General features: G+C 37.8%; 1 long non-coding RNA gene across 1 annotated transcript; it reads left to right on the top strand.

Moving 5' to 3' along the window:
• The first annotated feature begins 25280 nt into the window (after positions 1 to 25280).
• On the top strand, positions 25281 to 141780 carry LOC127971127 (uncharacterized). Its single transcript, XR_008156753.1, has 2 exons — positions 25281 to 25401; positions 141569 to 141780. It is a non-coding gene; the product is annotated as an uncharacterized LOC127971127 (long non-coding RNA).
• Positions 141781 to 144179: the final 2399 nt, after the last annotated feature.

Genomic DNA, 144179 nt, shown 5'->3' with positions numbered 1-144179 from the left:
GGAGCAATTTCAACTGCTGTTTCTTGATTTCAATTATATCAGATTTTTTTAGTAGTTACGTGAGCTGTCCAAATTCATATTAGCCATTGTTAAAAAAAAAATAAAATAAATAAAAATAAAAACAGCAGGGTCCCTTCATTTCCAAAGTTCGGAGCCCTGCACATGACATGCAACAGCAATTCGTACCCTTAATGTACTAAAATGTGTACAGAATTAGTACCACACTCTAATTAGTACCACACTGTTCTGGTGTTTAGGGCTCACGCAGAAAAAGGTGTCTCAAAACACTTGAACATTGAATTTGCTATTGTGCCGACAAATACATACAAAATATGTCAAAATATCCACCTTGGAAATTATACTCGAAAAAACTGTCAGTTATTTCTTAAGTGGAAGTAAACAGTTGAGGAAAAAAAAATGGGATGCGTTCATTGTCTCTTAAAGTGACCGCGCCAAATTTAGCTACTGGCTGCTGTAATGTTAATCCAAAGTCAAAGTCACCTTTATTTATATAGTGCTTTAAACAAAATACATTGCGTCAAAGCAACTGAACAACATTCATTTGGAAAACAGTGTCTCTGTCACGGCTCGTGATGCAAGGAACGATTAGAGAGAACCAAGTGCAGGTATGAATCTTTATTTAAGGGTAATCCAAACGGGAAAACAAGCCAGGCAGGGTCAAAACCAGAAGATCCAAAACATAACATAAACAAGACATGAATACTAGGCAAGGCAAGGCAAGAATGACGGACATGAAATAACTTTAACATTAAACAAGAACTCCGTAACAAAGACAGAAACAAACCAGGTATTTATAGACCGGTGCAAATGACGTAAGTGGGAACAGCTGAATACAATGAACAGTGACGAGTACCAACAAGACTTGTGGGAATAGTAGTTCTGAAGTGGGGTGACGATAAGGGGAAGTGAGACCTCTAGTGGACACCCAGGGATATACAGATCAGACACTGTGACATTACCCCCCCCCCACCCCCCTCTAAGGAGTAGCTTCCAGATGCTCCTCAGACACAAAAAACAAACCAAAAAGACCAGGAGGGCGGCAGACAGGTGGAGGCTCAGGGGGAGGGACGGAGGGCCGGAAAAGAAAACTTGGGGAACAGACACCAGAAGTGTAAACACAAAACAGGGAGACCAGGAGGGAGGAGGACCGGAGGAGGTTCAGGGGGAGGGATGGAGGGCCAGACTAATTGAGGGGAACAGACAGAAACATAACAGAAACCAAGTACACAAAACAGAAGTCCATGAAGGGCATGTTGAGGCGCCCACCAGGGCGGAGCAGAGGATCACCACAGCCGTGTGGTCAGGGCGGAGCAGAAGACCACCACATCCTCGTGGTCACCGCCAGAGTCCCCCAGGGCAGAGCGGATGACCACCACGTCCTCATGGTCGACGTCGGAGTCCCCCAGGGCGGGGCGGATGACCACCACGCCCCCATGGTTGAGGCCGGAGTCCCCCAGGACGGAGCAGCAGACCACCCAGTGACTCGACTTGGCTCTGGAGGGTCATCGGTGACCGGCCCTGGCTCTGGAGGGTATATATATTCATTTGTGTTGTAAAGATAGACAAAAGTCTTATAGGTTTGGGACTACATGAGGGCAATTATTATTTTTTTTTTTTTTTTTTTGTGAACTTTACCTTTAAGAGGGAAGACCAAGAACGATGACTCTCCAAATCAGACAACTCCAAAGTTGGTTTGAGTTCTGAAAATGAAAAACACAGACATCAATGGTTTTAATGAAATGAGCACGTAATCCTGCCGTTGTTGCATCCAAATGTTAAGTAAACAGGAAGGAGACAACAGAAACATTTATTTTCTAAAACGAACTTGCATAAAATCTCAAAAGAATGATGCTCTCCCATGTCTCCGGCTTTTAACATCTACAAAAACAAACATTATTTTACTGTTAATAAAAAAGAAAAAGAAAAACTACAACTGATTACTGATAACATGAAATTATGAAGTTTACTTGCCTTAAACTATCTTTCCCTCTCTTCCAAACAAGCTAAGAAAACCTCCTCCTCACACAAGCAGACTTCTGTGTCCTTAACTCCAGTTAGTTTGAGTTCTGCAAAGAGGGACATCAATGGTTTTTAATAAAATATGAAAATATAATCACACTGTTGTTGCATCAAAATGTGAAGTAAACCGGCAGGACACAACACAAACATTAATTTTCTAAAAAAAAATAACTCCCATCAGTCTCAAAAGAATGAAGTTATCTTGTCTCTGGATTTCAACATCTACAAAAACAAACATTATTTTAGTCTTAGTAAAAATGAAGATAAATTTATAGAATTCTGAAGTTTACTGGCCTTAAACTGTCTGTCCCTCTCTTCAGAAGAACACCGCCTCCTCCTCACACAGTCTGTGACTCCTCACACAAACAGCTTCTGTGTCTTTAACTCTCGATGCAGACACAGTGAAGACAAGCTCGACAAGTCTGAAATATTACATGCAAAACTTAATTAAACAATTACCACTTCAACATCCTCAAAATAAATATGCTAGTCTCAATGGCATTTCCTTTAGGAGACTAACGTACATTCAGTTTAACTGCGAAAAATAAGATAACAAATTAACATGAGTGTAACCGTAACCATAACCGTCTAAAAACCCCTCAAAAAGTGAAGATAATGTAAATATGACAAGACATTCACCGTCATTATATTAAAGTACCTCTTCCATTCAGTAACGTTAAATGAGGCAGTTAAGAACTTTGGGTCCCACTTTATATTAAGTGGCCTTTACTACTATGTACTTACATAAAAAAATAAGTACAGTGTACTTATTGTGTCATATTGTATTGTAAAACACTTTTGCTGCAATTGAGGTGGGACAGGGGTAAGGTTAGGGAGAGGGTTGGAGGTATGGGTAAGTTTAAGGGTGGGATAAGGTGTAAAGTATGGGTCAAAAGTGTAATTATAAATGTAATTATAGAAATTAAATACAGATGTAATTACATGTAGTTTTTTTTTTTAAATATAAGTACAATGTAAAAACATGTATGTACACAATAAGTACATTGTACTAAATGATTCATTAAAATGTAAGTACATAGTAGTTAAGGCCACCTAATATAAAGTGGGTCCGAACTTCGTATCTGAGGCAAAAACCGTGTCCGTTTTTTATATATATATATATATATATATATATATATATATATATATATATATATATAACGTTAAGCTCCTTTGTTTCCGCCTTTCATAAAACCTTTTGCCTTTCATACAACTGGGTAAACGATGAACGATAACTTTACATTTTGAATCTTTACTTACCATAATGTATTTCACTCGCTTCTCACTTCTTTCACGCTGAGACAATGGCGTCTGCTCACACTGGAGACGTACGATCTTAACGTGATGTGTGTGCTCTCCTTCACGTCCACGTTCACATCCCAGCCCTGTTGGGTTAATATCGAGACCAATTTTCAACCCAAACTTGGGTTAAAACAACCCAAAGTCCTACCCAATGGTTCCAACTAGGGCTGTGAATCTTTGGGTAGGCAGCGATTCAATTCGATTACGATTCATAGGTTTTCGATTCAATTCAAGAACGATTTTTGCAAATTTATAACGATTCGATTCACAATTAAATTTGATTCGATTATAAAGATTTGATTCTGTATTCTTTAAGTGCATTCATGGGATTATTTAAATGCTTCTACTAAATTCTTTAAATGCTTAGTCAGGGGGCAAATTACAGTAGCATTTATGGTTAGAGAATCATAGGTTAGAAAAAAAAAAAAAAAAAAAACATTTGTCCATTGTTAAATGCTAGTTTAATGATGCAACATGGCATACGTAAAAATGTATGTAAGCCAAGTTTTTAAAAAAGAGCTTAAAGAGTATTATGTATAAGCTAACATTTTGTCACACCAGGGGCGTAGCCATAATTTCAGAAGTGACATAAATGTCAAATACAATCATTTTATTTATGTAGCCTATATAATAATAATAATAATAATAATAATAATTATTATTATTATTGTTATTATTATTATTTACAAGGAATTATCTTCTTTTTTTAATTACTTTTAATTAGCTGTAATAAATCAAATACACTGCTGGACAATAATCAATAATTTGTAATCAATATTTTTTTCCTAATGGCAATTTTATGATTGTTTTATATACTAGGCTACATTCAATTAGCAATTATTTACATTTTCTGCACAGAATGAGGTAGACAATATACTTTATAGTTTCTGTACTGTAATAAATGTCAATTAGCACTGCATCATTCATAAAAAATTTGTTTGTTTGTTTCATCAGTTCATTCTGCTTTTATTCAGTTTAGCTGCAGATAAAGTCTTGCACGTCTATGAGAGCGAGATCGCTTCTCTTTCAGTGTGAAAACGTCTTCATCTTTAACTTTTCCTCTCCATCAGCGAATGATTCTGAGAGAAAACGCGCCAGATGTCTGTTTGCTAATGAAACAAACGCTACTTTCATGCATCTGATTATCAAATAAATCTCGCGCTCTTCTTTCAAGGTCGTTGTTAATGCTGTGGTTAATTTTAAAAGTTTCCTTCGTATATTCGGTTCATCCGCATTGTTTAAAAACATTTATCATTCAATGGATCTGTGCGTATGATTTAGACACTTACATTTCTGCTCTGTCCATGCAATAAATATAGCTGTAGACGGCTCCGGCACTGGCCACAAGTCCTGTAGATCACACGTCAGCTGCGCCAGAGACGAACGGAGCGCGAGCGCAATCCTGTGACAGTCTCATCAGGTGGTAAACAGTGGAGCGCGTGAAGGACAGATAAGAGGCACGATTCACGAACACTCTTCAAGGTCTCCATTAATTTGTGCGTGTAGTAATTTAATGTGTATAAATTTTGAAAGCATTGAATCACTATAGAAATCGTGATTCATTCGATTCTTATCATTTTGAATCGATTGCTGTTCAAGATCGGGCGATTCACGATTCAAAAATCATGTTTCAAGATCGATGCATATGAATCGACAGGGTTAGTAATCGATGCATCGAGAAAACGAGTGAATCGTTACACCCCTAGTTTCAACCCAGCATTAAGGTTGAAAAAACAACCCAGAATTTTTTAGAGTGTATTGCGTTCACTCGAATTGCCAATCAATGGAACAAATTAGTAAATCGTGCACACAATTTATAAATCGAGTGAATGAAATCGAGGGAACGCAATAGTAATCGTGTGCACGTTTTAGTACATTGAGGGAATTAATTAGTAAATCGTGCACACGATTTAGCCTACAAATTTTTCTTGCATGTCATGTGTGGGGCTCCGTACCAAATACCTATAAGGGTTTTTTTTTTTTTTTTTTTTTTTTTTTTTTTTAAGATGGCCAGAAGCATTCTTGGGGGAATATATAATACAGTAGATCTGATTATTACTTTATTTTATATATGAGATCCTAAAACATATTATCTGGGAAGCAGCTCTCTTACCATAAAGGAGAAAAAAAAAAAAAAAAAAGATTTAGAGGGTAATACAGATAGTAACTCATAAGCTCAATAGTTTAACCATTGTTAATGGAGGCTATCAAGAAAGCAAACGGTCTAAAAAAATAAAATAAAAAAAAACTGCAAGCTTACTGTTGTCATGACTAAAATAGTTTGCCATTAAAAACATCACCAAAGATCGATGGCTTTTGTCGTCTTTCATGAATATTACATTCTAGAATTGTTTTATGCAGCTCGGCATGTGTCATCTAACATTCTTCAATTTACAATGAAAACACACACTATTATTCTGTACGTAATGGCCCTATGTATTGAAGGGGGCATTCTGTGTGAGTAATATAAACACGGTATTAAACATTATCATGTAAATACTGCCACAGAGAAGGCACTTGTAAACAATATTCGTGACCTAAGCTTTTAGAGCTTTATGGCAAATGCAAAACATCCTCTCTCCACCCACCCAATTTGCATACATACCGGCAGAAAAAAAATCTAATTCAAGCAGGAGATGATGTTTGCATTATATGTAGCCTTTTGACATTACAATGAAAGAGTGAAATTATGGAATGAGTCATGGCATAATGATTTACTGATAAATCACAGCCTCGTAATAGAGATACACTGTTAAATGGTCACATATACAAACAGATGGTACAGTCAACAATGCGACTGGCACTTGCAATAGAGTCCTGACCTTGGATTTAGTGTGCATTAAGCAACACACTTAATATTTTATTCCATTTCCTTATTGAATCAAATTGATTGCAATCTGCGGTATATCTTTCTCAGGGTTTATAGCAAGAGACTTGGGTTAGGAGTGTTTATGTGTTTATGGGTGTAATAGAAGGGGCAGAAGGTGCAATAAAGAGTGCATAAAAATTTTAGAGTGTTTTTGGTTTTGCTCATGGTGTGTTCCTAATATTCAGTGGCTCAGGGCAGATCTCTGATGGTAAAATGTCAGTGTATCTTTGTAGCAAAGGCCAAGCTACTGCTTTTGTCTTCACAGAGTCTATGCCTTATTTTGGATCAGTATTAAAATAATTATGAAATAGAGCAAAAATAAGAAGGGAGAATTATACAAGTATTTTTTAGGATACTCATGAACATAATGTTCCTGTGTTGAATTTCTGAATCAGAGCTACTACACTTATACAAATATGCCCCCTACACACACAGTTTGATTGTTTCAAGAGCATTTCCTGTTATCAGAGTGCATTAAGTTTCTTCAACATTTCTGACACAATTAACTGTACATTTGAAGTTTTAAAGAGGTTATATGATGCAATTTCAAGTTTTCTTTTTGTCTTTGGAGTGTTAAAAGCTGTTCATGAATAGTTAAGATCCCTAAAGTTGCAAAGACTAAAGTCTCAAATGCAAAAAAAAAAAAAAAAAAAAAAAAATATTTATTAAAGTTAAGCGTCAACCACACCCTCCTAAAACTCCTCGTTTAAACACATCCTCACTTGTCTATATCATGATGTGGGAAGATTTGCATAACAACGCACAAATGTTCACTCACATAAAGATGGCGTAACTTTTGATTCTCGCTGTAGTATTGTTGCTGCCACCATTTTGTGGAGACGCGGTGTGTTCATTGTTTGGCCTTTCAAATGACTACACAGCTAGAAATCAGTGGTTAAGTTGTATTTCCAACACTGTTCCAGAACAATTCAAACCAAAAATTCGGGTGTGTGCATTTCATTTTATGGAGAACTGCTTCCTGATCCTGGGAGAGTTGACTATAATGCCGACTGTGCGTTTACATATTTAAAGTGGCCATATAATGCTATGTAAAAATTTTCCTTTCTCTTTGGAGTGTTATAAGCTCTTGGGTCATAAAGATGATCTGTAAAGTTGCAAAGACTAAAGTCTCAAATCCAAAGAGATATTCTTTATATAAGTTAAGACTTCTCAATGTCTACTTAAAACACCTAGTTTAAACATGCCCCCACATGTCTACGTCACTGTTTGGGAAGATTTGCTTAATGCCACCCAAATGTTCATGCAAAAAAATAAGGTGTATCTTTTATTCTTGCTGTTGCTGCCAGCACCATGTCATGGAGATGACGTGTGTTTCATTGTGAAAGCCAAACTACTTTGTTTGGCCTTCCAAATGAGGATAATATCTGCTTTGTCATGCCTAGAGCTGATCTGTGCTGGAAGGTGAGGAAATACATCAACTTCATGCTGTGAAGACTTTCACTGTGGCAAAGCGGAGTTGTTACATATGGTTGCTGCAAGCCCCTGGCCGCTCTTTCATTGAATCCGCCAGCCGTTCCTCACTTTAGCCACCGGCTGCCGCTCACTCAGGCCCGCCGGCCATTTCTCACTCTTTGTAAGGACATTCTAGCGTTTCTGACTCACAGTATTTAGGTAAGTATTTTTATATTTAAATAATTTGTATTTTTTAAATTTGCCATTTTATGATTCAAACGTGAGTTTTGAGCAGTGTAGAGTAGTGCTTGTTCTTTGTTGTTTCTCTGATCACAAATGCAGACATGTTTTTTTGTTTGTGTGGCACAATATAAAATGCAATGCTTAAAAAGTCATTATAATTCGTAATTATGACCAACTGTATGTAACAAACGCCTTGTTTGTAATGGGTTTTATTTATTTTTTTTATTTTTTTTTCCTGTTGTGCTGGACATGCATCACAGTAAGGTGAGGGGGGTAACATTTCCATCACATGCGATGCAATGCATAAAGACAAAGTATAAGTCATTATAATGTATATCTATGTCCCCACTTGACAGACAGACAATTATGTCCCCACAACAAATGGTTAGTTTGTAATGGGTTTTATTGTTTTTGTCTTGTCGCGTCAGTGTTCGGTACTGGAACACGCCATCACAGTATGGCAAGGGGCATAACATTTGTGTCCTAAAACTGCCTCCACCTAGCAGGGTGTAACATGCCTCCCCTCCTGGGTCTGTATGTACTCATTTGGCCTATATAGCATTGCCTTTACTGCCTGTCGATAAGCTGCTTCCGCCTTAAACGCTACAGCGTTACTGCAGGTGCACCAGGCCAAGGCTCTGAAGGACCTGCATGAGGGTGGTCATGATCTGGATGATCTGAAAGAGCGACAGAGTTCAGCGCAAGTTCTCTGGGTCATGCGATGTCCACACTTGTCCACACAGAGTTCCACCTCTGCCTGTGTTTGGTCAATAAAAGGGATGCCGACAAAGTTCATTTCCTCAATTCCCCTGTGTTCCAGACCAAGCAGCTGGCCATTCAAGAGCATCAACAAATGCCCTACTCATGCACCCTCTACCAACCTGAGGAACCAAGTAAGCATTGCACAGCACACTCAGACCCCCCTCTGGTCCGCTCACAAGCTGCCTGAGTTGGGTCCCTGCATTCCACCTCGCTGCCCCTCTGAATGTATGGTGGTGGTTCTATTGGTCCCACTTGCATGGTTTCTGGGTGCCTGGCTAGTGCTACCTAGCCAGTCTCGCTGGCTTCTGCAGACCATCAGCCTAAGATGTGTGATTCAGTTCGCCCGGCATCCCCAAGTTCATCAGTATCCACTTCACTATAGATATTTGTAGAGCTGTGGACTGGGTGACCCCGAATACGTTCACTGGATTCTATAGCTTTCGTGTGGAGACAGTATCCTCCTTTGTTCTCACCTCAAATGGGAAGCGGCACTGAGAGGCTCTGGTTAGTGTTGGCTTGCTAAAACTATTCCAGAGTGTCCGTACTGTAAACCCTGTCAAAATCCAAAGAGAGGTTCCAGCACCAGGCCTTCACTCTATGAATATTTGAGAACCGATAAAAAGCTGGGTTCCATATATGAGACATAAATGGATATCATATTTGTAAAGTCCACAGTATAGCCTCAGAGCCTGTTTTCCCAATTCAAAATCCCAATTCATCGGTCACTGACGTGACGTCGAGGGTGACCAACTGAAAGGTTGACAGAGTTGTAACCCTTCAAGCATGGATCAGACTAGTAGCTTGTTTCATTATCCTGGAGCTATTATTATTTTATATATATATATATATATATATATATATATATATATATATATATATATATATATATATATATATATATATATATATATATATATAGTGACATCTACTGTGTAACCATCCACTGAGATAGATTTGATGAGTTAAGGTAAGGAATATGAATTCATTCTGTCAACATTAAGGTTAAGGTGATGCTGGACAACCAGGTTGATATGATATGAGGAGCATGTTGTGGATCTTGCTGGGATCACAGATGTAGAAACATAAGAATGAAATGAGATGTAGATGTGATGTAAATGGAGAACAGCAGGGGTCCCAGCATTGATCTCTGTAGTATTGTAGAGGTGAGGGTACGAGGTACAGTCGAGTGAGCCTTTCTAGATTTCTCAGTTTGATTCACATACTCCGTTTCAGAATATAGTGAGCTGCCTATAAAGGCAACATTTTACATAAACAAAAGTAGACATCTTTATTTTAAATTTTAAGTGCGAATAAGAAATTACAAAAATGCATAACAAAGTGAAAAAGTTTTGTGTAAATTTAATCTGGTTGTTAACTTAGAAACATACTGACATCAAACGTTTGAAATCAGATATTTATCCTGTGTAGAGTGCTGTTTGTTTCAATGTAACCATACAGCTGTGATATGTTAATATAAAGGAAATACACAAACAAAAGATTGCTTTTTTTTTTCATTGTGTTTAGTGGGTTTGCTAATTAATTAGATCCCTGGTGACTGAATGAAATTTCTCATAATTAGTGTCACATTTGTAAATTAATGGCTCTTTGTTGTTTGATAGTATTCTGTTGATATCCAACATCATTCCAACACCTTAGCTCCTAGTCACCACTTTATTTCCTTTTCTTCTTTGAATGTGTACTGGTTAAAGTGGAAGTTATATACATAGTTAAAGCACTCCATCTTGTAATTCAACTAGATTACATTGTGCCATCCAATCAAGAAAAACAGTTTGGAAACAGCCATACTGGGCAGTCAAGTCATGATGGTGGACGGTCTGGCTACTTTTAGCCCTGTTAAGCATAATGTGCATAGGCTACAAATACAGTATTGCTGGGCCTTTGCATGACACACACTCATCCAATCACATAAATATGCCTGCTGTCTTTGTGAGTTTAAAAAGGACTCAAAAAAAGTCAAAAGCCCAGCTAGCAGGTCTGATTGGACTAGTGGTTCAGATTTGTATATGTCTTGTATATATTTAAACTAGCTCCAGCACAAAATAATAATCATTTTAATAATATATTTTAGCATATTTTTTAACATTGCAAAACATTTGCTGGAAATTTTGCATATGGTCCAAAACATTAGATATTTGTTTACACTGTTCAACCCATTTTAACGGATGCCTCCAAGACTATAACAAATCATTGTTACAATTTCAACAAGTCATTATCTATGTCAGACAGTTGGCTATATATTTAAATATATATTTAATATATATATATATATATATATATATATATATATATATATATATATATATATATATGCAACAATGACAATGTTCAATGTATCACATACAATTAAATATTTAAGTCTTCAAGTCATGGAAACACATGTATATACTTAATGTAAGACAGCGACAACAAATTAAATGTATACAGTAGATAAAATGGTTGAAGTAATGATTGAATTAATTAATTAATTTAATGAAAGTAAGAATGTCTGAACTTACTGTATATGCCAGAGAAATGTGCTGAGAATTGGCTTTTTAGATTTCAAAGTTGTAGATTTCACCAGATTTAGTTGGTTTCCCTTTTATATATGTATATACAGTACCGCCGGTCCCTATATACAGAGTTCACAGTTTGCGTTCTGCACCAACTCCCAGGGGGGCACTATCCCAGTTGCTCAAAAAAATAAATAAATAAATAAATAAAACTAAGTACCATCATTCCCCCATCCGTGACCGCTCGCTCCTCATATTTGCGTTGAATGCTCATAATTGATGGATGGACATCTATGCCTGTGGAAAAGACATCAGTAATCCGGCGCAGAGAAATTCACAAATTTAGGTTAAAGTTACAAGCGATATTGGTATATACTTTTTTTCTAACGTCAATAGCATTTGAAGAGATTTTCTTACAGTCATAAAAACAACTGTAAACTTTTCATCTAGGTGTCAACTACAATGCACACCATTTATATGTGTGATATTTATTAAAATAAACTGTAAATCATATGTAAATTATGCTGCTTATTCAAATGTTTTGGAATGTTAAAGCTCAATACCATTTGAAGAGGAATGCACACCTTATATATATATATATATATATTTTATATTTATTAAAATAAATAGTAAATAATTTGTTAACAGTAAAAAGAAGCCCAAGCATGCAGGCACATTCCTGTTGAACTTTTCTGGCTATTGACGTTACAACGTGTTGTAATGTTGGAAATAATGTCACCACCAACAACACATCTAATATTCTCTTTGACTTTCCATGTTCTCTTACAAAAATTAGCCCTAGTTTTAACAAAAATAACTCCAAAATTCATTGTTATTGTAGCCATGGTAACCACAAATTAACCAGGGTTTTGTTACTTCAAATAATAATTTAAAAAGAAATATTAATATAAACATTTTTTACTTTTTTTTTTTTTTTTTTTTTTTTTTTTATAAATACAGATCTAAGCCATCAATAGCCTTTAAAATAGATTATACCAAAAATAACAACAACAACAAGGCAGTAATGATTAGTTAATAACACTGTTTAAATACATAATGTAGGCTAATAAAAATAAATAAGCAATTTAGGTACATAACATGTCATTACAAATGCCTGCAAAGCGAGCCAAGGGGTAATTGCTGCTGCTACACTTCCAGGACAATCAAATCCTTGTTTAGGCTATTGGCCAAACATTTAGTTCAAATATTCACTTAATCTTTAATTTTTGGCCAGATGACTCAGCCTCTATAATTTCTTCAAAAAAAAAAAAAAAAAAAAAAACCTTGTGGACATCAAAACCGTTACAAAAATAAACCATGCTTCTATCATAGCAAAACTGCTTATATACAAGAATTTGGATAAACAAACAGATACTGGTCCCCACTGACTTCCCCATACTATGAAAATCAATGGTTACCAGTAACTCTTTGATTACACGATCCTTTTGAAATATCTTCTTTTGTTAAGAATAAATCCATAAGTTTGGAACAACTTAAGTAAACAATGCCTTTAAAGAATCTGTAATTTAAGGCATGCCTCCATATTGATGCAAATAAAATAAAATAAAAAAAATCAACTGAAAAGTACTAGTTTTATTTCTGTCTTTTAAAATGTGCTTTTTGTTTCACCTTTTTTTTTTTTTCAGGGTCAAATTTTTTTTTTAAACAAAAACGTTCTGGTGAGCATCTCTCCCTTTTGCATAGTAAGATATTTCTGGTATTAAAGAATTTGCAAATAAATAGCTAGGCTAATATTTGGCAAATTTAACCACACTCAAAAAGTCTTCTTTAAATTAATAAGACAATTCACATGTATGACTGTTTTCACAACTCTTAGGAAATGCCCCACAATAGACCTACAGAGCATGCTTGCAATTTGTTGGATATCACAAAGCAAATAATACCCTATATTTAAGATATTAGTGAATCTGATTTTATTTATTTATTTATTTATTTTTTATCTTTTACTTTCTCTCCAAATTGTACAAACAAACGTGGTACATGGTCTCATTGGGAGTTTTGTGTCTTAAATGCTCTGGCATACTAATTTGATATGCTTAGCATCTGCAGACTTTTTTTTTTTTTGCCTTTTATGCACATGCACGGTGTCTTGTGACGTCTGTCATCATAGTATTCATCTCTGTGTAATCATTTTGTCTCTTGCCTTCCCTCTCTTAATCATAACCATGCCTACCCTGGAGCCATGAACTACTGGAGTGAAGCAATCCAAATTGCTATCCCATATGAAAGGCCCGCCTTCCCTAACAGAGCTGCCAGAGCGAGTCATACTTTCCAGACAATGAAGTTGCAATGCAGACAATATCACAGCATTTCATGGGTCACAGAGGAAGTCGAAGTCAGGGGCCTTTGTATTATAATTAAGTACCATCTTGTTGGAAATTGCTTGGAAGCTTTGTAGTGACAGATGGGAGAGGCTGGACACTAAGCGAATCCTAACAGTTCCAGTGTGAAAGAAGCCACAGCGTGATTAATTGGAGAGTGTGTGGAGGAAGAGGTGAGGTGGGAGTTCTGGAGTTTCTCGCCCTTTATGTGCCCTCCTGCTGGCAAACACTTGTGGTGAGAGGAAATGGTCACGGAGTGATTCTGGAGTTTCAGATCAGTTAAAGCTATACATGCGGTTCCTGCTGTCAATGCAACATAAATTTTAAATGTAATGTGCGTATAGAGATTGCTCTTGCAAAATAATTGATGCTCTTGTAAAGTATTTGTGAGTTTTGATGTGTTCAAAAACCTGCTCTGTAAAACACAACATCATATATCCTCTTGGCAGCCTTGGCAAAACTTAAGGATGATGCCTTTGGATGTATTTTGCATGAAGTCCCCCAAGTTTGCACAGATTAATTCGGAGAATATGTACAGGATCAGTATCAAAATATAAGGACAATCAATCTGAAATGATTGTGTAACGCATCTTCCTTGAGTAAATGGGATTCTTTTTTTTTGTGATACTTCATAAAAAGCACAAGGCATGTAAACTGTGTCTACAAACCTCCCACATTTGAGATAAAACATTGTGTATTGCTGACACTGAAATGATATGACATTTCCCTTAATCTGAATTAATTATTGCGGTAAATTTGTTTAGAATTTTATTAAATTAAATTGTTAAATTATTGTTCAATTAACACAACTGATTAGTAATGTTTTTGTTTTTGTCTTTTTTGCATCAATTTTCTGCAAGGATTTTATGTTTATCTAGTTTATGTATATTTAGTTTAATCTTAAAACCCATCACAATGCAGTGTACATTTAAAATACTTGTGTAAAATCAGTATGGAAAATTCCTTAATATTAACAAAGTATATGGACCCTGAATTTCATGCACACTTTATATTGAAATATAAATATCAGTGGTTTTGCAGTTTAATAATAGCAGTTTGAGCAGTAATTGATCTATTTTTATTTTATTATTATTATTATTATTCAATCCAAAATTTGCCAAATTCCATGATATTCCACAGTAAAATCAATATTTCATTGAATAAAGTACCTTTTCCTATGTCACAGAAATGATATGGCTATAGAACAGATCCGCTGGTTTAGCATGGCAGCAGGTACTGCCATTCTTTTCAGGATTGTCCTTCTTTTTATACAAAGAAAGCTTATTAGTTAGCCTTGTGCTGTAATGAAAAGAAGGCAATAAACCAAATTTTCTAAAAAAAAAAAAAAAAAAAAAAAAAGAGATGCTCCTGTATATTTTCTAGCAATCGTGGCACAAGTTATTCATCCTATGACAAACAAATGATGAAGAAGAGTGTGAAAAACCAAGACACAGAGAGACTACAGACAATACAGGTGTCTGGACTGCAGTGGTGGAGTGATGCTGTTTATTCCCAAAATGGCATGGCGGGTCACACTTTATTTTAAAGGGTTAGTTCACCCAAAAATTTAAATTCGTCCATGTTCTACTCACCCTCAAAGCATCCTAGGTGTATGTAACTTTCTTCTTTCAGAATAATCTAGTCTGAGTTATATTAACAATTGTCCTTGGTCTTTCAAGCCTGTCAATGGGCAAAGCGGGTGCTTGTTGTCAACAGTTATAATAAAGTGTGCACATCTGTAATAAAACGTTTGTGGTTTGCAAATTGTTTTCAGCATAGTTTATTGTCAATATTTGTTAGTTTGTCATCACCAGATTTGTGTTACATTTTAGAGAGTCAGTTGTTAAAATAACACAGACAGAACATGCAAATGAATGATGCACTGAGTTGACACAATTCATTCTCAGTAAGCATGACTCATGTTGAAAAAAAAAAAAAAAAAGAAAAAAAAAAGAATGGTCTGTCATAAGCCAAATGGTCATGTCTTATCTCCTCATTAGCTGCACACATTAAAAAAAAAAAAAAAAAAAAAAAAAAAAGATTAATATATATATATATATATATATATATATATATATATAGCTGGAATAATGAACTGCCAAAGGCAACAAGAAGAACAATCATTATGAAAAAGCTGCTACTTAATCTTTTTACCTATGTCTGTAAAGTTTAAACAGAAAGTGAAGTACTTTAACTATCATTTAAACTAACTCTGTCACCTCATTGCTAATGAACTCAGAATCACCATTGATTGTTTGAAGTGGGGAAAAAATATCTCATCTGAGTTTTAGCTGCTTCTGAGTGGGCTTCTAATTCAGCTCTTGAACATTTTGACATAGGGATAATGAGTGCTGTGTTCAAACTGGAGTAGAGGGTGTTCCTGGCAGAGCATAACCTTATATTGAATTATTTTTTTTTTATTTTTTTTTGTTCATGCTCTTTTAATAAAAACAAAAATAAAAATAAAAAAGTCAGTAGATTTTTTTTAAAACAGGGTTACTTTGTCAAATTTAATTCAGGTTGGTAGTCACTATTCCAATTAAATTATGGATAATTTCACATATTGCTAATATATTCTAGGTTATATCTACATATTTATACCTTCATATTGCATGTATTTATTTCGACATGTATGCTTTCCCTCCTCTTTTCACCTTATTTTTGATATAGAGGTAAGTCCAGCCATTTGTGACTAGATTTTAGAACAGACATAGAATAGGTCATTAAGCCATCCAATTTAAATCAAAATATAAAACAGAATTTCATAGGCCTCAATTTAATAATGTAAATAAATATATCATAACAAATGTTAGTATTTTTTTAGCAAATTTACTTTTTTCGTGAATCAAATTAACCAACAGTTTCACAGAATGCTATCACAATATGAATTAATTAAGTAATCCATTCATTTATTTCTTTGTAATCTTTGAGATATTCCACTTCAGTTAGGCTATGTTTACCTTTACAAAAAAGCTTGTCATGCTGCCTGATGTTGCAAACTTGTGTTTCTTTTAATATTTGAATGTATTGTTCTAATACTAAAAACAGTTTGTAGCGCAAAGATTCTTTAAACAACCATCTCTTTCTTAACTTTTTAAAATCTTTTTGAAACAGAAAGGTTCTTCAGAAGTTTAAGGTTCTTTATAGAGCCATTTAGACAAAAAAGCTATTCTATGGCATTGTGAAAGCACCTTTATTTTTAAGAGTGTACTTATAGTGGCTAATTAAACAAAAGTCATGCATACGAAAACAGTTTGCTTTTGCGTTGCAAAATAAGTTGGATAGAGATACTTCAGAACACTTCTGTCCAAAGTGTTCCTCAATGTGACCTTCAATCACTCTAATATGCATAGCACACACATCGTTCCTTTTGAGGATAGTCTGCAATACTGTTTCCATGCAGTGTTTGCTGCATTATGTCACAGGAGTATACCGCAATCATGGCTTTTGATTACACCTGCACCTAGTTTAATCCGCTACGCTTGATTCAGAAAGTAAATGGTTGTCTTTTTTTCCACTCTATTTCTATCTCTGCCTATTCTAGACAGTAATGGACCTTTTCAGCTTCCTCATTTCCTCGGGAAAAAAAATAAATAAAATAAATGTGTATGATAACCAAAGACCAATCCAGGCAAAAATGCTGATAGTGGCAAAATAAAACGCATATAGTATGTAGAGAAGGCATCCAAGCCTTGAAAAGCAATAGCAAGCTGCGGTGAAATCAAGCATATGATTTTTAAGTTGAGGGATATTGTCAAATTCTCATATGTCCGTGCATGGCACCCTTCAAAGAGGCTTTTCTGATCTCATCATCTCACCCCTGAGATCATCCCTCCATCTGTATTTAGATTAGATGTTCCCGTCATGCTTTGCACAGTATGTATAAACCCTCTTATTGCAAGTCTATCTTTCTTATATTCTTTCTTTTTTAAGTGATCCTACAATGCAAGTCTTTTTAGGGGTCTTTTGAAGCATTTGACGAGATATTACTTAGCTCTTCCATTCACAATGACTGCTGCATCGGCCCATCACTGCTGAATCGTATGTGTCATAGAAGATTGCTTAAACGGTCACTTTTCTGTCGAGATGAAACCGTACATTTTTCACTGGCAACATCAAAGACCAAAGTCTTGTAATTATTCAAGGGGTATCCGTGCTGAATTTTGTATCCTCTTTGTTGGTATTCTACTGCAAACTTCAGCCAAACTACTTTTTTTTCAATATGTGTCTTCTGGTTTTCTTCCAATATTATTGATCATGATCATATATCAAAGGAAAATGTGCTCCTGGAATGATTTCGATGTACATTACAGTCACTATCCTATTGGTTCCAGATGGCATTTTCATGTGTGTGAATGTTTGTATAGTGGATTCCCAGCACTGATTTTTTGAGAGATTTTGTATAGATTAGTGCTGTAATGTTAATGGTGATAAGTTAATGCCATAACTAACATGAAGTGAAAATTAACAATATATATTCTAAAATAATTTAATAACCTTTGTTAATGTTAGTTCTGATTTTAAAAAATGTAATCGTAAATTTTGTAGAATTTAGATTAATTGTTAGTTAAAATTAACAATATATATATTTCAAAATGAAATCTTACTGTAAAGTACTATTTTCATTTTATTAATACAAATGCTAATAATAATGCTAATGCTAATAATAATAATAACAATAACAATAATAATAATAATAATAATGCAATTTTAGTTTGGGGACCAGTTCTCACTATTAGCTATCTATTATCTATGACTTTTCCTTAATTAATAAGCTTTTAATTTGCTGCTTATAAATAGTTTGTAAGGTAACTGTTATGTTTTAGGTAGGATTAAAGGATCTAAAATATGCAGAATAAGGCATTAATATGTGCTTTACAATGACTAATAAATGGTCAATATGCTAGTAATAAGCATTCTAATAAACCACAAGTTAATAGTGAGAATTGGCACACACATGCATGCATGCTGTCATTTTTTTTTTCTTTTAAAATACTGTTTCAATCTCGTTGAAATAAGCTGCTTAAAGGGAAACATGAAAAAACCCTGAACAGAAATTCTCACTTCTTCAAAGAGGTAATGGGCTCTGGCATTAATAAAGCCCATCAATCTTTTGCATTTAGCACTGCTCATGTTTTGTGTGTTTCAAGAGCTACCATCTGGGTCACGGTGCCCGCAGCAACACTCATTGCTTTTGCAGCAGAATCTGTGCTGGTGCTAATTGAAACTTGAACAAACAGACATGTTTTGTTTCTGTTAGACGGATAGGGTCTCTGTCTCTCCGTTTCGGTCCTTTTAATCAAAACCGAGAATAGAATAAAGGGGATTACTGAGCCTTTCGAGATATGTTATGAAAGCACAGAGTGCTCTCAAAAAGATAAACAGGTGTTATGAATCCCAGGCTATGAAATATTTACAAAACAAGATGCAAAGAATGTGATTACTTATGAAACAACAAAAAAATAAATAAATGTGTAAGTGTATCACGGATGAATTGATAATGAGGTGTGTTCAGTCAGCGAGAGGGAAAAAAGAACAAAGTCTGTTAAAGTACTTGCCAGTATACTTGATCTGAATCAAAAAGGTCACCTTCACTCAGTGACCCCTGGAATCATTGTGTTTCTCTTAGTGGTCTTAGTGGTAACTGCTATGCATTACTTAAAGGGTCCGGAATAACAGTATCTTCTCCGGTTGCAGATTCTAGGCTGTGACATTTCTAGAGGTGTTTGCTTACCTCTGTCCTGCCAGTCATTAAAACGTGGCTCTGTATATTTTGTTTGTTTTCTGAAACTAATAACCAGAAAGTTAATAACTTTAAAAACAAGCATTATGATTCAAATGAACTGTTTCATGAATGATATGTGATTGACAAAAGGGGAGTGGTACTCTGTCCTTTAATTCGGAACTAAAATTAGCTGTCATTCGTTTTCCATTCAAATGACAGTGACCTTTAACAAAAAAGCCATTCAAAATGATTCCTCTGAGACTGTGATGTCCGAAATAGATTGGACTGTGAAAAAAAAAAAAAAAAATGACGAAGTGAGATGAAAAGATAAAGTGAGATTATATGATCTGAATGAAAGATGAAAAAAAATCTGAATGAGAGATGAAGTTTGAATGTCTGAAAGTTTTTCATTAGTGTGAATGCAAATATAAGCTGTTTTCAAAAGCGGATACAAGCAAGAAAGCTGCCCCGGGAACTATCATAATGTCTGTCTACAGCCTAAGCCTAGTGGAGTTAAAAGTTTAGTTTCAACCATGAACACACTTAAAAATCTGTAGTTCCACAAATAATCTTTCAATAGCACAAAGTTTTCTTTAGAGTGTGAAAAAGCATCTTTAGATTAATAAAATGATCTTCACATAAAATAAATTAATGGATGTATAAATTAATGAATGAATCTCATTGCAAACGTACTTTTAGATGCAGTAAATCATTAACAACTTCTGTTTATTTTCAGTTTACTGTATGATCACAGGGGCAAATCATTCATTAACAAAGACTTATTTTTGCATCGTTATTTGCATAGATACTGGTTTGACATCAAATCATTTTCAATACCATAGTGCATGATTTATAAACCTTTTTTTTTCACGTTTGCATGACATAATAATCATATTTATGGCTTTTTGACATAGTAAACTTGCTCAGTAGCTCACCTTGTACATCAATGAAATTGTGATTAAGAGCAGTAAGTCATTCCACAAAAGAGCTCAAAGATGTGCTGAAGGATGCTAAAATCGCATGTTTGCTTCAGAAAATGAATGCTAAATTCTTATAAGGTTTATTCTAAGAACCAATCCCTTAAAAGTTGCTTCTTCAAAATGGCTATGTTATGGCATTTCTGTGGAAATCTCCCTTTGGATCTATATACTACTACCACTATTACTAATAATAATAATAATAATAATAATCATAATAATAATAATTATATATATATATATATATATATATATATATATATATATATATATATATATATATATATATATATATATATATATATATATATATATATATTCTTGTTTTTTTTGTAAGAGTGCATGTGGCCACACATTGTCAGAAAAGGCACTGACTTCTTTTTAAAGTCACTGAAATGCACTTGAACCAAAGTGTGCTCAGATTGTGTGACATTACTTTTAAGAGAATGACGCTCAATCAATCAATATATATATATATATATATATATATATATATATATATATATATATATATATATATATATATATATATATATAATCTAACTAAATAAATATTTCCCTATTTTCATATGATTATTTTCAGTAGCTCATTTATCATTTTTTTGACAGCTGTATATTCATCCTAGTGACTCAGCCTGTGGGAGAGCATCTGTGCATTCCCGTCAGGGCATGAATAGCTTGAAAAAAAAAAGGCTGAAAAAGAACTTGTACCTTATTCATCAACCTTGATAAATAAATAAAGATTGAGCCTCTCAGAGTTGTGCACACCTTCATGTTCTGTCATTGCCGTTGATTTACGCTCAAATGTAGAATTGGACCTGACATGTGACATCAAATTTTTAAGACCTTGTAAGTGATCTCACTGTACACAACCCCTGTTTTATTGACAGGATTAGAATTACATGTCCCATATGTTGAAATATGTGCTGTGCTGAAATCTGATCTTGATGGACACTGCAGCACCATATCTATAACCTCATTGTGGCCATGATATATGCACTTGCCTGGCAGAATCAAAGAGACTATTTGTTTCCCTGTCATTCTGCCATGATCCAGCATATAAGCAGTATTCATTTGCCATACAGTGAAAAAAAAAAAAAAAAAAAAAAAAAAAAAAAAACACGTCTATATTGTTTTAAAGCACTCTGAAGCAGAAAAAAAAAAAAAAAAAAATTGATATATATATATATATATATATATATATATATATATATATATATATATATATATATATATATATATATATATATATATATATATTTATATTTGAATTTGATATATATATATATATATATATATATATATATATATATATATATATATATATATATATATATATATATATATATATATATAATTATTTAAATAAATTATTTAAACAAATAAATGACAGCAAAAAGAACAAGTAACAAACAAGCAAATAAATAAACTGCTGCCCATTGTGAATTTTATGTATAGGGTTCATCTGGTTAGAATGACAGTAACCCTGTACAGGTAGATGTTGTTACTACACTACCAGAAGAAGGATTCACGAAATACATTAAGATTTATTTTACTTTCTTCCTGCTGTTTTCTTCCTATTGTTTACTTAAAAATAAAGCTACAAATATATTGTTATCCAAAACTTCCAGAACTTTAGGATTAGGTAAGTAGGTAGCAGCCTCAATGAGTGGGGAAATTATTTTGCAGGGAGTCAAAATTCTGTTCAACATCAGACCCAGATTGATTATTTATTTGTTTATTTATTTTGAAGACACTTAAAAGTGTGAAATTAACATTGTCCTTGTTTGGATGCTTTGTCAGAGTTAAGGTCTGTAGTAAAAATGCAAACACTTTTGGGGGCCTGAAAACACAAAATTTGGAAAACTGTGATGCCATGTACATGCACGTTACATGTTCAGTCTTTATGTGTGTGCCCAGGCATGTCATATTTATTTACAAAGTGACATCACCAACTACTAGCCTGGCACACGTAATGCAGAGTTTTTAGCCATATGAGGATCATTTTGACAATGTCATCTATATGGAATGCTTTCCAAAAAATACAAGGTTTTGCAAACATGTTGTTTCATCAGGCAATCAAATGAGACCAATGAGAATGCTAGAAAGGTGCTTGATTCCAAACTGATTTCATACCCTCAAAACACATATTACACTATCAAATGCATCATCAGCACTTTCTCTAAAGTGTAGGCACAACCACATCGGACAGACAATGGTGTGTGAACATAATAAAATGTACTGTACTGTAAAATAGATTCAATACAGCTCAATGGGCACATTTATATAAGAGGACCTGGATCCCACTCAGTCTTTGATTTGCCAGTGCCCAGTGAACAATGAAGTGTTCTGCAGCTGATGGGCCATTTCCTATTCTATCTTCTCTCTAACCTTTGCAACAACAGCCTTCTTTTCTTACCGGTAACCAGACAGTTACTCATGACACACTTCAGTACAATGGAGTGTGCAAAGCAAATGGGAATAGATTGTATGCCATTCATGGCCAATTAAAAGATTTGCACCAAATATGTTGCCCATAGCACCTGGAGTGATTGCCCATAGCACCAATGGGAGATTGTAACCATCACCTCATTTATACTGAAGCACGGAGGGTTAGAGACTAGCTGTGCTTTGCATGACAGTAATGACTGCCTATGTCTAGTTGGCATTCAGCAGCAAGTTGTTGTCATGGCACCACTTTGATCACATCCGTGTTCTCTTTTCTGAATGATGTATCATCATTGTAGGTGATTAATCCCATTACTCTGGTATCAGCAGGATACGTGTAGATGTGGATTTTGCAATGCATTGTAGAAAAGGATGTTGATTAAAATGAAGGGAAGTGTTTGACAATAGATCAGCACAACAAATGAAATCATTTGTTAAAGGTTTTATACATTTCAGTTTTATTGTGCCCTGTCCATGGTGCTGAAGTGGCTGGATGCTGAATATGCTTACATGCTGAAATACTGTTTGGCTGTGCTAAAGAATGCATTGTAAATATAGTTATATTGACATTTATGGATGTGCAGACACTCTCTGTCTCTTGCTTTTCATCACTCGCTCTCTGCACATACACATTTCAGAAATGCAGATCATTTAAAGTATGTTCAAGGGTGTTTGACAGTGTGCAAAATATATTCAGGCACTTTGCATGTGGTGTTTTTTGAGTAGCAGCTTAACTAGCTTTCAAATTGATTTGGTGCAGCGCTCCATTAGAGTCAAGGGCAAGCTCTGGAAAATAAATAAATAACAAATTAACACAGAGGCAAACAGCACCATAAATTTTCACTCTAATAATACTTTACTCTACTGGGCACCATGCAAAGGATAACGTATATTCTTTTCCTGAGCGAACACCCTTTGTATCGCATTATTTTACTGTACCTGTACACAGACACACTGTCCAAACTCTGACTTGCAGTTTTTTAGTCAATTCCTCAGTGACATATTTAACTTGAATATGGACTCTTAGTGAGGATATGTATTTTTATAAATATGTGTAGAGATAATATGTATTTATTATCAGTGACACAGATGTGATTATTTTAAATTAAATTAATTTTAATTCAGGTCAGTTGTACATATTATAGTAAGATTGCAAATGTACACAGTCCCATCGTCACTCAATCAGTTTTTACTGCATATTAGACTGTAAAATGTGTTAAACTGTGTTTTTTAAATTTATATTTAATCCTTAAATTTAAGTTTTGCTGCTATAAATTTGTGTATTTATTTAATTTGATTTAGTATTTATTTTTTATTATTTATTTATTTATTTATTATTATTATTATTATTATTATTATTATTATTATTATTATTATTATTATTATTATTATTATTATTATTATTATTATTTATTTATTTATTTTTTTTTATTTTTTTTTTGTAAATGTACAGTACCATCGGTGTATTTTATTGACAAAGTATGCCATTGTGTCAAATACAGAAACTAGTTATTTATTTACTTACTTACTTATCTGCTTACCTTTATGTAAACATAAAAGCCATAATGATGAAATTTGTTTCAGCTATGTGTAACATCTAAATTAAATGTTTTTATTTATATTATTGATATTATTTAGCATCAGCTTGAATAAATTTGGTTGCACCAGTGAAAGTAATTTTATGAGTCAGATCAGCCAAAATAGAACAAGAAGGAAACTGCAGGCTGTTTTTACAACTTACAGTTTGCACTGAAAGTCAATACTAAGTAGACAGCATGTTGTGTGTCTTTAATACTAGGGAATAAATAAACTAAATGCTAAATGCTGTTTTAATGTACAGTTGTATTTAGCCTCTTTGAATCTTTAGGGTAATGCATTACGACGATAATTAATAATTACAGTGGCTTTTACTTCTTATGCAGATATAAATTAATTGAAGAGTGTCGTCTCCAGAGAGCTTGTCCATAGCTTGTATTCCTAAATTGGTGATGGGAACCATGGGGAATGGTTGTGCCGTGATGGTATTTATGGTGCATTGTTGCCTTAAAGCAGAAAAATGGGAACATTTGTGAAGTGATGGTAGAAAGGCTTTCATCTCATGCTGTGCTCTTTATCTTTAATTTATATGATTGGCAGTAACAACACATTTTTGGACTGTACTGACAATGTCAGTCAGTTTCATGATTGTTGCCTATACAAAGGACTGTTAAGTTGGTGTGTCAAGTTCAGAGAAGGCCAGCCTTGAAAAAAAAAAAATCATACTTTGAAACACTTCAATAATAATAATAATAATAATAATAATAATAATAATAATAATAATAATAATAATAATAATAATAATAATAATAATAAATATAGCTGCAAGCAGCAATAATGGGGGCCAAGCACTACAGAAGCAAGCTTCAGACGAACGGCAGGAATGAGTAATTTAAACCGTTTTAAGGTTATTTTAGGCAAAATGTCTTGAAAACAATAAACACAACAACTAGTAATAGGATTTATTGGCTTATCACATGTAAGCAATAGGTGGTGCTGTTAACAAATTAGTGTGGAATGGTCAGTGTGAGGTGACAATGACACATACAATGTTTGGTGCAAAAATACCAAAGCTTTGCTGAGATACAGCCTCAAATGGGGAAGTCATGGCCTAATGGTTAGAGGGTTGGACTCCCAATCGAAGGGTTGTGAGTTCTAGTCTCGGGCCGGACGGAACTGTGGGTGGGGGGAGTGCATGAACAGCTCTCTCTCCACCTTCAATACCACGACTTAGGTGCCCTTGAGCAAGGCATCGAACCCCCAACTGCTCCCCGGGCGCCACAGCATAAATGGCTGCCCACTGCTCCGGGTGTGTGCTCACAGTGTGTGTGTGTGTGTTCACTGCTCTGTGTGTGTGCATTTCGGATGGGTTAAACGCAGAGCACAAATTCTGAGTATGGGTCACCATACTTGGCTGAATGTCACTTCACTTCACTTCACTTCAAATGCATGTTGGCATCCTTCCAGTAAATTTGTTGATGCGCTAAATGAGAACCGTTTCGTATATTGACACGAAATCCATATTGGTTAGGTGGCTCAGTCTGAAGATCATATGATTCAATTTTGGTGAAAATCGGACCAACAGTTGATGAGGAGTTTGAAAAAGTACATTTTGACTAAAAATCAAGATGGCGGACAGGAAGTTTGGCCAAATAAGGAAAACTTGGTTTTCTCAGCTTTACCCAAGGAATCTATTAAAACCAGTGAAATTTCAATAGCCAGATTTATTCAAAAGTTATTAGCCTTTCTGGAAATTTTGTTATAACTGTTTCGAAAATATTTTGAGTACCTTCAGGGGATGGTGTTGTTGGCACATTCTGAGTTTTCATAGTTTTACACCAATGCATTTGTTTAGTATAGCATTCTATTTCAGAAAACTGCATTGAAGTCAATGGGAATTTTATGTTTTGTTCTATTATAGTGCCACCAAGAGGCTCAGTCCCACCATTTTTTTAAAGTGTGTCCTCAGAGTGAGCCCATACATATGTGTGTCAATTTTGGTGAAAATATCTCAATTCACTTCAGAGTTATAGAAGTGAATATAGATTTATATAGTGAATATAGATTTATATGAAAAATCACGTAAAAAAAAAAAATGACTGACTCTTGACTTTGATTGAATTTTACTACCCCTTACTATCAATATTTTCACATTTGGGCATTGGCGTATAGCTATCGACCTATGTTTTCGAACTTCTGATGGTGGTTTCGTCTCGATCAGAAAAGCGGTTTCGAAGATATAGCCAAATGGTTTTTAAGCGCTAAATCACAACGCTACACAAACCGTGAGGCGAAACCTAGCATGTTTGGTATTGTAGGACTCGTTAAGGTTTCAGGAGTCTAATTTGATGAGTCTCGTGAAAATAAGTCGACCACACTCAAAGTTATAAGCATTTAAAAAAGAATGATCACCACTAGGTGGCGCTGTTTCGAAACTTCTCACGCTCCTTCAGGACATTGTGATGATGACCAATACCATGTTTCATAACAATCCGTTGATGCATTCTGAAAATTAAATGTGTTCTGAACATTTTAGCACAAAATTCAAAATGGCCGACAGTCAAAATGGCCGAAATAGTAAAATTGGATATCAGTCGACTCGGCGTGTTGCCCTGAATCTAACAAGACCAATTTTTGGACAAACTGTTTAGACGTTATAAGCAAAAATAGCAATTTTTCATATCTCCGGACCAGTAGGTGGTGCTGCGCTAAAATGCAGCAAGTAGCTTCAGGTCATGCTTGTTATAACATGTACCTGGTTTGAGCGTTTATCGAAAATGGTTTGACGAATCAATTTGATTTTCATAACTTTTGGTCAGCACTGACAGAAGATGATCTGGTTCAATTTTCGTGTGAATGAGACAAACCGTCTAGGACGAGTTCGGAAAAGTAGGTTTTTCAAAAAGTTCAAAATGGCGGCCATATTTCTATGATGGAAAATGATTTCTTAGGGTGCAATCGATAAAATTAAAAATTAAATAAAGTTCATATTCAGTCCCAATACATTACTTGCTTCCATCACTGTGTGACTGCCTGTCATTCAAATAAAGTGGCATAATTCCCCTCAAAATTATGGATTTGTACATTTATTTATTTATTAATCTATTTATTTATTTATTCATTTTTAATTTATAATTAAAACTATTTTGTGCATGTGTGTGTGTGTGTGTGTGTGTGTGTGTGTGCGCATAGATACAACAGCGTTTATGAAAAAAAATTGAAATGTTTACAAAATAATTTTCACCAAACAAAACTCTCATGCTGGGACATTATCTGTAAGGTTTAATTTTAACCTTTTGATTTTTTTTTTTCTTCCACACTTTTTCCTTCCACTCAACTTTCTGTTAACATGCTTAGATACAGCACTCTGTGAACAGCCAGCTTCTTTGGCAATGAATGTTTGCGGCTTACCTTGTGAAGGGTGTAAATTATTGACTTCTTGACAACTGTCAGATCACCAGTCTTCCCCATGATTGTGTAGCCTGGTGAACCAAACTGAAAGACTATTTTGAAGGCTCAGGAAACCTTTGCAGATGTTTTGAGTTGATTAGCTGATTGGCATGTCAGCATATTTTAATTTGTTGAGATAGTGAATTGGTGTTTTTTTTTTTTTTTTTGTTAAACGTGAGCCAAAATCATCCCGATTAAAAGAACCAAAGACTTAAACTACTTCAGTCTGTGTGCACTGAATCTATTTAATACACAATTTTGAGTTTCACAATTTGAGTTGAACTACTGAAATAAATGAGCTTTTCCATGACATTCTAATGTATTGAGATGCACCTGTATATTTTGTTTTATTGAAAGATGGTAGGTTTAGGGACAGGGCTTGGGTTACCTGCTCATAAATGTATGAACAGTGTAATGTAAATAAAAGTGTTGTGACCATTTACAGTACATTGAAAAATCACACTCCGACATATATGCAATAATGGCAATATTATTGCCCAATATTTAATTTAATCATGACAATAAGCCATTTGTGTCTGCATATTTGAGCTAAGGGTTTCTTATTTAAAGCAATGGAGGACCCTGCACTTCAAACAATTCTGTGCATCAAAAAGCGATTCCAAAGTGTCCTAAACAAGTGTCAATATGTGACGAGTTGGAGTGTGACTGTATTGTTCTGGGCAAGAACTCCCTGAGAGCAGGGATAGCAGTGATAACCCACTAGGGTAAACAGAACAGAACCAACATAAATGTATTGCAGATATGGTTAAATTTCAACAATTTTATGTACACCTTTTAGAATTAGTATGTTTCAAATGAGAATCAGAAGGCTAAATCCTGACTGACAGATGAGGAGCTGGGGATGGAGGAGGGTAATTTGCTATTAAGCAATGCAAAGCTTCTGATAATACTGAATGACCAGTAACACATTCTATGAAGCCCGTATTTATAATACATTATAAAGCTATTCTTAAAGGGTTAGTTCACCCAAATAGCAAAATTATGTCATTAATTACTTACCCTCATGTTGTTCCAAACATGTTAGACCTCCGTTTATCTTTGGAGCACAGTTTAAGATATTTTAGATTTAGTCTGAGAGCTCTCAGTCCCTCCATTGAAGCTTTGTGAACGGTATACTGTCCATGTTCAGAAAGAAAAACATCATCAAAGTAGTCCATGTAAAATCAGAGGGTCAGTTAATTAAATTAAATTAAATTCAAGTTTATTTGTGTAACGCTTTTACAATACAAATCGTTACAAAGCAACTTGACAGAAAATTATGTTTGCACAATATTTCATAGTAGCTTATAAGTGGTGACTGTCAGTTTGTGCACGAATGACAGGTTTTTTAGAAAAAAATAATACAAGACATAGTCAGCCAGATGATGAACATTATTAATATTAGTAATTAATAATTATTTTATGATGCAGTTATACTTGTAGCAATATTTGTTAGTTCTGTTTGTTGATTCGGGGTAAGCATCATCTGGGGTCCTCCTAGGGTCAGCATCATCTTTCTCAGGTGTTCTGGATCCAGACTGGAGCTTGTGTATGTATATCCCGTGGCAAAACATAGAAACAAAATAGAGACATCATTAGCATAGCTGCTGATCCAACCACGTAAAATTAGTTTAACCCAAGCTAATGAAAAATAATGCACATTTGATCAGATGCAACTACACTCACAATTTAAGCTATACATTATTTGAATGCTTGGCAAAAGAGTTGCGTTTTTAATCTAGTGTCTGAACCCCAAACATTATCAGGAAAGCTATTCCAGAGTTTGGGAGCCAAATGTGAAAAAGCTCTACCTCCTTTAGTGGACTTTGCTATCCTAGGAACTACCAAAAGTCCAGCATTTTGTGACCTTAGGGTGTGTGATAGAAGGCTAAACCATTTAGCCTTATAGGTAAGTAATGATAATTTGTAACTGATACGGAACTTAATAGGTAGCCAGTGTAGAGACTGTAAAATTGGGGTAATATGATCATATTTTTCTGACCTGGTAAGGACTCTAGCTGCTGCATTTTGGACTACTTGTAGCTTGTTTATTGAAGAAGCAGGACAACCACCTAGAAGTGCGTTACAATAGTCCAGTCTAGAGGTCATGAATGCATGAACTAGCTTTTCTGCATCAGAAACAGAGCTTAACTTAGCAATGTTTCTAAGATGGAAGAATACAGTTTTTGTAACATGAGAAAGATGATTTTCAAAAGACAAATTGCTGTCTAATATAACACCCAGATTTCTGACTGTAGAGGAAGTATAAGTACATCGGTCTAGTTGCAGATTGTAATCTACAAGATTTTGTGTAGTGTTTTTTGGTCCAATAATTATTATATCTGTCTTATCTGAGTTTAATTGGAGAAAATTATTTGTCATCCATGGTGGGGCCTGAAACCCGACTGAAATTCTTCATACAGATCATTTTTGTGCAGAAAGGTGCTCAACTGAGCAGACACAACATTTTCTAAAATTTTAGACATAAATGGAAGATTTGAAATAGGCCTATAATTTGCCAGTACACTAGGATCTAGTTTTGATTTCTTAATAAGAGGCTTGATAACCGCCAGCTTGAATGGTTTTGGGATGTGACCTAAAGATAACGACTAGTTAATGATATTGAGAAGAGGTATCAGTTAGAACTTTTTGAGCATCGAAAATACATTTTGGTCCAAAAATAGCAAAAACTATGACTTTATTCAGCATGGTCTTCTCTTTCGTGTCTGTTGTGAGAGAGAGTTCAAAACAAAGCAGTTTGTAATATCCGGTTCATGAACGAATCATTCGATGTAACCGGATCTTTTTGAACCAGTTCACCAAATTGAACTGAATCGTTTTAAATGGTTCGTGTCTCCAATATGCATTAATCCACAAATGACTAAAGATGTGAACTTTTTTTTAATTTGGCTGACACTCCCTCTGAGTTCAAACAAACCAATATCCCGGAGTAAATCATGTACTCAAACAGTACTGAACTGCTGTGAAGAGAGAATTGAAGATGAACACCGAACCGAGCCAGATAGTGAACGAAACATTGACTCATTCACGAGTCAAGAACCCGTTGCATCGGTTTTCGGATCAACAGTACTTCTTTCGGACAGTTCGATTCAATAAACCGGTTGAAGAAAACACAGTTTAGTCAGTGTACCGTTTGAGTATATGAATTACTCCGGGATATTGTTTTTTTTGAACTCAGAAGGAGTGTCAGCCACATTGAAAAGGTTAACAGCTAACAGTTAACGTTTAACAGTTAAAGCGGTCAAAGACCACTTATAAGTAGTAGTAGTAGTAATAATAATAATAATAATAATAATAATAATAATAATAATAATAATAATAATTTTTAATAATAAAACTTTTTTTTTTAACTCTAACAGCCATAAGATCAGATATCTGTTCAGATGAATGTGTAATATGACACATTTGCTTTTAACTATTTTTTATTGTAATATCAGTTTGATTATTTTGATGGTACCTTTTAGACAGTTTTTAAATAACTTTGCAACTGCATATCAACTTGCGGTCATTAGTGTATTAGTATGTATGCTACTTTAAATGTATGTTTTTTTGTTTTTTGTTTTTTATATACTGTATATATCAACTTGTTCTATTATACTAGAGTCTACCATTATTGAGCATTCTAATACTCTAATCAGAGTTAGTTGGCATACAGTTGCAATGTTGCTTATAGTCGATTGATTAAGGGGACCATCAAAATAAAATGTAACCATATAAAACATTGCATTTTTTCAGTGGGAGTATTAAGCTCACATGAATAAATTAACATAAGCTCCACAGGAAATAATCAAATAACACTCAACATATAACCACTCACAAGCTGTAGTAAGATACTGTGCAGATTTTAAATAAACAATGTCAAGATATGACACAGTCCATTACACTGTAAATGAAATGAATTTAATATGGTGTTTATTGTGTGTTATATATAATCATACTCTTAAACGTATAACCACATATACGTAAGTATTATGATGTATTAAAATTGTTGTTATGATTATTCATGAGTTTATATAACATATTATAAGATTTTTTATAATGCGTTATGCATTAATTATAATGCCTTAAGAATACCCTTATAATATATTTTAAATACAGGCTTCATAGAAATTGTTACCGAATTACCTTATGTATAAATGCTCAGATAGGTGTCGTATTCCAATAGGTAGATGGGGATCAGCTAAAAGTCAGCTGATACAAGCTTGACTAAAGTGACCTGCCAGAACTAACACTACGCTTGATTATTATACTTGAAAAGACCAACCAGTTCACTCTTCAGCATTACATTATGAACTTTACAGGTCTGAAAAAAACATGAGGGTGAGTAAATTATACCAGTATTTTCATCTTTGGGCAAATTATCCCTTTAAGCCTTTCAAAAATAATTTCTTCACATTTGACTAGTGAAGTGTTTTGAGTGCATCTTGAATTTAAATAGTTTGAAGAGGTAAATCTCAAGTTATTTACTCAGATTTGCCATCCACAAGTGCTCAGGCATGAGGTGTGTGTTTGCATTCCCTCCAGATTCCCAGCGTACCTCACTTGCTCTAAAGTCGTGTTGTCACCCGATTACAGCGTATCGCTCACCCGAGCCTCTGAATGCTGAGTGCCAAGTAACGTTTTGCGATTCTCATACAGTATTCAGACAGTCATTTCATAATTTATGACGCAGTTTCTGCCATCGACATCGTTTTCAAAGACACAGGGGAGGGCGGTACATATAGGCCAACATTTCAGTCTCAATTTAGGAGCCGAGGGAAAACGACTTAATCAAAGATGGCATGCAGATTATGGTACAATATGTGTGTCAAGTGTATCCTCTAGCATTCCTGTGGCAAACGAACTCTGACTCTGTGATGTCGTGAAAGTGCTGTCAGCCTCCTCAGCTCCTCGTAATGCTTGTTGTTAAGGCAAGATGCTCACTCAGGCAATTTGATGAGCTTTGAATTGTGAGAGAGATAAACTGAGTATAAAATCCAGTCTGTTCTCATCTTTTTAAGTGTATATTAAGTGTCTGCGCTCCTGTCTTGTTATAAAATCTTTCAAAATGAGTTAGCATTTTATCGTGTTTAGTTTTGACTCGTCTTGCCTTTAGCTGATTATCTGTTTTAAAGTTGATGTTTGTAATTTTTTTTTTTTTTATTGTTAAATATTTTCTTCTATCATAGCTTAATATGCAGAGACAACAATAAGACCTTTAAAGGTTGAATTCTCAAGAACACTGTAAACACTCTGGCTCTGCTGAACATTGCTCTTTTTATAAACATTGGTTTATAGAAAGAAAGGAAGAAAGAAAGAAAGAAAAATATTTTATTCTGTATTTATTCTGATACTTATTTGTTCAGTGAAGACCATAAATCAATTAAATATATTTGGTTTCATGCATTAATTACAATACATTCACATCTTTACTGAAAATAAAATAATAACAGAAGCACAGAAGCAGACGGAGGCAATCAGACACATCCTGCCCCGGCAGCCCGCTGCTGCTATCACCCAGCAGCCGGTCGCAGCTCTTCCACCTGCTTGTCGCAGAGGGCGCCCTCTTGCTGCCTCCACCTCTGTTCCAGCCCGGCCTCAGCAGCAGCCTTCACGGCAGTGAAGTTCCCCTAGTTCCGCTTGTTCTGTCTGGGGCCCTGACTCACGAGAACCATTAGACTCGGCTATGCGATTCAATTCGCATGGCGTCCTCCCAAGTTCAGGGGCACACAGTTCATGCTGGACAAAGATGCTCCCATCTTGCGAGTGTAAATCGCTGTCCTGCTGGCAAAGGATGCCATAGAGCTGGTCCCTCCAGCCGATATGAAGTCAGGGTTTTACAGCCCTGGACCTGTGCGTCCTGAACCGGCCCTTCACATCCTACCGTTCAGGATGTTAACGCAGATACGTATCCTTCTATGCGTTTGTCCATGAGATTGGTTCGCAGCAATCGACCTGAAGGATGCGTACTTTCATGTCTTGATTATCCCCCGACACAGGCCGTTTCACTGCTTCACGTCCGAGGGGCGGGCATAAAAGTACAAGTTCCTCCCCTTTAGGCTGTCCCTGTTGCCTCGTGTCTTCACCAAGGTCGTGGAGGGATACAGGGATGTGGTACTTAACCACCTCAGCCTGTTGGGGCTTCTGGTCAACTGGGAAAAGATCAAACTCTCCCCTGTGCAGAGTATCTCTTTTCTCGGTGTCTAGTAGGACTCGGTCGACATGGCAGAGCATTTCTCGGCAGAGTGTGCTTGGTCAATGCTGAACTGCCTGGAGACATTTCGAGGCGGGAAGGCGGTGACATGGCAGAGCATTTCTCGGCAGAGTGTGCTTGGTCAATGCTGAACTGCCTGGAGACATTTCGAGGCGGGAAGGCGGTTCCACTGAAACTATTTCAGAGGCTCCTGGGGCATATGGCATCTGCTGCCACTGTCACGCCACTCGGGTTGTTTCATATGAGACCACTTCAGCGTTGGCTTCACGATCGAGTCCCGAGATTGGCATGGCAACGCGGCACGCACCAGGTCTTGGTTCTAGGTGGTTTACCTCTGGCGGTAGTAAACACTTTCACTTCAGCTAGAGCGTCCTCTACTAGGCACGCCTACGCGCTGAAGTGGAACCTGTTCGTTGATTGGTATTCTTCCCACACTGGAAAGACCCCTGTAGATGCCTGATCGTGGTTGTGCTCTCCTTTCTGCAAGATGGGCTGGAACAAAGGCTGTCTCCCTCCACTCTCAAAGTGTATGTTGCCGCTATCGCCGCACATCACGATGCAGTAGATGGCAAGTCTGTTTGGAAGCACGACCTGGTCATCAGGTTCCTTAGGGGAGCAAGGAGGCTGAACCCTCTGAGCCCTCACCTAGTACCATCTTGGGATCTCACCTTGGTCCCTTCGAGCCCCTGCAGTCCCCTTCTTGTGTACGCTTTCCCAGTGTTTTTCAATTCTCACTGTACGGAACAGTGGTGGGGGTTCCTCTGCCTAATCCCTGTACTGTCTTCCACCCCAACTGGTGTGGAGGGACTTGCTGGCTTTCGCAGGACACTGGAGGGGGTCAGCAATAGTGGCATTTTCCATACGGATCCCCGATTTCGTCAGTCACTGACGTAACGTTGAACGTGACTGACTTAAAGGGAACATCTCGGTTACGTATGTAACCCTCGTTCCATGAAGGGATACATTACGTTCCGTTGCCACAGTTGCTGTACCACTGCTGTACGGCCGGGGCACACCATCTCGGCTCCCCAGCAAAAAACTCTTTGTGCGACCGCACACGCTCTCCTTTTATACCCGTGCTGTGGGGCAGGATGCGCGATGCAAATCTCGCACGCTAATATTCATTGGCTCCTTTTGTTAACACTCGAAGGCGATTCATCTCTCTAGTGAGATCCCTGATTTCGTCAGTCACTGATGTAACGTCTCCATTCCCTCCTTCAGGGAACGAGGGTTACATACGTAACCCGAGACGTTCTCTGCATAGAAAAATATGCATATATGTAAAAAAAAAAAAAAAAAAAAAAAAAAAAATAATTCACATTTGGGATAACTGTCTTACTGTCCAGGTGAAACCAACCTTGAATCTGAATTTGGGCCACATTTCTGCTAATTAGTGACAATTGCTCTAAAGGATGCAGCATTTAATAAGAAGATTTCTCAGAAAAGTCAGTAAAAACATGCGTTAGAATCTTGAAACTTACACACTCACAAACATGTTGTTTCTAATGTCTAGTGGTCTCTGTAATGAAATATACCAGGCTTGAAATGTGCTAATATTAAATTTCTTACCATTCTGTTGGTGAACAAGGCTCTTCATTTTCATAAATTTTGCCTTCCCTTGCTGCGGAACACATATTTGTTCTCCTTTTCCGCCTGGCTAATGACATTAGTGTTGTATTAGTGGAGGACTCTGAAAGTAGAACTGTTGCACCGGATAGAAAAAGAGGGCCAATTGGCTTGCTGTTTGCATCTTCTCACTGTGAACGGATAAAATGAATGAGATTTGCAAATGGCTGGATACACTTTGGCCAGCCTTTCATGATGATGGAGGGAAATTATTAAGGGAGACCTGAGAAAGTGGTATTAATCAGTTCTGTTTTCCGCCTCCAGACTTGCAAGGATACTGTGGTCGGTAATGCCTTTACATAAGTCTTGCTTGTCTCCAGTTGGTTTTCCCATAGGTTGGCACCAGAGTCAGGCTGCCATATAACAGTCTGGCTGTGTCTCATGGAGGCAGCTTGCTTGACCACAGATGTGATTAGGATGAAGTGGAGACCATGATCCACTCATTCGAAGGACATTACCCTAATGCAGCACTGGTACAGGGCCAGGCCTGACTTCATTTTTTTTTTTTTTTGCAAGTATTTTGCAAAGTAAATAAAAAATGCATGAAATTCATAGTTGTGATCATCACCACCAGCTGAAGTTTGGCCACTGGCCAACGCTTCGCTGCATGGGCAAAAATAAACAAGAGTGATTTGTTGGAGAGATATAAATGTCTCATTTTGTAATATCCAATGACCTTTTCCTGTGCAATTATTCACAAGGAAACTGTTTAGTCTTTTTTAGGCTGGAATAGTCTTTTGTTAGTAAACAGTACTGAGAGCAAATGAGCTTTAAGAACACAGCAAATGAGCAAACAGCAAACACTTATTTTTTGACAGTTATCAAAAATAGAGAGATGATAATTATGCAGGATGCCCATGTTAAATGATACTGTTAATTGAGTATATAAAAAGATACATGAAAAAAAAAAATCATAATATGATAATATGTCAGGCATTTATAGGGAATTAGAATAGTCTGATCTTCTTGAAAAACTTTAAAAGATGACTCGCAGACACTTTAGTTTGGGAACCAATTCTCAAATTAACTTTATATGTTGCCTAAAATACACTCTTAAAAAAAAACTAAATAAAAAGGTGCCAGGAAGAACCAAAAAGGGGGTTTCGTGGTGATGCCATAGAGGAACCATTTTTGTTTCCCTGAAGAAACATTTTGTGAAAAGTTCTTAAAAGAACAGGTGTTCTTCTTTGTGCCATAAAGCACCTTTTCTAGTACTACAAAGAACCATTTTTAAAGGTTCTTCAAATAACCACTAATGAATGGGTTCTTTATGGCCCTATTTCTTCCAGTGCAAAAAATAAATAAAAGAAAATCCAGTGACAATATGTATTACTAAAATGTTTATTGCATTCACAGTATACATCAATGCAGTATACATCATACCTCAATACCGTGTATACGTGTTTAATATAGTTTATTATAAGTACTACTGTACTCAGACTTGACAGCATTGATTTATCTTTTTTTTTCTTTTCTTTTTTTTTTCAATCATTAGTTTCATCATGGTCAATCATCACTGTCAAGTCTGAATACTTGATGATAACCTGACTTTACATATTTCTCTTTATCTGGTTATGGCAGCATTTTAGGAGCTACTCTGACTAGTTAGTGTTAGGACAGCAGGCCAACCAGACAAAATTAAAACCACCAGTACTTTTAATGTGTTATATAGTAAATGCAGCAGGTTGTGTTATTACCCCCCTTTTCATCCCGTGGTCACTGCCACTAGACTAGATTCTGTAAAAAATTTAAAATAAAAAATACTTTTTAGGTACCATATTTTCATAGGTTGAGCACTGGTATAATGATGCAAAATAACAAACTAAAATAATGGGAAGGTATTTTTAAGCGGAACAGCAATAGGAATACAAAATCAGATTTATATTTTCACCTGAGTGACTCCAAAGTTCCTATAGCATTCCTTGAGAGTACCTCCAGCGATCCCTCTTCCATGCCCCCCTCTCCTTCATCTCTACTGAGGAGTGTGCAACGATTCATCCATCCTGGTCACCCCATTATCTGTCAGAAGAATACCAGTCTCAACTCCAGCTATACCATAATCTACTCCTCTGACGGATATACTCACCTGCATTACCTTCCCGCTTGCATATATACCTGTTTTAATAAACTTTACTATCACTATCCTTCTGTTCCCGGGTCTGTGTGTTACAAATAAATATCCAATATGCTAGTAAGCTAATTAAGCAACTATTTAAAAGGTTCTTATGATGTTATTTTAAATTATGATTTGTGTTTGGAGTGTTACAAGACTAAAATCTCAAATCCAAATAGATATTCTTTATAAAAGTTAAGACTTGTCCACAGAATTCTAAAACGCCTCATTTTAAACACCCCCCAACACCCCCCCGCCCCCCATGTCTACTTCATGAAATGGTAATATTTGCACAATGGCAAAAAATTCATAAAAGAAAGAAGACATATCTTTTATTCTCGTTGTGGCGGCCTCCATGTTGTGGAGACACTTTGTGTTTCATCGTGAAAGCGAAACAACTTTGTTTGGCCTTGCAAAAGAAGATGATATTAATTTAACTATGCGGAGACAGAATCCATGCTGGTCGCTGAGGAAATTCATCAACTTCATGCTGTGGATTGCCAGATCAGCTTTCACTGTGGACAAAGCAGCATCCATCCCAGGGTCATCATATGTCGTTCCCGCAAGCCCTCGGCTGCTACTTCGTTGAATCCGCCGGCCGTTCCTCACTCTAGCCGCCAGCCATTCCTTACTCTTTGAAAGAACAGTCTGCCGCTTCTGACTCACAGTCTGTAAGTAAGTTTTTTATATTTAAATAATATGCCACTGATGAATCAAAATATGAGTTTTGAGCAGTGTAGAGTAGACTTGTTGTTTGTCATTTCTCTGATCACAAATGCAGACATGGTTTTTTGTTTACGCAGCACGATACGCAACGCATCGCATAAAAAGACAGTATAAGTCAATACGATCAGTAATTATGTCCCCACTGCATGCAACAAATGCCTTGTTTGTAATTGGTTTTATTGTGTTTATGCTGTCATACCGGTGTTCTGACCGATATACACTTCCCAGTATGGTGAGGGGCGTGACATTTGTCACATGCTTAAGGCATTTAGCCAGTCACAATGCACTAGGTAGCTGGCCAATCAAAGCACACCTCACTTTACAGACTAATAAGCTTTGTAAAGTGAAAACATGTTTCAAAGAGGTGAGTCATAGAGGAAAAACAATAATCTAAAGTATCTGGTGTATATATATATATATATATATATATATATATATATATATATATATATATATATATATATATATATATATATATATATATATATATTTATTTATTTTTACTTAAACACAATTCATCACACCAAATACACAAAATAATGTTCTTTTTTGCAACATCATAATACCCCTTTAATGGTGAAAATTGGTCCCTAAGATAAAGTGTTACTGATTATTACATTATCATTGCACTTGACAAGACATATCAATAGGCTTGCTCTTTTATTTGAAACAGCCTTTAGTTTTTAGTTTTCAGTCTGTTATCCCTGAGGAGAAGTGATGTACAGTTTAACATGTATATCTGCAATATCTTTTGGTTGCACATTAGCATATAAATGAGCTCCAAGACAATCACTAAAAACAAGAAACTCTTCGAGAAGGAAGCTCATTGGTTCTCTCTCAGAGAAAAACTACCAATAAAGGTATAACAGACTTGGTATTGCTATAACAATTCAGTGACTTCATCCTGCTGTTCAGCAAACTGCTTTTTAGATTTAGCTGTATACATTATATAGAGTCATTTTAATTCCTGGAATCAAATGCATTTTCTGTTTCCGTTATACCAGAAAATGTCTAATATTCTGAGGCCATTAGAGCAAACATCACACCTGATGACTCCTACAGGACAGTTGCCCACTCCATTACAGACGCCCTGCTATGTTTTACAACTGGCATGTGGATTGAAGTCATGCTTGGTTTTCTGTAAAAGTAGACAAATTTGGACACAGGTAATGGGGAGAAAGATGACTCATTGGCGCATATAACTTTGTTAATTGCTCAGGGGCTTAGAAGCCCAATAACCCTAATCATAGTCAACACTGACACAGCTACTCATAATGTTGCTCACATTTACAGCTGAATTTTGTAAAGCTAAGCATTTATCTCAATTTAGATAATTTGACTTTTGTTGCTTTACCTTGCACCTTAGTTACTGAGTGTTTTTAAATAATGCAATTCATGCTCATTACATCAGGGAGATTTGGGGAGTTAATTTGATTGTGGTATTCATAATTTACCTAGCTGCTTCATTCATTGGCTCAGGGTTTGGTTAGAGAGCAGCGATCACTTTGAATCAATACTATTTATAATCATTCATGTATTTGGACAAAAAAATGGTTTGCAAACAACTTCAAAATTGCTAATACTATATCTCACTGTTAGATGCAACTGTTTTTTTAGAGCTCTAAGAAAACTTGAAAATGACTTCTATCAAACCAGACTCATTGGAGAAATGTGCCTGTGGCAAGATTTCTGCAAAAATACTATTATGTTTCATGCACATTCTACAATATACAAGTCAAGTCTGCTTTATTTTCAATTCTTCTACATGTAAAGTACATAAATACAGAGAATCTAAATTGCGTTACTCTCAGACCATTGGTGCATAGCGATAACACTAACAGTAGGACATTAAATACAGATAAAATATAAAATACAACTATATAAATATACAAATAGGTCATGTAAAAAGAAAGATAAGTAAAGCAGCACAACTTAGGTTCAGAGTTCAGTGGTGCATGGGGAAAAAGAGGGGAGGGGGCTGCAAGGTCAGGAGGGAGTTCAGCTTCCTGACAGTCTGATGAATGAAGCTGTCCTTCATTCTGCTGGTTCTGGCCTGGAGACTCTGCAGTCTCCTCCCTGATGGCAGCAAAGTGAAGAAACTGTGTGACAGGTGGGTGGGATCACCTGCGATGCAGGGGGCTTTACAGGTGAAACGGGTTCCATAAATGTCCTGGAGGGAGGGGAAAGAGACACCAATGGTCTTTCCAGCTGCTCTCACATTATGCGTTGAAGGGTCTTCCGGCAGGATGTGTTGCAGGTGCCATACCACACAGTAATGCAGCTCATCAGGATGCTTTCGATGGTGCCTCTGTAGAAGGTGCACGTGATGGGGGCCGGGGCTCTGGCTCTTCTCAGTTTGCAGATGAAGTAGAGACGCTGCTGTGCTTTCTTGGCCAGTGCTGGGGTGTTGTCGATCCAGGAGAGGTCCTCTGTGATGTGCACACCCAGGAACTTGGTGCTGCTCACCCTCTCTACAGTCACACCATTGATGGTCAGAGGAGCATGCTGAGTGTGCCCTCTCCTGAAGTCAACAACAATATCCTTTGTCTTCTCCACATTCAAAGAGAGATTGTTGTCACTGCACCACCTGGCCAGGAGGGTCACCTTGCTCCTGTAGTTTGTCTCATCTCTGTTGCTATTGAGACCCACCACAGGCATGTCATCCGCAAACCTAATAAAGTGGTTAGAGATGTGACAGTGTGCAGTCGTGTGTCATTAGAATTAAGAGTAGGGTGCTCAGCATACATCCTTGGGGGGCCCCATTGTTCAGTGTGATGGTGCTGGATATGTTGCTGTCGACCCCTACTGCCTGAAGACTACCAGTCAGAAAGTCCAACAGCCAGTTGCACAGTGAAGTGTTTAGCCCCAGCTGGACCATTATGTAAATGAGCTGTTGAGGGATGGTTGTGTTGAAGACTGAATTACAAATCTATGAACAACATTCTGATGTATGAGTCTTTTTTTGTCCAGATGTGTGAGTGCTGAGTGGAGGGTAGTGCCGCTGGCATCATCGGTCGAGCGGTTGGACTGATATGCAAACTGGAAGGGGTCCAGGGAAGGCGTGAGGGCAGGCTTGATGTGGTACATGACTAGCCGTTCAAAGCACTTCATGAGAATAGGGCAACTGACGGTAGTCATTAAAGCAGGATGGAGATGGCTTCTTCAGGACTGGAATGATGGTGATAGCTTTGAAGCATGTGGGAAAAATATACTGAAGGCCTCCGGAGCAGACCGAGATCCCGCAGCTCTTCGGCGTCCGCAGAGTTTAACAAAAAAAAAAAGTGTTTCTGCTAAAATCGAGCAGAAACGCATGACTGTATGTGCGCTTTAAGACAGGTAGACGTGATGAAGACGTACAAAAACACTGCGACTCACAAGACATAAAAATAGGAAAACACAGTTATGACGGGAGAGAGAAAAGCCGTTGTGTGTGGACGCTAGTCCATCTTGTACATAAGTGGAGTAAGTGCAGTGCAGTAACAGGTGAGCTGCTGATCTATATATATATATATAGACACACACACACACACACACACACACACACACACAGAGCTTTTAATGAGATCCATCGCAAGCTTACACATTTATCCATTTACAAATCATGTATTATGCCTGTCCATGTAATAACAATTTTTGTAAAAATAAAATGATTGGTCTTTTACTGTCTAGTGTTCATTTCATCTGGAAACTGTGGCGTTCTTTCCTTCTCTTCTTGATTCATGATGAGTTTTTGATAATGGCTAATACAAGCAAATGTATTTATTTGTTTTCCTTTGGCTCCAGAAGTGATGTGTCAAGCATGTTTTGTACAGTTCAGGTTATCAGGTAAAAAAACTATTATCGATTGATGATTACATAAAAATTAACCTGTGTGCTGAACTATTAGACTACAAGATTATTTTGAGTGATTATTAGCAAAGTTGGCAGGGGTGGTTTGTGCCAGTCAAGCAACTGCCATTCACATGAATCGACAGCCTTCTCCAGTTATTATAACCTATAGTATCAACTGTATACTACAGTTGCTTTACTTCTCTTCACACAGTCAAATGGTGCCATGCTAAACATTCCCCCCCAAAATTGCATAAATAAAGATTGATAATCAGATACAACTCAGGTGGTTGCTTTAGCTGAAATAAACTTTTAAAAAAAGCATCAATTTCTGTGTTAGGCAAATATGTCAATGAATCATTTGGCCTCAAGGATGATTTGTTTACTTAACTGCATAAATTAGTTTAGCATTTTAGCCAAAGAATCTATTATTTTGCTACTGAGATTGCTTAACCTTAGACAATTATCCCAATGTCTATTCTGTAAGTTTTCAATTATATCAATTTGACAGTTATGCATTCCTATAGTAGATTTACAAAAAGTAGAACTTTTTGCTGATATACAGTACATGGGGTATATGGCTAAAATAAGTATAGAAACTGTTGCCACTTCTCCAGTTTTTCTTTGTCTACTTCTAATTCTGCACATAGCAAATATAGTTTGATCTGAGAAATGATAGAGGCTGTGGAGGTACAGGCTTGAATGGGAGACAAACTATCCCTGGGTCAGTCCTGTCCCTGGTAATGGTATAAGGCAAACTGTGCAGTTTGTTTTAGAGTGCTTATTTGTCCTCTGGGGGGTTTTGGGTATCTGTCTCTTATTTATTTATTTATTTATTTATTTTTAATCTCTATACTTATCATTGGGAGCTTTAGCACAGTTTTACATTTAATGAGTAAAATAATTTTGGTAGACAGCTGTTAGTCTGAACGCACATATTTAGTCTAACAAAAGATGATTATGGTAAATGTTGACCTCTTGAGAAGGGGACTGATCCTCTAGAAAACACTAGCAAACTTAGTAATCAGTCCAGTGACAAACACGATGGATCACTCTATGCATTGGTGCTGCAAACTAATGCATCAACACCATTGCAATGACTCCAATCTGTTAGTAACCTCCCTATGGATGTAGAGCTGGACTAAAGGTGCTAAAAAAAACTGCTAGGGAGCCAAGATTAAGGGCCAAGTCCTCTAAAATAACTGATCTACTGGATTGTGCAATGTGAGGTTAGTTCTGGCATTCATCCATACTTTTCTTTTCAAGGAAGGAATAATTTACTAGTCCCAGTTTCTTCAAATCAATTAAGAAGGACCTTCTTTACACTAGTGTCTTTAACACATTTCTCAATTACTGAAACTAATATGGCTAAAGAATCCACTTACCATTTGTGGCCACTGTAACTTAATATGGCAGGGTGACAGCAAATATATCATTAACAATGTCCATCCATTAGACTTAAGCAACTGAGAAGGTGGCCAGTATTATTTATTTTTTATTCATTTGCAAGCAGATGTTCTTTGCCGTCTTCTTGTTAATGCCAAAGCAGTATTTGTGTCTTGCCACAGATGCACATTGCTGACTCATAGCCAACAACATTAATTTAAGTTTTACCACATCTGGCCGGTTAAATAAGGTTATAAACATGGTCTGAATCATGATGGTGAACAAAATCTAATTTTAAAATTAAAATCAGTTTTTAAAATTAAAAACTTTGCACGAAGGCTGTTATTAAATTATGGGGCATTTCACTTGCAAAAAGTTTAATATAAATATTTTTTTTTTCTTTTTTTTTTTTTCTACAAGCCACAACCTCGTTAAAAAAAAATGATGTAAAATAATTATGATTATGATTCCTTCTTATTATTAAATGTGTGGGATAAAATACTACTACTACTACTACTACTACTAATAATAATAATAAAATAAAAATAAAAGCTTGAATACATTTGAATAAATTTACATCAACATAGAGAACACAACATTAGGATTCTTATAAATATCTGACTTGTTTGCCATCACATTTGATTACATACTCAAAATTGTGTTTGGCCAGAGCAGTCTTGCATGCTGAAGTCAGATCATTACCTCTGCTGTTCCACTATGTTAGAATCCACAGCCTGTTACACTGGTTCATAGAGCCGATGAAAACAACTTCCTCCTTTCCCTTTCAAAGATGTCAGAGGAGATTAAGATTTGTCTCACGTGTGGCCGATATGAGTTTTCTGCAGGACGAGCAGCAGTCAGGGAGATGGAAAAGGCCATTAGTTTTGATTGCGAAGAGGCCTCCCTTTATGCACTGCCTCACACTTCTGAAACATTGTGTGTCTTCAATTTGATTTCCCCCCTTTTTTATACCAATAGATATCAGTACTGTGGTGTAAATACATATATTTTGAGCATGTTGCTGTTTGTTCAATGAATTTGCATGTAGCATACAATATCATATCACATAAACATGCTAAAATAAAGATTCTTTTTTTTTTTTTTTTTTTTTTCTCTCTTATTCTCTATTCTAGTTGCTATTCTCTCAACTGCTATTTTATGTGTGGTGTGCTAGAAGACATGAACAGAAATTTGATTTCTAAGTATGCGTATTTCCTTGACCTCAAGACCCAATCATGCAATGAGTGCAAAGCGCCCAAGGGTGGATTAAGCTTAAATTCAGATTAATACCCATTTAGAATTGTAATAAGAGTAGAATCTTTTGATATACTTGAAATTGTGTTTTCTAAACATTTCATAAATCGTGCTCTTGAAACATGCTTATGGGTAAAAAAAAAAAAAAAAAAAAAAAAGTATTATGAATCTTTGGGAGTGTTCAAGCAACCCTGAACATGCATTATATGTACCTCAGGTGTGGGAACTGAACACACTTCAGTTAACTGATGTGTTCTATACACACAAAGAACAAGATAAAAAAATCTGCTGTTACTTTTTCACCCTCTCTCCATTTTTTTTTTTTCTCTTAAAGTAAACCTTTGAATTCTGAGCACGACCACCATAGTCCTTCAAGGACAGTCTGCCTGCAAAGAGTAAATATAGCCTTTATAATTCCAAGGCTGTCTAAAGCAGCAGACACTGATAAAGCAGAGAATCCTCACAAATGATGGCACTAATTTCTGAAGAAAATGTATCACTTGAAAAAAAAAGTGGAAAGCTAAATGAGACGCAATTTTCAACCACCTTTGTTGCTGTATGAGATGTGGCACGAGTGCAATTTCTTTAATTCACATTTTGACACTTGAACAATTGATCAAATAATTGAAAGCCTGTTGTATACATCACAGCTGCAACTTTTCTCTTTATTTTCCTCACCAGAGATTTGGGAATTTGAGTGCAGCACCTTTCTGATAAGCTTGTAATGGATTTGCTCAGTGGCTGTATAAGGACTGTGGCCAGTTGCAGTGATTTTGTTTCATCCATGCGGGAATCACCACTTTGGCTCAGCTAGAGTTCGGAAAAGCCTACCTGCACTGACTGAAGGCATACATGCACATGAAAAACCACTCTACCAAAAAACATTTCCTCTCTGAACAACAAAATCAATTAGGTACTCACTTCACTTTTTCCAGCACTTTCTGAAACAGATATTTCACAAGTGCAACTATTGGAAATAAAATATTAAACCACTGCAGATTTTATACACGAGTAAAGAAGAAACAGTGTTTTTGTAAGTTGCTACCATACGTATTTTGGTCCCTCTTTGGAATGCAGCTGTAATGTTTTTATTTTTATTTTTTGGTCACGATGAAATATGTGATGTTTTAAATGAACTTGGTTGGATGAATTGTCTTAACAGCTCTGAGACAAAGGTGTTAACTGCACCATCTCTGATGCCAATTATCTGGAGTTTTGGATTTTAATTAATCAGTTTTCTAGAGAAAGAGGCCCTCTGGTACCCGCTAATGGGCCTAACGGCAGCACATTGTCACCATTTTTATGTTTAATTAGTGACCACATCCGTAATAGTGCCTCTAAGGCAGCCATGTTAGCTTGTCATAATGCCCACATTCAGTAATTACAGAAGAGTAATGACAGATTTCCTGGAATTTTTTCAGCATCTCAACTGAATTCCTGTTCAAGGTAGAAGAAAGCATGGATGGATGGATGGATTTTTTTTTTCATTCACCCATTCTTTCTTTGTTTATTTATTTTTCATTTATTATTATTATTATTATTATTTTTTATTTTTATTTTTTTATTAGCTCAACTATTAATTTAAGTATTCCTAAGATTAACAAAGCTATAGTACTTATAGACCATGTCTTCAAAAGTCAAATGTCTCCAACAGAAGTCAAATATGACGTGTGACACAATATTCCATCAACAGATGCAAAAAAAAAAAAAACAATGAGTCATTTCTTTTCGCAACCCCATGTTCTTACATTTTTTTCCAGTCTCACATCATTGGTCTATTACAAATCTTTGAATATTCTACTTCAATCTGCTACTCCATCTTCTCTGGTGTGTGATTTTAGTTGGGGAAATGTTATTGGGCTGAAAGCTCTCAAGCTTAAAGGATAAGTGAGTAACACACATAAATTACCTTGACTTTAGCACCTTGCATTAGCTTTTCTCGACTGCTGTCATTTTATCTTAAGGGCATGGGAAGCTAATGGACAACTGGTGTCGGAGGGATAGATCTGGTGTCGGGCGTCGTGCTGGCAGATTAAATCCCAATGTCATGGAACAGTGTCAGCAATTTGTGGCCCAGGCAGCTTGTCCATTGGCCAGAAGGTCCTATGTCTCACTCTACGCTAGGTGATAAAGGGACTGTGCAGGGACTAAGCACTTTACCCAGCAACACTAATCTTCAGAGGTTCTGCAAATAACATGTAAGTGCACAAACTAACATACTACATCAGTGTGTTTTAAATTAACATGCTATGTTTGCGTTCCCACCAGGCTTCTTAACTAACCAGCAAGGCTTTGAATGGTCAGTAAAAGTTAGGTCGAACCAGCATTGAAGGTCATGCTTGCAAAATGTAGTGTTATGATAGATCAATGTCAACACACCTGAATAAAACAGATGGTTTAATTATTTTCATTCCCACAGACAGCAGAACACTGCCTGGCTGGTTGTCAGAATTATATGGACACCTGCTGTAAATGAATAGAACACAGACAATAGAAGGTGGTCTCTAGTATCCAGCCAGTTCCGGTTTTAAAGAAAAAAAAAAAAGATAATTTAATGCTGTAGTAGAATGTACAGATACATCCAGCACTGTGTGACTGCTTCACAGGGAGTCCTAGTGACTTATCTGTCAAAGTGATGAGCAGTTTTAAGCTATATAGGGAAGGCTGGCTAGCTGTCATAGAGAGGTTGTCACAAGGGCTATATCTCAGGAACTATTAAGTTCAAACGTCTAATTACACAAATTCTAGTCTAATTTATTTTTAAACGCCAACTTCAAAGGTGCTTTAAAGGGACAGTTCACACCAAAATTATCCATCATTTGATTAATTTATTCATCAGTTTTAATTTACATTGATCATCATGTTATTCCAAACCTGTGTGATGCTAGTTATTTCTTAATATTGATGATGATTGCAGTGCTGACTTTTTAAGACATACAACAAATATTATCTTGACGTGAAAAAACATGACGTGATTTTTTTTTTTGGGGGGGGGGGGGTGGGTGGTATTTTGGCTGCTTTAGATAAAAATAAATAAAATGTATAAACTATTAAAATAAATTGTTAATTGATTGATTTAAATCAAGTGATTCATTCAAAATGGCTGATTCTGTTAGAAATGAAGCAAGTGACTATTTTTATGAATGTGTCTTTGAATTACTGGCTCATCTGAATTGTTGAATTGTTGTCCCAAACAGAAATTAATCAACATTAACATTAATCCAATATTGAAACACCACAGTGTTGCTCTACACTGTTAAGAACACATCTGGGATCATGCACACGTGCTAATATTCAGGAAATCACTCTTGCTATATTGTCATTACTTGAATTATAGAGTTATTTGAAATGCATTCTAATACACTTCATCACTCAGTGAATGCTTTTATACTCCCAAGACATGTCTTTGTTTGTTTTCTGCAAAGTCAGTAAAAATACTTGATAGCATATTATTTCAGGACCAGATCTCCATCCCTCATAGCCATACATACAATGTTATATCGGGGTCATGGTCATGAATTATCATATATAAAGGAAAAAACACTGTAGTTAATATATTAAATATTCACAGATGAAAGTTTATTACTTAAGTACTTAAGTTACGTGCGTTTCTTAGAACAAATTCAAGCAGGATAAATATGAAGCCTATGAGCCTGTGCTTATATTTTCTCTAAGCTTCTCATAGTATTACACCATATTTTATATTTGACAGTTTTAATAGGTGTGCAGTAATATTTATATAATATGAATTATGTGTTATATTATTTTAAAGAAATTGTGGTTTATTCTAGTGGTCTATTTTAGTGAGCTAGGGTGCATGGATTTATATGCAAAAAAGGTCAATATTCTCACATTTTAGGCCTATATTTAATTGTATATTTAAAAATTCTCTCAATAAAACAGCATGCATTTTTGTCACGCACTACTTTTTATTCGTTACCTGTTCTTTATTTTGACAGATAACTTCTTGGGAAATGCATGTCTGTCTGTACACTGATTAAGAAATTATTGCACGTTTTATAAATTATTTCCTATATTTTAGTAAAATGTGAGGCACTGTACAATTTTGTGAGGGGCCGTGCAAGCCATAATTCATTCTGGCACTCTCACACACATACATTCTCCATTCACATACATATATTCTTGCTTTCACACACATACATTCTCCATTCACATACATATATTCCTGCTTTCACACACTTACATTCTCCTTACACATACATATATTTCTACTCTCACACACATACATTCTCCTTTCACATACATACATTTCTACTCTTTCTCACACACATACATTCTCCTTACACATACATACATTTCTACTCTTTCTCACACACATACATTCTCCTTACACATACATATATTATTGCTTTCACACACTTACATTCTCCTGTAAGAGTAGAAATGTATGCATGTGTAAGAAGAATGTAAGTGTGTGAAAGCAATAATATATGTATGTGAATGGAGAATGTATGTGTGTGAAAGCAAGAATATATGTATGTGAATGGAGAATATAAGTGTGTGAAAGCAAGACTATATGTATGTGAATGGAGAATATAAGTGAGTGAAAGCAAGAATATATGTATGTGAATGGAGAATGTATGTGTGTGAGAGTGCCAGAATGAATTATAGCTTGTACGGCCCCTCATACAATTTTGCTCCCATTATTTAGGCCTATTAGTGGTGGGCATATATTATTTTTTTTTTAATCTAGATTAATCTCACTGTGATCTTGAAATTAATCTAGATTAATCTAGATTAAAATGGCTCATTCGAATGCAACAATGCAACAAATAAAATTAATGCAACAGTTTGCATCTTTTTTTTTCTTTTTTTTTTTTGTATTAAGTCAACTTCCTCTGAAATTAATAAAATTCTTCAACGTTATCCTAAAACCAAAGCGACAGGTATTTGTCCTATCTAAACCTGCTCAGCAAGTTTGAAACCCTCATAAGACACTGTCCACATGAAAGAGTAAGCAATTCACACCTTTATTTCGACCCTCACAAACTATACAGAACTACCCCCAAAAAAACTACAAACCCCTCCAGCTGAACTGAATTCGGTCTGTATTTACATTGAAGCTACCCCCCTGGGAAATGTAGCAAGCTAAGCTACATCAATAGTAGCTTGCTACATCTAAGCTAGGCTACTTTTAAAATTAAATTTTTATGTTGAACACGTTTTATTACAAGTCAATGCTATCTAAGTGCTCAAAACTGTCAGTCAAACAGATAGGCAGGTGTAATTGTTTAGTTTGATAGTTTTTTGTGTTCCTTATCAATTTCGTAACAAAAACAATCAAAATACATGTAATGAACAATGTGCGCACAAGTAAGTGTATGCACCTGTTGCATGGGCATGCTTTATATACTGTAGGCCTTTGCAGAACAAAATGCAAGACCTCCAAACAGTACAAAAAAAAAATGGTCAGGCTGGACCCTGATCATTTTTACAAGCAGCATCTGAAAACATACTTTCTCTCTGTTATCTCGGTCAGTGTCATGTACTTGTCGAGGTACGGCCATGGCGACTCACTCCTCGGGATTAACTGTTCTCCGACCTCATCCTATGCCATCATTTCATCAAATAATTTTTTTGCGTGACTGGCCAAGGAGTGGTACCATCCGGAGCAGAAGGTGGTGGTAATGCATCATGAAGATGGTTGGTTGCTATCCACCGTAAACACGAACAAGATGAAGTAGCGCCGTCGCGTCACTACTGATCCAGGATCAGCGATCTTAGCAGTTGTATTTCCCGATTTGAGTTTGAGCTTCAGAAATGCTTGCAAAAATGTAGCTTGTGTGGAAGCTACCGCACTACTTGGTAAAAAAAAAGAGCTTGGCTACTGAAAAGCTATTTGATTCAGAAAGCAGCGAAGCTACGACCAAGCTACTGAGAAATGTAGTTAAACGAGTAGCTTTGCTGCTTGTAGCGACGCTACTGGCCAACACTGCCAGCATGATTAAACAGCTGAAAAAGAAAAAAAAAAAAATGTTGGTCACACATAAGGCATTATTCGAAAATGCAAACTGTTAACAGTTAGAATAATCAAGATTAATAACAGAGTTAATAAGAAGTATTTCTAAATGCTAGACCGCTCTGCATATGGAACCCGTATATATATATATATATATATATATATATATATATATATATATATATATATATATATATATATATATATATATATATATATATACTATATTAGTGGTGGGCATAGATTAATTTTTTGAATCTAGATTAATCTCACTGTGATCTTGAAATTATTCTAGATTAATCTAGATTAAAATTACTCATTCGAATTCTCCCGAAGGCATTCAGAATATGTGTGTTACTCAAATAAAATTGACAAAACAGTAAGTCTTTGAGAAGGGGTTTATCAAGCTAGGTGGTGCATTAGAAAAGGGGCTCATCTCCTGTTTCCAAAATGCATCACAAAGTGCTTGAAAAAGCTGTAAACTAATTCCACATTGCACAAGGTGCAAACAACCTTACGCATGTTTCACACCAATGTGTAAGTTTTTTTTTTTTTTTTTTTTTTTTTTTTTTTCAAGTTTGTAGGTGTCAAGGTACAGAAACCAAATTTTCAATTGTAAAATAGCACTGGATAGTCTTCAATGTAAAAATGCAATATACAATCAAACCTTGTAAATAAATCAGACACCTTCAACATTTCTCACATTATTACAGTTTTGGTATATATATATATATATATATATATATATATATATATATATATATATATATATATATATATATATATATATATATCAAAATGTATATCTGGTGTCTGAATAATTTTTGACTGTTAAAACTACAAAGTAATTCAGTAAAGAGCAGTGAGTGATTTTCATTTTCATTTTCTTGGATTAACATTAGAGCAGCCAGTAGCTAAATTTGGCACGGTCACTTTAAGAGACGATGAACGCATCCAATATAATACACATCCCATTTTTTTTCCTCAACTGTTTACTTTCACTTAAGAAATAACTGACAGTTTTTTCGAGCGTAATTTCCAAGGTGGATATTTTGACACATTTTGTATGTATTTGTCGGCACAAGAGCAAAAAAAGCAAATTCGATGTTTTTGTATTTTGAGACGCCTTCCTCTGCGTTAGCCCTGAACACCGCGAGTACTGAATTGGGCTCTTTCACATATTTTTGTTTGTTCAAACTGAGATTTGTATTTGTTCGTTCGGGTGCAGGAGGGACGTTCAGCTTTTCCGCGTCTTGTGTTTGGATGCTTTAATGTTTAAATCGACAAGTATTAAGGCTTAAAAACACTTGAAAATATATAAGCTTTCATGACGATGCGAAGCAGTGGGCCGTGAACTGTCCTGAGCATCTCTTTTAGGCTGGCCTAAAATATCAAGGTGAAAATCATCATAGCTTGCTTAGTATAGACCCAGCTTCCAACCCAACTTTTAGAATAGATTAACAGTGTTTTTTTTTTTTTTTTCATCGCCCGATAAGAGTCTCACGTTAACGCAGCACGTTAACCCCGATAATGGCCCACCACTAATATATATATATCCCTTTGCATTGCCCCTCAATTCAAGCCCTAGGCTTAAGCAAAAATTTATATTCCATTGTATGTTGAGATCACCAGCAGAGGGTGTCCCCTACATCAAGCATCAAGCACAAAAGATTGTTACAAAGGAAGAAGGAGAGTAGACACTTGGACGTCTGTTCCTGGGATTAATGCTTTCTAACATTCAATCCTCTGTGAACTCTTTGCATTCACAGACCACAACTTGGTGCTCAGCAAGAAAATAAAAATGAAGTTCTGCTCTCTGTGTCTCTTAATTTTTAACCATTCTCTACAGACTGTCCAACTCTCCCTGCAACTTCCACTAATTTATTTATGTTAGAGTGTATATCCTCGCCTCGGCAAATGTCAAGCAGCACAGGCCAACCCTGACCACTCACATTCTAAACAAGGAAATTGATGTTCCTTGCTCAGGCATCTTTCTAGTGGAGGATTTAAACCTTTTCAGCATGGGGCATTATCTAAGTAAATTAAAGAAAAAATTAAATATAATTTGCTCAATGTGGGAAGTGAATATATTGGACCATTTTCCACATATCTGTTAAAGGATCATTCCGCTGTTCTATCCATCAATTCTTGGGCAACTCAGACTACACCATAAACATGATGATCCCAAAGACTAAAAGCCAAAGCACTTTACACCACCTGGTAGAAGTAGAGTGAGGATTCCTGAGCAAGGAAGTAAGATCTTACAACTTGTTACAACTTTTATCAACTACAGTAACAACATAAGGACTGTAAGGCCTTCCCTGATGAGCTATCAACGAGCCTGACCAAATTTTTACCTCCTTGCTCCTCACACTCTTATCTCATTTTCAAGTCTGCTTTGATCCATCAGTTCACTTTTCATGTCTGGCAAAACCCATCTCACTTCAATTCCCTCCAAACTCATCATTAAAGTGGAGGACATTTTTATATACAGGAAACGGAAAATCAGGAAATCATCTTACATCGACAAATTTGTCTGACACTTTTATCCAGAGCAACTAAAATCACATTGAATATTTCAATGACTTTATCTCCAGAATCAAACCCATGACATTGGTGTTGCTAGTAACATGCTTGTATGTGTATGTGTTTACTTGTTTTTACCCTATTGTATTTTATTTATTTTTTTACTTTTTACAGCACTTTGGCCAACAAAGGTTGAATTTAAATGTGCTTTAGAAATAAAACTGAGTTGAGTTGAGTTGAATTGAACATGCTACTTTTTGAGCTACAGGAACTTCTTCTACAAGATTACCCGATGCACTTCATTGAGTAACTCCCTCTTGCATTCCCGCTATATTAAATTATTCTTTATCATCGCATCATCTCAAGTGCAGGAATGTCTTAAATCCCCCATCATGGTGCTATTCCCCCCAAAAGGACAAGATTACAGGACTGAATGACTACAGATCTGATTCTCTAACACCACAAATTGACTTACTCGAAATCTCTCTTTCAATCTGCTACTGGATCTTCGATTTCCAGGAAGAAGTGGACAGGAAGAAATGGACAGGAAGCAAACCAATAGCTACCTGGCAGGTTGTTGCAAAAGTGCCACTACTCATGTATAACCTCGTCTCCCTTTCTGTTGTCATTTTACATATGTGAACTAATTGTACAATAATTGATCAAGTATGCAGATTACATCACCATAGTAGGCCTATCTCTAACAATGATGAGTATATCTATTGAGAGAAGGTGGCCCTGGTGACAGCATGGTATTCTGCCAACAATCTGCAGCTGAACACAAAAAAAAAAAAAAAAAAAAAAAAAAAGACCATGAGGAGAATACATTTCAGGAAGAGCTAGCAAATGCACTCTCCCTGAAAATAAATGTCTCTTTGAAATCCCTTTGGACCCTAATCATCATCACTATAATCAAAAAAACCCAACAGAGGATGTTCTCTCTGTGGTAACTTGAGCTGTACCTCTCTTCTCCCATCCTGCTTCAGCTCTGGAGGACAGCCATTGAAAGTATCCTCTCCTCTTCCATCACTGTTTATTATCTTCACTCCAAGAGCAGGATACCATCGGTGAATGGCTCTTCTGAGATCACTGGCTGCTACCTATCATCAGTCGAGGTGGTTTACACTTTGAGAGATTCAAATAAGGCACAGGAGATCACCTCAGATCTGTCACATCCTGGACATCAGCTTTTTACCTTCCGGCAGACGATGGAAGCCCATATGAAGAAGAAGTTCCCGTCATAATATCTTCCAGTCAGCTGTTTCTTCCCTGAGGCTGTCCGTCTCCTCAATGGGCTCCTGGACAAAAATAACTACACTCGCTGGAACTGATCCAGCTTTGACGACAAACCTCACATTTTTTCACATACATTATGTATGGCATAAATAGCATACCCAGTCAAAGCACAAATCATATTTAAATGTGGCAGGTTGTAATACTAATCATAATAATTTTGGTAATTATATGTGTTTAATAAATTCAGTATATAAACATTGTATTTAATTATACAGTTTTCCAGTGATTCTATACTTATCTTTATTTATTTTTTTTTTTTTATTTTTTTTTTAGTATGACACCATCAACTACCCAACTGATAGACGGATGGACGGACAGACATATGTCGTGCATTCTTTTTGAAGCTTGAACTATCCGGTCATCATTCATTATGATTGCATGGGGAAAAAAAAAGATCCCTACATTCCAAATTCCACTTTGTGTGTTCAATGGAGAAACAATGTAATTTGCCTGGAATGGCAACGTCCGGTTTGTAATAACAATAGGATGAGCAGTTTGCCAGAATTTTCATTTTTGGTGAATCCTCTTAACCTTCCTTTTTTTTTCAGCCCACAAGCATTGCTGCAGCTCAAACATTGAAATGGCAATAGCACTGTCAAGGTCATGGGCCTGATTCCAAGGGAATGCATAAACTGATAAAATATATGCATTCCAAGTGACATTATGTATATATAGATTATTGTTCTTTATTGTGTGTGTGTGTGTGTGTGTTCTACAGAAGAAAGTCACTCACACATGTTTTGAACGGCATAAGGGTGAGAAAATCCATTTAGGGTGAGCTATCCCTTTAAGTCCCCTTGGCATAACCTGAGGTTAAGTGCCTTTTTCATCGTTCTAAACTGTCCCATGCACTGCATTTCCCTGATAAATTAAATCCTTTGGTCAAATGGGGTGAGCCAGAATTAAATATAGAAATATATGTGCTTTTTTTTTAAGCTGCAGGTGGATTGGCACACTGGGATTTCCTCCAGGGCTCCAGATGGTTGGTCGATTAGTGGTGCTGAGGACCAACAAGTTCACTCTGTCTAGCCAGATGTGTATGTGAGTAAGATTAAGAAACAAATGGCAGAAAAATCTAAGATTAATACCATTTGTCTTGTAATGGTCAGTTTAATTTAGTGAATCCAGCTTAGTCTCCATTGATTTGTATTGGTTTTGAGCCTCAAGGAAGATGTTTCTGTGCATGACTACCACAATATAATGAATCAGTGCAACTAGCAGGCTTCCAAGGCCTTTGGGCAAACATGAAATATCATTGTATTCCAATTAGCAGACACTTTGCACATGGCTGGTAGTATTTGTTACTGTGCTTGAGAAAATATTAAGCAAATATCATAAAAGCCACACAAAAACACAAATCAGTTTACCCCCCGCCCATGAGCTATAAGTAATCACAACCTTTTTTAAAAATTGATACTTTCATCACTTTTGTGATGAAATGTATTTCAATGACACTAGTCAGTCCAGCTTCACCTGTGGAGTTCACTTCCACCTCGGTAACTTGCCCAGTAATGCAGAGCAACAGAGTCGTGAATATTTTCAGGCTGGCTGTTTTGATGGACAACCACCTATTTCAGTGTGAACTTCCACCATGTATGTATGTATGTGTGTAAAAGTAAAATAGTCTTCCTCAATGTCAACAATAACACCCACACCAGCTCATTTTCATATAAACTGGCCCCACAGGATACATTTATTTTGATAAATGTGACTCTATGCAAAGATTTTTCCCTCATTGACAAGGCAAAGCTTCAGGTTGTTGCACTTCTTTAGGAGGGCATTTAAAAAGTCTGTCTCTATCCTTGACATTCTACTGTAAGCTGTGATCTAAGGCTTTTATTTTTATTTTATTTTGTTTAAGACTTTCACATTAGTTACCAGTTATTTTTTATCATTAAAACCTGTACCAACAAATGCTCGGTCATGAAACAGTAGATGGCGCTGTCCGATAGGTCTAACGCACTCTGACATTATGGCATCATTATCTCATGGTGCAGCTGATTGGCCCATTTCGTATCAGCAGCCAATGAGCTTGCCGCTCAACATTCAAACAATTGGCTAGTACTTGCAGAATCAGTTGCAGTGTGCTCAGAGACCCTAGATCTGCTATGGGTGATTCATGTTATGCTAAATATTGGGGTTATTTCATATATAATATATGTGCAGCAGCAGTATTTCTTACATGCTCACAGCAGTATGTTGTTGATGTACTGGCAGTAGGAAGTCTCAGTACTTGCTCTGCCACAGGAGCAATTTAGCATATCTATTCCCCCAAGACCAAACACATTAACATTGCCTTGTACATTACCATGCTAAACCCTCCGAGAGCTAGATAGAAATGTTTTTGCTTATTAAGTTATATTCAATATCTCTTTAGCTTTCTGTGTTATTTAAATACCACTGCACAAAGATTGAAAAATACTCTCAATTATTATTTTTACAGTTAACATGCCATTTAGTAAGTTGGTTTGTTAGTTCAATCACATCACTTACTGGCTCTTTTGTTTTTACTTTATTGTGTTACAGCTCTGATGTTTTTTTTTGTTGTTGTTGTTGTTGTTTTTTTTTTTTTTCTGAGGAAGTTTGCAGTTTGTCTGTGCTAAACAGTCTTTGAAAAAACCCAGTGCTCCATGAACTGTCAAAACTTGTGATCGGAAAATAAGTCTTAATACAGAGGTGAAGTTGTTTGGTGAATCTCCAAGTATTTTTTTGTTTTAGTATGAAGCAAATAATAATAATAATAATAATAATAATAATAATAATAATAATAATAATAATAATAATAATGTATTAATAGTTCCTTCAGTTACTGTCTTGCTAATTTATGCTAAAATTGTAGACCAAATGTACCGTGTGGTGCATTCTGCAGTCTTTTGAAGCCATGCAATAGATTTGTGTCAGGAACAAACCAAAGTATTGTTCCTAAGTTGTTATTTAAAATCATATTCTTCATCAAATCTGGCTCATTAATAATACATATGAAAATGCTTCATGTGTTTAATTCAGTGTGGCTGAATTAAATATAAGGTGGATGAGGTGTTAGAAATAGGACTTTATATATTAGTGGTGGGTCGTTATCACCGTTAACATTAACATCTATTCTCAAAGTTGGGTTGGGAGCTGGGTCTATACTAAGCAAGCTATGATGACTTTCACCTTGATATTTTATATAACCGACTGGCTGAGGCCAGTCTAACGGACAGCGACACTGAACCGAGCTCTCTTCTGCGAAGTTCTCCTCAAAGTCCCTCCTGCACCAGAACGAACAAATACAAATTGCAGTTTGAAACAAACAACAAGACGTGAAAGAGCCCGATTCAGTACTCGCGGTATTCTGCTGTTCAGGGCTCACACAGAGAAAGGCGTCTCGAGACGCTAAAAATAAGCGTTTTCAAGTGTTTTGATCAAAACACTTGAACATCGAATTTGCTTATTTTTGCTCTAGTGCTGACAAATACATATGAAATATGTCAAAATATCCACCTTGGAAATTATGCTCGAAAAAACTTTCAGTTATTTCTTAAGTGAAAGTAAACAGTTGAGGAAAATGGGATGTGTATTATATTGGATGCGTTCATCGTCTCTTTAAGTGACCACGTCTAATTTAGCTACTGGCTGCTGTAATGCTAATCCAAGAAAATGAAAATGAAAATCACTCACTGCTCTTGACTACTTTGTAGTTTTAACAGTCCAACCAAAAACTATTCAGACACCAGATATATTTTTTGATATATATAGCAAAACTGTAATAATGTGAAAAATGTTGAAGGTGTCTGAATAAATGTAGGTTTCATTTTATATTTCATTTTTACATTGAAGACTATACAGTGTTTTTTTACATTTAATTATTTAGTTTCTGTACCTTGACACCTACAAACTTGAGAAAAAAAAAAAAAAAAAAAAAAAAACATAAACAATGTGTAAATAGCACAACTAAATAAAAATAAACGAACATACAAATTAAACAATTTCAAACAGGGCCCACTGGTACAATCTTCACCGGGTCCCCGCTTGTGCAATGTGTAATTAGTTTACAGCTTTTTCAAGCAGTGTGTGATGCATTTTGGGAACAGGAGATGTACATTTCTAATGCACCATCTAGATTGATAAACCCCTTCTCAAAGACTTACTGTTTGTCAATTTTATTTGGGTAGCACACATATTCTGAATGCCGTCGGCAGAATTTGAATGAGTCATTTTAATCTAGATTAATTTCAAGATTATAGTGAGATTAATCTAGATTAAAAAAATTAATCTATGCCCACCTCTAATATATATATATATATATATATATATATATATATATATATATATATATATGTATAATATTCATACAAAAAAAAAGTAGTGATGAATGTCGTCCCTTGCTATTTTTTTTCTCAAGCTAGATTTGTCATGTCCTCTCAAAGTGGGTCAGTTTGTAGACCAGAGTAAATCCATTTAACACCTTTATCAGTGTCTTACATGAACCACTACGAATCAACAGACAGAATCATTAAATAGATTAGAGCCTTTCTTCGTCCAGGCTAATAACTAAATGACACAGTGTATTTGATTCAGTTTGTGTGGGTATAGGAACTCTAACTGACATATTTTGGAAAGCCCCAGGCAATATTGATGGAAATTAGTCAGGTCGCTTTCACCAGCGCTGACAGCTTCGAGAGGTCAGCGCTAATAAATAAACTCGACATCTACAAAGGCAAGCTAGTAACAGCTTATCAAATGTGAAGACATGCCGCTCAAAGTAGGTCAGGACGACTCATCTAGTAACCTCTGGCCCAGTGTCCTCCATGGCTCTTACGAGCTGGTCGGGTGCGGGACAGTCATCAGGAGACGACGTAGCTGGAGGGAGACACGTCACGCTCCACTCAAATGTCTGGGCGCTGAAGTGACAGCACAGGTTTTGAAGCAGTTCTGAAACTCCCGTAGTTACTAAAGATTTCACCCCACTCTTTTCTTCACGTAAGGCTCCAGCTACCGCACTGAGGTGCCAAGGTCCTGAGGGCATCCGCCTACACTGCTCTAGCGGTGGGGATTCATCAGCAGGCCTTCAACCGTGGGCGGAAGAGACTTCTTAAAGAGCCTTTATTCAAAATGTTTTCTTTTTTTGAAAACACAAGTTCGCTGTCTGTCTGCGGCTTACAAAGAAAAATGTAAGCGCTATAGCACGTCCTGGGAGGAAAACTGGTGACGATTTTATAAATTGTATCAACTGTGAGGGCTTGTAGAGAGAGCAATCGTCTCAGTTAAGCAATTGGTGAGTTATATTAAAGGGTTTATATTGTGACAAATCACCTTGGTCTTTTGAGATAAAAAAAAAAAAAATTATTGATACTAAAGGCAGGTTCACACTGTGCCAACATTTCTGATACTCTAAAGCTAGCTGTTGTTAATGTTAGGGAAAAGTTCACACTGAAACAACAAGCATCTCCAATGTTTTGTTGTTAATCTTTAAAGAACGTTCCTGAAAAAAATAAATAGGTCATCGACGAAGTCCTGCTTGATGCATGGTGAATTATAATTGTGAAGTCCTGCCTGATGCATTGTGAATTAAAATGTTTACATACAAAAAGACTGAAGGGTGTTTTGTTTTCTTCCTTTATATAGGACATTACTGCAATGATGTGCACCATGAATAAATATATATATTATGATTGATTGCAACTGACAGCTTTATTTCTCCTTCTCCATTGAGGCATTGCCAGTTAGGCACATTGGTTTCTATGTTGAGTTGGCAGGAATGCCGTGTCATGGCAACAGTTCACCATGATGTCAGATTATGTTAGGGTCTATCCGAGTCTTTTTGGAAAATCATACCAGATTGCTCAAACATTCCAAAACCTGACAAGCGAAGATTGAACATGTTCAGACAGTGAAAACAAACGGCAACGGGGTTAACACACTGAGCCAACACAACCTAACAAAACTTGGATGTTGGTGTTTGTTGATGTGTTTGGACAGCTTTAACTAGACTTAAGCTGCCAAATGACGCGTTCTGTAGCCCTAGTGGTGTTTTTGTCACAAACGAATCAGTGTTTTTAAACAAATCTTTTAGGTGAAATAGGACTTTTAAATAATACTGTAATAGAGTTAGTCAGCTAAAAGTTTATTATAAGGGGAAAGTTAAGCCAAAATAAGCAATTCTGTCATCACTGACTCACATGTGGACTATAGAAGTCATTGGAGTCCACGAACTGTTAGGCTACCTATATTCTTCAAAATATCTGATTTTAGGTTCAATGCAAGAATGCAATTCTTGCAGGTTTTGAACAATTTGGGGGTGAGTAAGTGATAACATCATTTTTTTTTTTTTTTCGTCTGTTTTACTTTATAGAGCACGATACAAACTTACATTTGTATAATTCATGAATGAAAACATTTTGTAACGTGATATTGATGTACCATTTACATGGTAATGCAATGTCTGATTTTAAAGGATGAATTTTGAAATGTTAAGTTTTCAGTCAATATATAACTTCTGATGATTTCTAAAATGGGATCGAGAAAATGGAAACAAACAAAGTTTAACAAAGGTTAAAACTCCTGTTATAATGTAGATTTGTGAGAGTGCAATCTTGTCATCAATTAATATATTACTTTTCCTACATAATTTTTAACAAAAACATTGGTCAAATATATATTTGGGAGTCTTAGACCTTTCCAACAATATATAGTTTGTCAAGATTAGATTAAATTTAATTGTAATATAGTTCAGTAAATGTAGGCGTCCCACAGAGGGGACTGGTGACAGTTAACAAGTTTTAACTTGTTTTTTTTTTTGTTTTTTTTACACATGGTGAATACATGCTGATATGAAGTTGAATTTGGGGTATTAAAATGTGTGTTGTGCGCATACTGGAGTGGTAATAGAGTGATTTTTGTGCAAGAGAGAAACAAACAAACTCAGACTTTCTAAAAACCTGCTCCTCGCTCCAGGCAAAATCATGTAACTCCTCTCCCCCCTCTGTGCTGGAAACACACTCTTGTGACTAGTCTTCCCTGCTCTCTCCTCTGTCTCCTGTTTCTCTTTCTGTTCATGATTTTGGCTGTGGCATTTACTGCAGACTATCTGATGGAGTGTTATGTGTCTGAGGTGGAGGGTTTTTGGGATAAATCATAGCACATTTAAAGGGGGGAGTCACACACTAAACTATCCATTACCATCAAGTTTAGCAGCAGTAAATGGGTGCCATCAGAAAAGTCCAAACAGCTAATAATATAACAATAATCCACAAGTAAAATATACAATTCCAGTCTATCGATGTATTGTGAAGCAAAAAATAAATAAATAAATAAATAAAAAAATCTATTTGATGTCTGTTAGCCAATCAGAATCAAGTATTATGTGAGACTGTGGTATTGTACTAATTTATAGAGATAACTTTTAGCAACCATAACTGGTGATTTGAAAATGACTGAATTAAATAGGCCCACTCACAGCACTCTGACACTGAAGAAAACAGTAATTAGCAGTTTGTTTACCTCCATAATCTTGATTAAAGCTATTGAGCATGCAAGTAGTCAAACTAATATATGTTTCCAAAAATGTTCATAAATTCATATTACCGTAAAGATCAATTGGCGGGTTTTATAATGACTAATCACACACTGTTTTCCTCACTGAAATTAAGCTGTACATAGCCATATATTAACATTGGAAAGGAAGAACAGTTTGGACTCCAGCTTTGACTAATTATAGATAATTTGGCAAGAGAAGAGCATTCAGGCTCAGTGTTCTTGGAACAGTATCATAGAATGACAATTTTTAATTATTCCTATTAGTATTTTTGAAGCATCACAGTAATGAAGGGGACTGGGGAAAACAGTGCATATCTGTATCTGTATTAGCATATAATTCACGTGTGCTTTTTTTTTTATAGATAAATGTTTTGATATAAATATTGATACAACTTTAGGGTAATACTTTATTTTAAGATGTCCTTGTTAAATGCTACATGTATTTATTATTAAAATAACTGTGAATTATGCATACATTAAGTACATGTACTTAATTAATATTAATCTGAAGAATTATATTATATCAAACAACATGCTTATCCTTATGTGTAAATATTAAAATATATAAAGAGAATAATGGATTATATTAAATTTTATAGTATTTTAAATGAGTAAACATTCTTACCGAGCAATGGGCAAAAACTCGGATATTGGCAAAAAACACTAAGTAAAATTACAAAGATTCATTATTTTGAGGTAAATCGGTAAAAAAATAAAAATAAAAGTACAATTAAATTCAACAGAAAACTTTTCAATTCTTAGGGGGGAAAATAACAACAATTTAAAGCAGTATTACACTTATCGTTTTTATGCTTAAACTGTATATATATATATATATATATATATATATATATATATATATATATTAAAATTAGACTGAAAAGTACAACAGGTAAATCTCTGTACCCTTCAAGCAAGGAGCACTTGATCTTAAAATCTGGCAGAGTTTACTTGTATAATTGCTTGCAAACATCAGCAAATCCGCAGCTCTGTCAATTTAAATAGCTGACCTTCAAAAAGTGAAACTCCACGGGACAAAAAGGCTTGTTTTGAAATTATTGAACAACTATTTTCTAAAGTTTGAGGGCAGCCAAGATGATTGCAGTCAAATCATTTGTTATAATTCTTGTTCACACAGATACACAAACATCTATTCTGGGCAGCCCTGTACTGCAACAGTCGGACGGACCGGACATCCCTTTTCCTGATGGCAGGTTCCGGCATTTGCTATTTTTCAGCTGTAGGGCCACTTTTTAAAGCTCACACACAGCTACTTGGCTGATCAAGTCACACACCATCAGCTAGACAAGAGTTTGCCTTTATCAGGCCTCCATCTTAATTACACTTTGCTCGTTAAATGCAGGAGCATCTGAAAAAGGGCCTGGGCTTTCGTTCTTTTATAGATTGTGTGTGTGTGTTTGTGTGTGTGTGTGTGTGTGTCCAGTTCGAGGGAGCCAAAAGCTGAAGATGCACGGAGAGGCTAAGCAGGCATCTGGACTGAGGGCCCATCTGCTGGGCCCCTGTGGACGGGTCAGTGGCTTGATGAGGACCGTTCATAATCTCTAGCACAGCAGGTTCTGTCAGAGGTGTGTGGATGGGTTGCAGTGACATGTCTTCTCTCAGCAGGGTGCCGACAGGAACCAGGTCTAAGCCAGCAATAACTGGCTGATCCATGCCAGGACGTGCCACCCTGTCCTGCCACTGCTACTGCCTAAAGTCATCAGTTCCGCCAAGTACAAAAGGGGAGGAAAGGGCAAGGACAAATCATGGGTGGAATATGAAAATAAAGTAGCTGAGGTCAGTAGATTGTGTAAATTCTTGAATAAGTGCACTTTTCTTTACTTAAAACAAAGTTTGCTTAAGGTCACATTAGCAAAATGCCCACCTTTAGGACATGGTAAACATTTATTTCATGCTGTAAAATCTAACTGATTTTCTAAAGTAAACATAAGAATAACATACATTTTGTTAGAAATTTTTAAAGATGATTTTAAGATGAGAAACAATTACAGTCAAACCAAAATTTATTCAGACACCAACATTTCTCATGTTATCACAGTTTATTCACTGTTGTGTAGAAAACGGTGATAACATATGACAAGATTTACATTAGATAATACCAATTTAAGTCAAGAAATTACCAAACAATACTTAATTGTGTTCAGTCTGTTTTGTGAAAAGTTTGCAGTAGCAATTAAAGGGGTCATATTGTATGATGCAATTATTTTTTTCTCCTTTCTCCTCGGAATGTTACAAACTCTTGGTGTATAAAGAAGATCTGTAAAGTTGCAAATAATAAAGTCTCAAATCCAGAGAGATTTTCACACAAAGAAATAACGTTTTAACTCGCTGTTGCCGTCACCGCCATGTTGTGGAAGATGCAAAGTGATTCGTTGTGAAAGCGTGGTAATCAGTGGTTAAGTTATATCTACACTGTACACTGTACAACTGTTCCGGAACTGTTTTACGGAGGACTAAGTCAGTTTTCTGGAAAAGTAGCCTACAATGCCAGTGTCTGTTTTTATAAAGTGGGACTTTTCCAACTTTACAAGGAGAGTCTGGCGCTTCTGACTCATAGTGTGTATGTACGTTTACATATTTAAAGAATTTGCCACTGACGATTCAAACGTGAGTTTTGAGCAGATTAGAGTGGCACTTGTTTGTTGTTTCTCCAATCATAAATAAAGACATGGGTTTTATGTTTACATGGCATGATATGGAATGCAACACTTAAAAAGATTTAAGTTATTATTATCAGTAATTATTTACCCACTGGATGCAACAAATGCCATTTATAATGTGTTGTATTGTTTTGTGTTGTTGCGCCGGGACACACATCATCACAGTATGGTAAGGTGCGTAACATTTCTGTCACACACTTGAGGAATTCACAACGCACTGGATAGCTTACCAATCAGTTTACCCCTCACTTTTCAGAAAAAAAAAGAATAGCTTTGTAAAAAAATCTGTGTTTTAGAAAGGCGGGACATAGAGGGGGTATGTACTTTACTAGGACAATAATGTTTTTTGAACCTTAAACCGCATAAACACATTGCATTTCACCAAATACACAAAATAGTGTTATTTTTTTAGCAACGTCATATGTATATTTTTTATATATATTTATACAAAAAAGGTCAAATTGTCTAATTAATGATTTTCAGAAAGCTGATTTTACCAAAAGTAATTTTAATGGACACAGGCTATCCCCTCCGCCATTCTTGATCCAGCCTCCCTGCGCGCCTGTGTAGGCATCCTATGGATCTACCCAGAAGAAAGCATCATAGGAGGCATGACAAAAAGGGGAGGCCTTGCTGCTTGATTGAAATCTGGATCGGCATGTGAGAACAGTATACAGCATTTATCATTCCTATGGGGAGATCAGCTCCATGGATGCGGCATAGGAATGGACTTTCTTGAGTCTCAGTTCCAGTGGCCACACATTATCATCACTGCTTCCTCTTCTCGCCAACATCGTGGGTTGTATCATCATGACCACTGTGGCAGAGTGAATCTCTGTAATCTCTGACCACTGTGCCGTGCAACACAGCCGGAATGTGACTCATCCTTACTGAAGATGGTTCTCATCTGCGCACACTCCCTGGTAAATAAAACCTTCATATTAAACAACTTTTTTTACTGCACAAGCTTTTGGATTTTGGATTTCCTTTGTGCTACAGAGACATGGATTAATCCTGGCAAATTGTGCTCGCTTGCTCTGAACACTCTGACTTTGTCCAGTCGTGGTGGGGGCATAGTGACTGTTTTTAAGAATGCATTTCCCTGTCGATCTCTCTCTACTGCTCTGTATAGCGGTTTTAAGAAACACTGTCACTACTGCTTTGGTGTAATGTCCACCCAAACACAACATTGCATTTCTTCTCTGATCACATGCCTGTATGTTTTTCTGTACCGTACCTTTGTAAGGGAAACAGGTCAATTTAGCTCAAAGGGAATCATTTAAGATTTTAAAGGGAATTTGAACAGAATCACTGTTTCACGGCTGTTCACGGAGACGCGCCTGCGGTTCAGTGAACGAGCCGTTTAACATCAAATCTGCGCTGGATACTAATATCCAAACTATAGTGAAAACACTATCAATTAGCACAGTAACAAGATCGGCAGTTTAAGACATTAACTTGTAAGCACAAAACACAAGGTACTTCTCTTTTCAATATGAATAAGGCTTTATTAGATAAATCTAAGACATATAAACTAATCTAACACATAAACACACGCACACACACATTCACACAAGTTGCAGGAAGGTCGAAAGTTAGGGAAAGATGAGTTTAAGAGAATGGAAATATGGAATTCCAAGTTTACAGCAATACGTTAAATTGCATAGACATGAACAACCATCAATCACGTAATTAGCGCTCGCATTGAGTTCCTCAATGGGGTTAAAATTATATTAGATACACCAGCACAACAAATATCTGGGAATACGTTGCCTTCATTTGCTGTGAAAGGGACTCCAGTTGAAAGGGGTATCCCGGTGTCGCTGATTGGCTGGAAGTTCAGTTGGCTAAAGTGACGTCTTGGGGAGCCCGTGCTTGGGCGTTGGCTGAAGCTGGAGTTGTGTGGCTGGTTGGAGTTCAAACGCGCAGACGAGGTCGACGTTACAAAACTTAACTCAGAACACGAAACTCTCAAACGGCAAAGAAAAGAAATAAAGTTTGACGAGACTAGGTTGTGTTCCTTCTCATCGTGGCATAGTAGCAGCAGGCAGGCACGCTGGAACCGCGCTCAAAGAACAATGATGACTAACCGCATGGCTAGATGCTACAAGCTAAAGCTAGGTAGCAAAGCTACAAGCTAAAAGCTAAGAGCAGGCATGACTAATAGCATGACTGATAGCACGAGCAAGGCTGGAACTAAAAGCATACTAAAAGCAAAATTACATCGTGTCCAAAGTATTTAAACTTCCTTGTTGGCCACCCCTCAAGTGTTGCCTTGACCAATCAGATATGGTCTTGGGTCTGGGGTCATAAATAATTTGTTTATCTTACCAAGCATGTGGTTCGCCTCGCAGGATCTAATTTTGGACATGATTCCTATAACACAATTATGATATATTTAACAAATAAATGATTGTCAGGACAATATCAAGCAAGAAAATTTGATTATATCAATACTAGTCATGACTATGTATCCTATAGTTATCAAAAGATATACACAATAAGTGATTATACATGATAGTCAAATGTGTGGGTTACACATAAATGAATATGGAGTTAAGCAATGGAACGATTCATTTATGAGTCTTTTTGAGTTCATTCTGGTCCATATATAATGTACAACAAGCAGTTTCTTTGCCATTCTCTGGCAAAGGGACTTTTCTGTGAAGACAAAGGTTCAAAGCCCTTCCCCCTTAGGAATTTCAGTCTGGTTCTGCCTGATGGGGGAAGTCAGTGCAAGTATTTAACATGATCTCCTGGGTTTACATGTGATGTCCAGCGTTGCATTTCAATCACGAACAATAAATTTGACAATCTCTTCTTCAAATTAAAATTGTTAATAATTGTTCTATTGGTGTTAATGTTGAAAGCTGTTGTGTGAAGAAGTTGGTTGGTTGGTTATCTTGCTTGGTTCTTGTGGCACTAGAACTGATTTATGACTTCCTGAGGAGTTCGGCTCTCGTTTCAATGCACACAGCTCTGATAGACTCTTTGATTTGTCTGGTTTGACTCATTTCTGCTACACCTTGGTCAAACTCCTATAAATCAGCCCATGGAGCGTATGTCTCATATTTTCATAACACACTCAGGTGTAAAGTTCATTGCAGCATATCATGAGGTATGGGAATCTATATTGCACAATGTAGATACTAATAAACATTTCACAATTTAGATACTAATGAACATATTGGACCAAAAAACATTACACAGAATCTTGTGGATTACAATCTGCAACTAGACGGATGTACTGTTACTTCCTCTACAGTCAGAAATCTGGGTGTTATATTAGACAGCAATTTGTCTTTTGAAAATCATATTTCCAATGTTACAAAAACTGCATTCTTCCATCTTAGAAACATTGCCAAGCTACGAAACATGTTATCTGTTTCTGATGCAGAAAAGCTAGTTCATGCATTTATGACCTCTAGACTGGACTATTGTAACGCACTTCTAGGTGGTTGTCCTGCTTCTTCAATAAACAAGCTACAGGTAGTCCAAAATGCAGCAGCTAGAGTCCTTACAAGGTCAAGAAAATATGATCATATTACCCCAATTTTACAGTCTCTGCACTGGCTACCTATTAAGTTCCGTATCAGTTCCTACCACGCTACAACCCATCACGCACCCTAAGGTCACAAAACACTGGACTTTTGGTAGTTCCTAGGATAGCAAAGTCCACTAAAGGAGGTAGAGCTTTTTCACATTTGGCTCCCAAACTCTGGAATAGCCTTCCTGATAATGTTCTGGGTTCAGACACTCTCTCTCTGTTTAAATCTAGATTAAAAACGCATCTCTTTCACCAAGCATTTGAATAATGTATCTCTTAAATTGTGAGTGTAGTTGCATCTGATCAAATGTGCATTTTTATTCATTAGCTTGGGTTAAACTAATTTAACTTTGTTGGATCAGCAGCTATGCTAATGATGTCTCTATTTTGTTTCTATGTTTCGCCACGGGGTTCACATCCCGTGGTAACTAGGATTTACACAAGCTCCAGTCTGGATCCAGAACACCTGAGAAAAGATGATGCTGACCCTCAGAGGACCCCAGATGATGCTAACCTTGAATCAACAAACAGAACTAACAAATATTGCTAAATGTGTGACTGCATCATATAATAACTATTAATTACTAATATTGATAGTTCATCGTCTACCTGACTACGTCTTGTATTATTATTATTATTATTATTATTATTATTATTATTATTATTATTATTATTATTATTATTATTATTATTATTTATTTTTATTTATTAATTTTTTTCTAAAATCATCCTGTCAAACGTGCACAAACTACTAGCTACTACTAAATATTGTAGAAACATAATTTTCTGTAAAGTTGCTTTGTAACGATTTGTATTGTAAAAAGCGCTATACAAATAAACTTGAATTGAATTGAATTGAATTGAACATCTCAGTTACTTCAACTCTACTTGTGCCTCTATCTTGAACAGTATTGCACCATTGAAGGTGAGAAGTCATTGGTCAGCACCAGTTTTCTGGCATAATGAAACAAACACATTCTCTTGGACAGGCTTGTAGACAAGCTGGAAATGGAAAAAGGGATAAGCGGCTGGTTTCATATCAGATCATGATGAATTATCTTACCATGTTCCAAAGGGCAGCTATGGCCGCTAAGTGCAAATGCTTCTCTGATCTGATCACTATAACTGGCATAAATCTTGTGTCCTTTTTTCCACCATTGACTTTTAAATCATCCTGTCAAACTTTTCCATGAGCACTCTGTTCTTCTTTGAGAGAGTTTTGGAAAGATTTTCACAAACAAGGTCATGGCTTTAACACATTATTATGCAATTGACATATCAATATGATTTTGATACAGTAAAGAGTCAGTGTTTTGTTTGTGTTGTTTTTCACATCATTTCAGGTAACTAGTATCAATTACAGACTGGTTTGGTCAATAGTTTGCCAGGTTTTCTTAGGTTAATGGAAACCCTAATAAAAGAGGTTGTTCTACATTATTAATCAAGAATAAATAAATATATATATATATATATATATATATATATATATATATATATATATATATATATATATATATATATATATATATATATATATATATAGGTGCTGCTCATACAATTGGAATATCACATTTTATTTATTTGTTTGTTTCTAAAGAATCAATAGACAATTTAATTTAAATATATTATTTTGTTAATTAATATTAGGCTTCATAGGGTTAACAAATATATATATATATATATATATATATATATATATATATATATATATATATATATATATATATATATATATATATATATATATATATATATATATATATATTAAATGTTAAAAAGTTAACATGCCTAATCAATGTAAAACATTAAATATTAAACTTCAGCAAGAGGAAATACATCATAGAAAACAAAAACAAAAACAATACTATCATAAGGCATTCATCAAAATTATAATTATGTGCCCTAACCCTAACCTTTCAGACAATGGTGGTAATAAAACTGCTGGTGCCCGAACATCATCTCAGACAAGAGAAGCAGAATGACCCTTTGCTCGAATAAGTCTTGGCAATGACTTAATTCCCAGACTACCCCAAAAATGAGCTGCCTAGCTCTCTGCACCACTGTTGGACACTGCAAATGTCCCACATATGCTTTATCAGTACAAGTGAGCAGTTGATACTGTTTCCCGCTCACTTGGTGATAAGAGAGCCTGCTGCTCTGCGGTATGTTCCCATCACCTCTCCCTCATCCCCCCTCTATCATTTCTATCCAGGCTGCTTGCAACCTGTTTTCCCAAGTGCCAGCAGCCAGGCCTGTTCTGAGGATGGGTTTACTGTGTCTCAGCCCCTGGAGATGCTGTCCGTTTGCTGGCTGGAGACCTAGAAACTGACCCTGGGCATCCATCCCTCCCCTCCATGTGCTTGCTGATGTACTGGGGCCCTCCTGCCTATCTGTCATGCGAGTGGAGTTATGTCTCCTTCCCGCTTGGACGATCTGTCGACTGGGCAGAAGCATGTCATCCGCCACACAAAGTCTCCCATTTATAGCTGTTTTGCTGCATGCAGACAGATCCAAGCTGTGGTAATATTCATGCTAGGCGGTGACAAGGCCCCATGTGCCAGAAAACAGGCCAGACAAACTGGGCCATATGGAGGCTTAGCGGACGGATTTCGGAGTTAGTTGTCTGCGTTGCTGATTGGGAATGCAAACATGTTTCCGTGATTCCATCCTCTTTATTTGCATATGGGCTACAATATTATACTACAATGGCAGACAAAATGCTTTGCTGTAATTATGAGGTTTTAAGTTATTGTTTCTGGACACCAATACGCAGGTATAATCAGTTATTGAGAAGAAACTAATTTTATAGTATTAAAGAAGCAATTATCTTCTAATTGCCTCTTCAAAATGTACAATGTAAATGCATAAAGTTATACAATGATTGATTGATGAATTAATGGATGGATTGAATGATTGATTTATCTGTCTGTTTGTTTATTTACATAATTTTTTTCCCGCCTATATCTAGAAAAAAAGAAGAAAAGTCAATAATAACAATTTTATTTTATTCTGAAACAGGTTTCAGCCTGACCATAAATACATAATCACATATATACTAATGCCCTTTAAAATCTCACATAATTATGTTGTTTTGTCAAGTGAACTCCCACATTTACATTAAGCGCACTGGTGTCAATACAGTGCTCTATTTAATTTATTTTCTTGACTGCTTGCCTGACCATCTCATTTACTGGTAAAATAATACTGGCACTGAATTTACATTAAACATGGGCTGCCAAAAATCTGTTTAACCTTTTTGCTTAGAAGTTACAAGTCAAATTTGTTACAATATTTGTTAACAAGGCAATCTGTAATATGATTTTTGTTAATTGCTGTGATCGATACAATATTTGCTGGCATGTAAATTTGCATTGACATGAAGAAACAATGCAAAAAGATAACACACTGAAACCATCCACATTCAAATACGGTTCACAGTTTAGCTCTTAAAGCATATCCTCACAGTGTTGGACAAACAACTTGGGAAATGTACTGAGCTAAGCTAATAGTTATTCTTCATTAAATTAAGCTTCACTACACTAAAGCTACTGCCCTGGGAAATGTAGCAAGCTAAGCTACAGCAACATGGCAAAAGTAGTTTACTACATCTAAGCAATTATTTTATTTTATGTTTTTAATTGCATTGTATATTGAACTAACCTCATACAAAGTCGATGGTCGCTCAGTGGTCAACAAAACTGTCAGTCAAACATTAGACAGGTATAATAGTTTAGTTTAAAGGTCCCCTTCTTCGTGATCCCATGTTTTAAACTTTAGTTAGTGTGTAATGTTGTTGTTAGAGTATAAATACTATCTGTAAAATTCTAAAGCTCAAAGTTCAATGCCAAGCGATATATTTTATTTAACAGAATTTGCCTACCAAAAACGACCCGTTTTCTACAGCCCTCTAGTTCCTGCAGTAATGACGTCACTAAAACAGTTTTTTGACTAACCTCCGCCCACATGAATTCTTGTTGCACTTTGACGGAGAAAAAGGAAGTGCTGTGTTTGTGTTCGACATGTCATTGAAACGCTGTTATTTTTATCTTGGAGAATCAGAATCAGAATCAGAATCAGAATGAGCTTTATTGCCAGGTATGTACACATACGAGGAATTTGTTTTCGTGACAGAAGCTCCGCAGTACAACAGAATGACAGCGACAGAACATAAAACACATAATAAAAGAATAAAAAATACAAATAAGTAGATAGTGAATAACAATATACAAATGACAATTGTAGGCAAGTATATTACAAAATGAAGTTATGTATGTACATATATATTGTGTGCAAAATTTAAGTGTATACTAAGTATGTGTGTTAGATAAATAAAGTGTGTGTGTATATAAATATAAAGTGTAGTGTGTCCGCCGTTATTATAAGCTGTTCATAAGATGGATTGCCTGAGGGAAGAAACTGGTCTTGTGTCTGGTCGTTCTAGTGCTCAGTGCTCTGTAGCGTCGACCAGATGGCAACAGTTCAAAGAGGGAGTGTGCTGGATGTGAGGGGTCCAAAGTGATTTTGACAGCCCTTTTTCTCACTCTGGATAAGTACAGTTCTTGAATAGATGGGAGGGTTGAACCGATGATTCGCTCAGCAGTCCGGACTACCCTCTGTAGTCTTCTGAGGTCAGATTTAGAAGCTGAGCTGAACCAGACAGTTACTGAAGTGCAGAGGATGGATTCAATGATGGTGGAGTAGAACTGTTTCAGCAGCTCCTGTGGCAGGTTAAACTTCCTCAGCTGGCGGAGAAAGTACAACCTCTGCTGGGCCTTTTTCACAATGGAGTCAATGTGAATGTCCCACTTCAGGTCCTGAGAGATAGTGGTGCCCAGGAACCTGAATGACTCCACTGCAGTCACAGGGCTGTTCATGATGGTGAGTGGGGAGAGTGCAGGGGGGTTTCTCCTGAAGTCCACGATCATCTCCACTGTTTTGAGGGTGTTAAGCTCCAGGTTGTTGAGACTGCACCAGACAGCCAGCTCTTTTACCTCCTGTCTGTAAGCAGACTCGTCACCGTCCTGAATGAGGCCGATGAGTGTGGTGTCATCTGCAAACTTCAGGAGCTTGACAGAGAGGTCCTTAGATGTGCAATCATTAGTGTACAGGGAGAAGAGCAGTGGGGAGAGAACGCACCCCTGGGGAGCTCCGGTGCTGATTGTACGGGTGCTGGATGTGTATTTTCCCAGCCTCACTAGCTGCTGCCTGTCTGTCAGGAAGCTGTTGATCCACTGACAGACTGAGGTGGGCACGGAGAGCTGATTTAGTTTGGGCAGGAGGAGGTTTGGGATGATCGTGTTGAAGGCCGAGCTGAAGTCCACAAACAGGATCCTCACATAAGTCCCCGGTCTGTCTAGGTGTTGCAGAACATAATGCAGTCCAATGTTTACTGCATCGTCCACAGACCTGTTTGCTCTGTAGGCAAACTGAAGAGGATCCAGCAAGGGCCCAGTGATGTCCTTCAGGTGGCCCAGCACCAGTTTTTCAAATGACTTCATGACTACAGACGTTAGAGCCACAGGCCTGTAGTCATTTAGTCCTGTAATTTTGGGTTTCTTAGGGATGGGGATGATGGTGGAACGTTTGAGGCATGAAGGGACTTCGCACAGCTCCAGCGATCTGTTGAAGATCTGTGTGAAGATGGGGGCCAGCTGGTCAGCACAGGATTTCAGACAGGCTGGTGTAACACAATCTGGGCCTGGTGCTTTTTTCCTTTTCTGCTTCCGGAAGACCTGGCGCACCGCATCCTCGCTGATCTGAATTGCAGGTGTGGGGGAGAGGGGGGATGCAGGAGGTGAGAATGGTGAGAGTGCTTGATTGGAGAGGTGTTCAGGATGGGTTGCAGGAGCTGTTAATGGTGTGAACGGTAGTTTGGAGAGGCATTCAGGGCTGGTTGCAGGAGTTGTGAAGGGTGTGAATGGTTTTGTGGGGAGGCGTTCAGGGCAGGTGATGGGTGTTCTTTCAAACCTGCAGTAAAACTCGTTCAGATCGTCTGCCAGTCGTTGATTCTCTACAGTGCTGGGGGGTGGTGTCTTGTAATTGGTGATCTTCTTTAGACTTTTCCACACTGATGCGGAGTCGTTGGAAGTGAACTGAGTCCTTATTTTTTCAGAATAATTCCTCTTTGCCACTTTGATCTCCTTTTCCAATGTGTATTTAGCCTGTTTATACAAGACATTGTCCCCCTTCACGTAAGCATCTTCTTTGGCCTGACGGAGCTGTCTGAGTTTTGCAGTGAACCACGGTTTGTCATTATTGTAAATTAGTTGAGTCTTTGTAGGAATACACATATCCTCACAGAAACTGAGTCCAATCATCTTTGTTTTCGGGCTTCCCAAGTGACGCTGTACTTGGAGATTAATGGTTACAATTTGTGTTTAACTCAGTTCCGGAAAATTATAATCGACATGTAAAACTATGTGCAGCTCATTTTGCTGAGGACAGCTTGCTGAGGACAACTTCCTCAATCTCAATCAGTTTAATGCAGGATTCGCACAAAGATTATTCTTGAAAGATTGAGCAGTTCCCTCTTTGTCTGGAGAAGGCGTTGTTTATGGACCACAGCCGGTAAGTGTATTTTATTATTTAAGTTGGTGCGTTTAACAGTTTCTGTAACTTACTACATAAAGGGAAACGCTATTTAGCTATGTTAACTAGATGTTGGGGCTGTGCAAAAAAAACAAATGTGATTTTCATGCGCATCTCGTCAGTAAAAATGCTCCTGTGATTATAAGTACATCTCCAGCACATGTTCCTGCCCACTTGCTTCTCAAAACGAGTCCAATCGCGTTACCAGGAGGTCAGCCTGCACTCAGCTGCTGTCGAATCACAGTACAGGAACCACTGGCCCAATCAGAACTCATTACGTATTTATTTTACGACTTCATAGAACAAGGAAGTCATCAGCCCATTTTTGTGACAGTGAAAACAGCGGTATACAGATACAGTAGGTGAATTGTGAGAAAAAAATACTGTGTTTTTTTTCAAACGCGAAACATGAACACGTTATATTGCACACTGTAAACACAATCAAACCTTCAAAAAAGTGTGAAAAACGGGACCTTTAATTGTTTTTTCAACAACTTTTCCAAACCACTTTGGCAACAAAAACCAGTATCATGTACAGGGCCGGATTTACCTCATATTGTGACATAGGCTAAATAAATAAATACAATTACAATATATAGTTAACATTAGTGCTATCAAATGATTAATTGTGATTAATCACATCAAAAAATAAAATGAATAAATAAATTACATAATATAAGTGTGTACTGTGTATATTTATTATAAATATATAAAACCACAGACTATTTAATAATGTTAACTAGTGCTGTTAACATGCAAAATAACAGTTTTTGTGTGTGTGTGTACTGTGTATATTTATTATGTAGTAATAAGTTGTTAGTGATTTGAATCTCACTTCCGTGACGGCTACATATCACGGGGTAACACATTTGCATTAATCAAATTTTAGCCGGCCACAAAAAAACTTAACATCCTTGTACTGATTAATACTTCTCTAATATCTGGGATTTCAATGTGGGATTCACAAAACATTTGCTGCTGAAAGATGGATCAGCATACTGTTTTGTTTGGACCAACTGCTCCACTGAATGACAAACTGTTAGTATGCTAAAAAAAGTAGATGTTTATATTTTCTATAGAGCTTTCAAAATTCTGAACTATTGAAATTGGTGTATCTTTCCGAAACCGCTGTATGCCATAGACCAATCACAACAGACTAAGCCATCTGACCAATCAGAGCAGAGCAGGCTCACAAAATAAATGGTTTAGAGAAACTGAATGTTTGAACAGCTTCAGACTAATTGTTTGAGGATCGCTTGACAATTGCTGATATTAAATGCATATTTTAAGAAAACAAAAGCATTTTTTTGAACTTGCATGTATGTAATGTTATTGTAGGACTCCCAAAACAACATTAGGAACCGTAAAAATAGTATTATGGGGTACTTTAACTAACATTAATACATGTTAATAAATAATGTAATAAATTAATTGTACATTTTGTTAATTAATACATTAGCTAACATTAACTAATAAAATCGTATTGTATAGTGTTACCATATGAATAGGCCTACGGATAAGCTACGTGTATTTGCGTTCATTGCATGCATAATTTTTCTTAACATTACACAAAAATCTATTTCAAATACAAAGTGACAAGAGATTTTTTTTTTTTTTTTTTTTTTTTTTTTTATTACTGCCACATCAGAGGGAGTAAATACATTGCATTTCGGTTTTTATGAACTTGCAGATTATGGATTTCTGTCGCTATGTGGGTGCTCAGTGTTTTTTTTTTTTTTGCCAAAAAATCTTATTTTAAAACATTCAGCCCTTCACACAAGCTAACTTATTAGACTGAGACTCAACAACAATTGCTAGACACTCTTCTCCACTCCTCAAACAAATAATAATAATAGTAATAATAATAATAAACATTAACTTTCATAAATCTATTATTTCTTTCAGTAAAAAAAAAAAAAAAAAAAACTGTACTTCTACAAATCTACATTCTACAGTTCTTTCAATTACCTTCAGACTGCAAACAAGCTGAGATGCTCCAAAATGCACTCCGTGGGAGGATTAATGAGATTTGACTGAAAGTTTGAACAGCCAATGGAGTTACGAGGCTTAGTGGCGGTGGCGTCACTTTAACTGGTCCAGGATCAGTGATCTTCTGAAATGCTTTGAAAAAAAAAGCTTTTGTTGTTTGATCGAAAAAAGAGCTTCAATACTGAAAAGGTGTTTGATTCAGAAAACATTGATGCTACCACCACGCTACTGCGAAATGTAGTCAAGCTAGTAGCATTACTATTTGTAGCGACGCTACTGCCCATCACTGCATTCTCACTATGTCATACTATATGAGCCATAAAAGTTTAATGTTTCAAATTTTAATCTAAAAACATAAATAAAAACATAATACTATTATTTATACATTTTTTGTTTATATTTTGTCTACAGGTTCAATGAACTGTTCCATTTCTCTGACTATTCATTCAAGCTTTACAGAGCTAAGACAATCATATAACAAAGTTAGATAAAGAATTACATTTTAAATGCATTTGTAAATGTTTCCCTTGTTTTGGTTTAATTATGGTATATATTGACTTCTTGCCAAGTGATTTGGCTGCCATGCTGTCCTGACTGCTGCTGTTGAGCAAATTCTACTCAGCAGAGTCAGTTGTATCTGGTCCTGGGTGGAATAATGTTTAGTTTGTGTTATGGTGCTGTCTGACATGATTGAGAGGATGCTGTACTGCAAAATCCTCCAGGCCTGTTCTCTAAGAAACCGAATCAAACACAGTGAGCTCTTCACACGGCTTCCTGATGCTATCACTTCAGAAGATGTGAATTTACCTGGCAGCTGCCTTCTTTAAAGTATAACTTCAAGACATGTCTGACTTGACCTGAAATCCAAAGTGCACATGAGTGGTTGAAGAACCATTGACTTGGAATCAGCTCCATACAGGCCAAGAACTTCATACAGTACATTCAGTTAGAGTCAGTAACTTCCTCTGTGGATTCCCTGACCTTCACTATACAGGAAAAGCCTTTTTTTTTTTTGCAGAGTAAATCTAGTAAACTATGGGTACAGTCAGGAGATTGGACTTGTGTCAGAGCCATGGCAGCGGTCACGCACATGCTCAAGACATCTATGGGCCATTGAGCTCCAGTGGGGACGAAGGTTCAAGTGTGGACTCTGTTGTTTCCTGATCCCATATATATCCCATCCCTCCTGGTTCATTTCCCAGTAACCTTTGCTGTCCTATCTAAAATAAGGTAGCAAAAAAGCCCCAAAATAAAACTAAAAGGGCCTCTGACTGGTTCTTCTTGGCTAGCACTGAAACTATCATAGCATAGCACAAACTAATATAGCCTACTGTTTATATACCAGTGTGGTTAATCTCTGTCAGACATGCCATATTAAATAAATAGCCCTTCAGCTATAACCTTTACGCAGATGAGACCCCAGTTACATTGTTCAATGTTGTATTATATTAAGAAATGGAGTGCAATTACAAGATCTTGGCTGGGTTGGCTGATAATATTGCACTTAATGTTGTACTTTAAAGATCATCTTACCTTGTTGCGTGTTATTTTATGATGAAAATAATAATAAATAAATAAATATTCTACAAAACAATGATAATTACTTTGTTATAAAATGAGAACATGTGTTTATTTTTACATAAAATGGAAAATATATTTTTAAAGACATTAGTAAAACATTTACAATGCTGCTAAGGATTTTAATTATTTCAAATAAATTATTTTCTTTTTTAAATGTATATTAGTCATAGAAACAAAAAACAAACTAATAAATAAATAAAAGTCTGAATAAATCAATTCAACCCTTTCCACACAAAACAAAAAACAAAACAACACAAATAATAATAATAATAATAATAATAATAATAATAATAATAATAATAATAATAATAATAATAATAATAATAACATATTTAGCTGTTTCCAACTCCAATAACAATACTGAATTTTTATTGACCAGCAAATCAGCATATTAAAATAATTTCTGAAGGACCATGTGGCCAAGAAAACTGAAATAATTGCTTCTATGAAATTCACCTTTGTCATCACTGGAATGAATTAAATGTAAGAATTTTAAAATAGAAAACAGTTATTTATAAACAATAATAATACTTATGACCCCGAATGTTTTAATTATATTCATTTGTTTATTTAAATACTAAATATTTCATAATATTACTTACTACTTAGATAACAAGGCTTTTGGGAAATGCTGCCTTTATTTTCATCTCTCTTAGTCAGACTCTGGCTTGGATATGAGGGTAGTTTAAAACATGGTGTCGTATAAATTGTATTGCATTTACTATGTCACTATTCAGAGTGTTTGTTAGAAAAGAGGATTTGACCTCCTCAGGCTCAGCTTTGTATGTTGATCAGTTTAGAAATACTGTTGTTTCACATCATTGTATTCAAACAATTGTTTCGGCTTCTTCTCAGCTAATTTCTTAGGACAATTTGATGAATTTTAGCTAATCAGCGTGTCTTTGTTTTGTAAGCCGCTTAGGACTGGAGAGAATATTTAGGAGAAAACATTTGCACAACAAATTGATTTGAAATATGCAGTGTGCATTAATATTTCATGAAACAATATGAATATTTGATATCAATCTGTATTTCGCTCAGCGAGTTATTTTTCTCTGCCTGAGACTCAAAGGTTTTTTTTTTTTTTTTTCTCGAAAACAAAAAAATTAAAAAAAAAAAGAATATTGAAAGGAAAAGTATGCTAAAAACTGTCATATGGTATCAAGCATAGAAATGGATATCACAGTCTCTCTATGTACATGTATTGCAGTTTATTTGATGAGCCTTCAATAATCATCTTTCAAGTGGAGTTGAAAATATTGTTATTTCAAGTTACCAAGCAAAACTGAATTTACCAGTGAAGAACTGGAAATCATCACTGAGAATGAATGAATGAATAAATAAATAAATAAATAAATAAATAAATAAATATCTCTCGTTTGAGGTGGCTTCAGTTTAGGCATGAATTCTGAATGTCTGTTTTGTCAAGTAAACTTATGAATGCCCTGAAGCCTACAAAGATTAATACATTTGCATACTAGATATGGAGGAAATGAGAGTATACAACATCATTATAATCATCAACAGCGACCATGGGCCCCATGCCTGCAGGCGCCTGATGCCTTATTGACAATTCTCTACCATAAATTCTTGTCTAGTGTACAACAGCTTAAATCCTGAAGGATTGCTCCATGCTAGTGTCTGATGGCATTAGTCCATTCTCTGTGGGGTCTTCCTCTTCTGTTTGGAGCATCCATCACGCCATTGTTCAAAATTAAAAAGACAGTGAACGAGCATCTGGGTTACAAGTATAGGCTCTTCTATCAGAACAGCAATGCCTTAAACATAAATATAGGGTGTATAATGCAATTGTTTTATGTTTTGTTTAAATTAATTGAGTGTAACTTTCATCAAATAACTTTATTAAATAATCCTGAAAAATATATAATAATTTCCACAAAACTATGAAGTAGCACAACTGATTTCAACATCGACAGTAATAAGAAATGTTTCTTGAGCACTAAATCAGCATATTTGAATCATGTGACCCTGAAGACTGGAGCCTTAGCTGCTAAAAATTCAGCTTGGCCTCCACAGGAAGGAATTATAAGCATGATGTCATGTTCATGCTGTCTTTATAGACTTTTACAGTGAGTAAGACAAGAAGGAACACCGTTGTATTCATTCAAATTGGCATTTTATTCATTAAAATACTGACTGCTGTTTGATTTAACTACTCTTATATTACAACAGAAACCACTTATAAAAGTATATTTGTTATTTTAGATCATAATGTAATCTAAAATGGATGTGCTATATTATAAATGGCTACCTTTATGTACCTATGATAAACATGCAACATATTTGTGTGTTCTTATAAATGTTGTCTAGTTGAATTGTATTGTGTACATTTGGTGTACTATGCAAGTGGGACTTTGTGCACAATTTTAAATAACATTAATGATTCAATGTATTCCTAATTTATCACATATTCCTAGGTGACATTTCTATAAAAAAAAAAAAAAAAACCCTGCTATTTAAATTTCAATGAAGTGCTCAGAACTGGTCAGTGTGCAGGCCCCCTCTGGGAGAGCAGCAACGCAGGCAAGATTCTAGCAAGCAAACACCATCTGGGAGGGTTTGTATCCTATCTGCAAATCTAGCAGGGAGCAATCTGAAGTTTGTCAACACACATATTGATTTGACATGACCTTTGATAATGTCAAAACTTCCTAATGTGCCCCCCGCAGCCTGCCACTGCAGCCAGCACAGCTTAGTATAACTGAGGCTTTTCTGTCCCCTGTTGCAAGGACAAAAGTGTGTGTGTGCGTTCGTGCGTGCGTTTGTGCGTGCGCTTGTGCGTGTGTGTGTGTGTTAACAAAGGAAGAAGTGCCATGATATGGTGACTTATTGGGGGGGGGGTCAATATATATATATATATATATATATATATATATATATATATATATATATATATATATATATATATATATATATATATATATATATATATATTGAACATTTCATTTGTTTTTGTTTAATTAAAGATGAAAAAAAGTATAAAGGGAGGCATTTAACAGTTGTTTCGACTGATTTTTAAGTGGACTATAAATGTTCATGTCAATTTAATTCCAGTGGCACTGCATTTAAGCCAGAGGAAACGAGGAAAACTTAAGGGTCAGTATTTTTATTTTTTGTTTGGCTGAGACTCGCAAAACTTTATGCACCATTTGTGACTCAAGCACGAGGTTGAGAGGTACTTCATTATAAATATATCCATTAATGTTCCTCTTCCCTCTGTCTTACACACAAATGCTGAATCAATATGGCTGCCGATTAATGCAGTTGTGCTGATGTACTTATAAAAGCTTTCATAGCTCACTGGACAGTGAAATCACCCCAGGAGCTGGAGACCTTACAAAGCAGAGATCTGGAGTAATGCCAGAAACAAACAACTACAGCACGGTGAAGCACCAGTGGTGAAACCAGGCCGAGAGAGGGTCCAAACAAATGTTCCTCTCAGTGTTATGCTGAACGCTTTGTTGCTGTCGCAGATAAAGACCTCTGCTGTCAATGCAGACGACAGTCCACCCTATAAAACGCCTTTAGAGATTTTCTTGACTTGAGCATGCGGTTGAATTAATGCTAGCCGACATTGATTTGTTTCCTGCAAACCAGAATCACTCCATACAAATTGAATTTCTACCAAAGTGATCTCAGACATAGTTTCATATGTAGATGTGAGTGTTAGGTTCACTGACCTCTGTGGAGATGATCTTTTCTAAAAGTAAATGCATACAAATCACTAAATACATAAAACTCATAAGGATTTTTTTTTTTTTTTTTTCTGAAAAAATAAAAATAAAAAATAAAAATAAATTAATAATAATTCTGGGTTGGCATTTTTGTGATTGTGGTTTAAGTATTTTTACATTGTTTCATGTCATTTGTAACTAAACTAAATTCTCTGGTGCCCCTTCATTATGGATTAAGACCTGTTTGCCAGTAGTAAATATGGAATGTCTTCACTGTTGATGAGAAAGCTAAAGTCATCAAGCAAACTCACAACTGGAAATCTCCTGGACCAGATAAACTCCAGAATTTCTGGAGAAAACAACTAACTGCCCTTCACAAACACCTTACAAGAGCTTTCGATGTCATCATTAATTATCCAAGAGTTATACCTGAGTGGTAAACATCTGGAACCACCTTCTTAATCTCAATGGGAAAAACACAAGGGAAATGAAGAACTACCGCATGATAACTTGACTACAAGATCTTGACAGTTGCATTTAGGAATGGAATATACAACCACTTTATGAAGCATGGCTTCCTCCCAGATGAACAGAAAGGTTGTAGAAAATCATCTAGATGATGTAAAGACCACCTATCAATAAGTAAATATATATAACTCAGTTTGTAGAGACATCGATGAGAAACTGAGATGGTGCTCTATATATTACATCAGAGGTTAAATCAAGACGGGTAGCATTGCAGTTAAACAAGGTATATTCCAAGGTGATTCATTGTCTCCCCGTCTGTTATACTTAGCATTAATACCACTAACTAGCATCCTAAATAGACAAGGTATTGGATTTGAAGTCGACATGTACAATAAAGTCAGCCATCTATTCTACATGGACAACTTGAAACTGTCTTCAAAGGATGAGACTCAACTAGGAGATTCAACTAAATCAAGTCTCAGTATTCAAAGGGTTTATTGATGCCATCAAAATGGATTAGGATTACAGCTGTTTTAGACACATGTGCCTAGGCTGTCTTTAAACGTGGTAAACTGGTCAAAAGTCAGAATATCCAACCGAAGGTACTGAAGACTGAGTTAAGCTCCAAAAACAAAAAACACTGCCATCTATACCCTAGCTGTTCCAGTAGTGGCTAATAGCTTTTGTATCATCACATCTATAAGAACAGACATTAAGTGGATGGATAGAAAAACAAGGAAATTGATGACTATTGCAGTCATGCATCACCCCAAAGATGATGTTGAAAGAGTTGTATATTGTTGTATATCACGAGACGAAATGGTGGCCATGGATTAGTCAAGCTTGAATATGCTTTTGAGACTAATACCACTGGCATAAGCAGCTTCCTCATGCTGGGCAAAGATATTTTTTACGTGACTAGTGAGAGACCACGATGCTGGTTAGGCTAAATACACTCTTCAGAAATAAGCTCAGAAGATAAAAGGAAAGTACTTGAAACAAATCACTGATGTGCAGAACATAAAAATGCAATTAAAAAACAACATTTAGAAAAATCTATCTATCTATCTATCTATCTATCTATCTATCTATCTATCTATCTATCTATCTATCTATCTATCTCTTTTTATTTCTATCTATCTAAAAATTATTAGTGACGATGACATCACTGAATTCAATGATTCAACTGCCTTTAACTGAAAATTGACTATTGTCCTCTTGCATTGACATACTATTTTCCTATTTTGATACTGTAAAGCTTCTTTGACACAATCTGTAAAAGCGCTATATACATAAAGGTGACTTGACTTTTTATCTATTGTCTTGCCCTCAGGTTATTTTTTTGAGCATATTTTCATTGAAAGTATATCATGTCTAGGGAATGTCTTTATCAATCACTGCTGTGCTCTTTCAAAAATGACTGCTCCAGGACTGCCACGGCATGCTGTGATTCCCAAAGCGGAGAGGAGGAGACACGGACAGCTTGATTGACCTTGTAGTGCATTTCCTCAGCTGCTCTCCTGGCAGCCGTACAGAAGCGCGTCCCCTCCATCACCATTCCTGGTCATGCGTGCAGGAAGTTTGCGGCAGCCTGTAATGGATAAGAAGAACCAGTGGTGAGTCATAACTGGATGTCATGGATCTTAGATTTTGACCGCAACTCATTAGAACACATGTTGTGCCAGTTTCAAAAGGACAAGAGACCCATAATGCTTAGTGGTGACAAAGTAACAAGATGGAGTCTCCTTTATTGTGTCGTTAATGGAAGATGACTGGAGAGAATTGTTGGTAATGTCCTCTGGGAGGAAAGCAAAGAGTCTAATAATCTACAATGAAAGGACTTTTTGTCAGTGACTTCTAGGAATCACACACACACACACACACACACACACATGTTGGTATATATGGTTTATGGGGACTCTCCATAGGCGTAATGGGTTTTATTCTGTACAAACTGTATTTTCTATTGCCCTACCCCAACCCTACACCTAAACCTAACCCTCACAGGAAACTTTGTGCATGTTTGGATTTTCAAGATAACTAATTGTGTATGATTTATAAGCGTTTTGAATTACGGGGACACTAAAAATGTCCTCATAAACCACCTCCTCATTGTAATACCTGTGTCATACCTATGTCATTATACAAATTTGTGTCCTCGTTAACCAAATAAACAAGCTCTCTCTCTCACACACACACACAAATCCTTTTTTGTGATTCAGACTGATCCTTGCATCCACACAATTAATGACAGCTTGAACAAATTAAACACTTATCTAAGAAAAAAAAAAAAAAAAAATCAGAATGTTTTTAATCAAAATATAAGAAACAAAGTGAGACATTAGACAAAATTTTAAAATATAAACTCAAAATTGTGAGACATAACAGTTTTTTTTTTTTTTTTCACAAAATGCATTCAATGACTACATCTCTCAAATTTCATGAATTATTTTCTCACTCAGAAACAATAACAGCCAAAACTCTTTGTACGTATGGTCCAATTTGCACATGCTTACATACTGTTCTCAAAACTGTTAAACTTATATTCAAAACAACATAATGCTAAACTGAATAAGACAGCAATTTGCTAAATTTCTACAGTAATATTTCAATGAAATATATTTTAAATCTTAAAATTAAATGCTATAAAAAACAATTGGACAATTAGTAGATTAGCATTACTATTGTATCTGTATCAGTGGATGATGTGTATACAAATTCTTGTATTTTGGAATTACTCAATGAAAAAAATAAATAAATAAACAACATAAAATATTGACGGATTCTGCATCATGTCTGATTCATTCCAGTAACATTTATTGCAGTGAATTATAAACAGAGATGTGTCCTTGTTTTACACAAGAAAACATTGTATAATGCTACATGTTGTTAGTGTTTTTTAGGTCATTGTTTTGTGGTTGACAAAGTGTGTTTGTCGGCTGTCAACCTTTGCTAGTGTTCTGGAAGAATTAGTTGATTTGAGACCTGAATAAAGTGTTATGGTAGTTATAGTGCATTTTGAATGTGAAATGAACTGCTTCACCAAGCTGAAAGTTGGTTAGGAGAACTGTGTTGAGAGTTTTCCAAAAGTGACCTAAGTATTGAAAAATGTGCCCTAGCATCTGTAAAAAACTGTAATTCAAGTAACATATATTGCAGTGAATTATAAACAGAGATGTGTCCTTGTTTTAAAAAAAGAAAACATTGTATAATGCTACATGTTGTTAGTGTTTTTTAGGTCATTGTTTTGTGGTTGACAAAGTGTGTTTGTCGGCTGTCAACCTTTGCTAGTGTTCTGGAAGAATGAGTTGATTTGAGACCTGAATAAAGTGTTATGGTAGTTATAGTGCATTTTGAATGTGAAATGAACTGCTTTGCCAAGCTGAAAGTTGGTTTGGAGAACTGTGTGAAGAGTTTTACAAAAGTGACCTAAGTACTGAACAATGTGTCCTAGCCTCTGTAAAAAAAAAAACTGTAATTTAAAACTGCAAGATAAAGACTCAGAATTGTGAAAAAAAAAGAAGTAAGGACTGAAATATTAACTCATAATTGCAAGATATAAACTAAGAAATAAAGTAATAATTGTGAAACACAAAGTGTATTTTATATTATTTATTTATGGATGTTCAAATATTATTTTTAGACATAAGCTGTGTTTATTGGCAATAGTATTTTATTTGTTTTCGGTGCACTGCAAGTTTATTTAAATGTGTAGATTTGTACGTCAAAGATTTTAATGTGATTTCAGATGATTATCAACTAATCTCTAAGTATAAAGACACACACACACACACACACACACACACACACACACACACTGAGATATTTAAATGTGGGTTGAGTCAAGGCTGAGAACTCATTTTTTATTTATTTATTTTTCATCTGAGACACCATTGCAGCAATAACAATTTACTTCCTCCAGCTGTCCTACCGCACGTTGCTTCGCGCGAAGGATTGTACATTCAACGTTAGCATTATCTACCTAATGATGTTGTTGTTGATGGTGAGATAACGGCCTAATATATCTCCTGAGAGCTGCTGGATCCAGCATTACAGGAGATGATTAGCTTTCGATTGTGCAAGATGTCAAACACACATTACTGAGAAGCTTAACAGACAACAGGGGAATAATAGCGTGATATAGCCTGTGACATTAAACCTGCATCATCCGGATGAATCACCTAAATAAAACACATTATTTAATGCTGTGGGATGGGCTTTTATGCCCACTCAGCTACTTCTGGAGTGCCTTGTGAGTTATTTCAGTTACACAATTGTGTACTGGTGTCAAATTTTCACGATATTATAAAATTTTGATATCCATCTTTTTGTCCCATACATATTTAGTTACAGAATTGTAATTACATTTCTTTCTTGCTGGAAATGCAGTGATGCTCCCTCTGATCCTCTACTACATAAATCATGTTGTTTTTACTTAACTAAGATATTCCTGTTACGAAGCACAAGGGTCTTCAAGTGAGTGCCTAAGTACTCCCTAGCTAATGGCTAATGATGATTAAAGCATTAGCCATTACCGGTTTTCAGCTTCTTGCAATGTATTTTTCAATATCTCAGGGCCCCAGGGTTCAGCGTCACTCATCCGTTCAGTGAATTCCATTCCTGGATTTGAAATGAATAGTATATAGAATTATAATTGAAAGAATTAGCCATAAACATGTCATTTCCCAGAAACATTGCATGATAATCTTGCCTGTCTGTCATTTCGGCATGTAATCAGTCTCAATTCGCTGGTGCACATACAGATAAGCCAGTATATCTCTTTATGTAAACATCCCGTCAATGACAAAAGAGTCATCATGGAGATTCTCAAGATGTTGAGAATTCACCTCTGTATCAGAGTTATTTGAGATTGGGAAATGAGGGGAGAAAGATTCATTTGCCCACAGAAATGAAATACTCTTTCTATTTGGATGGCGACGCATGCACTGTGAATCTTTATAACCTTATGAAAACACATGAGGTGTTACACAGTTCTCCCTCTGGGGCCGCAGATTAAAATACATTGGCAATAATACGGAGAGCCGCTGAGAGAGAAACTGAATAGGCTGGAGTAATATCTCAGTTTAAATCTTAATACATGGGTCATGATGACACTATATAAATATATATAACAGACCACATCTCTGATTCATCACAGTGACAATGAGAGTTTCCTTCAGGCAACTGACCTTTATTGAAAAAAAAGGCCACAACACAGTGCCTGCTTTCACAATTGGTAACACTTCAAACTATAGTGTCTATGTTATATTGTGTTGTGTTACTGTTTAATTATTATGGTTTGAAAATGAGCATGACACAATTAGAACATACTAATCAGGTCGGTGACCTGTGTGTAAATTGTGTTAAATGAGAGATTTTGAAGCAATGTAATTGCAGAGAGAAACAGCAAAATTTGATGTGATAAATATAATTCCAGTGTACATGCACAAAGTAGCAAGCAAACAAACTAATAATAATAATAATAATAATAATAATAATAATAACATGACTAAAATATTGGAGATAAAATATTGGAGTAAAAAAGGAATTGTATAATGGATTGTTTGGGACTTCAGGCAAATGGCAGATTTATGAAAACAACAAAAACAAAAATAGCCAAATATAAATGATAATCATCATCATCATCATCATCATCATCATCATCTTCACCACTTTAATGTATATTTACTAATGTCATTAAATCTGAATAATCTTCATTTGTGGACTTTTTGATTGACTGGTATATATATATATATAATCAGTCTATTTACAATGTAATAATAAAAAAATGGCTGTCCTACTTTTAATATTTTTGTTATTTTGCACAGTTTAGAGGTGGCACTGCTTGCTGATTTTTTGTTGAAATGATGGACCAAAGATCATCTGTTTAACCAAGAGCAAAAAAGAGCGTATGTTGCTTGAAATTTGTCAATCGTTTGCGGTGTCTGTTGAAGCCCCCCTGAGAGCATGTATGACATAAACAGACTCACAGTGCTTTAAGGAGGATGTTTCTCTCTTTTGATTGACTGTCATACCTCTTTCTCCTGTGGCTTCTCAGATATCCAGAGGCCGGTGATTGCTCAGTTTGCCAAGTGCACTGTTTTACTCTGCTTTAATTAAACCAGTCACAGAGCATATTTGCCAAAAGAACCATTTAGATATGAAGTCTCTTGGGTTTACTCGCAATCTATACTCCTTAAGGATTGTCTTTAAAAACGTTTTTTTTTTTTTTTTTTTATGCTAGCACTTCCCATCACACTTTTTAGGCAGCAGCTTTGAGAGCATTTTCAAAAGGTGTCTCAAAAGTATACTTGTATAAATTAGTTTCTAGGGACAGTTTCTGTGGTAACATAATCAACGTGAATGAATATGAGTAAACCTTTCGGTAACACTTTAGAATAGGGGACACTTATTCACTATTAACTACAATTTTCTACTTCAATAATTCCTAATTTGCTGCTTATTAATAGTCAGTAAGTTATCTGTTAAGGTTTGGTATTGATTAGGATTAGGTATGTACATAGAATAAGGTTATGTAGAATAAGGCATTAATATGTGCTTAATTACTGCTAATAAATTGCTAATATTCTAGTAATATGTATGCTAATAAGCAACTAGTTTAGAGACACTAAAATTAAGTGTTACCAACCATTTTGGTCTGCTTTGTCACATGCCTCCATATACAATAGGCCTATAAAAGACTGCAGGAAGCAGTGAGGGTTAGCCCGGGTGCAGGCGCTACTTTTAAATGAAGGGCATTTAGACCTGATGCACAGTGGCTGTTTCTGGAACACAACCAGCAGGTCAAACATCTGCCAATGGATGATGTATAGCTTTCCCATATGACATCACTCATGCTGTCACTTGCCTGTGTACTCAAATTCCAGATGCCGCACTGTAGTCCAAATCAACTTCACTATAACTCCCCCTCCTTCTGCTCAGCTGGAGACTAAATATAGGCAGTTGGGTTACAGGGCCGGAGCAGGTGCTCTCCTGTCACCTCCCGCAGTCTAATGCCTCTGCCGTCTGTTCATCAGACAGAGGTGTTGTGTTTTCCGGTCTGATGTGTCACTCCTGATCTGCTGGAGCCCAAAAAGTGAGGACCCTATGATCAAGGTTGCTGTAGTGGCCACCCAAAAGTTTGGTCAGTTAAAAATGCAACATATGAATGTGAAACAAAATGGTAAACCATGTTCGTATCATTCACTTGTCTGCGTTAATTCCACATAGACTGTCAGCTTATGTACTGATGGTGAGGATTTTTCTTAAGTCTTTCTGGAGGTTACATCATTAGTTCAGCAGGTGGTGACAAAAGATGAGTCTATAATAAACTGATTAATTCTGGAAAGAAACAGATGACTGGCTTCATGGGTGAGTCATTGAATCATTCATTCAACCCAATAGTTCAAAAATGCTGACACATTCAGGAAAGAAACTGGTCAGTGTGGCAGAATTGTGTTTGGGTTTTTTACCCTTCCCTCCATCTCCTGAACTCGAAGTGTACATTATTGCCTAAACAAGTGCTTTCCAATCCTGTCCTTTGGAAGAGTCTGCTCTGTACATTTTGTATATATCCCTTATTTTACACGCCTGATTCAGATCACCAGTAGGCCAGGGTTCCATGAACTAAGCTGAGTGTCTAAGACAAATGGCATATGCTATTCTGTGACAACACCACACATATTTACATTTATGCATTAAGCAGATGCTTTTATCCAAATAAACTTATACAGATTGCATTCACGCTATACATTTGTTTTATTTTAATTTTTTACCTAACATGTGTTCCCTGGGAAACAAACCCACGACCTTTTGTGCTGCTAACACAATGTTCTACCACTGAGCCACTGGAACACGTTTTACATCATCATTTACGTACTTCATGCATTGATCTGAATGAAAAAAAGGTTTCCATGTGACGCAGCTGACACAGAAAAGCATACACTGTTTATGTTCAGTGGAAACTTTCCAAAATAGTGCCAGGGTGACGCGGAAGAGACAAATTGTTCTATAAATGTTTTTTTTTTTTTTTCTTTTGTCTATTTTGCACAAAAAAAGTATTCTCGTAGCTTTGTAAAATTACGATTGAACCCTTGATGACACATAGATTATTTTACTGATGTCCTAGGGTCAGAAAGCTCACAGGATGCATCAAAAATATCTTAATTTGTGTTCCAAAGATAAACAGAGATCTTATGGGTTTGGAACAACAAAAGAATGAGTAATTAATGGCAGAATTTTCATTTCTGGGTGAACTAACCCTTTAATAATAATTTTTTTAATGTTTTTAGAGAATGTTATTCTAACTTTTAGGGGAATATTCTGGGAATTAAAGTAAAACTTTTCACTGAACACATTACCAGAACATAGAATAATGTTCTATTGCCTTAGAACAATAACATTCCTAGCTGGATCAACTCTGGCTCCAACCAAACAACTCAAACACACTTGGTTGTGATTTTCAAGAAATCCTGAATAATTTGGTAAGATTTTGTAGCTGAACTCTGAAGGAAAATGGAGCTTGAGTGCCAGAGTTGCCCAGTTTAAATGGAACATTATGAGGCAAGGATGGGTAATTTTGTTCTTGAAAGGCTACTTTCCTGTTGACTTTTGAACCAAGTCTAATTGAATTCACCTAAACCAACTAATCAAAGAATCAGTGTTAGAACTTAAATTTCTATTTAAGCAAGTATTTAAGGAGCAAAGTTGGCTACCTATGCCATAAGCCAAGATCAATTATTTCAACAAGAGAACAACAACAGTATACAAGTGCCATGACAAGTCTCAGTCTAGTACAAAACGCATAGCCAGATTCTTTTATTTTTTTATACGAAAGACAAGAAAAAATCTAGTATTAGTTGGTTAAGTGCTGGCGAGTCTTTAGATGTTTCTTGAAAATGAGTACTGTAACGATCGAACTCCATAATCATCGGGGAAGAAGGAGGCGGGAACCGGCGCACAATCAAAATGAAACTTTAATGACAAAAATAAACACAAAACAATGCACCAGCCCCTCACGGACGACTGGTGCGCACAAAATAAAAAGCAAACATAAAATATTGCCCAGGTCTGGTCCTCTCTCGTCCTTCACTCCAGTTTTATGTCCTTCCATCTCCTCTGTGGGACTCGAGACCGGTAGTGGGTCGCAGGTGTCGTTCATTCCCCAATCACTCTACCTGCCTCGCTCGTTCCCACATCTCTCGGCCCCGGCCCACTCGTCACAAGTACGAATTGAGATTGGGAGGTCAATCCACAAGCTGGGCACAGTCCAGGAAAAGGTCAGTGAGGGTGATTCTGAACTTCTTTGGGATGGCACCACAAGGCGTCATTCACTTGCAGAGCTCAAACTTCTGGATGGCACATAAGATTTAACTAGTGAGTTTAGGTATGTTGGTGCCGTGCCTGTGGTCGTCTTGTAGGCAGGCTTCAGTACCTTGAATTTGATGCAAGCGGCTACTGTTGGCCAGTGTAACCTGATGAGGAGAGGAGTAACGTGAGCTTTTTTTTGGCTCATTGAAGACAACCCTCGCTGCTGCATTCTGGATCAGTTGCAGAGGCTTGATAGTTCATGCAGGAAGGCCCGGCAGGAGAGCATTACAATAGTCCAGTATGGAGAGAACAAGAGCTTGGACAAGACGTTGGGTGGCTTGCTCTGATAAAAAGGGTCTAATCTTCCTAATATTGTATAAGGCAACTTTTTGCAGATTATGTTGTCATGTTGTCATGTTGGCTTCATCGAGCCAGGACCTTTAGCATGCGCTGGGATGGTTTGGAGCCCCAGTGAAGCGGCTTGGATGAGAATCAGCACCTCCAAGTCCGAGGCCATGGTTCTCAGACAGAAAAGGGTGGCATGTCCCCTTCAGGTTGGTGGAGAGCTCTTTCCTCAAGTGGAGGAGTTCAAGTATCGTGGGGTCTTGTTCATGAGTGAGGGAAGGATGGGGAAGGAGACTGACAGGTGGATAGGTGCAGCTTCTGCAGTGACGCAATCGATGTACCTGTCTGTCATGATAACGAAGGAGCTAAGCTGCAAGGCGAAGCTCTCAATTTACTGGTCGATCTACGTTTCTACTCTCACCTATGGTCATGACACCACTGCTCCTCCACATCAAGAGGAGCCAGCTGAGCTGGCTCGGGCATCTGTTCCGGATGCCTCCTGGACACCTTCCTGGGGAGGTGTTCCGGGCACCAGACCCCGGGGAAGAATGCTGGAGGGACTATGTCTCTCAGCAGGACTGGGAACTCCTCGGTATACCCCTGGAGAGGCGGAAGAGGACGGATGGATGGATACAATCAAATGAAACTCTGCCTTTTGAAACTCTGTCATTTAAGTTCTTATGTCTTCACGCGCAGTGATAAAATACCTGTCCATTTTAAAACAGAAACTTACCTGTCGCATTGCACCTTTCCAGAATAAGCAAAGTTTAGTTTCATCTCATTAAATCTTTTGAAAGAGGTTTCTATTTGAAGAAGACAACATAAAAAAAGTGAGAGGTGCATAGACACTTTAAAATACAAGATTGTAATCTCTTCACTGTCAATCAAAGCTTTTTCATTCTTTCTTATGCTGGCATATGCATTAATCATAGCCATCGAAGTTTTGACTAATTAGTCATCTTAATGAAGTAGGCTTTCAAATAAGGGTGATATATATATATAGTTAAGTAAATGTAAGAAAACTATTTATAATAAGATAAATGCTTAGATTTTTCCAACAAAAATGTAAAAAAAAAAAAAAAATATATATATATATATATATATATATATATATATATATATATATATATATATATATATATATATATATATATACCCAAGGTAATTTTTTTGGGTTTTTGTCCTAACGGGTCAAATCATTTGTCAACTTCACTGCTGTGTAAAAGGACTGAACATACAGTACAGATATATATCTGAAGCTAACAGTCACAATGGAAAAATTACAGAATAAGAGCCAATGAAGAACAAGAAGTGGTGAAAAATGCTGACACATGTTGTACTTGTCATATATTAACCTGCAAACTTGTTATATATGTTACTGGGTCTGTTACAAAACCCAGTGAGCTGCCTCGAGGCCCTGATTTTGGGAGAATTAATTTGCAAATAATTCTAAAAGAGTATGATGTGAGAAGGTTGCTAAGCTAAATAACAGACAACATACAAATCACTGCAGTTTAACTCAAAAACTAAAAAACTAAAAAAAAAACTCATATCATATATAAACTCATATATATATATATATATATATATATATATATATATATATATATATATATATATATATATATATATATATGAGTTTATATATATATATATATATATATATATATATATATATATATATATATATATATATATATATATATATATATATATATATGAGTTTATATATGATATGAGTTTTTTTTTTTTGAGTTTTTGAGTTTTTGAATTTTGAGTTAAACTGCAGTGATTTGTATGTTGTCTGTTATATATATATATATATATATATATATATGTGGGTTGTCACAAAATTATTGAAAAGACTTTCAAGCTTGTTTAATTGGAATAATCTTTTCCCATTGCTTCACTCTCTGACCACTGAGTTGATTTTATTTCCAAGCCTCCTACCTTTGGCTGGACCTATTGCCACTATTTGTCCACGGAGAGTGACATGCATGTGTATGCCATCAACTAGTCTGAATGGAGGAGCAGAAGGGTCAACATGGCAAATGTGTCCATTAATCTACAATGACAGCTAACCTCCATCCGTCCTTAGGGCACAACAGAGCAAACTCCATGAGCGCATACGCTACAGTGAAAATGAGCGCTGGCCCAGCTGAGTAGAATGCAGAGGAGATGGAAGCAGGGGGTTGATTTAAGCAACAGCACAATGCCAGACCAAACTGTTCCTTCACAAACTGTCATTTCTAGCAACCACAAAGCAACAGCCCTTAACAGTTACATTTCTCAGATGCTATCTGTCCAGAAAAGTAGCTTCAAAACTTCCCAGTTACCAGTCTGCATGCTGTATGCAGTCATGCACTTCATCTTGACATCACTGAATTCAATGATGCACTGCCTTTAACTGACATTTTGCATTATTGACACACTGTTTTCCTAATGAATGTTGTTCAGTTGCTTTAACGCAATGTATTTTGTTTAAAGCGCTATATAAATAAAGGTGACTTGACTTGACTTGACTTGTTATCCCAATCCTCAAATGGGTGGTAAAGGATAAGCATTGCATTATGGTAAGGATGACAATTCAGAGCATTAGCTTGCACTGACAGCAACATATGCCCAGGAGGTGAGAGGCCTGTTTTAGCCATGGAATCTTGCTCCTTGGGGAGAACAATGCCAGAAAGGTGCAATAACAGTTTTGATATCGTTTGACAAAGCTACACCCCTTACACTGTCATTCCTGTCATTAGGCCTGATAGATCCCTCTCAAGAAAGTTGCAGCAATCGGGATGTCTAAGTTTTGTCTGAACGTGTAAGCATATCAACAGTTTCCTAAGTAGTTACTGACTGCATGCAACACCTGCTGCAAGACTGGGGGAAATAATATATTATGCTTAAGACGACTCAAATGACATCTATTTATTTTTATTTTTATTTCTATTTTTTCTTTCTTCTGGAAACCTAAGACGACTCAAATGACATCTATTTATTTTTATTTTTATTTCTATTTTTTCTTTCTTCTGGAAACCTTTGGCTTTATAGGCAATCTTAGACATTAAATAGTGCAGCTATTAGGCACTTTTGCATCAGAAACCTTTTCATAGTTCTTAGAACTATTGTTAGAAGTTCCCACTTTTTGGCATGTTCGCACCTAAGGAACTAGGAATGTATAGTCCTAGGAACTCCATTTGGGGTAACTAAACTTCAGAGTAGGGTCTAAAACAATTATATAGGAACTACGCATACACACTGATTGGCCAAATGCATACAAAACACTGGCTTTCCTGACATAAAAAAAGGGTGAAAATATTTACTCTACGAACATGAGAAACAGCGACAACGGCATTTATCTGTTGTCTGAGGCATTGTGTTCTTTTCTCATCATTGATGATAATACTACAAGTTTTCATAGGAGATTTAGTTCAATTTTCATGCCCTTTTAATAGGGTAAAGTGTGAGTTTAAATTCCAACTCTTTTATCACAAACCCAGAACATATAGCTCTGAAAATGGCGCCCTCCATTCACTGGTTGTTGTGTTTGTAAATGCAGCAATAAAGACTTCACAGTTGGCTGCTTCAGAGTGCGAATGCAACCAGGAAAGAACCAGGGAGAAATTGGTTCTCAAGGAATGGGCCTGCTGTGTAATAAAGTGTATGACTGTTGTAGTTCCCGTTGTAAAAAAGTGACGTGACATACGGCCAAGTATGGTGACCCATACTCAGAATTCGTGCTTTGCTTTTAACCCATCCAAAGTACACACGCACACCGTGAACACACACCCAGAGCAGTGGGCAGCCATTTATGCTGCGGCACCCGAGGAGCAGTTGGGGGTTCGATGTCTTGCTCAAGGGCACCTAAGTCATGGTATTGAAGATGGAGAGAGAACTGTACATGCACTCCCCCCACCTACAATCACTGCCGGCCCGAGACTCGGACTCACAACACTTTGATTGTGAGTCTGACTCTCTAACCATTAGGCCACGACTTCCCAATAAAATAAAGTACAGTATCAAATTACTTAATTGGGTACTGTTAAAGGTCTATAAAATTCAATTACAATTTGCTGTGGTCGATTTTCCAATAAAGTAGCACAGAAGTTAGAAGCCTACATTTGCATTTATGCTTTTAGCAGACACTTTTGTATCCAAAATGACTTACAGTGTATTCAGGCTACACATTTTTTTTACCGGTATTTGTGTTCCCTGGGAATTGAACCCACAACCTTTTGTGCTGGTAATGCACACTGCAAACATTACTCTTTAATCAATAAAACAGACCTACAAATCGGTAGAGTAGGACAATAGTTGACCATTCTATAGATAGATAGATAGATAGATAGATAGATAGATAGATAGATAGATAGATAGATAGATAGATAGATAGATAGATAGATAGATAGATAGATAGATAGATAGATAGATATTATTCTTCACTGGGGTTGCTGCCAGGGACATGGCAGCAGGCACATAAGCAGATGCTATTGTAAAGCTTGATTGCAGTGCTCAGAAAGAATCCCCAGCAGAGCTTCTTAGAGCACTTAGGTGGAATAAGCTAGTGGCTAAATGTGCTCCAAGATAGCATACCAAAGAGAGGATTTGCTGGATTGTTCATTATTGGCTCCAGTTTGCCTCCGTCTCTGCCACTACCTCCCAGTGAGGCCAAGGTGAGTTCAGCCGTGGGACTGGACTCGCCTGATTGTTTGTTAAGGTACCTGGAATCATCTGAACTTGTTTGGCTCCTTCTATACAGACTGGCAAAATATTTAGAACAGCTTGAGATTCCTCAGAACACAGAGTCTGCTGTGGCCTTTTTTGTACACTTTGGCTATGATTAGAGCCAATCCGCTTACCGTGCCTTTGCCAAGTAGGACATGTTGCTGGATCAACTTATTGATTCCGGAACAACATTCCTATCAGACAGATTTAGGGTTGAGGTTAGGGCTTAAACAACATTTATCAACTAGGGCTGCACAATATGTAAAAATATCCCAAAAGTACCATGATTAGCATATTGTTGAGGTTAAGAAGTTGGGGCCTTGTAAGGTGTCAAAGGACACTAATAATAATAATAATAATAATAATAATAATAATAATAATAATAATAATAATAATAATAATAATAATAATGTGGGAGTTAAAGAAAAAAAAAAGAAAGAAAAATAAGTCATCTTGACATACTGTATTTTATATTACACATGTTCTGTCTTTAAATTTACTTTAAAATAATTGACTTTGATATGACACATTAATCTTTGGTTTATCCAACCATAATTTTAATGCATACCATATGTTGTGGAGCCATTGTGTCACCTTTGTTTCCCCATGATGTTAATGGTAGATAGGAATATGATTATTTATATCCTTCCAAGCATAAGTTTGGTGTTGGACTCCCAACTCCCATGGTGATGTTTCAAATATAAATTATTTTATTTGTGAATTACATCAGCTACAAGTGACTTTTTTTCACGGAGCTTTAACTACTACAGAACTTGGAACTATTCCAGTATGATATTCTCCATAGACCAAATCCACCACTATAACCCCTAAAATCCTCCACACAAATCATAATCTGTTTGTCTTCCTATGCCAGATAATCAGTGTGTCCAGATGTTGCTGCATAATACTGTTGAATAGCAGACCATTCAAAAGTTTTTCTTTCTTTCTTTCTTTCTTTCTTTCTTTCTTTCTTTCTTTCTTTCTTTCTTTCTTTCTTTCTTTCCAAAAAAGCTTCAGTTGCTTTTGAAGCTAAACTTTTTTAAATGAATGAATAATAATTATAAAAAAAAAAATATAATAATAATAAATGATGAAAATAAATGCATCAATTCATGAACTGGGGCTTTCATTTAGCTTTTCCTGTTCTGTTTAATAATTAAAGACGCCTAGCTAAACCTTCTAATGATTTGAATAAAATAAAATAAAATATTTTAAAAAATGTATTCACGCTCGTTGTTTTATTGACAATGACAGCACATTGCTGTAAAGGATTGGTTGATAAATATCAGCGTAGATAATGTCACTGAAAGATATGTATTTTCATTAATTTTCTGCACAATATGAAGAGATGTCTTCGGACTTTCTGTTTCATTGCCTTTAACATATAACACTTTTTTTTTTCTTATATAATCATCTTTGGGTAGTATTCATTATAAATCCACAATGATATCTACTATAAGGTTAGTGATTTTTTTTTTTTTTTTTCTCCATACAGCACATATCCTACCCAGTAATACTTCATTCTTACTGTATATTGTCATATTGTCAACACCATAAAATAAGATGAATGTGCTTGATGGCACTCTATAGCATCTCATCTTTTCAGAGAAGAGTTGTCTCAATAAATCCAGCTCAATTATTAATCACTAATATATGTTTGACATGAATTAATTGATCCCAAATATGAATGTACTCCTAGACAAACCCAGCCGTGTCAAATATTCAGGGAAGTATTAATGGTGACAGGCACAAACCTACTGCTGCACTGCAGATGACAGCCAGCAAATGAATTCTGTTCCTTGGTAAAGGCACCAATATGATCTTTATAAAATCAGCCTTTGTTTTACAGCAGTACATCAATGGCGGTGAAATGCAGGCTTAAGTTGGCAAAGCAACAAGTACGAAGCAGAAAGGGCACTGAGACATCTGCTCAACAACATAAATAAGACTGCAGGGCCTGTTTTAAACGATCGAGGCATGTATTATCTAATGGGGGAATGAGGAGAACAGAAAAGCTTTTTGTGCAAAAGTATTAAGAAATTTGCAATATGCAAATGCACAGAACTAAAACTGGAAGATGGTCTGTGTGACTGTTTGTTTTCTCATTGTTTTTTTTTTTTTGTTTTTTTGTGTATACACAGCCAATAACAAAGAGCACCAAACCCCATAAACATGAACAGATTATTTATTTTCAGTAGTGAGATATAAAATGTACTGATTGATTGATTGGTTGATTGATTGATTGACAGACAGGGAGTTAGAACAATGTCCATAATAATATAAAAAAGTATAACAGGTGAAAATTAAAATGGACAGTTAGAGCTTTGCGTTCAGAGGTTGAACAGATGTGCTCTATAGAATGCAGTAATAAACTACTACAACTCCTACAACAACTACTACTACTACTACTACTACTAATAATAATAATTATTATAATTTTTTTGTGTGTGTTTTTTTCACGTTCTTCTTCTTCTTCTTCTTCTTCTTCATCGTCTTTTTCTTCTTTTTAAAGAGTTCAGGAAGTACATTATATTATTCCATTCAATAATATAATAATTCCATGTACTGTCAAAATAATGATTCTTGAACATTGTGTTCTTTCACAGTAAAACCACAAAATAAATGCATAAACATATTTGAGTTTATTCTGCTTGACAAAACTGAAATGTAATTTAAATACACTTTTTTTGGGGGGAGGGGGATGTTTTCTGAAAGTCTAATCCTAATAACTGTTTCCTGCAGCAGCTTTCCACAGTGTATATTAAATCATCAGAATAAATGTTTCACGTGCTGCCAGCAAACCAGATTTCAGATGAATAGCCTGAGTGAGTGTGTGTTTGTGTGTGTATGACTTGAGAGGGTGTATAATGGAAATTGAGACATTACGTATTGAGTTGGATATTTGCCAGCAATTTTACTGACCTAATACATGAAGCATTTGAAAGTGGCACCACCGTAAATCATTTAAAATCGTCAGATATCTGTTACAACGAGAAATGTAAACGAGGTTATGTTCTACAATAGATATTCTGTCAGATAAGTAAATGACAGAATTTCCAACAAGCAAAATTCAGTAGCATTCACCTCCAATGATTAATACAGTTTACTGACTTGAATGACTTTTACAGATTTTTGTATTGGCATATAAACAGTAAAAAAAAAAAAAAAAAAAAAAAAAAAAAAAAAAAACTAACAAATATTATAACAAATTTAATTCTGAGAATGTATTTCCTTTTTCCGTCAATTAAAATGACACATACAGGAAGTCTCGCTCAAATTGTGCTTCTAACCCATATTGCAGTATTTCCAACGAACAGCCTGGTTCTCTGCTCTGATTCACCAATGAATACACCGTAGGGAAAGTAATCATTCCTGATTGCAATCATTATAAGCACCTCTTGACTATCGCTGGGAGGGTTTTTTCATATTTTGACAAAGCCATCAAACAAATCCAATGCGTTTCAATCCACTTAGTGTCTTTCCTATTAGGTTAGGGCTCTGGGTTCTGGCCTTTTGCATCAAACTAATGGTTTGAGGACATGCGTTGCCTCTTGTGAAGTGAAGGTCTGCTACAGTATGCAGATGCTCTAATACATTAACAGACTAATTTGGTTTTAATTAGTTAAAAAGGTCTCAAGTGAGGCCTGACTTTTCATTTATAACTTTGGGAACTATTTCACCCTGTTTAGGGTGCCACATGATTGGCATATTTGTGTTGTTATTTGTTGCAGTTTTACTAAGGTAGTCACAAAGCTGGGACATTTCTCCATCTGCCTGGACAGTTTTATGGGTTTCTGCCTGACATACTTGCAGATGCCTAAATGATTGCACAGGGAGTGACTTTCCCACCAAGGAAAGAAAGCACATCAGCTACGAGGAAGTATTTCTGTAGATGGATGACAGCTCAGAAAGCAAGCCTTGCTATGACAGGCTGGCTCTGGCATATCAAACTGATTTTTTTTTAGACTGAGATGTTCCCCACTATGTCCTGTAATTCGCTGGTTTTGAAAAACCAATGCCAATCACATTTTCAAAGGGAGAAAGCAGGAATAATGTTTGTTGAAGGTAATAACACCCAATGTAGCCTTGAATGGCTCCATGCAATGGTAATAGTTCAGTACTGATTTGTAAACTGATCAAATCGAATAAACCATAAAGCTCTAGGGCCATGAATTCTTCACATTAAATATCTAGACAGCCTTTCCTGGAGCCATGATGAATATTATGTGGAGTAAACTAGTTAGTTGACTAAGCTTTCTTTCCAGCCTGTGGTAAAGTCTGCTTGAGGAATGGTTAAATCTCTTATATCGACAGCTATGGCTGACCAAGTCACCATTGTGCCGGTGGCCATCATCACAGAGGTTTGCGAAAGGTGTCAACCAAAGGCCCGGGCCCTGAAGGGGTCTGCCCACATTGGTTTAATGGAAAATGTCTCAGAAAACTGTTAAATTCAAAAAGCCCATTGCCTTTCACTTTCTCTTGAGAGACATTTAGACCTTGCTTGGTAAAAGGACCGCCAAGGCCCTGGAAGTTTTCAGCAACATTAAGAAAGTGTGGAAGGGGAAAAATGAACCTGTGAAGAAAAACGGGCAAAATCTTGAAGGTTTTTTTTTTTTTTTTTTTGAAAAATATTACTGAACCTCTGCTGAACTTAAAATGGCAGTGCAGTCTCATAAGGGAAGCGTCACTCTCGTTTTACCTTCCACCATTAAAATTTCACGGTAGTAACACTCTCACCTTACCTTAGAGACTTGGCAAACATCATATATTACCAGGTGTTTGAATGAGACAAAGCACATACAGTATACTGTATGAAATGGACTTTCATGCAAATGACACTTACTCATTTGATGATCATTTATATGTAACAGTAAGACGTTGTGTTTAAAATGCAATTTTGTGAAAATGAAAAGGATTTTATAAATTCAGATTTTAATTCATCTTGTGTGTGAAAAAAAAAAAAAAAATAAATAAATATATATATATATATATATATATATATATATATATATATATATATATATATATATATATATATATATATAATTATGATATATATATCATTATAGTCAAGAATTGTACCTTGTCAAAGCTAATTTTGTACCCTTTTTGAAGGGTAAATTTTGGTACTATTAAATAAAGGTACAAAATTGTCACCACAGGTACAAAATTGGTCTCTTAAAGTAGAAATCACAAGGGTACAATTTTTTACCCTATGCCTACCCTATGTACTCCTTGAGGGTACAGCCCCAGTGACAAGCCATTGTACCCTAAAGGTACAATTATGTACTTTATTTTCTTAGAGTGTACATGTATGTGTCTTCTATAATGTTTCAGATTATATTATACTAATTTAGTTTATTGTACTGTTGTGGTTACACTTTATTTTAGGTGTCCTTGTTACAGTGTAATTATCCATTTACATCATGAGTAATACTAATTAACTACATGCACTTACTATATGGTTAGGATTAGGATTTGGATTTGTTTTAGGGTTATTTGCATGCAAAATATATTGGTGTTATAATAGTAAGTACGTGTAATGTAACAAGAAAACCTTACAGTAAAGTTGTATCTACTGTTATATTGATAATTACAAAAAGCACCGTAATTTGTCAATACAAATCCACATCTTGTCATCTGAAAACTCTTCTTTCAGATAATGTGACATAAACAGCCTGATCTCATGGCAATTTGTACATATTTTTTGATGTGGCTAATTCGTATGTATATTACAAGATGCACAATTTGTACATACACCTAACACGTTATTGGGATCTAGACAAATTGTACTAAATTGTACAAGTGAAGTTGCACGAATCCATACAAATTATCCACCAACTATTCCTTAATTCTTCCTCTTTTTTAGTTCCCCTCGTTTGTCTGACCGTCGTGGTGTGAACAGGCTACACTTTGTTTGTGACCTACTCCCAGTAATGTTGTATTTTGTCCTGCCATGTTTTCATTGGCCCAAAGTGCAGTTTAGTGTTTTCAGTTTGTCTTCTATTCTGCTTGCTCTCAGCCTCTCATTTCACCAGACTTCTGTTCCCTAATTCCTGCCCTGACATTACAAGAACTGTGCTTTGTGGCTTCCCCACTCCTGCTCCTCCTTGGTGCACTCTACAAGAAACTCTCTGCCCTGACGTTGCGTAAGTACTGACACTTGGACTTTGTAAGCTGTTCCCTCTCTACTCTGATGTTATGTCAGCACTGATGCTGGGACTGTGTACGCTGATCTCCCTACGCCTTATCTTATCAGCCTAGTGGAGGGACTGGATGCTTGTTTGGACTGTTCCCCTCATCCTTCCTCTAATCTCTGCCCCAGCTGAGTTGTGTTTGAAATTTAAATCAATTTTAGTTGAACCTGTAAATTGTATCAGTGACAGTCGTGAGATAGCATTGACATAAATGTACTAAAAGGCCACTTAAGTATTCATGACTATGTTTCATGCATTTTATTGCATTTTAAAACAGAGAGCGTTATCTATACTATATAACTTTATATCCCTGTAACGCCCAAAAAAAAAAAAAAAAAAAACGTCTCAGATATTGTTTTAGGAGGCCTCTGATGTAAGATTTTTTTTTTTTTACATTTTTGTAAGTTTTTAGGGAACTGTTGTAATATTGCAACGTTGCCCCTAGTTATAGTAGCAGAATTTCTGTATTTGTACACACTTTGTCTGAATGGGTATACAGAGCATTTAAGCATGTATTTGCAGGGTTGATTGCTTACTTAGCCCTATAACAGTATATATCATGAGTAATAGTCACACAACAATAATGTTTTTATTATGAATAAGCAATTCCTAATAAAAATATTTGTAAAAAATTATACAACTTTTTCTTCTATCACTTACAATGTGGTTTCAATGAAGTCTGAGTTTACTTGCAGTGATAGTCCCTAAAACAGTTCTTTTCATCTGAGAAGCACAGGTGTACATTGCACTTGCTACACAGCATGTTTGTGTATCCATTATTGCAGTGTCTGCAGCATCCTCTCTTCATCTTTAATGGAAAATGTGCAATCGTTTTTTTGCGTATATCCAGTGGCGGGTAGTCCGATCACCTCTCGGCTGGGGAACTCACATCTTTAGATGGAATAGCATTGTGAGGACAAACAATAGAACCCGTTGACTATGTAAATGTGGTTCTGAGAAAAAAAAAATATATATGTTTTAATGTTTTAATTATTGTTAAAGGTGATGTTGCAATTCTGCAAAAGTGGGCTTTACAGGGATATATATTGCATATTCTGATTCAAGTAGCTTTAGTGTCATGGTAGAAGAAAAAAAAAAAAAAGTGCTGGGTCAAAAAGTGATGAACCCAACCCTGGGTTATTTTAACCCAACCAGTTGGGTTATCATGTTTAGCCCAGCCTGCTGGGTTGCTTTTTATGGTTTAAATTTACTACATTGCAGGGTTTCAAAAAGAGCAGGTGTTTATTTATTTTTTTTTTATCACTGTATTTCAGAAGGAAAACTACTGTATTTAGAAAATGTTCGATTTCATTTTGCATGTGCTTGAAAAGGCAGCGTTTGTGAGCTCAGTGCCGCTTTGCAGCCAATACCGTTGAAACCCTTACCTCTCTCCCGCCACAAATTTAGAGTAAGGATGTGGGAAACAATACACTACTAGAGCTTGGCATTAAACCTACAAATCTTGTTCATTTTAAATATCACTTTTATACACAAATAATTATTATCAAAAGGAAAATATTTATTAAAAACAAGAGAAAAGTCAAAAAGTAACATGTAAGAAGGAATGCAGAAAAGGATGGCATGACTGACGAATATGGTATATCGCTTCGGTAGACCAATCTACTTAGAGTGTAAACTAAACGAGCCAATGCACATTGGCATGCAATTATTGCATCCAGCTGCTGCTGATCATTGCGTGAGTATAAGAGGGCAGCAGGTGCAATGCATACCAGCTTTTCGCTTCGGAGCCGAGCTTTAGTATTGCTCTGCTCAACTGTGTCTGCTGTGAACTACGAGTTCAGCACACTCTCGGAAGCCCTCTGGGACGGTGACAAAGCCTGAGTCGGATCCCGAAGTGGCAGCTATGCTTTCCCGGGCCGCCGAGAGGGTAGGGCTCGAGTGGAATCCCCCACCGCGTCCCGAACCCTCGTGGCTGGATGATTGGTTTCTCAGGGTGGCACGCGCTGGATCTCAGCGCCCCACCCCAGTGCCTTTCTTTCCGGAAGTGCATGACAATCTCACAAAGTCGTGGACGGCACCTTTTACTGCCAGAAACCGGCCGGTGGGCTCCTCCTCACCACCCTCGATGGCGGTGCAGCGAAGGGGTATTCAGGGATCCCGTCAGTGGAGCGGGCGATAGCGATGCGATTGTGTCCTAAGTCCGCCGCCTCCTGGCGTGGAGACCCGGTGCCCCCTTCCTGGGCCTGTAGGCACTCGTCTGGTCTGACCGGCAGTGCCTATGCGGCTTGCGGGGAAGCTGCTTCCGACTTACACGCTATGGCGTTACTGCAGATGCACCAGGCTAAGGCACTGAAGGACCTGCACGAGGGTGGTCATGATCCAGCGCTTCTGGAAGAACTCTGAACCGCCACTGACCTTGTGCTTCGAGCGACGAAGGTCACCGCGAGTTCGCTAGGTCGTGCGATGTCCACATTAGTGGTCCAGGAGTGCCATCTCTGGCTCGGTCTGGTAGACATGAGGGACACCGACAAGGTCCGGTTTCTCAATGTCTCTGTGTCCCAGAGCTGGGCACAGGCAGGCTGCCCCTCCCGTCCTGGCCCCCGTCAAACTTGGCGGTTAGCAGAAGAGCAAGAGATCCCAGGACGGGTGACCCAGAGAAAGGTAGCTGATTTCTGGGGGACGGCGAAGGCACCTCTCCCTCCCCTGGAGGAGGGCCAGGCGGAGAATCTGGAAATCTCGACAGGAGAGCAGTTTTCTCTCTCTCTGGGTCCCAGGAGGGCACGGAGAGTTGCGGGCGGCCAAGCACCGGACCTAACTCATCCTCCTCCTTCGCCGGATGGCAGCAGCGGGTGGTTCGAGAGCGTGAACAAAGGCCCTACTCATGCACCCTCTGCCAACCTGTGGAACCAGGTGAGCCCTGCACCCCACACTCGCACCACACTCCGCCTGCTCACAAGCCGCCCGAGTTGGGTCCCTGTGTTTCACCACGCTGCCCCACTGCGGGTACGGCTGTGGTTATGCTGGTCCTGCTTGTACGGTTCTTAAGCGCCTGGTCAGCGCTACCCAGCCCATCTCGCTTCTGCAAACCAACAGCCTCGGCTACGTGATTCAAATCACCCGGCATCCCCCCATCTCTGTGTTGTCCGCTTCACTACAGTGAAAGCGTACGATGCTCCTGTCTTGCGGGAAGAGATCGCAGTCCTACTGGCGAAGGATGCGATAGAGCCGGTCTCTCCAGCCGATATGAGGATGGGGTTTTTACAAACCGTACTTCATTGTACCCAAGAAAGGCGATGGGTTACAACCGATCTTGGATCTGCGAGTTTTGAATCGGGCCCTCCATCGGCTACCATTCAAAATGTTGACACTGAAACGCATTTTCAGGTGCGTCCGTCCCCAAGATTGTTTTGCAGCGATCGACCTGAAGGACGTGTACTTTCATGTTTCCATCCTTCCGTGCCACAGATATTTTCTGCAGTTTGCGTTTGAAGGACTGGCATATCAGTACAAGGTCCCACCCTTCAGGCTGTCCCGGCCTCCCCGTGTCTTCGCGAAAGTCATGGAGGCAGCTCTCGTTCCTCTCAGAGAGCAGAGTGTTCGCATTCTCAACTACTCAGACGACTGGCTGATACTAGCACAGTCTCAAGATCAGTTGTGCAAGCACAGGGATGTGGTGCTCCGGCACCTGAGCCTGTTGGGCCTTCAGGTCAGCTGGGAAAAGAGCAAACTCTCGCCGTAGCAGAGGATCTATTTTCTCGGTATGGAGTTGGATTTGGTCGAACAGACAGCACGCCTCACAGAGAAACGTGTGCGTTCGGTGATAGGCTGCTTGAATACGTACAATAGCAGGACAGAAGTCCCACTGAAACTCTTTCAGAGGCTCCTGGGGCATATGGTGGCCGCTGCGGCACTTACACCGCTCGGCCTATTACATGAGACCACTCCAGCACTGGCTTTATGGCCGAGTCCCGAGGTGGGCGTGGAAGCGCGGTACTCACCGGGTCCAAGTTACACCGGCCTGTCGCCAAACTCTCACTTCGTGGTCAGATCTTGCATTTCTCTGGGCAAGGGTGCCCCTAGAGCAGATCTCCAGGCATGTTGTGGTTTACACGGATGCCTCCACCACCGGCTGAGGGGCCACGTACAACGGCAGTCTCATGGGTTTGGACGGGACCGCAGCTGCAGTGGCACATCAATTGCCTAGAGTTGTTAGCAGCGCACCTTGCCTTGAACTGTCTCAAAGGTCTCTTACGAGGCAAGCATGTGCTGGTCCGAATGGACAACACTGCGACTGTTGCGTACATCAACGACAAGGTGGTCTGGGCTCTCGTCGCATCTCGCAACTTGCCCGCCACCTCCTCCTTTGGAGTCAAAATGTTCTGAGGTCACTTCATGCCGTTCACATTCCAGGCCTGCTCAGTCGTACAGCCACATGTTGGTCCGCACAGACAACACTGCGGCTGTTTCGTACATCAACCCACAGGGTGGTCTACGATCACGTCACATGTCTCAACTTGCCCGCCATCTCCTCCTCTGGAGTCAGACGTGGCTCAAGTCGCTGCGCGCTGTCCACATCCCGGGGGGAGCTCAATCGTGCAGCCGACGCGCTCTCACAACAACTCTCTTTCCCCGGGGAATGGCGACTCCATCCCCAGACGGTCCAGCTGATCTGGAGTCGATTCGGGGAAGCCCAGGTAGACCTGTTTGCTTCCCACGAGTCCTCCCACTGCCAGCTGTACTATTCCATGTCCAAGCCCCCCCTGGGCACAGATGCATTGGCACACAGCTGGCCTCGGGCTTTACGCAAGTATAATACACTGTGCAAGGTCAGGGAGGAAGAGGAACAGGTCCTGTTGGTTGCACCTTACTGGCCCACCCGGACCTGGTTTTCGGAACTCATGCTCCCCGTGACAGCCCCTCCCTGGTGCATCCCCCTGAGGAGAGACCCCCTCTCTCAGGGGCTTGGCACCATTTGGCACCCGCGTCCAGATCTCTGGAACCTCCACGTGTGGCTTCTAGACGGGACGCGGCCATCACGATGCAGTAGATGGTCGGTCCCTGGGCAGGCATGACCTGATCGTTAGGTTCCTGAGGGATGCCAGAAGATTATATCCTCCTAGTACACCCCTGATTCCCTCCTGGGACCTCTCTATTGTCCTGGCGGGACTTCAGAGGGGTCCCTTTGAGCCGCTGGATTCAGTGGAGCTTAAGTTCCTGTCTCGCAAGACAGTGCTCCTGATCGCGCTCACTTCCATCAAGAGGGTCGGGGACCTCAAAGCATTTTCGGTAAGTGAAGAGTGCCTTGTGTTCGGGCCGGCCTACTCTCATGTTGTCCTGAGACCCCGGCCTGGATACGTGCCCAAGGTTCCCACCACTCCCTTCCGAGATCAGCTGGTGAACCTGCAAGCGTTGTCCCTGGAGGAGGCATATACGCATATACTTGGACCGCACCCACAGCTTCAGAAGCTCTGAGCAGCTCCTGGTCTGATTTGGAGGTCAGCAGAAGGGGAAGGCTGTCTCTAAGCAGAGGTTAGCCCACTGGATAGTGGATGCCATCGCCTTGGCTTACCATTGCCAAGGCGAGCCGTGCCCCCTGGGGGTGAGGGCCCACTCCACACGGAGTGTGGCCTCCTCCTATGCGCTGGCACACGGCGCCTCTCTGGCAGACATCTGTCGAGCTGCAGGCTGGGAAGGGCTGGCTCGGTGTCAAGCTTGCTGTGCCATTCCCCCTAACACGGGGATGTGATCGCCTTTCTTCTCCCAGTAGAGTTCCCCGTTTGGCGTACCCTGGTCGAGCATCCTCCAGCACCCTCGGCAGTCAGACTTGGCGGAGCAGTCTGTCGCCAGGCCCAGGACTGGCGTTAGCATGCCCGGAGTTCCGGTCAGCCCCTGTACTGGGCTAGGTGTTCATATGGCTTGGTTCCCTACAGGTAATCCCATATGTGTATTCTTCCACGGTGGTCTCCATAGCGACCTTTTCCTAAGGCTCGCTTCCCCATTGTCTTGCCAGCTGAAAGAACAAATAGGGAAAATTTAAGCAATCTTTCTCGGGAGGTTGAAATCCCTTCCATTAACTTTATGTGGGCGGAACAGCAGCGAGGCCTTCTCCAGCAGCGATGTACTCACCCTTTGGCCCCTTTGGTACCAAGGTCAGTGAATTTGCACTGGGGCTTTGGGAAGGTTACGACCTTAAGCTTAGCTTTTGTGGCACGCCAGGGCTTGTCAACAATTGCAGCGCCACAGGGTTGTGACAATGTTCAGGTTGTTGCGTTTTCCATAGGACCCCATATGTCATTCGACATAACTCGTAGTGACCGACAGATAAGGAACGTCTCGGTTACGTACGTAACCCTCGTTCCCTGATGGAGGGAACGGAGACGTTATGTCCCCATGCCACAACCTTGAACCGGTCACTGTTGCCGGGACACGTTCTCGGCTCCTCAGCGTAAAACCTAATGAGTGGATGCACCTGCTATTTATACCCGTTGGCACGGGGAGTGGCTCAGGTATGTTAATCCACTAGCCAATTTTTATTGCCATTTTCTCTTAAATTCAGAGATGATTGGCGTCCCAAGTGAGACCCCATATGTCGTTCTACATAACGTCTCCGTTCCCTCCATCAGGGAACGATGGTTACGTACGTAACCGAGATGTTACCATACGTAACCAAGATGTTTTTTTACCAAATATTCTAGCATGACAGTACACAAATAAACCACAACATTGATATTATAACATTTAACAGACGTGTGCATTTGTGAAAGAATGTGAGCATGTGTATGAATGACTGTGTAAACTCTTCTACTAAACCACACAGAACAAGCATTTAACATTGTTTTTACAAGTGATGCACTTATGTTTGTTTCATAGTCCATGAATACAGATCATGCATTACTGTCAAATTTCATGATCTCTTTAGCATAATTGATGTAGTCATGAAGAAGCCCCATCAGCACATGTGACATCTTCTACATCATCCTTTATTAAGAGAATGGAGAAACTTTATTAAGAGAATGGTCATACAGGCAGAAATCAGGAACAGCGTCAGGTATGTTAGGGATATCCAGAAACATCAATCGTAACAAGCAGAGATCAGGGCAGGCAGCAGAGAATCAGAGTCAGTTTAAACAATCCAAGATCATACACTGGAAGAACAAACACTAGGAAAAATACTAGGACATGTCAGACAGACTAAACAAGACTTTGCAATGTGTTGGAGTGAATATGCCGCTTATATGGGTGTGTGTGTGTGTATTAGCTGCAGTTGTGTAATCAGATGCAGGTGTGAGGACAGCAAAATACTAAATTTGAATGTATTTCCCACATTATATGAGTTGAAAAATTATTTGAGTGAATTACTCCCTAATTAGAGTTGTGAAATATAAATATTTATAAGATAACTCTGAGATAATTTAAGGAGATGTAATTTTTAATTTTATGTAAATTTAAAACATTTAAAAACATCACTTAAATGTTTTTGTGTAATCTGTTACAAAATATTTTTTGAGTTCTGTGAACTTATTAGGGTTTGCAGTGAGCATAAGCCCACATAAAAGTAATCTATATCTAAAAAAAGCTCTCTTGTTTCTGCCTTTCATGAAACCTCAAAATACTTCCGGACATAAACAATGAATGATAACTTTACATTTTGAATCTTTACTTAAAATAATGTCTTTTACTCGCGTCTCACTTCTTACACACTGAGAAAATGGCGTCTTCTCGCACTCGCATTGATGTTAACGTGACATGTGTGCTCTCTTTCATGTCCACTTTCCCAAACCAGCGCCACTGAGTTATTATCAAGACTAATTTTCAACCCACACTTGGGTTAAAACAACCCAACATCCTACCCAGTGGACTCAACCCAGCATTTTGGTTGAAAAAACAACCCAGCATTTTTTAGAGTGTGTATACAGTAAAATGAAAGTACTAATAAAAATTATAGTAAACAGACAGGCGAAAGACTGGATCCTGTCATGTCAGTTTATGTGTGTTGTACAGTGTTTTCTTCTGGCTGTGACTTGTGGGTCTGTTCTACTGCATGTCCTTTTATCATGGCAGGACTTGACGTACCTTGCTGCCAGGTTAGAGCTTGTTGAGGTTTCTCCCAGAATGTATGTTTCCCTAAATTGTGTATAATTAGGGCATGTTTTTAAAAAGTGCAGTATTGTTTCCACTTCATGTTGTGTGCAGTGTGTCTTCTTTTGGTAGCCAGGTCTGCCTCATTGCTTTTGCAATGATTTTCATTGTTTTATATATTCAAAATTTCATTATATATATATATTCAGACTTTCCATATATTCAGACTTTTGTTTTATATATTTAGACTTTCATTCTATATATATTCAGAAATTTGTTTTATATATTCAGAATTTCATTCCATATAGTCAGACTTTCATTCTATATATTAAGACTTTTATTCTATATATTCAGACTTTCATTCTATATATATATTCAAACTTTCATTCGATATATTCAGACTTTCATTCCATATATTCAGACATTTGTTTAATATATTCAGACTTTAATTCTATATATTCAGACATTCATTATATATATATATATATATATATATATATATATATATATATATATTCAGAAATTCATTTTATATATATTCAGAAATTAATTCTATATATATATATATATATATATATATATATATATATATTCAGACTTTCATTCTATATATTCAGACTTCCATTCCATATATTCAGACATTTGTTTTATATATTCAGACATTCATTCTATATATATTCAGACTTTCATTCTATATATTCAGACTTTCATTCTATATATTCAGACATTTGTTTTATATATTCAATCATTCATTCTATATATATTCAGACTTTCAGACTTTCATTCTATATATTCTGACATTCATTCCATATATTCAAACTTTCATTCTATATATATTCAGACTTTCATTCCATATATATTCAGACATTCATTTAATATATTAAAGTGTTGGGCAAGCTACGTGGAAAATGTGGTGAGCTAAGCTACCAGATACTCTACAGTAAATGAAGCTTCACTACACTGAACCAAAAAAAAAAAAAAAAAACACACACACACTTTGTGTGTGTCTCTGTGTGTGTGTGTGTACGAGATTATTAAACGTAGGATATGGCCAGGCTGGAACCTGATAATTTTTACAAGCAGCATCTGAAAACATATTGTCTCTGTTATTTCGGTCAGTGTCATGTACTTGTCGAGGTACGGCCACGGTTACTCACTCCTCGGGATTAACTGTTCTCCGACCTCATCCTATGCCATCATTTCATCAAATAATTTTTTGCGTGACTGGCCAAGGAGTGGTACCATCTGGAGCAGAAGATGGCGGTAATGCATTATAAAGATGGTTGGTTGCTGTCCACCGTAAACACGAACAAGATGAAGTGGCGCCGTCATGTCACTACTGATCCAGGATCAGCAATCTTAGCAGTTGTATTTCCCGATTTGAGTTTGAGCTTCAGAAATGCTTGCGAAAATGAAGCTTTTGTGGAAGCTACTGCACTACTTGGTAAAAAAAAGAGGTTCGCTACTGAAAAGCTATTTGATTCAGTAAGCAGCGAAACTACGACCAAGCTACTGAGCAATGTAGTTAAACTACAAAGTTAGGTCAAAATATAAATATAAATATAATGTAGGATCTAGAAAAAAATCTTATCGTAATTAAACCAGAAAAATGTAAAGTAAATGAACAAAAACAAAGTTTGGGCTCATAAATATTAGATCACTCACACCAAAAGCAGTTATTGTAAATGAAATGATCACAGATAATAGTTTTGATTTACTCTGCTTGACTGAAACCTGGCTAAAACCAAATGATTATTTTGGTCTAAATGATTCTACTCCACCAAACTACTGTTATAAACATGAGCCCCGTCAGACTGGTCATGGCGGGGGTGTTGCAACAATATATAGTGATATTCTCAATGTTACCCAGAAAACAGGATACAGGTTTTACTCTTTTGAAATACTTCTGCTAAATGTTACTCTGTCAGACATGCAAAAGAAATCTAATGTATCTCTTGCTCTGGCTACTGTGTATAGACCACCAGGGCCGTATACAGAATTCCTAAAAGAATTTGCAGATTTCCTCTCAGACCTTCTAGTTACAGTTGATAAGGCGCTAATCATGGGAGATTTTAATATCCACATTGATAATGCAAATGATACATTAGGACTTGCGTTTACTGACCTAATAAACTCCTTTGGAGACAAGCAAAATGTCACCGGGCCCACTCATCGTTTTAATCATACACTAGATTTAATTATATCGCATGGAATCGATCTTACTGCTATAGATATTGTACCTCAAAGTGATGATATTACAGACCATTTCCTTGTATCGTGCATGCTGCGTATAACTGATATTAACTATATGTCGCAGCGATACCGTCTGGGCAGAACTATTGTTCCAGCCACCAAAGAAAGATTTGCAAAAAACCTGCCTGATCTATCTCAACTGCTTTTTGTACCCAAAAATACACATGAATTAGACGAAATTACTGACAACATGGGCACTATTTTCTCTAATACATTAGAAGCTGTTGCCCCAATCAAATTGAAAAAAGTTAGACAAAAACATACTGTACCATGGTATAACAATAATTCTCACTCTCTCAAGAAAGTAACTTGTAGTCTTGAATGCAAATGGAGAAAAACTAACTTAGAAGTTTTTAGAATTGCATGGAAAAACAGTATGTCCAGCTATAGACAGGCTCTAAAAACTGCTAGGGCAGAGCATATACACAAACTCATTGAAAATAACCAAAACAATCCAAGGTTTTTATTTAGCACAGTGGCTAAGTTAACAAATTACCAGACGGCACCTGATTCAAATATTCCACCAACGTTAAATAGTAATGACTTTATGAATTTCTTCACTGATAAAATAGATAACATTAGAAATACAATAGCGAATGTAGATTCTACAACATCTAACACTTCAGTTTCATCCATCGCACCCAAAGATAAACTGCAGTGCTTTACAACCATAGGACAGGAAGAGCTAAATAAACTTATCACTGTATCTAAACCAACAACATGTTTATTAGATCCTGTACCCACTAAATTACTGAAAGAGCTGTTACCTGTAGCCGAAGAACCGCTTCTCAATATCATAAACTCGTCGTTATCTTTAGGACACGTCCCAAAACCATTCAAGCTGGCGGTTATCAAGCCTCTTATTAAGAAACCAAAACTAGATCCTAGTGTACTGGCAAATTATAGGCCTATTTCAAATCTTCCATTTATGTCTAAAATTTTTAAAAAAAGTTGTGTCTGCTCAATTGAGCACCTTCCTGCATAAAAAATGATCTGTATGAAGAATTTCAGTCAGGTTTTAGGCCCCACCATAGCACAGAAACTGCACTTGTTAAAATTACAAATGACCTGCTCCTTGCGTCAGACCAATTCTGCATCTCATTTCTAGTCTTACTTGATCTTAGTGCTGCGTTCGACACCATAGATCATGACATACTCATAGATCGATTACAAAACTATACAGGTATTCAAGGGCAGGCTCTAAGATGGTTTAGATCCTACCTGTCCGATCGCTACCATTTTGTTTACTTAAATGGGGAGTCATCTCATTTATCATCAGTAAAATATGGAGTGCCACAAGGATCCGTCCTAGGTCCCCTTCTATTTTCAATATAGATGTTGCCCCTTGGTAATATTATTAGAAAATACGGAGTTAGCTTCCACTGTTATGCTGATGATACTCAGCTATATACCTCAACGAGACCAGATGAAACTTCCCAATTATCTAAGCTAACAGAGTGTGTTAAAAATGTAAAAAATTGGATGACACACAATTTTCTCCAATTAAATTCAGATAAGACAGAGATACTAATTATTGGACCAAAAAAAACACTACACAGAATCTTGTAGATTACAATCTGCAACTAGACGGATGTACTGTTACTTCCTCTACAGTCAGAAATCTGGGTGTTATATTAGACAGCAATTTGTCTTTTGAAAATCATATTTCCAATGTTACAAAAACTGCATTCTTCCATCTTAGAAACATTGCCAAGCTACGAAACATGTTATCTGTTTCTGATGCAGAAAAGCTAGTTCATGCATTCATGACCTCTAGACTGGACTATTGTAATGCACTTCTAGGTGGTTTTCCTGCTTCGTCAATAAACAAGCTACAGGTAGTCCAAAATGCAGCAGCTAGAGTCCTTACGAGGTCAAGAAAATATGATCATATTACCCCAATTTTACAGTCTCTGCACTGGCTACCTATTAAGTTCCGTATCAGTTACAAATTATCATTACTTACCTATAAGGCCCTAAATGGTTTAGCTCCAGCGTACCTAACTAGCCTTCTACCACGTTACAACCCATCACGCACCCTAAGGTCACAAAACGTTGAAAAGATCTGATCAAAGGTGCATTTTTATTCATTAGCTTGGGTTAAACTAATTTTACTTTGTTGGATCAGCAGCTATGCTAATGATGTCTGTATTTTGTTTCTATGTTTCGCCACGAGATTTACATCCCGTGGTAACTAGGATTTACACAAGCTCCAGTCTGGATCCAGAACACCTGAGAAGAGATGATGCTGACCCTCAGAGGACCTCAGATGATGCTAACCCTGAATCAACAAACAGAACTAACAATTATTGCTAAATGTGTGACTGAATCATATAATAATTTAATTAATAATATTGATAGTTCATCGTCTAGCTGACTACGTCTTGTATTATTATTATTTTTTTTTTTTTTCTAAAATCCTGTCAAATGTGCACAAACTACTAGCTACTACTAAATATTGTAGAAACATAATTTTCTGTAAAGTTGCTTTGTAACGATTTGTTTTGTAAAAAGCGCTATACAAATAAACTTGAATTGAATTGAATTGAAAAGAACTAGTAGCTTCGCTGCTTGTAGCAACGCTACTTCCCAACACTGATATATTCAGACTTTCATTCCATGTATTCAGACTTTTATTCTATATATTCAGACTTCATATTATAAATATCATTATTTCCTGAACGGTATATATATGTTTATTGATTGATTTAGTAAAAAGTTATTTGTTACTTGTCTTTCAGGTTGTTCACAGCCTTGTTAATGTTTCCTATGTTACTATTCTGCCCTGGCAATGGTGTTCTAAACCAAAGACTGACAGATAGCTAAAAGGAATAAAGCTTCATCACACGTTCTTCGTTGTGCTTATGTGATGCACTTTACTTTACTGTAAAACTGAAAGAAACACAAAAATACAAATTACAAAATGATTTACAAAATAGCATGGACATTTTCACATTCACAAACATCTGTTTACAGAATTAAACAACAAAATAAACAACCGAATTATGTCTTTGAAGAAAAATGCGACTATGTAACCTTATTAGCATATTAGCTGTCAGATCACGCTATATTTCAGAATCAAACATCAATCTCTAAACGTCTTAATAACGACCAGCTTTTAATTAAATTAACACAACATTATTGCAGTTATTTTCAATATGAAATTTATAAATACGGTCGTATCTACTCCAAGGATAAGACAGCATCTAAAACGCAGATCACAGAAAACGACTCTCCTTCTACTGTTTTACGAGCTTCCTGTTGCGTTCTACTGAGTATTGTAATAACGATTTTCACCACAAGGTGTCACACATGAACTACTTATACAAACCAAAATGAAACTAAAGTAAAAACTAATACTGCACAGAACACTCCCCGCCTGGTATAACTTGTGTTATACCACTATGCATTCCGATTATTTGACAAAAGTAAGACAACATCACGTATAGGTCTTAAGTACTCTCTGAATACCCCTTGCTTAGCAGTCTTCACCATAACCTTACAAATTTTTCCATCAGATGAAGCTATAGTCTTTGCTATGAGACCAATTGGCCACTCACTGCGCTTAGCTTCCCCATCCTTCAACAGAACAATGTCTCCTTCCTGAATACTCTCTCTCTCTCTCCTCTGTCCATTTTCTCCTGGGTTGCAAGGTAGACAAGTACTCCTGCTTCCATCGCTTCCAGAATGAATCAGCCAGCATCTGGACTTGACGCCACTGATTTTTGTGCAAGTGCCCTATCTCAAAATTTCCTGGAGGCGCTGGAGCAACACTCGCCTTCTGAGTTAAGAGCATTGCTGGTGAAAGCACTTGGGGCATGCCCGTATCTGATGAAATTGGGATTAAGGGTCTGGAATTCATGATGGCCATGACTTCTGCCATTAAAGTTGTTAAGACCTCATGCGTGAGTCTTGTGGGAGTTTTCATCAAGAGAGCCTCCAAAATACGTCTGGCAATGCCGATCATTCTTTCCCACACTCCTCCCATATGGGAGGAATGTGGAGCATTAAAGGTCCACGTGCAACCTTGATTCTGCAAGAAGCCTTTCAACTCTGAGTCGCTACTGTCAATTTGGAGTTCCTTGACTGCTCCAACTAAATTTGTCCCCCTGTCAGAACGAAAGTGCTTCACTGGTCCTCTGACAGCCAAGAAGCGACGCAAAGCACATATAAAGCTTGACGCTGATAGAGACTCCACAACCTCTAAGTGAACTGCTCTGGTATTTAAGCAACTGAATATGACAGCCCATCGCTTGTTCTCAGCATTATGCCCTCTTGTTTTACGTGTCACCACAGTGAATGGTCCAAAAACATCAAGACCTGTGTGTGTGAAAGGTGGATCTACAGAAACTCTATCTGAGGGCAAAGCCGACATCTTCTGACTCTCCATTTTACCTCTCAGTTTCTTGCACAGCACACATTTGTGGATGATTTTTGAAACAGATCTTTTGCCACTGACTATCCACAATCCAGCACTACGTATAGCACCCTCAGTAAAATGCCGGCCTTGATGAGCCACTTGACGTGATGATTGGGAGGGATTATCAAGGGATGCTTCTCTAGATCAGAGATGTCAGCACAGTGAATGCGACCCCCAACTCTTAACAGACCCTCATTGTCCACAAAGGGGTCAAGCCTCAGGAGTGTGCTACGCTGCGAGACTTTACCAAACTTAGTCAAACTCTCAAATTCTTCCTGGTACACTTCTCGTTGTACGGTTTTGACTATAGTCGCCTTGGCTTGTGATATCTCCACACCTGAGGTTTTAGTACACAGATGCCATTTTCGACAGAGTGTGTCAGGAAAAGATTGTGAGAATGAATTTGCTATGTGCGTCAGAGTAGTGATAGCTCTCACCAAGGATCTCCAGCTTGAGAAACGTTCAAATCTGCTTGAGCCTAGTAAGTCCTCTTTGACGTTAGTTGCCAGTGTGTTCACTTGGGGGCGAATTTCAACATCCTCTTCTGCTTTTACAAGTCCATATGACTCTCCTAAACTACATCATATAGGGTCACATTCCCTAAGGAACTCTGGACCTGAGAACCAGTTGGTAAGGGGTAAGTGGGCTGCTGCCACAAACCTGGTGGCATGATCTGCTGGGTTCTGTTCAGAACAGACGTAATGCCATTGACTAGGTTCCGTGGTTTTTCTTATGCGTGCAACTCTGTTAGCCACGTACATGTAGAATCTGCGTGTTACATTGTGAATGTAGCCGAGCACTATGCGACTGTCAGTGTAGAACTGGATATTGTGGAACTCTATGTCAATTTCTTCCTTTATAAGTTCCATCAGCTCAACAGCAAGTACCGCTGCACATAACTCCAGGCGTGGAACAGTATGTGCTGGAAAAGGGGCCAACTTGAATTTTCCCATTACAAACCCCACGTGAAGCTGTCCGTTTGAGTCTATTACTCGTAGGTACGCTACTGCAGCGATAGCTAAAATAGAAGCATCCGAGAAGATACACAACTCTCGAACCTGAGCTCCACACAGTGAGGTTGGGACATAAGATCGTGGTATTTGCAATCGATCAAGCTCTGCTAAAGATGAAGTCCATACCTTCCACGAATCTCTTTTGTCTGCCGGAAGAACAGTGTCCCAATCCTGTTGTATAGTTGAAAGTTCTCTCACTATAGCTTTGCCTTGCATAGTGACTGGACAGACAAACCCGAGGGGAACATATAAACTATTGACGGTGGAAAGGATCCCTCTTCGAGTAAAGGGTTTGAGATCTTGAGAAGCTTTAAATGTGAAGCAGTCTGCCTTGATGTTCCAACTTATACCAAGGCTGCGTTGGAGAGGTATTGGGTCTTTATCAAAATCCAGGCCTTTGAGATCGTTGGCTCTCTCACTAGATGGAAAAGCTTCCATCACCGAAGCACTGTTAGAAGCCACTTTATGCAGATTCAAGCTTGACTTTGATAGCATTGCTTGCGTACGCTTTAGGAGATCAATGGCTTCTCTTTCAGTAGGGACAGATGTGATGCCATCGTCAACGTAGAAGTTGCGTAACACAAAGTCCTTAGCATCCATACCACAATCTGCTTCGCCATACTCTGCTGCTCGCCTTAAGTCATATATAGCGACTGCTGGCGAAGGACTATTGCCAAGGACGTGCACGGTCATTCTGTAATCAATGATCTCCTTTTCTGCACAGTTGTCTTTGTGCCAAAGAAAGCGAAGATAGTTGCGATGCTGCTCTTTTACCTTGAAACAATAGAACATTTGTTCTATGTCCGCCATCACAGCTACTTTCTCCCTACGGAAGCGCAACAGCACACCCAAAAGGGTATTGTTAAGATCAGGTCCGCTCATCAAAACATCATTAAGGGACACCCCTCCATACTGAGCGCTCGAATCGAAGACCACCCTGATTTTGTCAGGTTTGTGTGGGTGGTAAACTCCAAAAATTGGCAAATACCAACATTCTTCCTCTGATTGTAAGGGTGGAGCAGGTTCTGCTTGCTCATTTTCAATCACCTTCTGCATAAAACCAAAGAAATGTGTTTTCATATTCGGTTTCTTTAAAAGAGTGCGCTGCAATGAGTTTAGCCTTTGTATAGCTTGCTCTCTATTGTTCGGGAGTTGCTTTCTTGGAGAGCGGAATGGAAGTGGCGCCACCCAGTGGTTATCATTATCAAGGTACACCTCTTTGTCCATTATGTCGAGAAAGACTCTATCCTCTACAGATAAAGCTGATTTATCATCCTCTGAAGATCTGAAGAACACATTCTCTTTTAAGCCAGTTGTATAGCTCTCACTGGTTTTTGAACACTTGAGAGAACATGGTGGGTCGGGTAGATATGACAAAAAAGGTGACTCACCCCGCTCTACGACATTGAAACCTTTTGTGCATGGAGAGAAGAATGACGTTCGCCCATTTGGAAGTATGTTGGTCTTATAAGCGTTCACGCTGGACTGACAATGAGTCCCATTCAGGCAAACTTCTCCCACTATCACCCAGCCCAGGTCTAAGCGCTGTGCGTATGGTGTGTTGAGGGGTCCATTTCGTTGTTCACGCACTTTGTGCACACTAAGAATATCTCGACCCAAGAGGAGAAGGATAGGAGCACAAGAGTCTAAAGGAGGAATTTTATCTGACACAGCAGTGAGGTGGGGGAAACACATAGCTATCTCCGGTGTGGGAATCTCGGATCTGTCATCTGGTAAAGTGTTACACTCTATCAAAGGCGGAAGAGCAACTACTGTTTTCCCATCAAGCGATTAGACAGAGAATCCATTTACTTTCCTCCCCGCTGTAGTCACTATACCTGAACACGTCTTCAATGTATAGGAGGAAGAACTGCTAACGATGTTGAACAGATCAAAGAACTGTGACTTCACTAATGATCTATTACTCTGTTCATCCAGTACAGCATAAATGCGTTTGACTCTTTCACGTTGATTAGAGGGATAAACATTTACGAGACAAATCTTTGAACATGACTTGGGCCTACTAGCATCTCCACAAATCTCAGTGCACTTGTTGTTTACCTCAGCAGTGTCTTCATCTGTTTTTTCCATGTTTTGATCTGCAGTTGATACAGACACCTCAAAGGACCACGGGGCAGGACCTGGATGCATGGCTGCAATGTGTCGGTCGCTGTTGCATTCTCTACACTTAACAGATGCTCTGCAGTCTCTTGCAACATGCTTAGTGGAAGCACAACATCTAAAACAGATAAACTTTTCCTTCAAATGTGCTTTTCGTTCATCTAGGTGTTTGCTCCTGAATGTGCGACACTTGTAAAGTGGATGAGGTTTATTGTGTATGGTGCAAAACTTGTCTGGATCTACATTCTTGTCTAAGTTTCTGTCTTGGTTTGGTTGCGCAGCCATTATTTCAGTTTTCTTGACGAAGACAGAAGTTCTGTTACTCAACTTGGCAGCTCCGTCAGATTTTGTATTGTTTGAGTAGCCAGTTGAAGCAAGAGCAAAACTAGGGTCATTTCTAGTTCTTGTTTGTCTACAAACAAATTCAACAAAGAAGCTGAAAGGAGGAAAGTATACATTATGGTCTTCTTTGTACCTGGAACCTTGCGTAATCCACTTATCTTGAAGACTGAATGGGAGTTTTTCAATGATGGGGTTGACTCCCCGCGCTGTGTCAAGGTAAGCAAGACCAGGTAAACGACCACTTTCTTTTGCTGACTGCAGCTCGAGTAGCAAGTCCCCAAGATCTCTCAGACGATGGTTGTCTTTGATTGTGATGCGAGGAAAAGTGTCAAGTCTCTTTAACATCGCCTGCTCGATGACCTCTGGACACCCATAGCAGTCCTCCAGGCGACGCCATATCATACGAACTCCTAAGGCAGGATCACTGACATGAACTGATTTGATTCGTTTGGCATGACTGGATGAATCAGGACCAAGCCATTTGACAAGAAGATCTATCTCCTCTCTACTAGCTATATTGAGTTCACTGGTTACAGCTCGAAAAGACGTTTTCCACGCCCCGTAATTTTCTGGACAGTCATCAAATTGGAAAAAGCCAGAACTCACCATTTCTTTCTTCAGCAAATATGTAGTAAAATCGTTTGCATGAGGTGATGGTGGTGCTGGACTCAGCAGGAACTTGAGAGGGCAGGCAGGAGTCACGTTGCTTTTGTACTGGATATTTTTGATGCTTTACTTCATCAGCTCCATCATATGGCTCAACTTTTACATTCGAACGAGAACACTGGAAGTTGTGCCGAGTTGTCTGTTCCTGCTTCATAGGAATTGTCTCTGCATTCAATTCCTCCTTCACTGTTGGAGGGAGAGAACTTAGTGAGCCTGCAACATAACTCCGTGTCACATAACTTGAACCCTCACTTTCATGTTGTGAATTAGGAGTCAAATTAGGAGAATTTCTTTGCTGAGAATGTTTCTGCACATACTCTTCTGTGCGTTCAATTCTACTTGAGATGCATGATTCTTTTTCTAGATCGACACTTGCTCCGTCTTCTTCATAAACTGCAGCTTCATAAACTTCTGCCTCTGTAGATGCTGCTACAGCTTCTTTTTGCAGTTGTAACACGTATAAATCAGCTTCAACTTCTGCTTTTCTGCGAGCTGTCTCAGCTAGTGCTTTCTGTTGATGCTCTTCAATTTGAGCTCTTTCTCTCATCATGATGGCTTCCTTTTCGGCATAAGAGGCCTTTACTTTGCATGCGGCTGCTTTAGCTCTTGCTGTGGTCGCAGCTGCACTAGCCGAAGATCTACTCGAAAGACGTGATCTGCTTGACTGTGATCTTGTTTCTAAAGGTTGGTCAACTTCCTCTTGTTTCTTGCGAGGCTGTGACTCATCCATCTTGATAATGTAGTATTACATGTAAGCTGGACGGAATCCTGATTGTTTGTCTTCACCCGCTGTGCAGTCGACCTTTTACTATTCTGCCCTGGCAATGGTGTTCTAAACCAAAGACTGACAGATAGCTAACAGGAATAAAGCTTCATCACACATTCTTCGTTGTGCTTATGTGATGCACTTTACTTTACTGTAAAACTGAAAGAAACACAAAAATACAAATTACAAAATGATTTACAAAATAGCATGGACATTTTCACATTCACAAACATCTGTTTACAGAATTAAACAACAAAATAAACAACCGAATTATGTCTTTGAAGAAAAATGCGACTATGTAACCTTATTAGCATATTAGCTGTCAGATCACGCTATATTTCAGAATCAAACATCAATCTCTAAACGTCTTAATAACGACCAGCTTTTAATTAAATTAACACAACATTATTGCAGTTATTTTCAATATGAAATTTATAACTTACGGTCGTATCTACTCCAAGGATTAGACAGCATCTAAAACGCAGATCACAGAAAACGACTCTTCTTCTACTGTTTTACGAGCTTCCTGCTGCGTTCTACTGAGTATTGTAATAACGATTTTCACCACAAGGTGTCACACATGAACTACTTATACAAACCAAAATGAAACTAAAGAAAAAACTAATACTGCACAGAACAGTTACTGATGTTTATTTCGAGTTGAAGTGATATTTGCTTTTGCCAACCTAGGGAGGCACATAGTGTAGTGATGGGTACTCGCGTCACCAATGATGTTATGATATTTGGATCATGTGTCACTTAAGGTGTGGTTATGAGTACATCAGACAAAAAAGATTGGTGGAATGTCTAACTTGTAGAATTCTGTTTCATCAACACAAGAACGACACAAGTGTAATAAAATCAATTTTATTAACAAAAGATAGACAATAGTAATTAGCAACTACTAAATGAATACCATAAATGAAATGTGAATAAAGTGCGTAAAATGCAAGAGATTATGTTGGGTGTTGGAATGTCAGAGCTACATTATCTGAAAAGATAGACTGTTGCTACAGAGAAATAAGGTGAATAACCCCATTATGCATCACAAAAAAGTGTGTAAGATAAATTATATAATGATAATAACTAATAATGCCAAAGTCTCTTGAAGAGGTTTGGATAAGATGTGGCCCTTGAGTAGGTGCAGAAGGTCCTTAGCCTGGAACACTCAAGCAAAGGTACCTTTGAATAAAGGTTTGCTCACCAGAGCTTAACCTTTTTCAGATGCTTGTGTGTCTTCTTCCTCACTAGGCTAGAGACTCAGAACTTGGTCGATCCACTTTGTCTCTCTAAGCTGGAGACTGAGGACATGCTGCATCTGTTGTTTTACTAGACAAAGACTCTGAATGAAGTCTGAACTTAGATTATCTCTTTGCTCGCAGGCTGGAGGCTCAGAAGGTGGTTGTATCTGTTGCTGTCTCGAAGCTGGAGACTTAGGACTTGGTATTTGTTACTGTCTCTCCCTGACAAGACTCAGACTCAGTAACGGTGTAGCTGTTGTTGCCTCTTCCCTCACGGGACTCAGACTCAGTACGTGGAGTTTCTTTTGGGAAGGTACATTTATCTTTTTTCGATGAGGAGGAGATTGCAATTTGGCGCTTCTCCATTTCCAGGCTGTGATTGGCAGTTTCCATCAGTGTGGGGGGACACGGAGTGGCCCACCCTTCTTTCCTCTTGTGGAACTTATTTGCATAGTCCAAACACACATTCAGAAATGTCTCACTAAAAGTTAACCATTGTATTTCCCACTTACCAAACCAAAACCATAATACCTTTGGCAATATTACGAACACATTAAGTCCAAACATGATGGGAAAAGACTGAACTGTCATGCATGTATTCATTTGTCCATTAACAGCTGAGTTTGTGTAAGAAGTTGCACTACACGTCACTGTCACTGTGAATACTTATTTATCTGAATAAGTATAAGACGTGTGTTATAGTTTGCATCAGTTTAAGGTTTGAGGACATAGTTATTAATGGATTTGGATGGAACTCTGTGATCCCTCTTTGTTTCACCCACTGCTGCTGCATCCAGATGTCCTAAGGAATTTTAAGGGCAGTCACAGGCCAAAACCTGATGAATCAGTCTGTTGGCTTTGTACCAAAGGTCTTCTTCTTGCCATATAAGAGGTGTCTGGCTGTTATCCTAGCATCTTTATCTGATGGTGTTGGACAGTTTGCTTATGTTAGTCCACCAAGATCCAATCAAAATGTAGCAAACCTTTGTCCATTACTGTGGACAGAGAGGGGCCCCTGTCATAAACTGGGCCCTGGAATGTGCTGTCCACTACAGAGGTATGTATAATGTTTTGTCTGTTCTGAGGGCATGTTGTTTAATTTTAAACTGTGGTGTTGGTTTTCGTAACTGGTCCTTTTTTGGTAATATCATAATTTTAGACGTTTCCTTTCGAAAGGGAACTACATGCTGAATCCTCTAGAGGGTGCTATGGTAACAGTATACCAATGCCGCCATGCTGAGGGATAAGTGCCTAAGTAACTGTTTCTCCAAGTCAGGACTTGAGGAACATCATCCCTACTAGCGAAAGTGCTAGGCTTTATGGCAGGCTCAAGCTCCAATCATCATAGACTAACTCACCCGCCAGAGTCTGGATCTCAAAGAGTTGAGGTCTCAGCATAACGACTCTCTAACTTATACGAGACCTGGCTCCACTCAGCGTTAATGACACTTAGCGAGGCTCACAAAAAGAAGAGGAGCCTACCTACAAGAGTAATATCCAAGCGGCTCTGTGGAGAGTGGAGGCTTCACCAGAATGACTCTATTAAATAAAAGGAAACCTACACACTCAATCCTAGTTTGAGCCCTTAAGAGTGGAGGCATCAGCATAATGGCTCTCTAAACGAATGGAGACCTAGCCACACTCAGCGTCAAAGGCAGTTAGTGAGGCTCAGAATAGAAGAGCCTACATATCAATAGTACAGTCTAAGAAGGGCTCTGGGGAGCGAAGGCTCCAGCAGGATGGCTTTCTAAAATGAGAGGAAACCTAACTATGCACAACCCTGGTAGTAGAGCTTTTAAGAGTAAATGTCTCAGCATAACGACTCTCTTAAAACGAGAGGAGACCTAGCCAAACTCAGAGTCAGAGGCAGTTAGTGAGGCTGAGGAATAAGTGCCTAGGTAACTGTTTCCCCAAGTCAGGACTTTAGGGACAGCTTCCCTACTAGCGAAAGTGCTAGGCTTTATGGTAGGCTCAAGCTCCAATCATTATAGACTAACTCACCCACCAGAGACTGTATCTCAAAGAGTGGAGGATTTAGCATAACGACTCTCTAATTGACAGGCGACCTGGCTACACTCAGCACTAATGACAGTTAGCGAGGCTCACAAAAAGAAGAGGAGCCTACCTACCAAGAGTACTGTCCAAGTGGCTCTGTGGAGAGTGGAGGCTTCACCAGAATGACTCTCTTAAATAAGAGGAAACCTAAACACTAAATCCCAGTTTGAGCTCTTAAGAGTGGAGGCCTCAGCATAACGACTCTCTAAAACAAGAGGAGGCCTGTCATCACTCAGCAATAGCGAGGCTCACAAAATAGGAGCCTACATACCAATAGTACTGTCTAAGCAGAGCCCTGGGGAGCGGAGGCTCCAGCAGGATGACTCTCTAAAATGAGAGGAAACCTAGCCAAACTCAGAGTCAGAGGCAGTTAGTGAGGCTCAACACAGAAGAGCCTACACTCTCCTTACTGCCTAGGCAGAGTTCTGGGGAGCAGAGGCTTCAGCAGGATAACTCTCTTAAATGAGAGGAAGCCTAACAACACCAAACCTAGTTGAGGAGCTCTTAAGAGTGGAGGTCTCAACATAACGACTCTCTAAAACGAGAGGAGACTCACAATAGAGCTTACATACTAATAGTTTTGTCTATGTGGAGCATAGGAAGAGTACACTGACAACGACTCAGAAGCTATAGTACTAAGCTAGGCGGACTAAACATGCTCCTAAGTGTCATAATCGGCATGAAGGCCCTCAGATGAGGGAAGTACTTGGTTGAAAGAGCACTAGGAACTGTGATCTCAGCACAGAAACCCTCAAGGTAGGGGAGCTACCAGGCTCAAGAACAGCTGAGAGGATGAGGAGGCTCAGAGGAGGCTCAAACAAGAGACTAAAAAAAAAAAAAAACTTTCCTTTTTTTTAATCCAAGTCAGGAGCCTCCTTCACCAATAATGTAGATAACCCACATTATACACAATTCCTATTCTGTAAAAAAAATAATGACTAGTCTCAGTATTATGCCACGTTCTAAATCCTGAATGGAAATCCTCACAGATATAAATTTCTCTAGTTGTGTTTATTTTCTTTTTATTTTTTTTGATGAGAGGCAGTTTGAAGATTTTGGGGAAATATCCTACTGACAATGACAAATTAATAATAGTCAGAAGAGGATCTATGAATTCTCGAAGCACCTCTTTCATGGAATAGGGTCTAACATACATGTTGTTGGTTTAGATGATTTAAGTTTATACAAGTATTCCTCTCTTATAGTATATAAAGAGTGGAACTGTTCCTCAGGTGATCTACAGTGCACTGTTTGATGCTACTGTAGCTGATGGCTGCATGGTTAAAATTTAAACTCTAATAGTATCGATCTTAAAAGTAAAGTAGCACATAAAGTCATTACTGCTGTGCTGTTGGTAAATGTCAACACCTGTTGATGTATTATATTTCATTAGTTTAGCCACTGTATTAAATAAATGCTAAAAGAGACAAACATAACTAGTTGTAGCAGTTTAATACTTTTCTGTAGGATATTGTACTTTTCTGCAAAGCAATACAAAATACATCTAGTTTTGTTTTCCTCCAGGTAAGCTCCATTTTCCGGGTTGCTCTCTTTAGGGCGCGATTGTGCTCATTATACCACGGTCAGACTGTTTTCCTTAATCTCCCTTAAGGTTAAAGGAGCAACTGTATCTAAAATGCTAAAAAATAGAGAGTCCATAGTTTCTGTTACATCATCAAGTTGTTCTGGGTTTTTGGATGTGCTAAGGAATTGAGATAAATCAGGAAGATTAGTTACAGAGCAGTTTTTGTGGTAAAATAGATGGTTCTACCATACTCATAACAAGGGTTAGAATTCACAGTTTTAGCTATATGAAGTTTACACAAGACTAAATAATGATCTGAGATATCATTCCTTGGCTGCATAATTTTAACACCACCAACATCAATTCCATGTGACAGTATTTAATATAGAGTATAAGTTTGACAATGAGTAGAACCTGACATTTGTTGTCTAACCCCAATAGAGTTCAAACTGATCCCTGCTGAATGCTGATCCCAATGCGTATTTTACATGATCAATATGGATATTAAAATCACCAACTATTAAAACTTTATCTGCAGCCAGAACTAACTCGGATATAAAATCAGCATATTATTTATTCAATTCTGTATGGTGTTCTGGTGGCCTGTATACAGTAGCCAGTACAAGCAACACAGGGTTTTATCATTAACACTTCTCTGGATAATTTTATATGAAGCCCCATTACTTCAAACAAGTTATACTTGAAGCCCGCCCTCTAAGCAATACTGAAAATATTTATATAAATTGTAGCAACACCTCCCCCTTTACCTTTTGGATGCAGCTCATGTTTATACAAGTGATCTTGGGAGGTAGACTCTTTAAAATTATGTAATCATCAGGTTTTAGCCAGGTTGCTGTTAAACAGAGAACATCTAGGTTATTATCAGCGATCATATCATTTAAATTAAGTACTTTCGTAGAAAGAGCCCTGATATGCAATAGGCCGAGCTTCATCATTTTGTTTATCCGTATTACATCCGTTGTTTTACTATGTCGCTCACAGTCACCCAGTTGCCCTGCTGCAAAGGCGCTTTAGCCAGAACCAAAACAATGTACATGACTCTCTGAGCTAGTCACATCCATAGCAATACCTACAGCTCTCATATTCTTACTGTCCTCAATTAAAGTTTGGATGTGTGTCTCTTATTTTGAAACCTCTGTCAGCCTAACTATGTCCCTGAATTTATCACACATGAATCTATCGTTGCAGACAGAGAGAGCTAAACTGTACATGTGGCAAGTGGTCCAAACAACAATAGCAGGAGAAGTAGCCATTGCTCACCATGATTGAAGAATGATTCTGACTTAACACTGTTGTTGGATGAATGGCGTAAAAAAAAGGCAAAAGAAAATGATAATAGACACGAATAGAAATGCGGATGGAAACGTGAATGTCAACCGGCGATCATTCAACATGAGACTTTAATAATAAAATAAACACAAAACAGTGCGACAGCCCCTCGCGGACAACTGCTGCTCACAACAAAACCATAACACAAAAATAAAGCCCAGGCCTGGTCCTCTCTCATCCTACACTGTCATCACTATCTCTATGACAAATCGCTGTTTTTCAATGTAAAGCTTATAAAGAATGTATTTGCTAGATTTGTGTAAGCAGCATTAATCAAAACATGAAGAATGAAAACATGGTACATACCAGATTTGTCATAATAGCAAGTCATAAACACATACACAGCTGTAAATCCAGGTTAGAAAGGTAAGAGTCCACCGAATGACATCTCATGGAGCACATTTAATCTAACGAAGCGATAACTTTGTAATATGGATGATAATTCCTTTGTTTACGTTTCAGTTCTTCAGGGACAGAAATGTTTGTGTCCATTATGGAATAATTTACGCTCAGAAACTGCAAAACGGCATGTTTTTTTTTTTTTAGCGTTCAGTGTCACAAACAGAATAAGATGATCCATAAATAAAGTGAACAATAGGTGGAAGATTGTTTATGTGAATTCTGGCGTTCTCTCGTGACTGCTCGTGACACGCGCTGTGATGTCACCTGATTGAAACAGAATTTGTCAATCACCTTTTTCTTTATTTGTTTTATTTTTCAACATTTTTCATATATGTGTGAGTGTGTTTTACATTGAATATGACTGAATCTACATGATTACTATCTGTTTGAGTGCAAAACATCTTGCTATTACTGTGTAATCACAGCTATCGATGTGAATGCCATCTATATGAATAGAGTGTAATTTGTTGACTTATTATTGACTGTATTATTACCATCTCTATAACTGGCCATATAGTCTCAGAAAATGGCTGCAGGAATCCACTTTTTCAAGGTATCTTCTTCAGATTTGAAGTGGAAACTCATGAGACATGTGACTTTCAACCCATTACTTTTCTAGATTGCTCCAGGTCTGATTCTATGTATTTTTATATCACATAAAAAAAATAAAATAAAATAAAAAAATCAGTGGTGATATTTTTTTTTTTTTTTTTTTTTTTTTCAAGGCAATTCAGTGTCTATAACTTTTAATATATTTCAGCATTATCAAATCTGGTTGATTTAAAGCCCAAAGGATCTTCTTTCCAAAAACACCAAGATTATGTGTGTAACAAACATTTTAAATCAGATAGGACACTTTCAGTCCCATAATGGGGGGTCTGGTTAAAAAAAAAAAAAAAAAAAAACAGTCTGTTAATAAATCCACACAGATAGAAAATCCACAGACGATAGGCACGCACGGAATCCACAATAGACATCTCCAATATCGGACAAGGGAAAAACTAGAACTTAAATAGGGAGGCAAAAGAGGATAATTAGTGAGACAGGTGAATCAAATGATGAAATCAAAAGGTAGACAGAAACTAGGTCAGACTAACATATTAGGGACAGAGACAGGGACGGATGATCATTGTCTGACCAAGGCGAAGCCAGAGGGATGAGGGAGCCTGGCATAGATGGTGGACTGATGGACCACAGTGGAAAGGATGGACCTAGGATCCATGTTGGAGCCGCTAGGTCGGCAGCTAGGGTTGCCACCTTCAATACAGAAAAATAAGGGACGCCTGGGGCTCCAACGATGTGCCAGTGGTGCTAAATCACAACTTAAAACATGTTTTCAAAAAAAATATTAATTGCTAATGAACTTTAGTAATTGTATAAGGTGATGTGAACACTGATTTAGGATAAAATATTTGGGTTAGGGTTAGGGTTGTCTGCAGACAGTAACCCTATCCAAACTGTGAAACCACAAAATAAATAACCGATCTACAAACATTTATAAATTCATGTAAAACATACATTATTTTTATTATTATTGATAAGTTAATCTAATTTATATAGTCTATTGTTAATTCTACAGTAGCCTATTGAACAATGCAATCATTTAAATTAGTTAAGTTGTTTATTTGCTTCACAAAGGCACTGTATTCTTATTATTAAAGGGGGGTGAAATGCTATTTCATGCATACTGAGTTTTTTACACTGTTAAAGAGTTGGATTCCCATGCTAAACATGGACAAAGTTTCAAAAATTAATTTGTACATTTGAAGGAGTATTTTTGTTCCAAAAATACTCCTTCTGGTTTGTCACAAGTTTTGGAAAGTTTTTTTCGAGTATGGCTCTGTGTGACGTTAGATGGAGCGGAATTTCCTTATATGGGTCCTAAGGACACTTCTCCCGGAAGAGCGCGCGCTCCCGTATAGCAGCACACTGAGAGGCTGAGCACAGACTCACTGATCAGAGCGAGAGCGTCGCGAAATGTCACAGAAGTGTGTTTTTGGTTGCCAGGGCAAGACAACCCTGCACAGATTACCACAAAAAAAAAAAAAAAAAAAAAAAAAAAAAAAAAAACATTAAGGGACCAGTGGATGGAGTTTATTTTTACAGAGCATCAACGGAGTTGTGCAAGTGTTTTTGTTTGCTCCCTGCATTTCGAAGATGCTTGTTTTACAAACAAGGCGCAGTTTGACGCCGGGTTTGCACATCGTTTATTTCTTAAGGATAATGCAGTCCCAAAGAAAAAGGGTCACGATCGTGTGTTGGAACCGCATGCGGTGAATAAAACTGCTTCAAATATCTCTGTGTTGTTAACTTAGCTATCGGCGCGTAAGCACATCAAGTAAACAACATGCGATGTTGTCATTAAACTGCACTTTCCACATGTACAGCTTAAAAAAAAAAAGACGACATGAAGTGGAACTTAGTCATTTTCCAAAACCGCTAGGCAAATATATACAGTTTTAGTACATACCACATAGAGACGTCGTTTGCTGATGCTGCTCTTGTTAAATTTCAGCTTCTGGATCTGTGTCACAGGTTCCAGACGCTCTTAACGCAAAAGCCTTCTCGCGCTCGTGATTCTTTAGCTCCGCCCACACGTCACGCCTCCAGCCTGTCGTGTTTTTCTGGGAAAAATCGGTACAGACTATCTTTCTCTTATGAATATAATAAAACTAAAGACTTTTTGGAGTTATGAAGGATTCAGTACTATTCTATAGGTACTCAAGATTAACAAGATATTGAGTGAAAACGAGCATTTCACCCCCCCTTTAAATATATATATCTTATCTCTTATTAAAATAAAGCTTATGTGTCTGACTGTACATCTTAAACTATAATAAAGAAATCGCTAACACTTTAAAATAAGGTTTTTAGTTAACTACATTAAAAAACATGAACTCATAATGATCTGCACTTATACAGCAATTGTTCCTTTTTGTTCATGTTAATTTCCACATTTAATAATACTTTAAAATCATGTTAATATCAGTTAATGCACTGAACTAACATGAACAAACAATGAACAGCTTTATTTATATTAACTAACATTAACAAAGATTAATAAATACTGTAACAAATGTATTTCTTACTCATTGTTAGTTCATGTTAGTTAATACACTAAAGTTTCATAAATGAACCTTATTGTAAAGTTTATGAATGTTGTTCTCCCGAGACATGCTGTCGCACATCTGACATGCCACCGTGCACAAAAGTGAACACTCGTCGACAAGCTGTGCTTGATACTCATTTCCGCTGACACTTTCCAGCTAAGTATTTGATTCCTCCCACTCTCGTCAGTACTTTTGCATCCGCTTTCGTTTCAGCGCTGGACGCGGGGGGTATCTGGAGCAGGCTCCACCTTTCTTTCAAATCGACTCTCTGCCAAGAGACCCGCCCTCCTCTGACTCTGATTGGCCGTGAACCTGAAGCAAACCAATCAATCCAACGATGGCAGCGAGTATTACCCAATCAGGGGCTGAATAGGACGAGTCTTCACAGAATGCCGGTGGGATGGTCTGCATGAGATGCTGCATTGAAGACAACTCCGAAAATACGGGACAAACCCAGTCCCGTATTGATTCAAAACGAGACGCACTATTTTATTCTCAAATACGGGACGATTCCGTATTTTAAGGGACGGAAGGCAACCCTGTCGGCAGCTCAAACTGGAGTCCAGGACTCAGAGGCCAGATGCAAAGACAAGGGATCCTCCAGCCATGACACCGATGGAGACTAAATTACCCCCGGTGATCCCACCGCACAGATGGTGGGCTGAGGGTGAGCAGAGGGCCTGTCATGAGACAGCGATGGGGAATGTTAGGAATGGTGCAGAGGTGGTGGGAGAGGGAGGTTGGGTGGGAGTTTAAGATGATTAGTGATCAGGTGGGTAAGAAATGATGTGCTTTGCCCACACACTCTTTAAGGCCACTCCCAGCCGTGGGAGCGCCAGCGATAGGAAACAACCTCAGTGGCTGATTCAGGACATGTAAACAGTTCAGGGCAGACAGATATTTCAAGGCAGACAGACAGTTCGGGGCAGACAGGAGTTTCAGAACAGGTAGATTATGACAATGGAAGATCTGGTAATAAAATAGAGCTTCTCTCCATGCTCTTGCTATCCATAGTGATCTACCCCATGACTAGCACTGTTTCCAGCTTACACACCTGAACAGACGATCCGTGAGGTTCTGGCTCCATGGCAATCTGAGGTTCATTGATTGCGGCGGGTGTGGGCTCATGTACGGGTCGTCTATGGCTCATCTACTGATTGCTTGCAGGGAAATGGTGGGCTGGTCTATGGGTCCGGAAATGTTCTGGTTCAGGGCTGGACTCTCTCCAGACACCTAATGGCCTCCCTCTAGCTCAGTCCAGTGGTGTCTGGGATTGTAAATTGCCCCGATGCAGAACAAAGACTTCAGTGTTTGAATGGCGAACTGACTAAATGTGATGGCAAAGTCCAAAATGGGTAGGTCTTGACAGGCTAGAGCGGAGAATCTTGCAGCAGTATCCATGATGAAAAAAAAAAAAAAAAAAAAAAGAGCAGGGACAACAGGACGTGCATACTAACTTATTTGGTCCAGTATTATGTTACAGTACGGTGTGAAATGAGTCCACAAAGAAGAGGCAAACAGACTTTTAATAAATCCACACAGAGGGTAAATCCACAGAAGGAAGGCACACACACAACCCACAATAGACAATTACACAGTACACATGACAGACTAGAACTTAAATAGGGAGGCAAATGAGGATAATTAGTGAAACACAAGTGAATCAAATGACAAAATAAAAGGGGAGACAGATTATATTCAACAATTTATTTTAAAAGACACTTTAAGTCAATTTGAAATGACTTATAACAATGTACTTAAGTTCCATGTTGGTCAAAAAAGCACAATTGTGAGGTCAAATCAGAAATAATTTGCATTTAATATAAATTGTAATTATAATCCATTTTCATTTAATGTTAATGCAATTAACATGGAGTTAAGTGTGTGAAAACATTGCATTGAATTCATACTTACGCATATCCACAAGTATTCTTTGTAAAAGTATGCTGGTATACTTCTTTTTCACAGGAGTTTGAGTGTGCCTTGGATGATCTAAAAATATATTTATTTTTCTTTCTTTCTTTTCATGACTGTGAGTAAAACCCTGAAAGTGTAGCCTTGGAAAAAATAATGGATCCCTGCGAGTTGAATATGACAACAGAGTGATTTGGTAGCGCAAGCTAAAAGTGGCACATTGTGTGCCCATCAGTCCATTAGTATTTCAAATGTAAATACACCAGTGTTCTAGATCATAAAGAAGCATGTTTGAGGAGATGAACACAAGCGTTACATGTGGCTTGCAGGTCAGCCATTGCTTCGTCTTCCAACAAAAGTAAACTTTCTGTGGACGTCAGTCAAACAATTACACAATGAGATGTCATTACCTCCAAGGACAAATCTTTACCGAGTTGACACTTCATCATGGGGCCATGTGACAAAGCTATCACTGGTGTCATTCCACTCTTAATTCACCTCAGTGTGTCAATTATAGACATCCCTTACTGACTTACCCATTTAACTAGTGGCCAGCTGTCACCAGGGTATATATTGAATAAATATCTTAAAAATAAATAAATAAATAAATAAATAAATAAATAAATAAATAAATACAAATATTGCTGATGCTCTCACTGTTTTATTTATTTGCTCAGGTATTGCTTCACTTGTTGGGCTATCTCTCAACACTACTTTACTATAAAAAAAAAGTTGCAAATCTCCAAAAATATCACTCATGCCTTGAAACACTGTTCTCTGCAGCACGGTTGGTAAGCTGGCAGGAATAAGTGCTATGCAGATCATATTATTACTGCAACAGAGGTCTAGAAAGGTCACTTTTTTTTCTTCAAAAATGTATTTAAAAGTTTTTCTATACTTTAGGAAAAGTGTCACTGCTCGGTTGGGCTGGTAGAAATGTTCCTTTAATGTAAAAAACTCATGACTTACTGAAAAACCCACAACCTTATAAAATCACCTATCAACCTGTCATGTGTCTTTTATTGTAACATAGGCAAGAATGAAACATATCACTTGTTGGGCTAGCTCTCAACACTACTTCACTATAAAAAAAAAGTTGCAAATCTCCAAAAATATCACTCATGCCTTGAAACACTGTGCTCTGCAGCACGGTTGGTAAGCTGGCAGGATGAAGTACTATGCAGATCATATTTCTGCAACAGAGGTCTAGAAAGGTCACTTTTTTTGCTTCAAAAATTTATTTAAAAGTTTTTCTATACTTTAGGAGAAGTGTCACTGCTCGGTTTGGCTGGTAGAAATTTTCCTAAAAACTCATGACTTACTGAAAACCCACAACCTTATAAAATCACCTATCAACCTGTCATGTGTGTTTTATTGTAAAATAGGCAAGAATGAAACATATCACACAGTAAATCACACATACTGAAAATTAAAAACACTAAATGTGAATATTATGAATCCTGTCCATGGACTTCCATCCGATCGCCACCAGAGGTAACTCATCCATCTTATGGACTCTTGGACCCCACTAACTGTTACACTCAGTGTTGGTCATCCTACTTTAAAAAAGTAATTAGTTACAGTTACAAATTACTTATCCCAAAATGTAATTGAGTTAGTATCTCAGTTACCACATTGTAAAAGTAATTAGTTACTCAGGAAAGTATCTGTGACGTTATTTTTTCTATAATGCTATTATGTCCTTTAACATCTTTAATATATATATATATATATATATATAATGTTTAGATTAACTGATTGAAGAATAAAAACACTAAGTATTTTAGAAAATGTTGCATTTTTTTTTTTTTATTCAATACAGTGCAGCCTGCCATATGATATGCATAGAAATAAATATTGAAAATAAAATTCAAGTGCAAAATTACGACAAACAAATTTAAACTTGGGTAAAAAGAAACAAAGGGAAACCTGGCCATTAGAGCAAATCTCTGTAACTGTATATTAGGCCTAACGTTACAGCACAATAAACAGAACGCTATCCAACTCTTAAATATTCAGTACAGTAACATGTTTGCATGTGTTGATATGAGGTGGTTCATAAGATTTGAGTTGCTTGAGGCAGACGTGGATAAAGTATTTTTTTCCTGCATGTTACAGAAACATTCTTGCCTTTAATTTCAATTAACGAGTAGTAGTGCACTATCTTCTGTTTAGTGGTTGTCAGAGCGTGCAGTAATGATGTCCGATTCGCCAAAGAATCGTTCTATTTAACTGGTTCTTCGCAGTGAATCGGTTGAACCAGTTCACCAAATCAAACTGAATCGTTTGAAACGGTTTGCGTCTCCAATAAGCATTAATCCAAAAATGACTTAAGCTGTTAACTTTTTAGCATGACTGACACTCCCTCAGAATAAACCAATATCCCGGAGTAATTCATTTACTCAAACAGTACACTGACTGAACTGCTGTGAATAGAAACTGAAGATGAACACCGAGCCGAGCCAGATAACGAACGAACACGCCCACTGCGAAGAATCGGTTGCATCAATTTTGGATCACCGTTTCTGTAGGACACGTCCGATTTGAGAACCGATGAGCTGATTCTCGTTCTCGAGTCAAGAACCGGTTCCATCGTTTTTTTTCAACCGGTTTATTGAATCGAACTGGCTGAAAGAACCGGTTCGCGGAAAAGAACCGAACTTCCCATCAATATTGTGCCGTGCAGTGAGACAGCGTGAGCAGGGCACCGCCCACCCAGCCAGCTGGTGGTGCATGGATCTGCATGCGTCACATCTCGTCAGCTCCATTACAGAATACTCTGCCCAACAAGGATCCAGCAGCTTTTCATGTGGACATTGGCCAGCTATGGACACTGCAAAACTCTAATTAGCCTTCAAGCAGGGCACATGCCCACTTGAAGGCTATATTAAAGAGTATCTGGACATTGCATGTTATTCTGATTTGCCAGACTATGTAGTAATATACTTTTTCTGTGATGGAGCAAATTAACCATTAAAGTCACAATTAATCCATGAAGGTTCCCGCTTATCTTTCAGTCAGTTTATGGACTATGCTTTGTTGATTGTTGGTTCAATGTTCACTGTGGGTGTCGCGGAGGAACACGACCCGCACTCACTTGTGTGATGGCGGCTGCACTAAAGCACATTCACAAAATGGCAGACACAACAGCCCACTGTTATGTCTCAGCTGCCAATCCTGAGTCAAGTCTAGTCACAGCTGATCTTCATGAGGCAAGTCAAGTCATGTCACAGTTCATCTTCCAGCATCGTCAAGTCACTGTTGATCTTCCAGAGTCAAGTCAAGTCACAGCTGTTCTTCATGAGTCAAATCAAGTCACAGTTAATTGTCATGAGGAAAGTGAAGTCACAGTTGGTCTTCCTGAGACAAGTCACATCTTCGCTGACCTTCCAGAGTCTTTTGTCACTTCTCAGCTGAAATTCCAGAGTCTGGTCACTTCTCAGCTGACTTTCCAAAGTCCTGTTTTGTCACAGCTGCCTCAGTCCCCCATCTCTCCACTTCAACGTGGACCTGGTCAACAGAGAAGCAGTACTCCCCCCCCCCCCCCCTTGTGGTGAAAACCAGCTACTCCTTCTCCTTTGTTTCATTCCTGTCTTTTAATTTGATGTTTATTATTTTTCTTCTCTCTTTTGATTTAGGTTATTTTGATAATTACCATTATTATCATAATTCCTTTGTTTTGTTTTATTATTATTAGGTAAAGCTGTTACCTTTCCTCTCTACATATATAGTTACTCAATTGATGTTAAACAAACCAAACCTTAATTAACTTTAAGTTTCCTTTGTTCATCCTTTGTGTATTTGATTGTAGAACTCCCTCGGTGATTGGACAGTCATCTCAGGTTTCCAGTGAGCAAGGCTGCCCGACCGGTGTTACCGATACTGGCTGCGAGTGAAACTCGGTTCCTCTTGTCTCAAGAGACATCAGCAATTTTGGCACTCCAAAGGTTGTGCTAAAAGTCACAAGCCGTTCGAGACGGCGCCACGCCAGAGTAACGGAGGACCGGGGACACTGCGGTTGAGTGTTTGGGGAGCACCGGAGAGGTTGACCAAGCCACTGGTTCCCACCTGAATGACTTCAATTCACCCAGGTGAACCCAATATGATAAAACCCATCCACTTATTATAAGCCACATAATATTAGATATTCCCCCGGATATATTTTAAGTGTTTAACCCTTTTGCTTCTTTAAGTCACACCATATTTCTAGGTTTCCTACCCAGATAGCCCATTCACCTGTTGGCCCTATCTTAAAACCTAGCAGTAGGCTTAGGCCTCCTTATTCTCACTAACACATTGTGTTTCTATTGTTTTCATCTCATTTCAAGTGTTGTTTCACTTTGATCTTTTTCTACCCTCTGTTCTGTTGTGATTTGTTTCTTTCATTTCACATAGAGACAGTAACCTGTGAGCCACCAACGAAGTTAAATTGTAGAACAACCAGCAGCCGGTGTCATCAGACGACCCGCTAGGCTACTGCCTGTCAAATCTCCATTTCAGGTCCTTCGTTGACCCAAGTTAATTGGCTACTTGACTGTCTGACTGTTTGCATCAGTTAGCCCAAAATTCTCATAAACGGCACAGCCCGTATGAATATAGCTCGTTAAACGTAGAACGAACTTGCATTGGTCTTTTTGTGTGTGTGTGCTGTGCTTCTCTCACCGACAGAGAATCAGGATGTTCCAGTCATCCAGTCCAGCAGTCCAGGGGGCCACCTCTCGACATTGTTGAAAGCAGTGACGACCCCCTTCCTGCCCAAGGACGCCAGTTACCTGCAGCACCCAGAGCAACTAGACACCGAGCTAGATGAACTGATGGCACACGATCCAAACTAAAGCGACTACTACAGAGAACTCGCCAGGATCTTCGGAAGCTTAGTTCACATTCTCGTCGCCCAGGCACGGCTCAGTGAACGGAGCAACATCGCAGAGGAGGCCTGGAAGGACCAGGCCCCAACCTAGAGTCATCTTGATCAGCTCCTCCTCGAGACCCAGGACCACCGCGAGAAAGAGGACGATACAGATCCAGAGCTACAGAAAGGAGTTGAAAGACTTCACAATGCCCTGCAAGATCTTCGCCTCGACACAGATCAAAGAGAACAGCTGGAGAGAGAAGCCCGAAAAGACCTCAACAAAAAACTCCAGCAAGGTGGCGCTCTCCTAAAAAGAGCAGAGACTGAACTGAAAGAAAGAGACTATAAAACCTGGGCCTGCAAAACACACTTGCAAGCGGCCCGAGCTAAATTCAACAAGCTTATTCTGCAGAGAGACAAGCTCCAAGATGAACTTGACACTGTTCACACAGAACTGAGACAATCTCACAGATTACAGAGTGGCTGGATCGGAGGAACGCACACCACAAAATTTCTCCTGGGCCGCCACTCCAACCCTTTCAGCCAAGAACCTAGAGCTGAAAAAGGGGGTGTAAGCTCACGGCTCAAGAAATCACCAGCCAGCTTACAAGAACACCTGTCAACAACGGAGGGAAGAGAACACTTCCAGAGAACGAATGTCACTAAAACCTGCACTGCTCACAGAGAACTTCACAAGCTAGCCAGAAGCATCTCTACATTCAATCCAGATCCTGCAGGAGGACATGATGTGCATGCTTCTTTACAAGCCATTGACTTTCATTTGCAAACTGTCGCCAACGTGACAGATGTGAACACATTGTACCTGTTAAAAAACACGTCCAGCCGTGATGTGCATTGCTTTCTGGATCGTCAACCAGAGACTGTCAAAGCGTACTACCAGCAACTGCTACAGACTTTGATTCTTGAATTCTCTGATCCAAACTCAGACCATGGGCTCCTTATTGCTATGGACCTCAAACAGGGCCGATTTGAAAACCCACAGACTTTCTGTAGTCAGCTACGAAACACCTACTTCGGAGCATGCAACGAACCAGGTATGGAACAGGATTTCAACTTAAAAACTCTGTTCCTCCTAAACCTACATGCCAGTTGGAGTTTTCATCTCAGAGTCCCAGCGTGTCCCCGTAACAGGACTACACAAGAGTTACGGAACTTAGCCCACAAAGCTTGCACCAAGCAAAAGACTATTTGTGAAAAGACTGTGAAAAAACCCAAAGTCTCTGTCTCTGAGCACTGCTTGGAGTTAATCCTAGATGGCGCCCTACAACACCACAGTGACAGATATTTTTACAGAGAGTCAATACCGTTCCAAGCCTGCAGAGGGCAACACAGTGCAGCCACGTCTGAGACAGCAGAGATCCTGAGGGTGCTGAAAGATCTTCTTCACATGAAAACTCGCAAGGAAGATGAGCCAAGCACCCAGAACACTGCCCGTCATCTACAGACCACAGAGCTAACTGTTACAGCACAAAGTGACAACAACACCCAAGCTCCACAGTCAACAGCTGCACACCCTGAACGAGACAACACAGGTCCTCAAACCAGGTACCACAAACACAAGGTACCAGAAAATGCTGTTTTGACTACCTGCCTTCGCAGCGAGCTACACAAGACCGGTCCTCACCACCCACCGATCGTCACACCTGCCCTGATGCCAACATTCCTGGGCAGCCTTGTCAAAAAGGGGGTGGGCCGAAAAGGAGTCAACAGGAAAGACCTGATCGACACAGGATCAAACCTGACGGTGATCTCCTCTCTCCTTTTCAAAAGACTCCAATTTGAAGCTAAGAGACAAGATCGAACTCTTACACCTCAAACTTATGAACTGAATGTACAGATGTACAGACAGAATGACATCCAGTTTGAACAGGTTGTTTCCATTCACCTGACAATCGTTCCGATGAGTCTAATACATCCCATGTATGTCCCACCAATGAACACTCATACATTGCTCATCGACAAAGACCTGCTAGAACACTTTGACACTTTTCTGAACTTCAAACAGCTAAAAGACTTTGCTCAAGTGCGAGAACCTTTTTCTCTCCAGCCACACAGGTTGCTAGAGCCAGACTGTCAGGTCGCAGAGGTCACGGGAACTCCCACAGAGCCAGACGGTCAGGTCACCGTCTGGCTTTGTGGGGAAGTCGTGGCCTAATGGTTAGAAGGTTGGACTCCCAATCGAAGGGTTGTGGGTTCTAGTCTCGGGCCGGACGGAATTGTGGGTGGGGGGAGTGCATGTACAGTTCTCTCTCCACCTTCAATACCACGACTTAGGTGCCCTTGAGCAAGGCATCGAACCCCCAACTGCTCCCCGGGCGCCGCAGCATAAATGGCTGCCCACTGCTCCGGGTGTGTGCTCACAGTGTGTGTGTGTGTGTGTGTGTGTTCACTGCTCTGTGTGTGTGCATTTCGGATGGGTTAAATGCAGAGCACAAATTCTGAGTATGGGTCACCATACTTGGCTGAATGTCACTTCACTTCACTTTCACTTTCACTTTCACTTTCACTTTCACAGAGGTCACGGGAACCCCAGCAGCCAGCAATGAGTACAACGCCCTAACGACAGGCCCAAGTTCAAGCCTCTGTACCTTAGTCAACAAACAGGGTACGGTGGTACCAGCTTACACCAAAGGAGTCGCTGTTCGGCTCAACCTGCAATGTGGTCAAACCTTACACCACACGCTGGGTTTCTTCCAATCCTCACCTGAATGTGTGGAACTCGGACTCACACTTGCAAACAACAAGCATGTCAAACAAAAACACCTGTTCCAGCAAGGTGATAACATCACAAAAACACACAATGTGATCGTGTTCTGGAAGAAGGTAAAAGGACACTCGAAGTTACCAAGTCTAGACAAGGACTTTAAAGATCACACTGACACCCTTGCCAAAACTGGCACACTAAACAACATTCTGTGGTCACTCCCAACCCACCCACCCACATTCAAGGTTGAAGTGATTACACACAGCATAAGAACTTTACTAGCTAAACTGCCTAACTCAGAATCACTTACGCTGGCTCCGTTGTCTACACAGACCAACATGGCGGACATGCGTGCTTCTGAAAACTCGATAATGACTTTGCTTTACCACCTCTCAGACCCCTCCATCCACCCTGGCAACCAGTCTACAGTCACTGACAATCCTCCATCCCTCCTGTTCCACCTCCGCTCCACCACCCTCCTGGAGATAACTGTTTTAGTGTGTGTATGTGTTGGGGGGGGGGGGGGGGGGGGGTTATAGTGTGTCTTTGATTACCCCTCTCATCTCACCCTGTTCAGATACTACTTACCCCTCACCTGGACCATAGCCTGTGTTTTAGATTTCCCCTTTGGATTACCCTGTTTGGATATTGTTCGCTGGAAATCGACCACGCCTGTTCACTGGACTGCTCTTATGTCTTGCCCTTTATATGCCTGTTTGCCATTGTCTGATGTAACACTAATGAGCTGATGGTATTTCAGCCATCTGTTCATACTAGTGAATTCCTGACTCTTAACACGTTCGGAGCAAAAGACCAGAACGTGAGTAAACAAGGACCTTCGTTGTTTACATAATTCACCATTTTGGCCGCCCTGAAGTCGGCCACATCCTGCTTTACGTGACAGTTATTTACGACAATAAATTCCAGAGTCACGTGGGCGAGCCTCAAAGGAGACACTAAACCAACCACATTCCAACATACACAAAAGGAAACCTTTCGTAAAGTTCCTTACTTTTGTAAGTACTTATTAATATGTATTTTAAATATGTTTATGGATTGCATAAAATGGTTAATCCTTGTTATGTGAAGAGTATAAGTTGCTAGCTTATACTTTAGGAAATGTCTCTCCTCACTTTAACTTTCTCAAAGAGAGCCATGTTTCTGCAACCCCCACCCCTGCAGGTCGTAAAACTTTATGACCACACAGGACTACACAGGACAGGAAACCTAATCCTTACAAAAGAATGGTAAAATGTACTCAAATGTACTCTTATTGTGTATATTATTGTTTTTGCGATGCATTACAGGTTTCCCATATATATTGGGACTATCTTCAGTGTTATCATGTGTTAAGCAAATCTTTAAATATGTGTAATTCTGCATTTGAATGTAACTTCATGTTTTGATCATATATATATATATATATATATATATATATATATATATATATATATATATATATATTATGTTTAGTATTGTTCTAATCGTCATGCTCTGACAGACCAATTTATCTAGAGCAAAGTAATGAAAAATGTATGTAATCTGAATTACAAACTTGCTAGAATAATCCCTGGAAATTGGACAAGCCCTAGATCACCAGGGGGTTGTCTCCACAGAGACAAAGGAACTTTTCCCTCCGCATCAGATCGCGGACGTTCATTGGATGTTCTCTCGAAAAAGGGGCGTGAACTATTTCAAGCAATAAGAAACGACCAAACAAGGTCCGCCCTCTCTTCTTACGCTGACTCCCTTCCCTCATGCATCAACCAACGTTGCTTCCGCACGGCCTTAGGCCGCGCTCATAGCGCAAGCCCCCTCAGCACAGGGGCTGAGAGAAAAAGCCATTTTAATGGCACCTTTGGAAGCTTTCGTTTTTGTTGTTTCTTTTCTTTACTAAGTTTATTCAACTATTCGCCTCTCCACGCAAGGAAGACGAATTCTGGAACATTGTTTGTTGAACCTTTCAAATACCGCGCGAGGACAGAACAAAAGACCACGTGCTCCAGCGTGCGCCGGTCTCCAGCACGCGCACGCCGGTTTCAAAAGATCCAGCGCGCCCGATGTCCAGCTCACGCACATTGGACACTTTGCAAGTATCACTTTCTCTATGGAGATTTAAATGCTGCTTTAAATTGTTGCTATGATCTGATCGTTGTTGGCTTCCAAAAGTTACTGACTATG

Source organism: Carassius gibelio, chromosome B14 (genome assembly GCF_023724105.1).
Source record: "Carassius gibelio isolate Cgi1373 ecotype wild population from Czech Republic chromosome B14, carGib1.2-hapl.c, whole genome shotgun sequence".
Taxonomy (NCBI): domain Eukaryota; kingdom Metazoa; phylum Chordata; class Actinopteri; order Cypriniformes; family Cyprinidae; genus Carassius; species Carassius gibelio.
This window is presented reverse-complemented; position numbering and strand designations above follow the sequence as displayed.